Source organism: Eubalaena glacialis, chromosome 1 (assembly GCF_028564815.1).
Source record: "Eubalaena glacialis isolate mEubGla1 chromosome 1, mEubGla1.1.hap2.+ XY, whole genome shotgun sequence".
NCBI lineage: Eukaryota > Metazoa > Chordata > Mammalia > Artiodactyla > Balaenidae > Eubalaena > Eubalaena glacialis.
This window is the reverse complement of record NC_083716.1, coordinates 152,819,710-152,963,888: the sequence shown is the minus strand read 5'-3', so window position 1 is coordinate 152,963,888 and position 144,179 is coordinate 152,819,710. Positions and strand designations below refer to the sequence as shown.

General features: G+C 35.2%; 1 protein-coding gene across 1 annotated transcript; it reads right to left on the bottom strand.

Moving 5' to 3' along the window:
• Positions 1-42,234: 42,234 nt before the first annotated feature.
• On the bottom strand, positions 42,235-137,985 carry KYNU (kynureninase). The gene is given in 15 exon segments (XM_061199760.1): positions 42,235-42,526; positions 42,528-42,644; positions 44,250-44,480; positions 50,128-50,213; positions 52,082-52,134; positions 74,811-74,884; positions 75,669-75,767; positions 95,102-95,248; positions 98,038-98,112; positions 99,315-99,386; positions 100,950-101,011; positions 110,395-110,477; positions 118,297-118,417; positions 131,158-131,339; positions 137,788-137,985. Coding segments are annotated over 14 exon segments (1,419 nt in total). The 5' UTR covers positions 131,327-131,339; positions 137,788-137,985; the 3' UTR covers positions 42,235-42,496.
• Between the last annotated feature and the right edge of the window lie 6,194 nt (positions 137,986-144,179).

Sequence of the window (144,179 nt, the reverse complement as noted above, 5' to 3'; positions counted from 1 at the left end):
ACATTCATAATGACCGGAGGAGCTTCCCTGAGGACTATGGAAGCAGCAGGGAATCCCGTATAGTTTCAAGGGCTGAAAGTTGGATGTAGAATGGAGGAGGGCGGGCCAAGCATGATGGAAATTTAATTCTAACTAAAGAAAGTAGGTGAGAATAAGACCTGACTTAAATTGTTTATAAAAAGAGAAATAAATGTGACATTTCTTACAACCAAGTGTTATACTTGGTTGTAGGAGAAAAATGTGTGCACTCAATCACTCACTCATCCAACAAATATATTTGGGGTATTTACTTTATTCTAGACACAACACCAAGCTCCAAGGATGCAACTTCTTGGAGATTTTTTAATGTCATTTGGTGGGGGTAACAGAGACAATAAACAAATAAGAATAAAAACACATTAATTAATAATGTTCAAGAGTAGTAAGAGCTATGGAGAAAGTAAAGCAAGATCAGCAAATAGCAAGTATACACAACTCTTCTAAGAAATCATAATCTAAAAGGAAGTTAGATATGTGTTAGATATGCAATGCCTTGAGGGGGAAGAGGTGACAAAATGTTTTGTTTTGTTTTTCAGATCAGAGAATAATAATAGCTTGATTCTATGCTGATTTCAAAATGATGTAGTAGAGAGGGAAAATTTGTTGATATAACATAAAAAGGATGCTCCCTGAAACAATGACCCTGAGTAGGTGAAAGGGGAGAAATTGGCCTTGACATCAAGTCATAGGTAATTCATAGAAACAGGAGAAAAAGGAGAGCATCTAGATGAAGGTGGATAGATATAGGGTTTTCAGGAGTGACATTTCTGACAAGGTGACTTTTGGCACAAGACATGAAGAAAGTCAAGGAGGAACCTGGTATATATGGAGAACAGTGGTCCAAGCAGAAGAAAGAGTAAATGCCAAGTTAGAGCAGGCTTGGCAATTTGAAGAATAGCAATGAGACATGTGTGCCTAGAAAGCAGGCAGTGAGGGCAAGATTTTGTAGGGCACTGAATGCCAGATAAGAACAATAGTTTTTATGCACATTGTGCAAGTCATTTTGCTAAGAAGTGAGACTTTAGAGACAAAATTCTTCACCTCCCTTCCGTCCCCTTAACCTCTATCAAGGCGCTGTCATCACATCTTGGCTCATTATTTTTGCATTACATGTTTGGATATTGTAACAGGGATAAGGGCTATCTTCCTTTTATTGACTTAAGTAGCCAGAAGGAGATGTCTCAAGGCTCCTGGATCAGGAATGTACTTTTGGAGCCTTAAGATTCTGGGTATCTGTACGTAGCCAGGTCCCAGGTCCTGGCCTCCAGCCCTATTTGAAAGCCCCAGAGTATATTACTCCAGTGAGAGAAAGAGGAAAGGAAACAAGCTAGTTACAAAACATGAAGTTCATGCCGTAAGAGTATGTGCAAAATGGAGAGACTTCCTATTCTAGCAACATTGCCTATTGAGCTAATATGGATCTGCCATATCACTGCAAACACTTAAAAATGCAAGAAAAACTAAGGATTAACAAAATATTAAACACATAGCTAAGCATCCCAGAAAAGCAAGTGAAACTCACTGAAAGACAGGATTAAAAAGGAAATCTGAAGCTAAAGGAGTAAGCTTGCAGACTGCTGCTGTGGCAGGTTGAGGAGGCAGGTAGTCCCTGGGGTCAGAGATTTTCACGGTCACCAAGGAAATGAAAAGATGGCGCTGGGCTTGCACAAAGCCAGCAGTTAGAACTGATTCCTGCCTTAAAGATAGGACCCTCGAATGGCTATCACCACCACAAAAGAGGAACTAAAGTAGATAAAAACTAGAAAGCTTGTCAATACTGGGTCCTTGGTTTAACAAAAAAAAGTCTTTTGTGAGAAATTAAAAACTGATTCATGTTGAGGATCCAGATGCATAATATCTTTTCGGATACTGGACACTGGATGACCACTTAGGTTGCTTCCATATCTTGGCTATTGTAAATAATGCTGCAATGAACATAGGGCCACATCTCTTTCCTAATTATTGTTTTCATTTTCTTCAGATAAATAACCTGAAGTGAAATTGCTGAATCATATGGTAGGCCTTTTTTTTTTTTCTGAAGAAACTCCATGCAGCTTTCCATAATGACTAAACCAATTTACAATCCCACCAACAGGGTAAGTGCAATCTCCACATCCTCACCAACACTTGTATTTGTTGTCTTTTTGATGATAGCCATTTTGACAGGCATGAGATGGTATCTCACTGTGGTATTGATTTGCTTTTCCCTGATGATTTGTGATGTTGAGCATCTTTTCCTGTGTCTGTTGGCCTTATTAACTCTTTACCAGATATATCATTTGCAAATATTTCTGCCATTCAGTAGGTTGCCTTTTCATTTTGTTGATCTTTCCTTTGCTGTGCAGAAGCTTTTCAGTTTGATTTAGTAGTCCCAGTTTGTTTATTTTTGCTTTTGCTTCCCTTGCCTGAAGAAACAGATCAAAAAATATCTATATATATATTGCTAGCACTGATGTCAAAAAGCACACTGTGTATGTTTTCTTTTAGGAGTTTTATGTTTTCAGATCCTACACGTATGTCTTCTAAACATTTTTTCTAAAGTCAGTTTTCTAGTGCTGAACTCTTTTTACTTTTGCTTGTCTGTAAAACTCTTTATCTCTTCTTCAGATCTGGATGATAGCCTTGCTGGGTGGAGTATTATTGGTTGTAGGGTTTTTTTTTTACTTTCATCACTTTAAATATATTGTGCCACTCCCTTCTAGCCTGCAAGATTTCTGCTAAGAAGTCAGCTGGTAGTCTTATGGGAGTTCCTTTGTATATAGCTTCTTTGCTTTTCTCTTTCTGCTTTTAAAGTTTTCTCTTTATCTTTAATTTTTGACATTTTAGTTATAAAGTGTTTTTGTGTGGATCTCTTTGGGTTCATCTTGTTTGGGATGCTGTGCTTCCTGGATTTGGATGTCTGTTTCTTTCTGCAGCTTAGGAAGGTGTGAATCTATTATTTCTTCAAATAAGTTCTCTGCTCCTTTCTTTCCCTCTTCTCCTTCTGGGACCCTTATAATACAAATGTTAGTAAGCTTGATGTTGTCCAGTGGTCTTTTAAATTATCCTCATATTTTAAAATTCTTTTTTTTTTTCTTTTTTCTGCACAGATTAGGTGATTTCCACTACTTTGTCTTCTAGATCACCCATGGGGCTCAGCAGCACACTCCCCTCTGGTCGCCAGAGCTCTATGTTCTAGGGCTATGCCCTGTGTGGGCTGCATGTGCTCCTGCTGTGGCGGGGTCGACTACTGTGGGCATACTAGTAGGTGGGCTGGCCCCCAGTCCAGTTGGCTGTGAGGCCATGCCTTGTGTGGTGGCTCTGGGCTGCTGGAAGGTGGGCTAGGTTTCCCTTGCAATTGACTGCATAGCCTGGGGTGGCTCCGGGCTAGTACCAGCCAGCTGTCTGTGTGGTCCAGGGAGGTTGCAGGACTGGTGCTGGCCCACTGGAGGATGGGGCTGGTCCCTGTAGGGCTGTCTGTGTGGCCGAGGTGGGGGGAACACAGGCCTAGTGCCAGCCTGCTGCATGGTATGGCTGTATCCCAGGCAGTAATAGGCTAGAGGGAGGATTCCAAAATTCCAGAACTTATCAGTGCCGGTGTTATTATGGTAGAATGATCTCCTAAAAAAGGCTGCTACCAGTGTCTCTGTCCTTACAGGGAGTCCCAGTTGCCTCCTGCCTCTCCAGGAGGCTCTCTGAGATCGTCAGGTGGAGACCCCTTTCTAACTGCTGTCCATGCACTGGGACTCAGAGCTTATGAGATTTTCATACACCCTTTAAGAATGGAGTCTCTGTTTCATATAGTCCTCCAGCTCTCCTGAACATAAGCCTCACTGGTTTTCAAAGCCAGATGTTCTGGCTCATCTTCCTGGTGCAGCACCTTTGGGCTGGGTAACCCAATATGGGGCTCAGACCCCTCAATCCTTGGGGAGGACCTGTATGATTGTGATATTTCTTTTGTTTGTGGGTTGCCAACCCAGAGGTGTGGGTCCTGACTATACTACATCTTTGCCCCTTATACTCATCTTGCTGTGGTTCTTTCTTTATGTCTTTAGTTGTAGAAAATTCTTTCTGCTAACCTTCAGGTCATTCTCATAGATAGTTGCTCTGTAAGTAGTTGTAATTTTGGTGTGTCAACAGGCGGAAGTGAGTTCCGTTTCTCCCCACTTGGCCATCTTGGTCACCTCTCTCTCCAGGTTATCATAAATTATCAGAGACAGAGTTTAGGTTACTATTTCAAGATTTTAGATTACAATAAAGCACTACTGTGATCCATGCTGAAACACAATAAAAGCATTTCTGTCTTGTTAGGTTCAAATGTACTGTTATTGCCTCTGTGAAAGAACACAATAATGAGGCTGAAGTACCTTGTTTTTGTTCACGGCCAGAAATGAGCGTGATTAGGACACGGAGAAAATTATAAAAAACAGCTTAAAGCTGCTAGACTTGGCAAACACCACAACGATAGATTTTAGTCTAAAAGCAGTGACAACATGACGTCCCTGTTAGCGCAGTGGTTAAGAATCTGCCTGTCAATGCAGGGGACACGGGTTCAGTCCCTGGTCCAGGAAGATGCCACATGCCACGGAGCAACTAAGCCCATGCACCACAACTACTGAGCCTACGTGCCTAGAGCCCATGCTCTGCAACAAGAGAAGCCCGTGCGCCGTAACGAAGAGGAGCCCCCGCTCACTGCAACTAGAGAAAGCCTGTGCACAGCATTGAAGACCCAACACAGCCAAATAAATAAATAAATAAATAAATAGAAATAATAAAAAAAAAACAGTAAGAATAAATAAAACTATTGAATTAGGATCCTTTACAATCACTTTTAAAACATGTATGGTGAAAATACCTGAAAACTATGTCTTTATAAGTTTGTCATGGGCCGTATACATCTGTATGTGTTATAAACGAGCAAGACATTTACGGTTGCTTTGTTCAGGAATGACTCAGCTGAGTAGAGTTTTAAAAGATCATATGGCACAATGATGGCCCAATGTTACAGAATGCTAGTTGAAACTCCTGTACTTTCTGCATCCTCTTGGGAGACAATTTTCTATGGATCTCTTGTGTTTCTGGCCATCTATAAACTAGAGGCACTAATGGCTCTGTTCAAGAATTTGGTATAGCACACAGATTTGGAAGGTGTAATGTCTTCCTCTGGAGTAGCAGAGTTTTGTTCATTGCTCAGGATAATGAAGATTATATCTCACTTTGGAGCAAAGGTTCACTGAGTAGGTTTGCCTTTATACTATTCAGAGTTTTAAATTTTAAGTTGCCTTAGCCGTGATGCAAACCCACTGTGTGTACTTTATCCAGCTGAGCCTCTCTGCATATTGTCTTCAGGGGATCTGCAGAGCAAGGGAAACTGATGTGGACATGAAGCACAGGCTGCTTGCTGTGCAGTGAGTAAAAGTTCTTTGTCTCTGACCCAGGAATCTCCTGTCTTTTACCATCTATGAAACTGCAGCAGACTGATTTGTGAGCTTGTAAGTAGTACAAAATCTCAGACCCTTCACAATTCTCAACACATCAATATTTCCAGTTTTGGCTTTTCTTCCTTGCACTGTTCATCATTTCAGTCTCCGTTCATTTCATCCTTTCATCCCTCCTTCCACTCTATATCACCTTATTTCTCATTATTCTTTGTTTACTCAACCTAACCTCATCCTCTGTATATGAAAACAGCACCTAGTACAGAACTTGGCTCGTGATATATATTTGTTCAGTGAACCAAAACATTTATAAGTTTCTATCTCTAAAGACCATTTCTCACTTGGTTTATCATTTGACAACTTGAATTAGATGTACAAAATGTTACTTAATTCAGTTTTGAGTTTCAATTGTTAATTTCCTTTTAAATTGTAGGATATTGAATTGATTGTAGCAATTTTAGGAACTATATTTTTCAAGAGTTTTCTGCACTATTTTCTTTTTTCTAGGGGATTTTTTTTTCTCTCTCTCTCTTCCTTTTGATGTGCATGGCCATTTAAGTCCTACATGCATTTCTGGAAAACTAAAACCCCAAATCTAAGCCTGTTGAACCTCTTGTCACACAAGCATTTGAAAGAATGATACTTAAGGGAAATAGAAAATGACACTTTTTCCCTCATCTTTTGAAGACGAAATGATCCACCCCCTTCAATTCTACCAAAAGAGATCCCCAGCTCATTTTCCTTAGAAAGAGCTTTAAAGTGTAAAAAACTCATCAAACATCTTTTCCTCTGAGACAATGTCATCTGAGTTCAAAGGATGTACACAGCTCTGCAAAACTGCTGTCTTGTTTCAGTGATAAGGCCTTGGCTTTCATTTTATGTTTGATTCCAAGAAAATCAAATCTGTTTTTATGTACACTATGACTATAACTAAATCAGGAAATTAGGAGAAATAATCTATTTCCGCAGACAGCTAGGGGGGGAAAGTTTCCAGTTTAAAAAACAATCCTAAAATGACTCTTCAGCTAGGTTACATTTTCACTCTCAGGATATACTCAGTTATTTAAAATGAAAATATATATTTATTTGTCCACACAATGGACAAAACCTGTACTATTGCTCTTGGGAAACAATACTGTCTTCTTCCTCTGGTTAACTCTTTGGAAAACCTTTACTAGCTAACTAGAAGATTGAGGGCAATGCTTGCTTGCTTATTTTCCCCAAAAGCTGGTCAAAACTTCTGCACCATAATGATTAGGATTTTTTAAAATAACTATTTTAATGTAAGTCATTTATCCAATGACTGACTTAATCATAGTTTCTAGACATGGGGTACAGAAAATCTTCACTAAAAAAAAATCCTAGGGCGTGCAATTTTATCTCAGCATACTCAGATTCATTCAATATAGTAATATTAATTATCATGCCTGAGCTATAATATATTAACTTTCTTATACATTCAAACATAATCTGCAGATATTATGAAATAAACTATAGCTCAGTAATACTCAGAAGATGAAGAATTAACAACCTCCTCATTAAAATTTGGTTATAAACGTACAGTTGTGAAAACTGGGCAAAGTAAATATGTAGTCGTGAATATGTTTTCTCTTCAAGTTCATGTATATCTTGGGTAAATTAAAAATACTAGGATAATCTAAAACCTGTAAGTTAAAATAATCACCAAAATGACATATAAGGAGTAACTCTGTTTTAGATGAAAGATTCTATTCATTTTAACCTCAAATATCAAATCAAGTATTTAGAAATTTTATTCTCTATATGTCCTGATCAAATAGAAGTAGATACTTTCAGAATGAAGGCAGTTGACATCTTTATTTCTCAAGAAGGTTCCCCTACCCTCTTCAACAAACTTTACTAAAACCCTTTTAGTATCTGATGGGGCATGACCATACGTAGAGCATAGTGCAAAGTGAAGAAAATGTTGAAAATTAACTTGCTTACTTCCATTACTCTAATGCCTTTCAATCTCATTTATTGATTCTAATAAGTTTTATGGACACTCTAATAAATGAATTAATATTAAGAATACTCGAAAAGTGAATTGAACTACGAAAAAACATTGCAAGTTTAAGAATGTATCAGTGTTATCAATGAGCTCTTCTACTGTTATCTATTTATTATATTTTAGTTTATAATAAGGAGAGTATTGTTGGTAAACCGTAAGTTACAGATTCAGGTTTAAAAATTGAGCTATTTTAGCATAAGTTGTTTTTTTATATTTTAGTTCAGTCCTAGTTATAATTAATTTATTGTATTCATAGAATTATTTCACTGTAGTTTTCAACAGCTATTTCTTGAGAATTCATGACATGTGAGGCACTTCTCTTTTGTGCATTACTTTATCCCCACTAATCTTCCAGTTCCTTGAATGTGCCAAGTTCTTTCTTTTCGATGACCTTCGTTCTATCTGTCTGTTCTGCCTCAGAGGCTCTGCACCCACTCCTCATGCCCACCTCCCATTGTTCCCATAGCTAGTTTCTACAGATGTCAGCTTAAAATGCCAGCTCTCTGTTGACCTATCTATGAAGCACCCCATTCTGTTCCATATTTTTATCTTGGCCCCCTATTTCTTTTTTATTGTACTGAATTAAAAAAATTTTTCTATTTATTCATTTTACCTTCTTCAAGAATATGAGCTCTATTTGTTCAAATAAGGTTTTGTGTTGCTTACAATGTGTACCTCCAGCACCTGGTTCAGTGCCTGGCATATGGTAAATGCCTAATAAATAATGACTGAATTACTTGAAGTTTTGCAATGCTCAGATAAGATAGTGCTTGTGAACTTAGTTTATAAATAGTAAAAGCTATGAAGAATGTTAGTTCGATACATTTCAATAAACATTTATTATTATTATTGAGTATGGGCTTCATGTTGAGTTTTAGAGCACCTGTACGTTCAAGACAGGTAAAAGATGATTGCTATTTACCCTCTATATCAGTTGGGATTAGATTCAGTTACATATTAAAAAAAAATGGCAGTGGCTTGTACACAGAACAGTTAATTTCTCACATAATGAGAAATCTAGAAGTAGGCAGTTGCTAGCCCTGATTCAGTGGCTTGGGATGGTCAAGGTCTAGAAACCGGTGACACTTTTAGCTTTGCCCTTATAGTCTTAAGATGGCTGTCTTATTAGCTCCTGCCTTCATGTCTGAGTTCCATGAGCAAGAAAGCACTCTCCCAAATGTTCCACCAACAATTTTGCTTATAGCTTTTTGGCCACTACTGGCTGGAAAAAAAAAAAATGTTTATAAATGTAATATTTTAGCTGGACACATGACAGCCGAAAAGAAAATTAGTGTTCTGTTTATTAGGAAGAAAGGGAAAATGGTCATTGGATAAATAATTGTTTCTAGTCTTTAAAATCAGAGTTTAGCTAAAGTGTGTTTTAAACGATTAATATGATTGCTTTTATTTTTTACTATACAGGTCACAAAATTTAGCAAGATACAAAATCTAACAGGATACTCTATCTTCAGCTATAAACAAGTATATACTACATAATTAATGAAAAATAGTTCTGTGGGTCTAGCTAGAGCGTGTGTGTGTGTGTGTGTGTGTGTGTGTGTGTGTGTAGACACACACATACACATATCAAGGAATCAAAGGAAGGCCAGGGTCCAGTTTGCTCATCCTGTATTCTTAAATCAGAGGGGAGCCATCGAAAGTTTGTTATACAATCTGTACTAACAAACATTCTGGTGAATAGATTTGTAGCTACTTTTATTATGCCACATAATTCAGGGAAATACTTCTTGGGATACTGGCTGATATAGGACAATGTCATACAGTGAGAAAATGCTGCCGATGTGGGAAGATGTAACTGAGTCCTTCTCCAGTTTGTAGAATTGCATATAGGCATCCTTCACAGTTGGTAGACATTCTGCTATCCAAACTCAAAGTTCCTATGTCTCTCCCAACTCTTATTATGGAAAACTTTCCTGTTTGTCTTTACAGATTGACTGATGTCTCTATCTCCTCTCTTTGTTTTATTTACCTATAGAGTAAAATCCCTTTAAGTCAAGATAAATGGGATCCAAACAATAATAAGAAAAAAATCCAAGGAATAATAAATCATGTAAAACCTAGGATTGTATTGTTATGAGGTTAATTAAATGACAGGGGCTAGCCTGTCGTCCAGCCAGCTGATTGGTATTGGTTTCATCCATGGTTTGGTGCCACCTTGTGGCACCTGTTTACTTTAAATATAACTGAGGACCGTTCTGAGTTTTGTGGTTGCCTGGGACTTTTGTATGGAGACAGTAAATTCAGAAATCTCACAGTCACATAGTTCTATAGTTAGTTGGAGGCTGCTTTAATTCAGTCAGACAAATCTGGTAATATATGGGCAGAAAAATTACTGGAAATGTAGAATACATCTTGTCTCCTGAGTCAGGGCTGCCTCTGTGTGCTCTCTGCCTACTCTCCTCAAAAGATGAAAAAAAGCTCACTTTCTAATGAAACGTTGAATAATGGAGGGCCAATAGCATTCTTATTATATCTGATTCTGACTTATTGCAAGGTTTTACTGTGTTTAAAGTACATTTCTTAATTTCTGGCATACAGCTTGTTTGAGATTACATTTCAGGTAATTTATTTACTTAATTTGCCCCAAAGACAAGGAACAGATCCAAAAAACAAGGATAATATATAAAATATTTAAACAGTAGTAAGGCATAGACACTGACTAGATGACTATTGCCCATAAATCTCAGATATAGCCTTACATCCATACTGGCTGGATGCCAGCCATAACCAAAGGCAGTGCTCCAGGTTCAAACTGACAGAACAATATAAGGCCACAACTGTGCTCTTTAAGTTCTCTTCTTGAATCTCAATGTTAGTTGAGTTAAGGAGACTCTGCTATAAATGGTCCCAGGATATTGGCAACTACAGATATGATAAAAAGTTATTACTGAGAGATTTCAAATTGTATGAAGAATTACAAGAAACAAAGACTTCGGGGTTTATTCTTAACCACTGTGCCACCAGGGAAGTCCCGGGAATAGTTTTCTTTATAACATTTTCCTAGATCTGTGAAACCATATCCTCGTGTGCATTAAGGCACAGAGAAGCAAATGAGCTTTCGTATGTTTCCATACAATTCTTCACCTTCCCTCTTGCCATCTCTAGACCCCAACATTTGCTGCCAACATTTACTCCTAAATGCCTGATCTTTTTTAAAGAAAAGAAATTCAGATAAGTTGGCACATGGAGATCTGAATCACAGTAAATCGAGATAGGTGATTAGAATTAATTGATCAATTTGAAGAAGCTAGATCAAACTCAGTTCAAAGATAATGTACCAAAATAAGCTCTCCTCAAGGCAGGCAGGAATCTAAAACTATTGAAGAGGGACAAGAAGGGAAAGGATGAAATGAACTGTAAAAGTATTTTCTGAAAATTACTAGTAGTCAGTGAAGTTTTTAATGCATATAGGTTTTGTCATGGTATCCTATAAAATATCTTTTTCTTAAATTGTAGACTCATCCTCAAGATCCAAAAGTCCTTGGTGAGCTATTTAATAGTCTGCAACATAAGGAGAATTTGGGTGCATAGATAGAACATTCAATCTCACTTTTCCCCTAGAGCTCAAATGACATAGGACATCCCAGTAGTTAAACAGTATTAAAATGTAAACAAGCAGAGTTTTAGAATTTAAACAGATTCTACTAGCACGGAAAACATCTATACAATTAGAGAAATAGCAGGGTTTTGCCTGACTCTGAGGTGCTTCATTCATAGTGTTCTATGATCTTTTATAGAAGAAATATCTAATGATGTTCTTCCTATTGCACACAAAGCTGATATTTACTGGGTTTTGTAACTTCACAAAATTTAGTGTTAGTATAAAATATAATTTTTATAACACATAATTAATTTTATTCTATGTAATTTCATTCTTAAAGAAAGGTATTGACTCACTAGGAGTATCAACTTGCTTTGATAAATGGCCGAAGAAAATCCCCAGTAAAAAGGGGTCTTTCTGTAATTTCAAATGGGAGCCATTTTCATGTTCATGTTATTCACTGTAATCATTTACAAATATTCCCTCTTATGTGTGTAATTTTATGTACTCTGAGTTATGTTAAGTATGTGTTACGTAGGTTTTATTTATTCTATTTACTTTGCTTACTGAGGTCCTGAAAATCTTTTGATGCCACATTGGTAGAAATATAGTGTCTTAGTCAAAAAATGAAAGTGTTGTATGTATAAATCACCCACTGCAAAACATATTAGCCATATTTAATAAAATTTTAAATGCAGGATCTTTTTTTTTTTACTTTTAGCCTTTGCATAGTATTTGATTCATTACTTAAAACTGAATACAAAGCCAAAGAGAACTTTGAAATGCATACCTTGGAGTATTAACAAGTACTCAGCTCTTGATGTAAATGTCAGAGAAAAAAAGAAAAAGATCTGATGAACTCTCTATTGGTGAAATACTGAATTGTTGCTGAATAGAATTATAAATGCCACTGAGATAATGTTTCATCCTAAAGGAAAATAATTTTAGTGCCATTTACTTGCTATGTGAATTTTTGCTCAATAATTATAAAATACTGCTCTAGAAGTAATTTAGGAAGGTGGTACCACCGTGTAACTGTCCAGTTCACTCTTGTGTCATAATGTCTTAGGTTAGAAATTGTCCAGGAAATAATATGTTTTAACTATTGGAGTCTTTTTTTCCCCATCAAATTATAGCATCATAAGTTTTCATTTTCTCCAATGTCTTTTCTGCTATAATAATGGCTTGAGGATTTAAATCCTATGCTGTTATTGTGACTTCAAAGACTTAAAACTGCAATTGAATGAGGCAGTTCATCTGTCATTATTCAAATATGAAGCAATTATGATGAAATAAAGATAAAATTCCATTGAGAAATACTCCAATTTTCACTTATATTTAACTAGAAACATAAAACGATGCTTAGAAGAGTAAGTTTAGGTAATAAAATTGAATAAAAAAACATGAATTACTGATCTATAACTGAGTCATTTGTGCAGATTGTGGGGCATGTAAATAAAATGTGTCACCAATATTGAAAGTTTGGTGCATGATAAAAACAAAACAAAACAAAAGCAAAAAACCCAAAAAAACAAAAAACAAAACCCCTCTTATTACTTAACTGATCAAAACAGTACCTAAACCTATGTTACCCACCAGAAGTCTTGCAGAATATTTATGTTTTTTATCACATGTATCCCAACCAGTCAATACAAATTCAGTGAACTTACGTGACTTTTGTTTTCTTAGAAAAGATGTTAAATTCAGTGAAAGACACATGCCACAATATCAAAAAATTGAACTTTTTATTTTTTTAATCTGACTTAGCATTTTATGTTCCCTCATTTGTACAAACTTCATTGTTTTATAACTCTATTTCTGTTATCGTTAACTTTAATATTTCCTTTTTAATCTAAATTTCAGTATCCCACTTAATTAATTAAATTAATAAAATTGACCCAAAGAGTCATCCAATAGAATGCTCAGCTGTGTTCTAAAAAGAGCTCAAAATAGAAGAAAACTAAAATATATAGCATTATGTCATATAAGAATGTTATAAATATGTTTTATTAAATATTCTTCCATTAATTTAGCACATTTTTATTAAAAACATTTCCACATTCATCTTATGTAAGTACAACGTTCTACTTTTAGTTAGCATGATTTATTTTCTTATTTTTGCTTTACATATATAATTTCTAATATAGGAAGGACCCATTAAAAATTTGTGTCTCAGTTATATGAAGTTTCCTACATTAAATTAATAATAAATATTATGAGTATATCTAATATTTCAAGTGAACAAGGGTTCTGTGAATGCCTACTATGTTCCAGATCTCTGTCCAATACTTAGTACATGAGGACCAATACAATAGATAGGGATGAAAACAGGCAAGTACAAAACTGCAATGGAAACACAAATAAAGAAGAACTTAATTTTGCTATGAGAATATTTAGATAGCTCATGTTTCCCTGCTATGGGATGTAAGGATGATACCCATCAGCAACAATTTCACTAGCAAGTTAAGTAAGACTCAGCCGAGGCTTGAAGGAAGAGTAGAATGTAATCAGGGGACAAGGCATAAGGAATGTCTTCTAAGCAGAGAATGGCAGATAGCACAAATCAAGAGAAAGCACAGTTAATTCTGGAAGAGCACTTTGGAGGAACAAATGAATGATGAAATATGAGGCCTGAAAGGGTTTCAGAACCAGATATGTATTCTGTCCCCAAGTTCCTGGAAATAGTGACATTTTAAAAAGGGATCTAAATAGAACCTATTTGCCTGTTATATTTTTGGCTATAGTGTAGAGAACTCAAAAGGTAGGCTATGCCTCAAGACGGGGAAATATATAAGAGGTTCGTTTTCATGAATCCAAGGCAAAAAAAAAAGATATCTACTAAACTATGATTCTGACAGTGGAAGTGGAATAAAATGAAAAAAGAATTCTAGAGGTAGTAGGAGATAGTATCAGTAAAATTTGGTGATTGATTAGATGTGGGAACTTGAGGCTTGAGGAACAGTCAAATGAATAGCTGGTAATGCTATTATATGACATAGAGGACAAAAGAGGAAGAGCAGAGACAAGGTTTATTTGGGGCAGTTGGAAAGACAGTAAACTTAATTTCAACCATGTTGAGAACGAGATGTCAGAGTTTCACTGTAGAGTTGTGTAATGATAGGAGAGGTAGCACAGGAAAGTTGTGAGGATGCACTGGGTGATAAAAAGCCCTTAGGTGTTTGGAGGGTAAGGAGTGTATAAAAAAGTGGGGTGGAAACCTAAATGTCCATTGACAGAGGAATGGATAAAGAAGATGTGGTACATATACACAATGAAATACTAATCAACCACAAAAAAGAATGAAATAATGCCATTTTCGACAACATGGATGCAACCAGAGATTATCATACTAAGTGAAGTAAGTCAGACAGAGAAAGACAAATATCATATGATATCACTTATATGTGGAATCTAAAATATGGCACAAATGAACTTATCTACAAAACAGAAACAGACTCACAGACACAGAGAACAGACTTGTGGTTGCCAAGGGGGAGGAAGGGAGGGAGAGGGATGGACTGGGAGTTTGGGGTTAGTAGATGCAAACTATTACATTTAGAATGGATAAACAACAAGGTCCTACGGTACAGCACAGGGAACTATATCCAATCTCCTGGGATAAACCATCATGGAAAAGGATATTAAAAAATGATTGTCTATATGTGTATAACTGAGTCACTTTGCAGTACAGCAGAGATTGGCACAGCATTGTTAATCAACTACACTTCAATAAAAATATTTTAAGAAGTGGAGTGGGAGGACATGGAGATCAATTTGGCATTTGTTTACATTTTCTTAAATGACTGGCCCAATATGAGGAGTATTACCTTTAAATCAATTTAGTTGAAGAATACAGGAAATTTGTTTAAAAGGTTCTACTAAGAATGCTCAGCATTTTGATAGGAAATAATTTCAACAATAAGCAGCTTTCAGTACTCACTTTATGATCAAAAGAAAGGCTCTTTCCTTTAATTACTGAAATCAGACCCACTAGGCTCCAAAGTCTGGTCCTAACACTTGATCTTTATCCTTTGACAAGTTCCTTAACTTCTTTAGTGTCTCCACAACAATAGTAATAGATAGCGGTAGTGCAACAAATCTTGGCAGGTTAGTGAAAAGCTTGAATGAAATAAAGTATGTGTTACTTTATTTCTAGTGTATTACAGAACTAATGCCTAATGCATAGAAGAACTAAAAAATATACATTTCTAAAGGGTTCATTTTCTTCTCCCCCCCAAGAAAATATCTCTTCTAAGTATTATACTAAATAACAAATCTGTGTTCCTTTTTTTTTCAACGCTTTGCCCCATTCATTCAACAACTATTTTTGTAGCACCTTCCACATATAAGGAGTGATGTGGCATTCACCAAGGAACTCCAAACAGTGCTTGGAACAGCTTATTGTATACTTGGTAATATAAACTCTGCAAAGATGAAATAGTAAAACAGAAATATAAGGTCATTGGTGGAGATAAAAAAAGGATGGTGAAAGAAATAGTGGACCACCTGTGTAACAAGATCTGGATCGTACACTTTACACTGATCACCTCTTTCTTGGTTGCTTAGAGTATTTAGAATAGAGGTTTAAAAAACCACCCTTGTAGTCCATCATATCTGGCTTTAAATTCTAGTTCCACAAGCATTAGCAGCATAACTATGGACATAATTTAGCAATAGGTTATATTATTAAGTAATAACTTGTGGTCTTGAAGCCCTGGTTCTGAAGTGGAGATTACTATTAGTCATCACCTAGCATTGTTTAGAGGTTTAAAGAGATAATATTAAATCCCTCTTGTGGGATCTGCCCTATAGTGAAAACTCCATACAAGGTATTAGTAGTTGTGGTTAAAAAAAAAAAAAATTTCACAGCAACACTAATTTTATTACAAAGAAATTTTGCAAATATTATCTAATTTAGTGTTCACAACAAACTTGTGAGTTGTATATTATTATTCTTATTTTTGTAGTGAGGAAAATAAGGTTTGATGAAATTGTTCTCAGAGAAGGGAAGCAAGAAGTTGAAGAGCTTAGGGGAAAGGATAGCATTCACAGAATGACCTTGGAAATTACGGTTGAATAATAACACACAGCCAGGACAGACATATGGAATTAGTTTGATATAATTTTCGTATCTGCTAAGGTTATAGAGTACTAAGATAATGTGAAATCCTTCAAGCTCATGGGTCTTTAGACCTTGAATGGAGACACGTTTCCATAGAAAGAAAAGCAAAGTCAAATTTAATTCCTTGGTGTGGATTACAGACCTTGTTTCATTTGGAAATTTGGTAATGATGAGACTTAAGTCTAAGAAAATGGTCCAAATGTCTACACGTTTTAAGTTAGGAAGACTGTTGGATCCTCTTTATATACATGGGAAATCCATCAGAATCCCAGATAAGGATCCATTGCTTTTTGGTCAATATATTCTGGTCTCTAAGAACGAGGAAAGTGAAAGCATTTCCAAAAATTTCATGGGAAGGTAACCACCAAAAATGGGTTGCGTGACATAATTGTTTCATGATGTGCAGCATTTTTTAAACTTGGGAAGGTTTAAAATTAGTATTAAAATGTTTTAGAAAATCACATCTATGATATTATTATTATTTTGCCATCTTTGTTAAGTAAATTGTGCACATTTGGTATTTTAAATATCTGAAATGTTGTGGAGAATTTAGTATATTAGAATGGGTCAGACTTGTGACTCCAGTTTAAAATATGCAATTGTGAAATCAATTTCAACTTGAGATCTTAACTTAAAATCTCAGTAAGTTCATATACAGTATTAGAATGCCTGTTGGCATAGGTTTATTCTATTTTGAAATTTAATTTAGTAAATTTTACAGAATTATGTAAATACTTAAAATTTGTTTCAGACAATGTGAATATTTAAAGGTATTTAAATGTAAATATTTTAAAAATGAAATCAAGTATTAAATTCACAACTGTAGTTTAAAATGTTTAGGGGCTCTTATGTTTCTAAATGGGACCAAATATTAATGAAATACTTCCTGTTTGAAACATTTTTCCCCCAGAAAATTTACTTATGTGTGCTAATCAAATTTTATTTTAAAATTATTACAAATTCTAAATTGGACAACTTTAAGCTTTCTCTATTCATACACACACATACACGTGCACACGCACATACACACACACAAACATATATGAAAGAGTGGTAAGGTGTCATACACAAAAAGGGAAAAAAAGATGTCTGGTGAAAGATCATTGAACTCTTTGCCTATCATTCGGCTGAGTGGGATGACAACTGGCTTCCCAGAAGAGGTTTTAATACCATTAAAAGTTCATCTGCAAATTGTTTTAGCAGTTTATCAAGAATGCTAATTTCTTCCCAGAAGAAGGTTGGGAATTAAAAAGTCTGTCCCAGACCATGTTAGGGACAATTTTCCCTTTATAAATCTTTTAAATGATTAAATTTATTAAATTTTATGGACACACATAAAAAATAAATTTTGTGAGCTGATTCTAGTAGTTACAAAAGAACTGGGTTTTTTTCTTTTCTTTTTTTTTAAACAAAAGCAACTTCAGATTAGACTTTTAGTTACCCCAAAACCACCTTCAAGGATACTCCACACCCCAAAAAACCATATACACTTATCAAGTAAGGTTAGCTGTTTACACAGATTTCTGAATATATGTGTGTTTCCATGTGTGTGTATACCTGTGTATATATATGTATACACTCACACATATGTGTAAATACATATATATGCATATGTACACACATAAAAATAATGGTTCATTTATATTTGATAACATTTCTACATTAAATGTGATGTTTTGATGGCTTATCATAAAATACACATATATAAACATGTACCCAGGCTTATTAGTTAAAGATAAAAGATCAGGAGTCATTCAGGGAGAGTGGGGATCAATGTGGCAGGTGGCAGGAATGAGATCATTACCCCTTTTCTTTTCCTGATAGCTGAGCCCCACATCTCCCATACACCTGTGCATACAAGATACAAGAAGCAGAAGTGATTGGTATAGGAAATACTAGACTATCCCACCTCCATTTGATCCCAAATCTTTGATCTTATTTTCCTGACCCAAGTGTCATCTTTGTTCTCCTACTTCAAGGCCAATTTCTTACTCTTTAGCTGCAAAACACTCATTCCTCAAAACAATTATTACTGGGATTGTTGGGGACAGACCTCTCTCGGTGAATTTCTGTGCCTAGCCTGAGGTCATGCCTGCCCCTCCTTCACTTCTCCATGCCCTAGTTTCTTGCATCTATGACAAGGATGTTGGCGCCCCATACAAGGGACCTCAATTGGAGGGCAATTCTCAAGGGTCATCTTGGTCCAGACTCTCCAAAGTTGAGAACTTTGTTGTAACTGCATTAAAGTTCATTTTCTCCCATCAGCACAGTCCTGCTTCCTTCACTGTCCCCCAACCCCATCCCCACATACACATGTTCATCCCAAGAGCATTTCCAGTAAAACTCCTGCACATAAATCTCCATCTGAGTCTGCTTCCTGCAACTAACAACTTCAAAGAGAACATAGAGGAATGCTCTAGAAGCCTACCATCCAAGGAAATATCTGCCTTTGGTTACTGAAAGGTTGTAGAAGATGGAGACAAAGCATTTTAGGGTAAAAAGGCTTCAGGGATTCTACATGGGAGCAAAGCAAAAGTAGGAGAGAAAGGGAAATGCTCAGAAACCAATGGTGGTGAGCAATATAATAACCCTTAAAGATGTTCATGCCCTAATCCCCAGGAACTATAAATACGGTGCCTTACATGACAAAGGGACTGTGCAGGATGCAAAATTAATACACAAAAATCTGTTGCTTTTCTATACACTAACTGTCAGAAAGAGAAGCTTAAAAAAAAATCCCATTTGCAATTGCATCAAAACGAATAAAATACCTAGGAATAAATTTAGCCAAGGATGTGAAAGACCTGTATATTGAAAACTACAAAATATAATAAATTTAAGAAAGAAATGAAAGAAATTGAAGAAGACACAAGTAAATGGAAAGATATTTTGTGCTCATATTTGGAAGAACTAATATTGTTCAAATGTCCATACTACTCAAAGCAATATATGGATTCAATGTAATCCCTATCAAAATTACAATGGCATTTTTCAGAGAAATAGAACAAACAATCCTAAAATTTGTATGGAACCACAAAAGATCTCAGATAAGTAAAGTAGTCTTGAGAAAGAAGAACAAAGCTGTGGGCATCATGTGCCCTGATTTTAAACTATATTACAAAGCTATGGTAATTGGAATGGTATTGGCATAAAAACAGACACATCAATTAGTGGGTCAGAATAGAGATCCCAGACATAAACCCATGCATATGTATCAATTAATTTACAACAAAGGAGCCAAGAATATACAATGGAAAAAGTGTCTCTTCAATAAACGGTATTGGGAAAATTGGACAGCCGCATTTGAAAGAATGAAACTGGACCACTATCTTATACCATACAGATGACCCTTTTTAAAAGTTACTTTTAGTTTTGTTAATTATGAAATCTAGAAAGTATGTAGCTATTGAGAAGGAAGTACTATTTGGGATAAATTAGACAAGTTACTCCTGTGAGAATGTCAGGTAATGGTTATGGGAGAAGGCATTGTTTTTTGAACATCTAATATTAATTAGATTAATAATTTATTATAGATTAGATGGAAGTTGGTGGGTAGAGTGTGATTACTCTGTTTCCCCTAACTTCCTGTCTTTACGTTCATTCAGAACTTGGTGGGCTACAAGAAGAAACTGTCCAGTGTATTCCTAAGGGTTGAGGGCTTTTGACCTGGAGAACTAAGGTACAAGGGGGTACTGGTACTCAGAGAATGTCTCCCCTTCTCCATAGGTTTCAGGAGGTGGGGCTAAGTTACTATCTAGTATTTTGAATGGCAAAATGTTAGAATTATTGTTTACTTCTCCTCCAAGTTAGTGTGAGAGCAGTGGAAACAGGTATGGGAGAGAACAAACAGGTATAGGAGAGAACAAACAAGAACTCCTGCAGGTGGTACACCCCTTCCTGGCTGAGATGGAGGTCCGTGTATGGAAAGGGTTGCTCGTGCACTGTCTACAAATCAATGGATAGATCTTGTTGTCCATGCTGAATCTCCCATATTTGAAATGTGTGTAGTAACTGAAGCCAGAGAATCCTCTGAGGTGCTATTCTGTTTTCCAACAGTAGAGAAGCAGGTTTATGGGGACACTTAAGCAGCAAACAGAATCATCAGCAAGCCCCATTTGTTATCCCCACGGAGAGGGTTGTGTAGCAACTGAGAATTGTGGAATCCTCACAGAAATAGTATAGAAAAAGGAGGAAAAAGTAGCATGCATAGAGTGAAAACTTCAGGGTTCTAGGGCTTGACTCTGCTGGTCATGAGTTTCTACATCTGTAAGATGTGGGTATGTAGGATGGATGTAAGTGACCCCTAAGCAAACTGCAGATCTTCAAAGAAGGCAACATCTTGGAGACCAATATTCTTTAAGTAAGTCCAGTGTGAATAGTTTTTCCTCCATTATTGGAAAATGAGATGCTTTGGTTGATTTCTAGATAAAGTTTATGGCTTATGTTTTGGAAAAATAAATACTTGGAAATATTTATTAAAAATAGACTTCATCTAGTCTTCAACACTAGAATCACATCTGGTGTGGGTCATGCTTATGTCCTGAGAGGCATCTAGAAAGTGAGGAGGAATTGCTGTCAACCTTGTCACATTCTATCTGGGTCCTCACCTCATTCTGTAGTGCTGCATCAGTCACCCAAACAATTTAGACTGTTTTTTTATGTTTAATCTTTTTTGATTGAGCATAATTTAGTTGAGTTTTTGACGGTGAACCCTAGTATATGCAGCGCCACTGTACTTACATGACACTGTTTCCTCCCTGACTTACTTGCTCCTTGCATTAATGATAACCCATGACGTTGGGACTTTGGAGAATTTCAAGCTACTATAAAAGAGAGGAAGTCTTCATTTATTCCCCTTAGGTGGGATTAAAACTCTCCTTCCTCTTCACTTTCAGAAAACTTGGTACAGTAAATGCACTTCTGTTTAGCTCTTTCTGGCTTAGATTTAATCATATTAATGTCTATTTCTGGTTTTTACTTTTGTGGAATAGCAATAATGTTTTCACTATTCCAATATCTATTTACAGTGTTGAATGTACTACATTTTAAAATATTTAAAAATTCTAAAACAGAATTTTTAACGATGGCATAATTAAATTAGTCCCTTATAGTTCTTCATTTAAGTTGATTCTATTTTTCTATATTTATAAATAATATTTGGATAAGCTTTCCTGAAGATATGTTTTGTGAACACATCTGCATTTGATTGTGGGGAAATTAAGGTGCAGAGAGACCAAGTAACTTTCCCATGATTGCGTACAGAGTTGAAAATTGAACCCAATACTATGACTCCTAAAAATGAATGTTCAACTGCCACATAATACGGCTCTCAAAACTTTATTTGAAACTTTTGGGTCCACTTATGATTTAGAATTTAGAATTTTTCTGAGTTTATAAAGTAATATAATATATACATCATATAATACATAATACTTCCAGTGGGGTCTAGGACAGTATCACTTAAGTGCATTAATATAACTGTAACCAAATATATGAATATTCACACTAAGTGTAATAAATAAAAGCAGTATATAAGCCTTATGGAAATGCTGATCAAATGAGTTGGGACCAGATCAGGTTTTGCCATCAAATAAGTTAACACTCTTAATTAGCAGGCTTGAGTCCCCTCCCAAACCTACTCCCAGTTGCTTCATAGGACTTTCGAGCAATAGACTTTTTGGGAGTGAGGGCTAAGAGTGTTATATTTTTTTTTGCTCGATTGAGTAGTAATGTTTAAATTTTTACTCTTTCACTCTACCGCATCTGTTGTCTACAACATTGGGGATTGTCCCAATTGTTCTAATCATCACTTGGTGTTTAACAAATCACCTCAAAATTTAGAGGCTAAAATTAATACACCTCATGAATGTTTTGGTCCAGAATTTAGTAGCGCTTCTATTCTTTGTGGCTTCAATTGAGGATACAGTTATATTCAGCTGGCAAACGGACTGGTGTAGATGGGCCACATTTTAAAGAGATTTCTTAGTAGATATCATAAAGAATATTTCCATAATACAGAAACCAAAAAAACAAAAACAATAGAGCAAGCATTATAACAAAGTTGAAATTTTCCAGTGAAAATGCTGTCTGTAATAATCCAATGCTTTTTCATATACACACACTTACTAAATAATATGTAAAATACTGACACCTAATGTTAACTTTATGTATTATGTCAGAAAAAATTTCAGTATCCTAAAATAGAATTTAGAAAGCTACCAAAAATTAAGATTAAACAAAAAATCATATAGTTTTGCAAAATAAAATCATTTGATTGTCTAGTGTGCTAATGAGATACTGTTCAGAAAATTAAAGGTAGAAAAAGCAGCTCATATACATTTAAAGCTTATGATAAAGCCATGGGCACACAACTGAACTGAAGATTAGTGGCATGAATGTGTTACCAATAACACCTCAACAAACTAATGTTTTAATGCAGAGGTCAGTAAACTTTTTCTGTAAAGGACCAGAGAGTAAATATTTGTGGAGGATGGTCTAAATGGTTTTGTGGATGATAAGGTCTCTGTCCCAACTACACAACTCTGACCTTAGAGAGTAAAAGAAGCCATAGATAATACATGAACAAATGTGCATGACTGAGTTTTCCCCCCCTCAAAAAAAAATAGTTGGCAATGAAATTTGAATTTTATGTAATTATCATATGTTTTGAAATATTATTCTTTAAAGTTTTTTTAGCCATTTGGAAATATAAAAACCATTCTTAGCTCACACACTGAACAAAAAGAGATATTGGATGGGATTTGGCCCATGGACCATAGTTTGCTGACCCTGGTATATGACTTGTAGTTGAATTGTCAGTGTAGGACAAAATAGAGAAACACTTCTCTCCCTTTGGGGTGAGAACTGATTAAATAAAAGGAACATTCAAAGATCCAATAGATGTTTTGGTTCAAAATAATTGCTACTCACCTCAGATTGATGTTGCCCTGTAGGCTATTTTATAGTCACTGGGTTAGCCACAGGAACACTCAAACTCATTTTTAAAACTACATTCACAAATTAATGTGTTTCTTCATTGTTGTTTCATCAAACTATATAATAAGAAAACTGGAAAAAAATCTTTAAAAACTTAGAAAAAGTTTTTGAACTTTTAAATAGGAAATCTTGCCTATTAAATATGTTTCTCAAAAGACTGAAGCTCGTTTCTACATGAAGCCCTTTCTAACCTCATGGACTTTGTTTAGAATACTCTTTCTCCACCCTGCGTTCCCTGTTTCTCATCCTCCAGGTCTCATTTAATCACTTCCTCAATGGAAGCCTTCCCTGACCAACCTATAGGTGAAAATTTTCCCTTGGTCAGTATTCCATTGCATACTCTGTCCTTTTTCTTTACAACCCTTACCAGAACTCTACTCCTTTACTATCTGGAGTGTGTCTACATTATGGTGGCTATCTCCCCAGACTTTGAGCTCCCTTGGCTGGGATGACTGCCCTTTTTCTAATCTCTGAGCCTAGCATGAGGAAATGTCTGTAGTCAGGGCTCAGTTAACAGAGGTGTACCTTGGAGATACTGTAGGTTCAGTTCCAGACCAGTGCAATAAAGTAAATATTGCAATAAAGTGAGTCACCTGAAGTTTTGTTTTCCCAGTGCATATAAAAGTTATGTTTACACTATAGTGTAGCCTATTCAGTGTGCAATAGCATTATGTCTTTAAAAAAGTACATATTTTAATTTTAAAGTATTTTATTGCTAAAGAAATGCTAACCATCATCTGAACCTTCAGTGAATCATAGTAGTAACATCGAGGATCACTGATCACAGATCACCATAATAAATACGATAACAATGAAAAGGTTCGAAAGACTGTGAGGATTAACAACATGTAATCAGACACAAAGTGAGCAAAAACTGTTGGAAAAATGGCATTGATAGACTTGCTCGATGCAGGGTTGCCACAAAACTTCAATTTGTAAAAAACTGCAATATTTGCAAAGCACAATAAAGCAAAGCACAATAGAACAAGGTATGCCTGTACTTCTGAAGGATGAGTATGTGAATCAGACCAAATCATATTGTCTTTGATTGAAGTGCACCTTTTTAGGGAGGTGAAGTCTGGAAACTTAATATAATTAGGACTACATTAAGAAATAAAAAGATGACAGTTGAAAAGGTATAAGGCAGGGACATGACAAGATGACTTTCATACAGAAAAGAAACCAGTGGATATCACTGCCTGTGACAAAAGCCTTATGATAGAACTTCAGAGTTTACCAAATGCTTCCTTGTTTATTTTTTTGAGAAGTGAATGGAGTAAGTAGTTATTTTATCTTGGTTTACATCTAAGGAAATGGACTTACAAAGTTAGTATTTTATGAGTTTACCGTGCATATTATGAAAGGTGAGAAAGCTGTGAGCAATTAAAATAAACCAAATTATCAGTGTGCTTCAAGAGAGGAAATATTGCATGTTGGTTAAGTACGTGAGCCCTAGATACAGACTGCCAGGTTTGGGTCCCAACTCTACCACTTTCTAGTTGTTTGATCTTAACACAATACTTATCCTTTCCTGCTTTATCTAGAATATGAACAAAATAATAGTATTTATCTCATAGGGTTGGAATAGGGATTAAATATAAAGTGTTAAGACAAAAGTCTGGCATATGTTAAGAGAACAATTAACTCTAGCCTTTATTGAACTCTTATTTATCATGATATCCATTAGATACCTATTAGACTAAATAATGAAACCTATTATAAAAAAACTGGAAGTTTTTAACTTCTAAGAACTCAACCGAAATGAATAAGAAAGAAACAAAAGTAATTCTTGGTTGGACAAGAGTTTATTTTCACTAATGGAATTCTCATTTTTTCAGGTAGTCTCCATATCTCAGAGATTGATCATTTGTCCTACTGTGATCCACTCATTCATTCATTCAGTATTTAAGCTCTGTGTTAAGTCATTCCCAAGTGAATGACTATATTGTGGAAGATACTCAACTTGGCCTAGAAGGAGAATCTTCCAGGCAAAATAAAGTCTCTATTGATTGGTGAAAGTGAATTGAAATTAACTAAAGAGATAAAGGTAAAAGAGCAGTATTCCAAGGTATGGATATACCACAGTTTGTTTAACCATTCATCCATTGAAAGACATTTGAGTTGTTTTCAGTTTTTCTCTACTATAAATAAAGTTGTTATAAATATTTTTGTCCATGTCTTTGCAGTAACATAGGTTTTAATTTCTCTGGTATAAATTTCCCAAAGTACCATTCCTGGGTTGTATTGTAAGCACATTTTCAGTTTTAGAAGAAACTGCTAAACTATTTTGCAGAAGTAGATATATCATTTTACATCTTAACCAGCAATGTACAGGTGATTAAGTTTCTCTGCAGCCTCGCCAGCAGTTGATATTATCTCTATTTTTTAAATTTTAGCCACTTTGTACATATTTTTGCATTAACATAGGTTACACAGCTTAGGTATTCAATATATAGTGGATATTATAAAAATACCTACAGTATGCAGGATTCTATATTAAGAAATGGTTCTCTACTAAATTCCTAAAAATTCTAAGTAAAATGAATTGAACTTTCTTTATGACAAATGTTTCAAAAGAAAAGAAGCAGTTTACTTTCTCAGTCCTTTTAATCCATCTTCCTTTCTTTTTTCCTATATTATTCTTTTTTTTCTTCACTTTCTCTATGTAATAAAACTATGAATATGATTTTAAAATATTCCCTAAGCTATAAATAACTAAATATACTATGAGTTGAATGAACAGAAGACTATAAAGATTTTTTTTTATCATAACAGTTTTCCTGTACTCAAACTTTCCTTAGTAGAAATGTCATTAAATGTTGTCATATGTTTGATAGCAATGACTGGATTAAGTTTTGTCCTTCAGTCACTTCTCTCTTTCAGTCATCACATACACTTATATACAAACTCACTCAATTTAATCTTTTTCATAAAATGTATATTATTCAAAATTTTCAGGATGTACCTAGATTTGCAGAGATAAATATGTCTCATTGTGATTCTGCCTTGAGTTTCTGATATTCAGAATAAAAACATTTCTATTCCTGTGCTAGATGTATGATATTGTACATTATCATTCCGTATCTCTCCTCTTTTTCAGATTATGTATGTTAAACACATAAAGGGAAGAGTAGGTTTCTATTTATACGACACCATACCTCCTCAACTTGCTCAAGCCTGGATTACAGTATGTTGTCTAGCTTCTCCAGAAACCTTCCTTTTTCGTTTACAATAATAAAAATTCAACTTTTTGTCCACATGTTTAAAATGTTTTAAAGCTGCCATTCACTAACAGCCTTCGTTTAGTTACACACAAACTGTTTGAATGTCATCGGAACTTCTTAAGTTACAGCTTTCTTCCAAATTATGAGCCATACATTATTGTCTATATCATCTATGGGATAAACAGCTTTTGTGCTTGCCAAAAGAATATCTGGAGGTATTCTAATTTACATCGCATGTTGAAAATATAAATAAAAACAAAAACATGGTTTACTATATGTTACAATTAATAAAACCACCGCAGTCAACACATTACCTGTTGTTTCCCCACTTAATAGCATCTCTTTAAACACAGTTGGTTTTTGAAAAAATCAGTATCAGTTTTGTTGAAATTTTGGACTCACTAAGTGTATATGAAAGAGTAGCAACATATCTTAAAATATATTGAGAATTTAGGATTTTCTGAGTATTAAGTTGAAGCATAGAGGGCATACCTGATATTATGTGAAAATATCAAAGCAGATATAGGACCAGTGTTCAGTCAAAAAGAAGAAATATTCGTATAAGTATTCATTAACCTTCTGACAAGTTTTTATTTTATTTTATTTATTTTCGTTTCTTTTTTGGCTGCATTGGGTCTTTGTTGCTACTCACGGGCTTTCTCTAGTTGCAGCGAGTGGGGGCTTCTCTTGTTGTGGAGCACAGGCTCTAGGTGCGCAGGCTTCAGTAGTTGCGGCACATGGGTCCTAGAATGCACAGGCTTCAGTAGTTGTGGCACATGGGCTCAGTAGTTGTGGTGCGTGGGCTCAGTAGTTGTGGCTTGCGGGCTTAGTTGCTCCGTGACATGTGGGATCTTCCCTGACCAGGGATCAAACCCATGCCCCCTGCATTGGCAGGCAGATTCTTAACCACTGCATCACCAGGGAAGTCCAATGAATATTATTATCAATTTTACTGTCTTCATTTCTTTCAGTAAATGAGCTTCTGATTTTTAGAAGCCAATTTCAATTCATATCTTATGCAATATATTCATATACTGATAGTTACAATAGACACAAATTAATCTTTCATATGAAGCATAATTAATGAAATGCTCTTGTTTAGATATTAAACAGTAAGAAACATACTTTAGTAGTTTAAGATAGCTTTATTCCATTGATGGCAATTCATCAGTTTTTAGTTTTTAAATATAATGATTCTTATTTCTTGACTAATTTCTATGTATTGCACAATGTGTTGTTTTCTTTTTAATTTTTTTTTTTAACCAAAGTAACTCATGTAAATACTCAACAGTTACCTAGACCTGCCAGCACTAGTAATGTGTGCCACATACTATTTAAATGATTTTGTGTATTAAACTACTTAATCTGTAAGACAACCCTGTGAGGTAACACCATTATTATCTAATTTTACAAAAGGGAAATGGAGGCACTGAGCATCTATGTCACAAGATCATATAACTAGTAGGTGGTAGACCCAATATTTGAGCCCTGTATCTTGGTTTTAGAGTCTGTGAACGTAACTCTTACAGCATACTTCTCTGCATGTTTCAACTTTTACGCCCAAAACAGTAGTCCTCTGACCCACCCACACCTACCTTTAATTCCTGCTAACCAAAAGGCGACAGCTCTCAACTTTTTTAGCTATTTCTATCTATATTTAGTTCCATATTTTTAAATAATATGAATTTATAGCTATTTCTTCATCTTCAAATTCGCAACATTATTTTTTCCTACTGTGAAAATTGAGGATTTAGTTATCATAGATCTCCCTCTCCCCCATGGCCCACAGACACATACATACAAACAAATACATATTCTCTTCCCCTATCCTCCACATATAGTGAAATCATTATTTAGATTGCCTCAATATTCATTGTTTGCATGTTTATAACCACATAAATATTATTTACAGCTGGTGTTGTGTGCATATGAAAGAATCAGGACATATGTTAAAATATATTGAGAACATAGCATTTTTGTAATATTAAACTGAGAAATAGAGGGTATGTCTTCTACACCGCATGTTTTACTCTAATAATGTTTCTTTTATTGTACAATCTTATGTTTTAGAGTTAATAATTGCCTTCTTTTACATTTGCTCAATATTGTTGTCTGTTTACTAATTTGAATTCTCAAATTAGCTCTGACAGAATTTAAAACTCTTATCAGAATAATGAAAAATATGAGGCATTAGGTATTTCATCAGTTTGTGTGTGTGGTGGAGGGACAGAGAGAGGAAGTAAATATCCACCTCCTGGAACCCTCTGAGGATTTATTCCAGTCTGGAGTGGTTCTGCTCTAGGGCTGTTGGCATGAGATCTCTCTTCATGCTCACTTTGGGAATCCTATTGCCTCAGTCTTTTCCAGTAGCTTCTGAGAAGTAGTACATGGAAAGTAAACATTCTAAAACCTTGCTCACCTGAAAACATCTTTATCTTCACATTTAATTGATAGTTTGACTTGCAGTCAAAGTCTTAAATGGAGATAATTTCCCATCTGAATAATGAAAGTATCCTCCATTGTTCTCTTTCAGATTTTGTAGTAAGAATTTCTGCATCATTATGGTTGCTGATTTTAATGTAACAATTTTTTCTATAAAAAGTTTTTAGAATCTGCTTTATATGCCCAGTGTCTTACATTTTTTTCACATAATGTGATTTATATTTTAAAAAACAGAACAAGTCGATTATGTTTAGTACTTACTAAGCCTCTTTCTTCTGAAAGCACATCTTTGTTTTGGGAAAAGTTCTTGGGAGGAGTTTTCTTTTTTGATAATTTTTCTATTGGGTTGGCCAAAATGTAACATGGAAAAACCTGAACGAACTCTTTGGCCAACCGAATATTTTCTCTGCTCTTTTATTTTGTAGCCCCTGTTAGATGGGTGTTGACCTCTAGTATTAACCTTCTAATTATCTAATCTATTTGTTCTCCTTTTGAGACAGTTCTTCAATTTTATATTCCAAATTTTCCTTTGAATTATTTCTGATATCATACTTGTTTTCATTTTCAAGAGCTTTTTCTTGTTCTCTGAACCCTGTTTAATTGTATAGTATTCTTGTTCCAAGATTTTTCTTTTCTCTTGGAAGATTTTTAGCTGTAGCTTCTTTTTCCTTTTTCTCCTCTTTTTCTTCCTTTTTCATTGTATTACTTGTTTCCTGTTTGTTCTTTTGGATTATATCCTGCATTTTAAATGTTATTGTTCAACGTATGGTGATACCCCATGTCTATTCATTTTAAACCTGGAACTCTAAAAATCAAGTGCAAGTATTTTGTGCAGGGGTGGAACTTTTTGATTGGTGGGTGGCACTATACCACAATGAGACCCATGTAAAGATCTGTAGTTCGTATCAATTGGACTAGACAGTTTTCCCAGAGAGAACTCTATAATCATATTCCTGGGGTGGGCTGGAGGGGAGGTGGACATGGCCCTAGGCACATGCATAATTTCTTGGGAGACAAGTAGGGGAAAGGAATAAAGGCTTTCACCACTTATAATGCAAAATTTTGCTAAATCACTCATCATTTAGTCAAATGGCTCATCCATCTCCTCAGCTGTCCTCATGGCTCTACGTCTAGAACTACACAAGTTCATCCTTTCTACAAAGTGAACTCTTGTCTTTGTGGGTGTGGGGAAGGTGTAACATTCCAGTTGCACAGGCTGAGGAAAGGATCTGTGGTCCAGCTGCGAATTATATAGACTTTCAACCATTTATTTCCCGTCCCACTGTGCATCCTGATCTTCAGAAATAACAGGTACCTCCAATTCCTAAACATTTCAATGGCTTTGACCTGAATTAGATTAATACTCTTTGATAGCTTCCCCTCTCATGTTGGCAGTTGTATTTAAGTTTTCTTTGTCCTGCTAAGTCAGTTTACTTTCCAGTTTTGAAAGTGTATTGACATCTTCCATGCACTCTTGACTCTTGTCATTTTGGGGATATTTCTATGTTTATGCCACATTTATTCATTTACTATCATTTTTTGTGAGATGACTAATATTACCTGGAAATATAGATTAGTATACAGTAAATTTGCTCCCCTAAAATGATTGTAAGTTCCCAACTTTCCCAGAAAAATTAATTTAAAACATTTAGTTTTCTTTTAGTCTTATTTTATTTTTATGTTTCTGACACAAATACACATTGAAATATTTAAGGAAGATGAAATTTTCTGATGGATAGGTAGTCACACAAGTACTGGATATTGAACTGCACAGAAGTGCATGAGTTGATCACAATAAACGTGCCAGGTTTGGCTGGATTGAAAGTCATTCAAAGGAAGTGTTCTCTAAGCTTTAGTATGCTTTTCTTCAATGCTCCTAAGTATTGTTGAGAGAAAGATACATAAGAAAGAGAAATATAACAAATATAGTATATAAAAATATATGTAACAAGTTTGTAACAAAGTAAGTTAATATGGCCATCAATACAACCAAATAACAGTTATGAAATAGCAATATTACTTAGAATTCAGTGAAAAATGTGACATTTGGAGTCAGTTACCAGTTTCAAACAGTCTGGTTCTGTTGTTGCCACCTAAAAAAAGACTGTCTGTGATTCTCTCTTTCTGTTCTTTTTTTTCCTCTTAATTGCCATTTTTTCCCAGACCAGCTGTAACATCTACGTCCTGACTTTGATCCAACTACTTACTTTAACCCATAGAGAAAATGTCTCCCATAGACTCTGCATATATCATTGCAATGTCTCCATTCTTGACAAGCTTGCTGTTTTAGCACAATAGAGTGCAAGGAGAGCTGCATGAAATGAAGCTCCCACATACTGGGAAAGAGTAAATTAAGACCTCTGTTTAGTAAATATTGGCACCCAAATGCAGTTCTTTTCACCTAAAATAATATTATGAGTATATGTGATTGAAATTGCAACTGAGGCCCAGGAATCCAATGTTAGTTAGTTTCTTTGTTTTTCATGAGAAGTCATGCTTTAAAACACTATTCTCATTTGATTTAGGATATTAAAGTAGGAAGAAAAGACAAATACGCAAATAAGTGTAGGATATAATGTTCCTTTCAAAATCCATCATAAGGAAATTATGGAAACAACTTTTTGACACGTGGAGGCAGAAGGGATTGTTTCCATCATAAGAATATGTGGTGGGAAATATTATATACATGATACAAGAAGAAACTCTTTCTATTTTTTTGGGGGGGGGGGAGAGGGAAGGGACAAAGGAATTTTAAAGCAAATTCCAGACTTCATCATTTTATTCCTATGTACTTGGTATATATACCTAGATATACTAACATCTTCTTACATCCACAGTAGCTATCACAGCTAACAAATTGAATAAAAATTCTTTTCTCATTCAAATGTCCTCAGTTCTCTCAGCAATATATTTTTATAGTTGGTCTTTGAATCAAGATCCAAACTAAGTCCACATGTTGCATTTGCTTGCTATCTCTTCAGTCTCATAATCCAGAATAGTTCCTTCTCCCTCACCTCTTCCCTATCTTATTCATGCTATTGACTTGTTGAAGAAACCCAACCAGTTGCCATGTAGAATGGCCCATATTTGCTTCTCTGTGGGGTCTGTGGGGTCATTTAGCTTGTTCCTCCATTCCTCACATTGTTATAAACTGGAAAATAGCCCTAAAGTTTTATTGGATTCAGGTTTACTATATCCTTAGTAAATAGCCTGCATCACAGGCACATAGTTACAAGTTGCTCCATTTTTACTGGTATTAGTGATGATCAGTGAGTTTAGGTGGTAACAATCCAATGCCCCCACTATGTACTTTCTCATCAACTTTTTCTATAATGTTTGATCTTTGCCTGAACCAATTATTCTAATAAGAATTGAAAATGAATTATTTTTTAATTCTATTAGTCCTTAAGTATTAACTATAATTTTCTATAAAGGAATGTTTTTCCAAAGTGGAAGCAAGTATTTGTAACATGCTACTATATTTATTATATATTATATAAGGAAGGAGAGAAATATACATATATTTACCTATATTTATATCTGTATCTCTCTATCTATATGTAAAATAAAAGAAAGGATAAACCAAAGCATGAAAAAAAATGTATAAATAGTGGGAGGAAATAGGGTGAAGGGAATAGGGACAGAATCTAGAGTTTTCTGAGTATACCTGGCTTGCAGATTTGAAGTTGAAATTGTCCAAGTATATTACACAATTCTGAAATAATTTTTATATTTAAAGGAAATTTATAAAGATTGAAAAGATAATTCCAAAGTACTGAACCTAAATATGTATACAATTGGTGATGGAACCATACAGAGAAGAGTTACTACAAGTGCCTTTAAAACACAGTAATCTGACTTACTATTCCTAGTGAGATGTATTCTAAGGACAAAAAGAAGTTTCCAAAAGATCTTAAACTGTTTTCATCATATTGTTTATGATAGCTTTAGTATTACTAATTCTAAAACTATATGTATAATATATATGCATATATGATAGTGTATATTATATATGATAAAATTAATATTATTAGAACAAAGATTTTCAGCACAAGAGATAAAAATATAAAATAGATTAAGTTAAATAAAAACTCTGTTATCCTAAATTAAATTGAAAAGATGAATATGAAATAAAGATATAATTTCTCATAAAAATGTATATTTCCTAATGCTTTTACTGAAAATCGTGGAAATAATGATCAACCTAATTATAATGAGCACTCTTACTGTTAAGATTATGGTTTCTAAATGCCACTTTTCTCCAAAAGAAATTGAATATTCTTAAAGAAATGAGTGATGTCAAGTTTGAGGTAGAAAATACACAAAGTAAGCCTACATCTTGTCAGACCAAACGCAATGAAGCTATCAAAAAATAGCTGAGGTAATGTCAAAAGGACTCAGGAGCCACTTTAAAGAGTCAAAAATCGGAATACTAGATCATTAATAAAAAGAATAATTGCAATAAGCCAAAACCACATCAGAAATGTTTAAATCCATTATAATGATCCTCTTTATCATTTTGTTCTTTGAGAATACATCTTGCTGAGATTAAAAATACTACTACTAGAGGGCCGGGTACATATCCTGTACCTTTCTCAAACACATAGTGCAGATGCTAATGGCCCACACAAGCATCAAATCCATCATCTCGGTAATAGGGTGCCCTAATCCAGTGATTACCATGTTGTGCTTTATGGTGTGCTTTCAGGGTGTTTGCAGGTTTTGAAAGATTAAGATTATGCCAAAATCCATTTACTTAAAAATCAATGCTCTAGCAACTTCAATTTGTGAAACAAAGACATAACAAAATTTGAATATAAACCCATATAGTTTTGAACTCAAGAGTAAGTAGAAAGTTATTACACAGAAAATAGCTGTAGAAGAAGTTTATTTCTTTAATTTGAAAATAAGTTATTGACTTCACATCCAGCCTTTTCTCCAGTAAGTTTTGTATAATAATTTCATGTTACACAGACCTGTGTATTACAATAGCACCTAAGGGCATCGCTATAAAAGAATTGATATTTATATAGATGTGCATGAGTTATTGAGAAAGTGCAATTCATTTTTCACACATTCTACTTAAGAAAACAGGAAGTATATATATATTTTTTGTTTTCAGTCATAAACCATTTCTTGACAGTTCAGCATGTTGTAGGGGATTAGATACCAGAAAGAAAAAAAAAAAAAGAACAACAACCACCAAAAAGCCTTTTTAAATGAGATGGCACAAAAGTGAGAAATTCTCAGAAACCCAAAATGAAATAAAAGCAGGAACCTGGGAAGTAAGCAAAGATCAAAGTAAGCTTAGGATCAAGGCATGGCTTTCATCCTCAGAGTTTCTGCCAAATCCCGGAGTCACTGAGCTTCAGTGTTGATAACTAAATAGGACATGAGACAAGCCTAGGATTGGCCAAGGTAAGTAACTGATAGGAGAGCCTGGCATAATGTTGACAACCAAAGACTATGTAAAGGATCAGCAAGAAAAATTAATAACTTGTGAAGATTTGTAACTATTAATTGGTCCTCACATAGATTAATATATCCAGTTGCATGCTGTTCATGTGATTTGAAAAACCTGAAAACAAGTCAGAAGTGACTCTGGGCAACTGGCAGAAGCAAATGTGAATACCTTTCAAATTACACATTTTAACCTGGTTCTCAAAGAATTCCACAGGGTCAAGATAAACAAGCACTTTAAAGTTAAGAATTACAATATAGGGCTTCCCTGGTGGCGCAGTGGTTGAGAATCTGCCTGCCAATGCAGGGGACACGGGTTCGAGCCCTGGTCTGGGAAGATCCCACATGCCGCGGAGCAACTAGGCCCGTGAGCCACAACTACTGAGCCTGCGCAACTGGAGCCTGTGCTCCACAACAAGAGAGGCCGCGATAGTGAGAGGCCCGCGCACCGCGATGAAGAGTGGCCCCTGCTTGCCGCAACTAGAGAAGGCCCTCGCACAGAAACGAAGACCCAACACAGCCAAAAATAAATAAATAAATAAATAAATAATTACAATATATACAAGGAAAGCATGTGAAAAGCAACATTTAAACATTTTTTCTCTGTTATTTTAATAATCACCTTGGCTATTTTTACATGTATACTACTGGCAAGGATAAGGAGCAAGGGAACCCTCATGTCCTACTGGTTTGGCATGGAAACTGGTACAACCACTTTAGAATAGTTTGACAGTACATAGTGAAGTTGAACATGTGTGTGGCCTATGACCCAGCACTTTCACAATTATATGTCCTGGACAAACTTTTGAACGTGTGCACTAAGAATGTTAATAGCAGCATTGTTGCAATATTACAAATATTTGGAACAACTCACATCTTCATCAGTAGTAGAATGAATTAATAATTCTAATTACCAAATATACTACTGAGCAACAATGAAAATGAATGGAAAGCTATGGTAACATATAAATGAATCTCAAAAAACAGGATGCTGAGCAAAAGAAGTAGAAGAATATATACAGTATGATTAAATTTATATAAAGTTCACACACAGGCAAATTTAGCTAATATATTTTTATGGGTACATGCATAGTTATAAAATTTTAAAGAAAGTAAGGGAATGATTAACACCAAATTTAGTTTGATGATTATCTCTGGGTTTGGGGAAGGAGAGGGGTGCAAGTGGGAGAAAGCGAGTTTCTTTCTTTTTTTTTTTTTAATTTTTATTTTACTTATTTTTTATACAGCAGATCCTTATTAGTCATCAATTTTATACACATCAGTGTATACATGTCAATGCCAATCGCCCAGTTCATCACACCCCCACCCCCACCCCCCCCACCGCTTTCCCCCGTTGGTGTCCATACGTTTGTTCTCTACATCTGTGTCTCAATTTCTGCCCTGCAAACCGGTTCATCAGTACCATTTTTCTAGGTTCCACATATATGTATTAATATACAATATTTGTTTTTCTCTTTCTGACTTAACTTCACTCTGTATGACAGTCTCTAGATCCATCCACGTCTCAACAAATGACCCAGTTTCGTTCCTTTTTATGGCTGAGTAATACTCCATTGTATATATGCACCACATCTTCTTTATCCATTCATCTGTCGATGGGCATTTAGGTTGCTTCCATGACCTGGCTACTGTACATAGTGCTGCAGTGAACATTGGGGTGCATGTGTATTTTTGAATTATGGTTTTCTCTGGGTATATGCCCAGTGGTGGGATTGCTGGATCATACAGTAATTCTATTTTTAGTTTTATAAGGAACCTCCATACTGCTCTCCATAGTGGCTGTATCAATTTACATTCCCACCAGCAGTGTAAGAGGATTCCCTTTTCTCCACACCCTCTCCAGCATTTGTTGTTTGTAGATTTTCTGATGATGCCCATTCTAAGTGGTGTGAGGTGATACCTCATTGTAGTTTTGATTTGCATTTCTCTAATAATGAGTGATGTTGAGCAGCTTTTCATGTGCTTCTTGGCCATCTGTATGTCTTCTTTAGAGAAATGTCTATTTAGGTCTTCTGCCCATTTTTGGACTGGGTTGTTTGTTTTTTTAATATTGAGCTGCATGAGCTGTTTATGTATTTTGGAGATTAATCCTTTGTCTGTTGATTCGTTTGCAAATATTTTCTCCCATTCTGAGGGTTGTCTTTTCGTCTTGTTTATGGATTCCTTTGCTGTGCAAAAGCTTTGAAGTTTCATTAGGCCCCATTTGTTTATTTTTGTTTTTATTTCCATTACTCTAGGAGGTGGATCAAAAAAGATCTTGGCTGTGATTTATGTCAAAGAGTGTTCTTCCTATGTTTTCCTCTAAGAGTTTTATAGTGTCCAGTCTTACATTTAGGTCTGTAATCCATTTTGAGTTTATTTTTGTGTATGGTGTTAGGGAGTGTTCTAATTTCATTCTTTTACATGTAGCTGTCCAGTTTTCCCAGCACCACTTATTGAAGAGACTGTCTTTTCTCCATTGTATATCCTTGCCTCCTTTGTCATAATTTAGTTGACCACAGGTGCGTGGGTTTATCTCTGGGCTTTCTATCTTGTTCCATTGATCTACGTTTCTGTTTTTGTGCCAGTACCATATTGTCTTGACTACTGTAGCTTTGTAGTATAGTCTGAAGTCAGGGAGTCTGATTCCTCCAGCTCCGTTTTTTTCCCTCAAGACAGCTTTGGCTATTCGGGGTCTTTTGTGTCTCCATACAAATTTTAAGATTTTTTGTTCTAGTTCCGTAAAAAATGCCATTTGTAATTTGATAGGGATTGCATTGAATCTGTAGATTGCTTTGGGTAGTATAGTCATTTTCACAATATTGATTCTTCCAAACCAAGAACATGGTATATCTCTCCATCTGTTGGTATCATCTTTAATTTCTTTCATCAGTGTCTTATAGTTTTCTGCATACAGGTCTTTTGTCTCCCTAGGTAGGTTTATTCCTAGGTATTTGATTCTTTTTGTTGCAATGGTAAATGGGAGTGTTTCCTTAATTTCTCTTTCAGATATTTCATCATTAGTGTGTAGGAATGCAAGAGATTTCTGTGCATTAATTTTGTATCCTGCAACTTTACCAAATTCATTGATTAGCTCTAGTAGTTTTCTGGTGGCATCTTTAGGATTCTCTCTATATAGTATCATGTCATTTGCAAACAGTGACAGTTTTACTTCTTCTTTTCCAATTTGTATTCCTTTTATTTCTTTTTCTTCTCTGATTGCCGTGGCTAGGACTTCCAAAACTATGTTGAATAACAGTGGTGAGAGTGGACATCCTTGCATCCTTGTCTTGTTTCTGATCTTAGAGGAAATGCTTTCAGTTTTTCACCATTGAGAATGATGTTTGCTGTGGGTGTGTCGTATATGGCCTTTATTATGTTGAGGTAGGTTCCCTCTATGCCCACTTTCTGGAGGTTTTTATCATAAATGGGTGTTGAATTTTGTCAAAAGCTTTTTCTGCATCTATTGAGATGATCATACGGATTTTATTCTTCAATTTGTTAATATGGTTTATCACATCGACTGATTTACGTATATTGAAGAATCCTTGCATCCCTGGGATAAATCCCACTTGATCATGGTGTATGATCCTTTTAATGTGTTGTTGGATTCTGTTTGCTAGTATTTTGTTGAGGATTTTTGCATCTATATTCATCAGTGATATTGGTCTGTAATTTTCTTTTTCTCTGGTATCTTTGTCTGGTTTTGGTATCAGGGTGATGGTGGCCTCCTAGAATGAGTTTGGGAGTGTTCCTTCCTCTGCAATTTTTTGGAAGAGTTTGAGAGGGATGGTTGTTAGCTCTTCCCTAAATATTTGATAGAATTCACCTGTGAAGCCATCTGGTCCTGGACTTTTGTTTGTTGGAAGATTTTTCATCACAGTTTCAATTTCATTACTTGTGATTGGTCTGTTCATATTTTCTATTTCTTCCTGGTTCAGTCTTGGAAGGTTATACCTTTCTAAGAACTTGTCCATTTCTTCCAGGTTGTCCATTTTATTGGCATATAGTTGCTTGTAGTAGTCTCTTAGGATGCTTTGTATTTCTGCGGTATCTGTTGTAACGTCTCCTTTTTCATTTCTAATTTTATTGATTTGAGTCCTCTCCCTCTTTTTCTTGATGAGTCTGGCTAATGGTTTACCAATTTTGTTTATCTTCTCAAAGAACCAGCTTTTAATTTTATTGATCTTTGCTATTGTTTTCTTTGTATCTATTTCATTTATTTCTGCTCTGATCTTTATGATTTCTTTCCTTCTGCTAACTTTGGGTTTTGTTTGTTCTTCTTTCTCTAGTTCCGTTAGGTGTAAGGTTAGATTGTTTATTTAAGATTTTTCTTGTTTCTTGAGGTAGGCTTGTATAGCTATAAACTTCCCTCTTAGAACTGCTTTTGCTGCATCCCATAGGTTTTGGATTGTCGTGTTTTCATTGTCATTTGTCTCTAGGTATTTTTTGATTTCCTCTTTGATTTCTTCAGTGATCTCTTGGTTATTTAGTAACGTGTTGTTTAGCCTCCATGTGTTTGTGTTTTTACGTTTTTTTCCCTGTAATTCATTTCTAATCTCACAGCGTTATGGTCAGAAAAGATGCTTGATATGATTTCAATGTTCTTAAATTTACTGTGGCTTGATTTGTGGCCCAAGATATGATCCATCCTGGAGAATGTTCCGTGCACACTTGAGAAGAAGGTGTAATCTGCTGTTTTTGGATGGAATGTCCTTTAAATATCAATTAAATCTATCTGGTCTATTGTGTCATTTAAAGCTTCTGTTTCCTTATTTATTTTCATTTTGGATGATCTGTCCATTGGTGTAAGTGAGGTGTTAAAGTCCCCCACTATTATTGTGTTACTGTCAATTTCCTCTTTTACAGCTGTTAGCAGTTGCCTTATGTATTGAGGTGCTCCTATGTTGGGTGCATATATATTTATAATTGTTATATCTTCTTCTTGGATTGATCCCTTGATCATTATGTAGTGTCCTTCCTTGTCTCTTGTAACATTCTTTATTTTGAAGTCTATTTTATCTGATGTGAGTATTGCTACTCCAGCTTTCTTTTGATTTCCATTTGCATGGAATATCTTTTTCCATCCCCTCACTTTCAGTCTGTATGTGTCCCTAGGTCTGAAGTGGGTCTCTTGTAGACAGCATATAGAGGAGTCTTGTTTTTGTATCCATTCAGCAAGCCTGTGTCTTTTGGTTGGAGCATTTAATCCATTCACGTTTAAGGTAATTATCGATATGTATGTTCCTATGACCATTTTCTTAATTGTTTTGGGATTGTTTTTGTAGGTCCTTTTCTTCCCTTGTGTTTCCCACTTAGAGAAGTTCCTTTAGCATTTGTTGTAGAGCTGGTTTGGTGGTGCTGAATTCTCTTAGCTTTTGCTTGTCTGTAAAGCTTTTGATTTCTCTATCGAATCTGAATGAGATCCTTGCCAGGTAGAGTAATCTTGGTTGTAGGTTCTTCCCTTTCATCACTTTAAGTATATCATGCCACTCCCTTCTGGCTTGTAGAGTTTCTGCTGAGAAATCAGCTGTTAACCTTATGGGAGTTCCCTTGTATGTTATTTGTCCTTTTTCCCTTGCTGCTTTCAATAATTTTTCTTTGTCTTTAATTTTTGCCAGTTTGATTACTATGTGTCTCAGCGTGTTTCTCTTTGGGTTTATCCTGTATGGGACTCTCTGCGCTTCCTGGACTTGGGTGGCTATTTCCTTTCCCATGTTAAGGAAGTTTTCGACTATAATCTCTTCAAATATTTTCCCGGGTCCTTTCTCTCTCTCTTCTCCTTCTGGGACCCCTATGATGCAAATGTTGTTGCATTTAATGTTGTCCCAGAGGTCTCTTAGGCTGTCTTCATTTCTTTTCATTCTTTTTTCTTTATTCTATTCCACAGCAGTGAACTCCACCATTCTGTCTTCCAGGTCACTTATCCGTTCTTCTGCCTCAGTTATTCTGCTATTGTTTCCTTCTAGTGTAGTTTTCATTTCAGTTATTGTATTGTTCATCTCTGTTTGTTTGTTTTTTAATTCTTCTAGGTCTTTGTTAAACATTTCTTGCATTTTCTAGATCTTTGCCTCCATTCTTTTTCTGAGGTCCTGGATCATCTTCACTATCATTATTCTGAATTCTTTTTCTGGAAGGTTGCCTATCTCTACTTCATTTAGTTGTTTTCCTGGGGTTTTATCTTGTTCCTTCATCTGGTACATAGCCTTCTGCCTTTTCATCTTGTCTCTCTTTATGTGAATCTGCTAGTGTTGGAGGGTCTCGTGCAGAGGCGGGGGGTGGCTGTGGCTCACTGTGGGGACAAGGACACTGGCAGCAGAAGTTCTGGGAAGTAGTCCTTGGCATGAGCCCTCCCAGAGTCTGTGAGAAAGCGAGTTTCTAATGCTCTTTCTTCACCTGGGTGATGAGGACAGAGTACTGATTATGCTTTGAATTGTTCATATACATAATTTGATGTAATTTTAATGTGATTAACATGAAATATTTTAGAACTTTAACTGATAAGCACCTTCACATACCTTCCCTTAACTCAACCATCTAGTTAATACCCGTAAGATTTTTCTCTCATAGTATCACCGTTTATGTTTCATAGAAGAAGTTACAGTTTGTAATTATTTATTTACTTGGATGTTTATAGGTTTACTATCTGTTTCCCCACTAAGCTACCTGTTCCCTGAGAGCTGAAATTATGTCTTTTTTATTTACCACTGTGAGGTTCAAAAACAGTTTCTTCTAGATGAAGTCATGTATGGTCAGATTTTAAGGTTTTGAGAATTTTTCCATCTATGAAAGATGAGTTTTGCCAAAAGTGGAGGTGGGAAGGTTTTCTAAAGCAATTATGCAACCACTCAATTAAGTGAGATAACATGTAAATAGAATAGCACAATACATGGTACATAGGAAGTACTCAATAAATATCAGTAGTTGCTGGTGTTGGTGTCAGATCTCTGCAACTTTTTATTTAACTCTACCACTCAAAGTGGTTGGCTAAGCTAATATCATCATAGTCACTCTTTCTTGCTGCTTATGTATACAAATGTAGAATATTTTGCCAATTCATGAATAGTGGTTATGGCATCAACAGCTGAGAACTAGGGGAATCTTACAGGGCTGAATGTAACTGTAGTGTTTTCGTAGTGATTAACAAAGGTCCATAGATTTGGGTTAGAGGTTGAGTGATGAAGCACTTATTTCCTAACTTTAATCCTCGATCACAAGTATCTTAGAGTGATTTATTTCACTATTTTAGAGACATAGTAGCATCTAAAGTCTTTTATCAGGAGAAGTTCCCATTAAACAAAACCAAGAGATTATGATAACATTAAATAAAGGGACATCCTTGAAAAATGGATTAGGACCCAAGAGTGAGTAAAGAAATCAATTTAATGAGCTTCAACCAACATTAGTTGTAATGAGATAAAATAATAAATATGAAAGCACAAGCAAATAATTTATGCAACTTTTGTTTTTGCTGTATATACCATTTTTAAAACCAGATCTAGGATGATATCTACTCACTATGAAAATCATGGTAATGTCAGGGATGGTAACATGAAAGAATGGCCAATGGCAATTGTAAGCTGCTGAATGAAAATTGAAAGACATTTCTTCTTTACCAGATGTTAACATATGATTAAAAAAATTGTGTATTAGAATCAATGAAATAAGGCTTGTACACAAATTAAACTCTGATGTTAAATGTATTCCTTAGTGTGGATTGTGACCAAAATATTTGAAATCCACTGCCCTAGAAAATGCATTTTCTGTTCCTCAGATTGGAGTTAGATGGAACATTGTAAAAAGCATACATACATCAGACTGTTCAACTACAGTGCCTATAAGAAACTATTTGGTAAATTAAAATTAAAGTAATATTTCTAAAATTGACACAAAAATTTCCACATACATTGTGAAGTTGTCAGTCAAATTATAAATTAAACCAACAAAAAACATTTCATTAACAATGAAATATGACAGCTAATCAAGACTGTGTACATAATACTTGCACCAGTAAAGACTTTGATCCACCAAACACCAAGAAATTGGACAGCCATGCAGATATCTCAAGGCCACAGACCTTTAAAAAAATTGTCTTGTTTTTCTGTAAAGTATACAATTGACTGCCAGTTATGTGTAATCAGTTTTGAAATAATTAAAACTTGAATAATAGGAATAAAATAACCGCAGGCTTTCCATATTATTTGCTTAAGTTGCTATGGAAAACTCGGCTACTTTTTGTTTCTGCAGAGTCAAGTGCAGAAATGAGCAGATTGATAAATTTATAAACATCATGGAAAGAATTGTAGAGAGGAACTGGAGCCACTCGAATCCCATTTGGATCCCGTTTGTCACACTGTAGGGGAAACAAAAAGTAAAACCACAATAATGTTAGCATCATTCATATAATGGAAATCCACATTCAAGAGAAACTTACATAAAACATTCATACTGATTTCCCTAAAACTTAATATAAGCAATTTTTTTCACTTTAAGTAAAACATACTGTTTCTATGTTACTTGAAACTCCCCTCTTAATAATAATTAAAATATTAATGGGTTGGTACATGAATATCCTAAGTACTTTCCTGAAGTCCAGTCAGCAATGATCCTTTTTAAGCAACCAATGGATCGAGTATACAGTTTATCTGTGGAGAGACCTGGAGAGACTGGAACCCTTGCACACATTTCAATGATTGAGAACCTCACTGAGATCTGGAGAGTTTTAGTTATATTTCCGTTAAATTCAGTAATCCCTAATCTCATGAATTGGGCTCAGATAATTCAGCCTAGTCTGAAGATCACTATGACTATCTTTAAGAAACACACCCTATAGGCTAGACAATATAATAAATGGTTTATGTGTGCTGGCACATTTTATTCCATAACAACTTTTGAGGTAAGTATTTTTGCAGAGAAAATACAGATGAAGGATCTGAAGTCAATAGTTGTTTACTAACTTTCCCAGGAGCCCATGGCTTGTAAATGGTAGAGGGTGATTTGGAATGCTGATATTCTGATTTGTGTCTTCAGAATCTGGGGATACCTCTCCTAAAGGTTTGGAAGACTGATTGCAGCAGTTTCTGAATTACATTATCACTGGAAATAGATATGTTATCACCATTTTTCCTGAAATTACTCATTAAATACTTATTAGTTCTTTTCAAGAGACTAAGAGGGCTACTTAGGCCCAACAGTTAAAAAAAAAAATTCCAGGGCCTCCCTGGTGGCGCAGTGGTTGAGAATCTGCCTGCCAATGCAGGGAACACGGGTTCGAGCCCTGGTCTGGGAAGATCCCACATGCCGCGGAGCAACTAGGCCCATGAGCCACAGCTACTGAGCCTGCGCATCTGGAGCCTGTGCTCTGCAACAAGAGAGGCCGCGATAGTGAGAGGCCCACGCATCCCAATGAAGAGTGGCCCCCGCTTGCCGCAACTGGAGAAAGCCCTCGCACAGAAACAAAGACCCAACACAGCCAAAAATAAATAAAAAAAAATTCCATACAACAGTAATACTCTTAAGATGTGTCTACATATCTTTCTTGACTGAAGTGAAAAAGTTGAAAATAATTTAGTTCAATCAAACAACTAAATAAGACTGATTTCCTTTTTCTCCCTCTACTATATTGTATGTTCTTTAATTCCACTTATTCAATAAATATATAATATATTAGGGTTTTCACTAAATTTTTTTCTGCCCAAACTATAATGAAAATAATGGATAAATTACATAAAACTCTTTCCTGCAACCAAAATTTGTGGTTTCTTCCCTTTTATCAGAAATGACAGATCTCCATGCCCTTCAGTTAGCATAGTGCTGAATACTCAGTTGGCACTTAACTTATCCTCACTGACTGATGTGAAATAACATGGAAAAATGAATAAACCAAAAAATCCAAATTTTATCCTCAACATGTAACCCATAGAGAAAAACCTGGTCGCAAAGCAAGAGATATACTTACAACCACTCCTCTTTTTTCTAGTTCTTGGAAAATATATTTAATTGGAATAGAAAATGTTAGGGTTAGCTGGCAGCCGCGATCCTCTATACGGGATGGAGTAATTATGTTCACAACTGTTTTCTTGGTTTCTGCTTTATCCTGGCTGAAGTGATGCTTGATCATGTATTCCAGATAACCAGTTAGCAAAACAGATTTTCTCCTCAGTGCTTTCATAGTTGCTTGCCTGAAGATCTGCAGAATGAGAAACAATCAGGTTCACAGTTTCTTGTTGATTTATAAAGAAGCAAAATTTAACTGTAAATCACGCATAAAAAGAAATGCCTACTTTTGACCTTTCCAATAAAACATCCTGTTTTAGATAATCTTTTTGTGAAAACATGTCCTCTTTTAAGTGCTTTGCCATTAAAAATTAAACACAAAGTGTCCATGACAGAAAAGCTGTACAAATGTCATTTAAATAATACTTGCAAAAGCAGAAAAAAGCGAACATAATGTTCCTTCAGAGTTATTTTAAATTAGCTTCATATAATTAGTATAAGTAAAACATACCTTAATAAATGCATTTAACTGTTATAAATGTCAAAAAATTTCCTCCAAACATTTTATACAATCATAATCAAGATTTTTTTCTATTTCCATATAAAGTTTAATCCACAAAAAAGTGCAGTAAGAGCTAAACGCTTATGTGGAAGGCAATGTTACCAATATTATTTATAATCGTTTTACCAATTCCTAAATCTCCTTCAGTTTAACAGTAAGAAAACAAGTAGTTAAATAGTGATGCTAAGTTTTGTCAGAAAAGCAAATAATGTTAGATAATGCATGTATTATTACTGAAGCATTTGGTCTTTCTCTTTTTCTTCTTTCATCATTTTCTCCCCTGCTAAACTCTAACAGTGGTGTGAAAATACTGCCAGTTGCCGCCTGAGGTGTCTTATATTAAGATGAGTGACAAAAGGGCACAAAATAACTGGTATTGGAACATTAGGGGTCAGAACAGACATGCTTTTCTAGCTTATCTCTTAAGGTCAAGTAGAGTTTAAAAATATATTCTACATATAAGAACTGAAATAACTGCAAACAGAGAATGATGCACTCCAAGCCACTTAATGTCCCTTTTCTGTATCATGTTATGCCACTGAACAAACATAGGGTCATTTGCTGATATCTATACTTTATGAAGTCTATGAAAATAGTTTTTTCTGTATATACACATGGCATGTGTGGGCAGGCATTCTACTAGAACTGAACCATTCAGGCATAGATTTTCTTGACCTATTGCATGGAGGCTATGGATGTGGCTGAAGGAGAGGATGGGAGTTGTATGTAAGGTAATGTATTGAAGGAAGAGAGGAAAATCAGAGGATAGAAAGCTATCTGCCTCTCTTCCCAACCAGACCTCATGGACTGTATCTGCAGCCTGGGAAGAGTTCAGCTGCAAATAGAAGCTTAGGTCTTTGAGGTCCATGTCAAAAGGCATCTCACATATTCAGTGCAAAAAAATGCTGCTTTAGGGCTTAGGTAACCCCAGTTACATGGAGTTTGGTAAGAGGCATCTCTTCATTTCCTTTGTAAAACAAAATGTCCATAGATTTGGCACAATGAAGACTCAAGGGAACACCTCCAAGTTTTGGATCAAGAGAGCCTGATCCAAGAATCAGCATTCTTACAGAGAGCAGGAGCAGGGACAGGTAAGGTGTAGCCCACCAGTGGTTTGGCTGTCAGGTTTGGAATTTTTTAAAAAATGTGACAGGAATCTTTACAAGTTTCTCTTTGGAGAGTAATAATAATTTGAGGACATTTTAATTATTTAAATAATTCTAGTACACTTTCTGGATCTGCTTTGGGCCCCGTAAGATGCAGATGGGGACAATGTGTAAAGTAGTACTTTTAATGGTATTTCATTTGTATTCATAGGTTAGTAAGACTTTGGGGAATATTAAGTTTATAGGGGTTTTTTTTTAATGAAGTTTTTTGCTTTTGCAGATTTGATAACAAGGAACCAATTTTTTTTCATGACAAATATCTCAATTTTAACATATCATGACTCTTTGTTAATAATAAAATAACTTTTAAATGTAAAACTAGTTTCCACATTACAACCACAACAAGAGAAGCTGCATTCTGAGGCGGTCTTAAATTCTTCTCAGAGTGTAAAAGTCTTTACTGAGGCCTCAGATAAAAATATCAAGAGGGGATAATAGGAGTTAACAGTGAAGTAGAATAAATGTCCTTTTTTTTTTTTTTTTTGCTTCTCATTATTTTCATGCTTTCAGTACGGTGGAATAATTTTTTTTTTTAATTAGGAAAAATGAAAAGTGTAGTTTGAAAATATTCAGCTTATAACAGAATTCTTGGCGGAGTTTCCACTACTTGGGTGAGTTTTCTTGCTAACTAAAATAAATGCAAAGCTAGAAAAGTTAGATATGTTTAAATAGGAAAAATAAGTATAGCATGATGTTTTCAATTCTTAAATTCTTAAAATTGGCTCCCTAATAACTCTGAGGAAAGACAGTACATTTCTTCTGACTTGCCCTGTATTTTAACTGAATGCTCTAATTTTATATATTTAAGCTATTTATTTAATTATATATTTATGTACTGAAAAAGTCTAAAATTGTCTACCTATCGCTACATAGAAATATGACCCTTCAAAATACAATATAAGTATTGTTTAATTTCAAGTTAGTAATTAGAAGATTGAGGTGACCTCCAAAGTAATCTGGTCCAAACATCTTCATTAAAAAATTGAGGCAAATGAATTCAAGAGTAGTTGTCACTTGTTGAAGGTCACACTTAGTGTCCCAGTGAGGGATAGAGTATTTGCCTCCTGCTTCCTACCTTATTGCTCTTTCTCTTGATCCACAATATTTTTTAAATTATTGTACAAAAGATTAAATAGGCAGCAGTATGAAGAAACAGTTTGAAACTGATTATAAGGTGCTATTTTTCATGGTATCCATCAATCAATCAAATACACATTAATTGTGAACAAAGCCATAATTAATCTTTTTAAAAAATTCTCTGTATTGCAAATCTGAAATCATATCCATGTACATTGATTCTTAAGTATAGAATCTCTTCTTCGGTTGGCATTTGACTGTGTGAGAATATTTTTCGAAAGGGAAGTAGAGATAACAAAGAAAGGTAGCTTGATTCATGTATTTATTTCTTTCATTTACTCAAACTTCAGCTACCTATCTCCTATATGCGTAACTTTTAAATAAATAAGGTAAGTACTGAATCGGTTAATTCACTGACACTCACATGGCAAACTCAGAAACATCTAGAAAGTACAGTGTTTTAACAGTTAAGTAGAGAATGGGAAACAATGAAACGTATTATTTTGTAATTTCAGAATTTTGCAGTTTATAATAGGGAGCAAGAATTTTGAAAACACCTTCTTTAACACAAGGTTTGATTACTTAAAGATAATTTTGGTTAGAACATAGCCTCGACAGTGAATGATTTAATAAGATATTTCCAAGAGGATGCAGAGAAATACTTAAGTGATAAGAAGCTCCAGAGCAGTGTACATACCTCTTCTGTGACATTTAGAGTCTTTTTCTCAGGTTTAAGTTTAGATATTAAAGGAGAAGATAAATCAGTCTTCAGATTCCAGCTGAGAATAGAAACCATGTCTAGGTGACTATAATACAGTGTGGAAGAAAACTATTGGTAGGGAAAATAGGAATAAGACTCTTCCTGTGGCAGAAGAGGTGGATACCGAAGAACAGTCAGTCCACTGCAGAGAATACCAAAGTGACAGTGTCTAAAAGACATTTTCTAGATATGGCTAGGAAGTCATTTGCAAAGATAAAATCAGAGGAAACTTTAAGTACTAGTTTTTCCTAAGGTATTCCTTGGTGCCTTGTTTTTTCTTACTGTAACTCATCTTCTCCCTGATATAAACTTTCAAAATAAGCAAAACGTTATCTTCTTTTAAAATATTTAACGGGGGACATCCCCGGTGCTCAGTGGTTAAGAATCCGCCTGCCAATGCAGGGGAAACGGGTTCGATCCCTGGTCCGGGAAGATCCCACATGCTACAGAGCAGCTAAGCCTGTGTGCCACAACTACTGAGCCTGCACTCTAGAGCCCACAAGCCACAACTACTGAGCCCTCACGCCACAACTGCTGAACCCATGCACTGCAACAACTGAGCCCGCGTGCTGCGGCTACTGAAGCCCACGCGCCTAGAGCCCGTGCTCCGCAACCAGGGAAGCCACCGCAATGAGAAGCCTGCGCGCTGCATCGAAGAGTAGCCCTGGCTCGCTGCAACTAGAAAAAAGTCGGCTCGCAGCAACAAACACCCAATGCAGCCAATAAAATAAAATAGAATAGAATAGAATAAAATAAAAATGTTTAACGGAAGTGTTCCTCAGGTTGGATATTTTGAAAGCAAATCAAATATCATTATTTGATTTGCCGAGTAGATTTCATCACCCCCCTGAAAAAAAATTTTTTAAATATGTATCACTGCCTGCGAAATCTTGTTACTGGGTCTATTTCAACTTTAAAAAAAAAAAAAAAAACCTGCCAAAAAGTGAAAACAGCACAAGCTCCATCTAGTGGTCATACCGAGTACGTGCTCTTTAAACTGGGATGAAATGAAATGAGTTGATTACTACTATCTAGTGGTGAAGTTGTATAAAAACAGAGGAACTTGACGCTGCTGTCCAGTGGCCAAAATGAGAAGCTGCTGTGAATGTTCACAGAATTCTAGAATTTTAAGTTTGGAAGAGATTTTGGAAGTCTTTATCCGGTCACTCATGCCAGAATACTCCACAGTAGAATTTCCTAAACTAGATGATTTTAGGAGGCTTTCAATTTAAAAAAAAGCAAAAAATCAAAATTTTATTTGAATAACTACGTATTTAAAATCTCTATTAGAAACATGTATATTTACTTAAAATATATTTTACTTAAATGTATGTATATAAAATATACATTGCCTTAATACATGTATTAATACTATTATTATATAGATATAATTATTAACAATATATATTTACTTAGATAAATTTAGTCTTAATCTGAAATTAATGAATATCCAATATCCAAATAATTAATTAGGAGACATATATATGTGTGTGTGTATATATATATATACACACACATATATATACATATATATGCATTATATGTGAGTAAAAATGAATAGATATAGGTAAGTACCCTATTATTTAGGGTGAGACTAATTTTAAGTAGAAGCATGAATGAACTTAAAGAAAACTATTGAGCCAGTAATAGTAGAAATTAAACATGGATATAATGTTATAGAAACACCAATGGGGAAAAAGAAAATCCACCCTACCTCATGGGACAACCTTACTCATCTTTGGTTTACTCTGACTATTTATACTCTCCCCAACCCCCTAAAGTCTTCCTATAGTTTTGTCACATGGCAGTTTGTCAGTTCATTGACTCACAGAACTAGAAGAAACAGAGTCCCCAGTAATCACAACATCATCCAGCACACAATAATTTCTTAATAAGTAAGTGTTTGAAGGAGTGAATTAATCAAGACTTAAATATTGCATGTTTGTTTTGTATATAGAGAGACCAGTAGAAGATTAAATAACTTATTCAGGTTCACACAAATTCTAAGTGGAACTAAAAATATGTCACCCCAGGTAAGTTTCATTGAACATTTATTAAGTGTCAGCAGTGTGCCAAGCCTTGGGTTGGGGGCTGAAGATATAAATAAAAAGTGACATTAGCACACAGTCACTGTCCTAATGGAGAACCCTGCCCTTCCTCCGTTGTTTATGCACATTGCATATTAATCTAGCTGATAAGCAGATAAAGTAAAACAACATGTCTCAGGTAAAGAGAAAGGTAAAGATGTGGGAAGGTTGAAGCATAGATCACTTACCTCTAAACTAGCATGTAAGGAACAGACCAATAGAATGGGAGGATTTGAAATTCGGAATCCATTGACCCCAGGGATTAACTGCAGTTCTGAAAAATTAATATCGTGTCATTTTTATAGAATGTGCCTAAAAAGGTGTCCTTTATGGATTTTTTTATGACAGTAAAGTAGAGAGGAAAAATATAAGACTTAAAAACTTTTCTTCCTGAGATTTCTGAGATATTTAAGAGAAATGCCATGGACCTAAAATACCGGCATATTTCTCCTTCACCTACAACTTCCATCTCCTCTGCCCCCACCTTCATAGCAGCCTACGAAAAATTAGAGCCCTTAAACACAAGACAAACATAATGTCATCTAGAAGATTTTCGGGACCCCATCCTCTGCCCTCTCATCCCCAAGTCAGCATTCCTTGTTCTGCTCCATGCTTTGCCTTTCTATTATGAAACCATGTCAACAAGGGGAAGATATCAAGATTCGAATGGCTTGTAATTGTAATGTCACCCAAAGGCAGAAATATAAATGAAATGACCTAGGAAGGTGACTTTTAACATTAGGATTACTAGGTCAAGTAGCTTCTCTTAGGAAAGAAGAAAAAAAAAGGCTTTAAAAAAAAATGATCTGCCTAAGTATGATATATTAAAAAGGTAAATTAATAGCAGACATTATCCTAATTATAATTAATTAGATTGAATAGTTGCAAGTTAAATCCAAGAGTTAAAACTGCTAGTTAGAGATAAAGTTAAAAACTGATACTGACTAAGAGTGAGAGAATTTTCTGGGTCTTTAGAGATGCATCTAATTAAGGCTAGTCAAACTATATCCTGTGGGTCAAATCTGGCCCACCACTTGTTTTTGTAAATAAAGTTTTATTGGAACGTAGCCACATTCATTCATTTATGTATTTTTGTGGCTGCTTTAGCACCACAATGGCAGAGTTGTGTATTTGCCACAGAAACAGCATAGCCCCAAAAGCTTAGCATATCTCCAATCTGACCCTTCACAGAAAACCTTTGTCCACCCCTGATCTAATCCAGCTCCCTCATTTACAGATAAGAAAACCCACTACAAACAATTTAAATAACTGGCATAATAACAGAGTTCATTATTTCAGCAGCCAAGATAAAACACAGCTTTCCTGATATGACTGAAGAGCCCATCTTTATTCTTTGCATCTTGGTTGGTGCAAATGTGAATATATTTAAAATCATATCTCAAGGTTGGAAGCAGTCTGAAGGATCAAGTTTAAGTTTAATTCTCACAACATTTAGGAAGTTCTCTGTATCCCATGTGATGGAAGAATAAGTCACTCAGGAAAAAGAAATAGGGCAATTTGAGAACTCCCTGCGCATGGTGTACTTTCATTTCTACCCATTGGGGTTACTATTTGGTATGTGGTGAAAGCCACAAAAGAAGGAAAATTAGGGAAAATAGAGGGATAAAAATGAACATTTATTAAATAGTATGCTACTTGGTTTATAGCTTAGAATGTGTCCTGCCCTCAAACCAAACCCTGAAATAGTTATTATTATTCACATTAGATATGTGAGGAAAAAACCAAAAAATCCAAAATGATAAATATGTGCAACATCACAAAACTATTAAGCAGCAAAGTGGGTTTGATACCTAAGTCTCTCTGGGTCTGACTCCAAGCCAACAATTCCTTCCTGTTTTCCCTGCCTGATGTTTTAGGTACTCCATATTGATGAGATCTGAGTACTTTAGATTTCACTTCTTCTTATTTCCCTACAAAAGGATAGACTCAAAATCATGCTAAAATCTATGAACACTTAGTCTTACACTGAAGAAATGTCATTTCTTATTTTAAGAATTCTCAGTGGCATTTTCAAAGTGCACTCTCCATGAGGCATGTATATTACATATCATACAAAGACAGATGAAAATTGAAATAAAGTTAAGACAAAGTGACTTGTGAAGTAAAATTGAATACACTTACTGTTATCCATCTTAAATCTGGTGCTTAATTCGTGGCCAAACCATCCCACTAACCTGAAACATAAATAATAACATTTGATATTTTGGTCTATAAAAATAGTCACAATTCATATAGGCCAAACCATCCCACTAAGCTAAAACATAAATAATAACATTTGATATTTTGGTCTATAAAAATAGTCACAATTAATATAGGACTCTAGGGCCTGCGTTTTAAAATCATGTGTGATACGAGTCATCAAATACTTAAGCATATAAATACTATATGATATCATAAGGCAATTAATATTTATAACCTTCTTGAGATTGAGTATAAAATCAATTTATTCTTGTTACTAGTTGTATTACCTTTGCAAAGTTAAATCATCTGGAGACCTGTACTTAATGACCTTGTTCTTATTTAAAATTAAATAAAATGAACAAAAATGTTGTTTCTTTTAGATTTTAAAACAAAGGTGAAAGCTCGAAAAAAAAGTGATTAATACAATAATGTATTTTTCTTGCAGTAAGCTCTCTAAAGAGAAATGGCAAAAAAAAACCTATATAATTTTTGCAAAATTTTAAATAATTTTCTAAAGAAATTGTTACTTTCAGATTTTAATAAGAATGTTAATTAGCCAGATATAAAATACAATATATATACGAAAAATCATATGTATGTGTGTGTGCTTATTAGATGAAAAAAATTACGAAATATCTAAAGAAAAATATAAAATTTGGGAAAGAGAAATACAATATTCCTGATAATCAATTCTTCCTAAATAAATTGCTAGTTTTAATACTGCCAAAATTAAAAATTCCAAGTATGTTGTTTTTGGATTTGGCAAAATGTTATTAAGTTTATATAGAATATATGAGTGAAAATAATAAATTTTGAAATAGAAGAGTATAAAGGTGAATATGCTGTATATTATATAGCATATTACGAAGTTCGTTAAATGAATGAGCACAATACTATTAAAAGAAGCATCAGGGAGACAAATGGAACATGGCAGAAAATACAAAAAACAGTCCTCAGATCATACAACAATTTAATAAGTGATAATTGTAACATTCCAAAAAATGCAAAGATGAAGAAAATATGTTCATATATTTATATGATTTTTAAAAGAAAAATTTCTAAGTATGAAAACCAAAGAAAATATAAAGGAACATATGTATATATTCAGACACATTTAAAATTCTGTATTACAAAGAAAAAGCAAATGAAAAACCAAAAGAAAAACCAATGATGGGGAGAAGGAAGCTGTTTGCCACATTTAAAAGAGTTTTCACCAAGAGTTTTTTCATCAGAGAAAGGGCAGTGTCCCCAAAACTACACAGCCAGGAAGCATGGACAAGGCATTTATAAAAGGAGAAATGCATATGCCCCATGAATTCTGGGGGGGGGGGGGTTGAAAACTCAATCTCAGTAATAATTAAAAATATGAAAAAACATGAAGCTCAGACCATGCTTCACATATCAAATTGGCAAAGTCATTTAAAATTTATATGTCTATTTTCATCAAGGATTTAGTAAAAAGGAAATAAGCTCTTTGTCTAATAGTGAATATATAAGTAATAAAGCCTTTATGGAGTACAGTTTGAAAATATAAATTAAATATATGTATAGTTTTCTGTCCCAGTACTTTTACTTGTTCCAGTTTATCCAAAGGACTATTTGGATTACACTATTTGGAGTACACTAAGATGTGTGTGCTAGGACAATGAACACAATACTATTTACAGTGTCACAGCAACCCCAATATCTTGTAACAGAGAAACAATAAAATAAATTATACAACTTTTTTATGATGGAATATTATGTAGCCATTATAAAAATCATGTTTGAAAGAATGTATATTCAAAAAGAATAAAATGGACATAACAATATTTAAACTATGTTTCCAATTTTAGGATAAAATATATTGCATGCATTTATATGTAATTATGGCCAAAATGTTTAATTTTTTCTTTATTCACATCCAAGTCAAACTTAGATGTAATGGAGAAACACCAAAGGTACTTTCATTAGTACTAAGATTTTACAGCTATAATAACTGAAAAAAGAGGTAGTAAATTATCACTACTTTCAAATTATACAATTTTGTACCTGGTATGAACAAAAAGATAATTTAGTATGGTAATCTGGTACAAAATTAATATGAGAACTAAATATCTGAAGTTTAAAATTTCAACAAGCTGATATATTAATAAGAAATATTCCAGACCTACATTAAAAAAGTTTAAATACTTCTGAATCTGAACAACAAGAGCAAAAAGACTTGAATAATTTTCAACATCAAGAAAAAAGTCAGGACTTCCCTGGTGGCGCAGTGGTTAAGAATCTGCCTGCCAATGCAGGGGACACGGGTTTGAGCCCTGGTCCGGGAAGATCCCATGTGCCGCGGAGCAGCTAAGCCTGTGCGCCACAACTATTGAGCCTGTGAGCCACAACTACTGAAGCCCGTGTGCCTAGAACCCGTGCTCCACAACAAGAGAAGCCACTGCAATGAGAAGCCCACGCACCGCAACGAAGAGTGGCCCTCCATCGCCCCCCAACTAGAGAAAGCCTTGTGTGCAGCAAAGAAGACCCAACGCAGGCATAAATAAATAAATAAATAAATTTATTAAAGAAAAAATCAATTCTCCTCAAATTGATGTATAAATTTATATAACCCCAGTAGAATATACAAACATTTTATTTTCATTTGGTACTTGCAAGCTGATTCTAATGCCATATGGAAAAACAAATAAATAATATTAAAAAAATCCCTAAAAAATAACAGCTATGACATTGACATAACAGCTATGACATAACAGCTCTGACAAAATATTACTATATTATAAAAATTCAAAATGAAAACAATGTGTAACTATGTTAATAAATCAATTAATATACCATTCATCATATTAATAAAGCTGAAGAGAAAGTTATAGAATCATCTCCATAGACCAATGAGTCATAAGAGAAAGTTCTATCAAGTGATATTTGCAACTTAGTCACAAGAGGTTAATTTTTGTAGTATAAAAGTATCTAGAGATCAATAATGCAAAAATAACAACCCAAGAAAAATGACCAACATATATAGAAAAGGCAAATGGCTCTTAAAAAAAATTTTTTTTTAAAAAGAGCTCTCCACTTAACTAATGATAAGAAAAATACAAATGAAAGCTACACTGAGATACATTTGCTCTCCTCTTAGATTAGAAAAAATTCAAAAGTTTTATTAAGGACTCTGTTAGTATTAACATGTTTTATAAGTAATTCTCATGTATTATTGTGGGAATATGTATTATTGATGCACCCCTCTAGAAAACAAATGAGTAACAGCTATAAAATCTACAAATACATGTATTCTTTGACCTGGCAAATTCACTTTTGGGAGTTTATTCTCCAGTAGAACTTGTACAAGTATGAAGTGAATTATGTATAAGTATAGCCATTGCATCCCTTTTAATAATAGTCCAAGATTGAAAATAACCTAAACTTCCTTCAATAAAAGACTAGTTTTATAAATTATGCTAAATTTATATTATAAAATATCACATAGTCATTATATCAAAAGTGAATGAGAATGAGTTCTGGGTCCTGAAAGGGAATGATTGCAAGAGATAAGAAACCAAAAAATAAAGATATACAACAGAACATGTAGTATCTTTTATGAACTTGGTAATTATCTTGCTTATCTTCATTTTTCTCCCCCAACTAGAATGTAAGCTCATGAGATCAGGGACTTGTCTCTTAGTGTTTGTAGAAGAGTGTTTGTAATGTGGATGTGTGACGAATGGTAAAAGATTGTTAGGAGAAGCATGAGTTAGGGCAACTGACTAGTGTGGTGATGGTCAGGGGAGGCTCTGACGAGGAAGCTGAGCAGAAGAATGAGTATATTTCAGCAAAAGAGGAAGGAAAAAGTGTTCCAGATAGTCAAATAGCATATTCAAAGGCCCAGCACATATAAAGACTATGAGGGCAAATTTCCCACCACCTCCCTTTTCAACTTTTATATTTTTGTGCGTGTTATACTGTTTGACTTTAAATGAATTCTGCTGTTTTTATTGAGTTTACTAAATTTCTAGGTGTAGACTTAATATTCAACTTCAGAATTGTTTTCAAATGATTTTTCCGGAATAAAGCTCTAAAACTTATTAGAAAACTGATGATCCAGTTTGGGTTCTGCTCCTGCTATGTATGATATTTTTAGTCACATATTAATTGCCAATTTCTCTTGACTTGAAAAATCTATGGCTTCAGGGACAACTACTGACATAATATTGTTTGGAAAAAAATGTTTGGGGTGGTAAAAAAAAACTTTGAAGGTATTAATTAAAAATTTTCTCATTATTTGCAAATAATTTTCTAAAACTTTCTTCTCCACAGTGAATCAATAAATTTTATTGCTTCAGGGTCATTTGTTAAGTGGAGAGCACCAAAAGATGTATACTCTTTTTAGCTTTGAGTTCCAAAGCAAGCTACTGAAACTTATAGCAGAGTCAGTAGTCTTTAAAAGCCAAGGCTTTTGACTTGCAGTAGATAGACATTTTGGAATTCTAATTATCAAGTGTCTCATATAATAGCCTAGCATAAAGTTCATGCTGTAAACAGCAAAAAGAAAAGAGAATAATAAATCTAACCCATGAATCAAATGACATTTGTGAGTGCTGAGGAATGAAAAGCTTCAGAAAGGGAAATAGAAAGACTGGATTCATATTCCTAATACAGAGCTGGCTGCACTCCCTACCCCCAGTTAAGTTCTAGGAGATGGGAGTTGGGATGGTTGAGAGGTCAGTGGGAATTCCAGATATGTTTGGGAGGATCTAATGATACGAAATTCCTGAGCCATGTTCCCTCAGCCCTACGAGGCAATCCAAAGGGTTTGTAAGAATCCCTCCATGCCAGGTTGGTGCCATAATCTTCATACAAAAATGGTTAGCAGAAGGGCCTGTGATAGCACCTCCATTTATAATCTAGGATCATACTAACCCAAGAGACCCAAGAGAGTATCCTGAAATTCCTGTTTCCCCAGAGAAGGAAATTGAAGTGACTGAGAAAGTCAGCATCCCCAGTGGAGCTTGAGATAAAGGGCATAGGGTCATGGTAGCTCCACAGACATCTTGGAGGATGTAGCAGTAATGGGAGCAGATGACCAAGGGAGTGCCAGGTACATTTTAATGGATTCCAGGAGATGGCTGTAGACAAGATGCCTCTCCTTTATCTATGTCTGGGCACTCTGTACGTCACCCATCGTGCAACCTTAGATGCCATGCTAAGGAGAGAAGGACAAGAAAAGAACTCAGAACTGACAGAGCTTAAATTCTGAATTTACTGAGAAAAGTCACTAAGTATACCTCAAAGTTATAAGACTGAATTTCCTGAATCAAATGAGTTGATAGATGAAAATAAAGAAAATAAAATTATTTGTCCCCCTAAGTTTATGGTCTGGTGACATTTACATATGTAACTTACTAAAAAAATTATTAAATTTCTGATGACAACTGAAATCAATTATAAAATGAAAAGTATGTTTATCAAAATTCTCATATGTTTTTGTATTAAATATCCAGAATCAGAACCTATGTTTAGTTAATCTGAACACGTAACTGAGCTATATGGATGAGTTAAATTGAGTGGGAAAACAAATCACTGTACAATGTAATTGTTTATTTGAGGTACTTATATTTATCATGATGTATATTTATTGAAAACCCATTCTTTCAGCAGGCATAGAACTGTGCTGGGTACTGAGGGGAACTCACTATCACCTTTTCTATTGAGGCTAAGATTATGTTTGCATAAAAAAAGAGGAATAAAGAAAGGAGTTCTAGCCTGAATGAATTAGATTCATTCACTGTCATTTAATACAGAGGCATTGACTATTGTTTTATGTTATTTCTATCTTTTGAAAGAGAAGAAAAATACTACAGTTTGTTAAAGAGAATGATTTCTTCTGTAGTTACAAATCAAAAAAATAATGTATGAGCCCTTTTTCACGTAATGCTTTCTTTGCAAACAGATTCAAAATTTTCCTCTTGGCATTTTCTTTTTTAAAAATCTGAGGCAAATACAGTGGCTATGAGACAGGGTAATGGAAAACTGGGAATTTTTTTTCCATTTTTTTTCAACGGGTTTAAAATAAAAATTGGGAGAGTACTTCAATACTTTTTTTCTTATTTAGCAACTTTTCTTTCATTTTTGTGTATTCATTTAAAAGACTAGGTATTTGTCATTTCTGTTTGTGGAGTGCTATTAAAAATTCAAGAGTATGAGTTATGATTGCTGGGCATATCTGACAGAAACATCAAAGACCTAGATACATGGTATCCAAAGATACCATCAAAGACCTAGATATGAACGTGGCATCATAGGAGGAAATTATAGTTCATGCTTAAAAGTACTGATGGCATGTTCATAGCCCAAATATGAAAGGAACAAGTAAATACACGGAGGGAAAATGTTTTCTTCTTTAGAGGAAAAAATACTTGGACCTGAGTCTATAACTGAGGTCAAGGCATCATTTTTTATGCTTTATTTACTGAATCCATGAAAGTACTTTAACTTTTTATCTGAAAAAGTACAAATATGATATTGTAATTTTTTCTGAGTTGCCTCATTATTTGATGATAATATGCCTCTTTTGAATTTATTCACTAAAGAGATTATATTTTGCTATCCAATGGCTTAGTACAAAAGATACTGGGAGACTAACCTCTGGGCCAGCCGCATTGGATATTCTGATTGTTTGCCATCCATCACCCTTAGCCACCACATCTGTGTCACTTCTGGATGGAAATTATATAGTCCTATAGAACATTTCAGAGTCATCTATCAAATCAAATTGCTTGTTCTCATGCCAACAGGAAATCCTATTCAAAAGGCATGGATGGGCAAAGCTTTTGCATAGTGAACTGCTAAGGAAAAAAAAGGGCAGAAACAAAGACATGTTTGCTGGAAAATGGGCAAGATCATTTCATGTCATCTTACTTATTAATCTTTGCAACAACACTCTGAAGTAGGTATTGTTTCCATCATTTTATATTTGAGAAAAGTAAGGCTTACAGAGTTTGAGTGATCATCTAAAGGAACGTAGCTAGTTAAGCCCATATCCTGCCCAGTAAGTGAGCAGGAACACTGACCCACAGTGAGAAGCTGTGGTTGATATAGCGTCATCAGAAGGAAGTTGAAGGAGGGGGTTCAAAGCAAGTACCTTAACAAACCAATAAGCAAATAGAAGCTGAGATGGTCAGTCCCTGCAAGCTGAGTAGAAGAGCAGATGCTCAAAGTAGACTCAGGTAAAGTAAAATAGTTTAATGGAAATTAGTGTGAAGTTAGAGTTGATGCTTGTTATAAGGGACTCTATTTCTATCATTTATGTGACTAATTAAATTACCTTTCTTTTATCAGGCTTATTAGAGTTTTCCTATATTTCACTCATTAATTCTTCAAAAATAGTTAATGAGACACCTTGATAGAAGCAAGAGATAGAAATAGTACAGTGAGCTGTACTAGAAATGGTTCCTGCCCACAAAGAGCTTAAAGTCTATTGGGTGTGGGTGTGACTCAGGGTAGAAACTAATTAAACAAATATTAATTCAACAAAGGGTGGGTGGGTAGCCCCCCATCTCTGAATCCTGGTTTTCATGCCTTTATGTGGCTCACAATTAAGAATTGTGGGTGGACCTGTGTCTCTTCCTCAAGAAGAATGGATTCAGGTGACATAGCAAAGTAGAAAGAATTGAGAGAGGGAAAATGGACTCAAACCTAGATGTCTGATATTAAACAAGAGCTAAGGAAGACAGAGTTGCTGACAGATTCTGTTAGGAGTGAGACATTGAGTGGATTGAAACCCTGAAAGAAATGAAATTAGAGACTCAAAAGGTAAGAAGTTTCAGTTTCATCAACGTGAATATTGAACTCATTAAGAGAAGGAAAGTAGAGTAAGAGAAACAGAAGAAAGAAAACACGGCTCTTCATAGAGGCTATTTATACCATAATTCCCTAACAATCAGTAGTAAATTGGGTGAGAGTGCTCCAGAGCAGGAGGATAATATATATGGCAGTAAAGTCTAATATCTAGATGTGACAGTGACATCACTGAATTCTGTTACCAAAGCAATTACTTGAAAATTTTCATCAAAACAACTCAACAAATCATAGTACAAACACTCTTACAGTTATGAAAAAAGAGGATGGAGGAGCTATTCCATGTTGTATGTGCTTCAAAGTCCTGAAGCCAGTAGTGGTTAATTGTCCCAAACTGTCACTGATTTTCATGTGATGCTTTTCTTCCTCTATATCTTTATTCTGATATAAAATATTAATAATTACCATATTCTTTTAATCATTTGTGGTATCTATAATCTTAATGAAGTTCTAAATATTATTTCTTCTGGAAATAATTACAACTTTCTAAAATTAATTGCTCTATACTTTCACTTGATAAAAATTAATAATTTAAATGGGGTGTTACAACAAGAGAATGACATTTTTATCATATTAAAATTTATTTTTACCCATAATTCCTTGTAAAGTAAAAGAATCTTAGAATCTCTTCTTTAACTTCTGACATTTTTCAGATAATCCTGAATATTTTCATGATAAATAACATCAGTGATATATGTTTAATATAAGAGCCCATACTAATATAACTTTTACCATAACCAGATTAAAATTTTGAAAATCATTGTTAATTTAAATAAGAAAAGGAAAAAGAATTCTGTTTATTAAAATAGTATGTTCGAAAGATAAAGTCTTTTCCCCGTATTATTTTCCAATGCTGGAAAGTGAACAACGTGAAACCAGGTGACTGACTCCTCAAACATCAAGCAAAGATCTTGTAAAAATACTCAGAAGAATTTGATTTGATTTTGTGGATTCATCCTGATTTAGGTTCTTGTAGTTTTATTAATTTTGAGAGCAACAGAAACAAATGTTAACAGATTTCATTATGAATCAGACATTGTTCTAAACAATCAATCTTCAAAAGAATGCTGTGATGTAGATACTATTATCATCCTCATTAAACAGATGAGAAAATTGAGGTTCCAAGACACTGGATAAATAGTCAAAGATAGGGGAATTCTCTGGCGGTCCAGCGGTTAAGACTCCGCTTCGACTGTCAGGGGCGTGTGTTCCATCCCTGGTCGGGGAACTAAGATCCCACATGCCTCACATTGGTGGCCAAAAAAATTAATTAAAAAAAAAAAATTGGTTGAAGATAATACAGTTATTAATCCTTGAAGCCCAAATACAGATATAGACCATCATGACCAAGTATATTCACAAACACATGCAAAATCGCATGGGCAGTCTTTTTTTTTTTTTTTTAATTCATCAAAGAGTCTAAAAAAACCCCAATATTCCTTAGATTACTTAAACACTATGCTTAAGGTTCTGACCTGGCAAAATGCCAGGCTGGATGACAGCCACATTTTTTTTATATACAATGTTTTCCCTTCCTCAAAAAAAATGGTTTTTTGACTCTGTCCTTTCATAATCACTGTAGTCAGTTTCTCTTCTTCAAAATGCATGGACCTAGGTATCTAATATAATGAATCTGAGTAAGTGTATCGATCATATATTATATCTTGAAGTTTGGACAGATGGAATGGGGGCTGTTTAAAGTCAAATAAAGAAACGATTATTTCAAAGAATATTTATTCAAACTCAAAATACATTTCTAAGAACCTAGGGGAAAATTAAATTCATTTTAAGACTCCACCACTTGGAATGCAGGAAAGGTAAAATCAAAATACAAAAGAAATATAATATAAATGAAATCATGGCATGAATTCTAATAAACAAATATTCTAAAGCTAATGCAGCAAAATTAAAAACCATTAAATTAGCTTATAAGTAGCTATTATCACAAAAAGCTCATAAATCATATCTACAAATTGAATATGAACAATAACAATTAAGATGCAATCTCATCATACTTGGATAGAAATTTGAATCTTTTGCCATCAAAAATTAAAAATCAAGCAGTGAGTAAATTTACTTAAAATGAGGATATTAACAGAATTTTGAGAGAAGGTGTTGGAAGAGATCCAATAAATAATAAAAAGTAAAGATTTTAATATGCTTTTTGTTCTTTGAACATCATAAATTTCCTAAAAGGAGTTTCAAATAAGTATTATCAAATGGAAAGCATCACTTACAATAAAGGCATCTTTGAGCCATGATATTCAGATTCAGTAAGAGGAAGCCACTAGGGATCCAATCAGTATGATTTTGGATGCTAAGAGTTATGAAATGAAATATCAAAATGCTCCGTGATCTCCTTAGCAAGCCTTTAACGGCAGAATCTCCAGTATGAATCCCTAAATATTTCATGCACTGAATTAATTTAACTTATTCTGCAAACCCCTTACCTCTCCTCACCCCATACCTCACCAAAACTAAACAAAACAACTTATCCTGGTTTTCTTAGCTTATGTTAAAAGTGCAATTATTCATTGGAGCAAAATCCCACATATAAAGAAAAAGATCACAATCTTTTCTAAGGCAGTACATTTGCATTAAAAACTGCTTTCATGATGTCCTTTAATTTGGCAATTTATCACCACACATTTAATAATTTAAGTCTGTGCTTAGGAATATAAACCTGACTGGGAGTAAGTTTCTTTTTTTTTTTTTTCCTTTTCCTTTTCCTCTTCTTTTCCCTCTTCCTTTTTCCTTTCTTCTTCCCTCCCCCCCCCCACCCCTCTTCTCTTATTTTTCTTTCTCTCTCTCTCTCTCTCTCTCTCTCTCTCTCTCTCTCTCTCTCTCTCTCGGGCACAACTTAGAACTAAATACAATTGTCTTACTGCTTTCATGGTTTCAGAAAATGTGTTGAATCAACAAAACTGTTATAGCATTACAAAAAAAATGGAACATTTGGGGTACAGCATAATTGTTTATTTTTAAACAAAATCTGTAATAGCAATTGTGAATAAGTTTGTCTGTCATCTCATATCCTAATGTCCTCTATAACCGAACCTCAAGTGAAAGTATATTACGTAAAATCCTCATCAAATAATCAGGTTTCACAGAATCAAAAGTTCCACAAAGGTTGTTTTATTGAGGATGTAATGAGAAATTTATTCATTCAAATAGCTTTTATATAGTCTTAATTTTCATAATAAAAAATTTGGTAGCTGAACTTAGGAACTGTGAACATGCTACTCTTTCATGCTTGAGAAAATGAAAAAGATGAGAAAGTTACAGTAAAGTTTGTTATAAATTTGTCTGAACTTACTGGGCATTACTGTATCCACCTATTGCAAAAAAAACAGAGGGGAAGAGGGTCATCAAACTCATTAATATAACCAATGATGCACAGATTTCCATTAAATTGGTTTTAATTTCTGAGTTATCCCTATCAGCAGTTTACCTTATTCCAAAGCTTCATGTTTATTACCGAAGAATCAGAGAGTTTAAAAACTGGAAGGGAATCTTAAAGATGCCCAGGCCTAACTATTTATTTTTCCCATAATCAAACCAATACCTGGAGAGGTGATGAGGCTTGAATTTGCAGTCTTGTTCCATATGAGCAGTCAACGGCACCCCTTTGTTTTTAAGATAAAAATCAAAACTCCTTAACTTGAAACACAAGGACCTCAGTGATCCTGCCTGGAACACCCCACCACTGCCTGTTCCCTTTCAGTCTGACTAAGAGTTAGGAGGATTTCTCCAGTCAGTTCAAATATCACCTCCTCTGCAAAGGTTTCTCCAACGTCTCTCTTTCTTTTCCCTGTCACACTGAATGATAAATCCCAAGAAAACAGGCTTATTCTTGTCTGTATCCCCAGTGTTTGCATACTGCTTTGCCTGTAGTAGATGCTCAAGAAATATTTTTTTAGTTGATAGTTGAAATAACTGTATGACATTTGAGTAATTTAGCATCATTTGGACAGACATCAGTCTGATTCTCCCCTCATTCTTGTCCTTTTAGCCAAACTTTTCTCTATGTCCTCTAATTTCCTAATAACTTTTAACTCTGTCCTGCTTTCTTTATCCCACTTGCCATTACTGTATTTTAGATAGTGAGTGGCTCACTTCTGTGTGATTGCAAACATCCCTTAACTGATGTCCACATTTCTGTTTTTGACCTCCTTCAGAGTGCTGCCACCTATCTTTTATAATAGATCTAGAAGCCTACAACTTCTCATCACCTCCTTTGCTGCTCCCCTGCTTTGAATTGTTGTCACCTCTTATCTGCGTTCCTTAATGGTTCCCCAGCAGGTCTCCCAAAGTCTACCCTTACCCTCCTACAACCTATTCCCAAGAAAGCCACCAGAATGATCATTTTAAATTTGCTATGTCATGTCACTTTTCAGCAAAATGGGCAGTGTATCCCAGGTCTTTATATTGCCTTATAAGGGCCTGCATTTTCTGGACCACTTTGTCTCACTAATCTCCAGTTTATTCATTCTGTTCCAGCCATGCTGACTTTCTCAACACACTCTTGTCTTTGAGCTTTTGATAAAATACTCCCACTGCCTGGAACCCTCTTCACCAAATAATTATTTGGCCCAGTCTCTACCTCATTCACCTCTTCATCCACATCATATTTTCCCAATGGTGAGCTTTCCTGAATGCCTTTTTAATACTGTGCAATGCCAAGGATTCCACAGAGTATTCTTTTTCTTTTTTTCTTTCGGCTGCGTTGGGTCTTCATTTCCATGCGTGGGCTTTCTCTAGTTGCATTGAGCGGGGGCTACTCTTTGTTGCGGTGCGTGGGCTTCTCATCGCGGTGGCCTCTCCTGTTGTGGAGCACGGGCTCTAGGCATGCGGACTTCAGTAGTTGTGGCACGTGGGCTCAGTAGTTGTGGCTTGCGGGCTCTAGAGCGCAGGCTCAGTAGTTGTGGCTCATGGACTTAGTTGCTGTGCAGCATGTGGGATCTTCCCGGACCAGGGCTTGAACCTGTGTCCCCTGCATTGGCAGGCAGATTCTTAACCACTGCACCACCAAGGAAGCCCCGCAGAGTATTCTTATACCTCCTTTTAATGTCCTGTTTTTCCAATTGTCTATAGGACTTATTAACTTCAAACATATCATACAATTCGCTCTTTATTATGTGTATAATCTGTCTGTCCTTACTGGAATGTAAGCTCTATAAGGGGAGGAATCTTTGCTTTATTTGTCCATATATCCCAGACACTTAAAAAAAAAAAAAAAAAATGCCTGGAATATAGTAGATGCTCAATAAATATTTCTTTAATGAATGTAAATGTGGTACAAGGACATTATGCAGCTGTGCCTTAAAAGATTATAAGTCAAAATTCTTCCACAATGTTCAGTGACAATATTAACTTCTTTTCATGAACAATTATATACTTTTTTCCTCTTTCTTTTTGGTTACTCCAAGCTCTATTCATCTATAATCAGCCAAGGTGTTTCTTCAAGCCTCTACTGACAGTCTTTTCTAAGCAAGCAATCCAATAGGATGACCAAATGCAAACAAGGGTGAGTTTGAGCATACTAAAACACTGCCTTCAGGGAAGTAAGATCAGTTGGGTAGGATATGGGCATGGTTGCGTGGGTACATAAGTATCCCAGTAAGTTTTTAGGCCATCTCTCACAATGAGGCATTAATATTGCTAAACTACCATGCAGAGTGAGAAGAAAGGCTTGGGAAAGAGGAACACAATTGCTAAAGTTCAAGTTGATATTGAAATTCAAAAATAACAGTAGTTCAGGCACATATAGGAAAGGTGGAGCTACAGCATAGGAATAAGGATCAGAGAAAACAGATATAAACTATAACAAAAGGCAAAAAAACAAAAACAAAAGCTCAGCTAAAAATGAGAGAAGGAGCAAGGAAAACCTAAATCCAGGCAGTTGGTGAACAGCATATTTGAAGGAAAAGTAAACTTATGGCTAAGTGATAGAAGCAGATTCAAAGGTGCTAGTGACAATAAAAATCTTGACAAAACAGGATGTTTCAGCCCGTGAATTGTGCATTCATCCCTTGATGTCAGCAACTAGTCCCTAAGCATGACTATTATAAGGCTCAATATGGCCATGACGTTAGACAGGTAAAATATTACCAGCTCACTCTTAGTAAAGAAGATCTTTATCAGTTCCTATTTTCTAAAAAAATTCATCTATTCACAATTGCTCTGCTCTGTTCTAAGTCAGCTGATTTAACACTGCTTTGGAAAGGAGTTGTGGATGTATGGGGGTTCAGTTCCTTTTCCTCCACTCATTTGCCCAATCATAATGTAAATATCGTTAAGATAGAGTGCTTTACTTGGTTCTGTTACATATTCAGTTACATCTTCAAATCTTACTCAAAAGGAGGCTTGTTAAAATATGTTCGGTGAGCTAACTATGATAAGCATAGTTATAAGAAAGTACTTCCTGTTATTGTAAGTTTTGGTTAATGAAAATTGTTTCCTGAAGATTCAGAATAATATGCTGTCCTTACAAGAGCTAAATCAATATTTTCTTGGTGTGAAAGCTTCATTAAGAAAAAATTTCTGCATATGATTTATTGAAATGTATTATTACTATAAAATATTGGTTTATAATCTGTGGTAATATTGATGCTAAAAGCACAAAACACATCAAGAAGATGTCTGAATTTACGACTTTAGAAAGAACTATTTGAAATGTTGATTAAAATACTCATGAAGGACTTTTGAAGTTGTATATAGCTGGTTTTCATGGACATATTTGGTCTTTGTAGAAGCATATGGAAATGCATATTTAATTTGACAGTATTTTGCAAATCATACCCACTTCAGAATACCTTGCAAAGTAGAAATGCTTCCATATGCTAGAAGATGGTTTGTCTGTTATGCTGAGAGTAAAGAAAGAGCTATATATCCAACAACAAAATTTTAAAAATACTTTCTTGGGCATTGTGGATTATGAAAGTAAAGGAAAATCAAAAGGACAATGTCCTTGTACTTAAACATTTAGAATTAATTTAGTCAATTTTTCAAACAATCACATTGGACATACTAAGATGAATTCTCACAAGGATCACAGGCCCCCTTAAAAAAAAAAAAAAGAATCAAATGGGCATTTTCTGCCTAGGTTTCCATGCCTGTGCCAAATCTTCTGAGACTCTGACCACATCTGATTGGAGCAAGGATTTATAGGAGAACGAAGGCAAGCTATCTCTACAAGACCTTACCATGATGGAGACAAACCTCAATTCTAGAGAAAAGGATAACTCCCACTCAATCAAACCCTCTCCTCTGGGGTGGAGTTAAAAACAAGTGACCAAAGAGAAAATGGATTATAGGAATTCAGACCTCCGTTCTGAGTAATGCATTCCAAGTATTCCTGTGGCCTGTGAAGTTGGCACAGCTCAGTCTTGGAAGCACCAGGACCCAGTGGGTCTGTGTGTGATGAGCAGTTTCCCAGGCTTCCCCACACAACATGTATCATTGCACCGTGGTTATTTTGACAGTCATAAAGAGTCAGATGGATACATGTGTTTTCTCAACAAGAACAAATAAAAGTTTAGCAATAGCTCTTCATAGTTTATATTAAAAACCCTTGCAGATTCTGAAGGTTACTTTAGGGACAAAACTTGAAGTAATTAAAACAAGAGCTGAAGCTCTTTGACAAGTTTTACTTTTTGTGTTTAAAAGGTTCACTGACCTCATATATCTCCAGGGACACTAGTCTGCAATTTTCAAAGAGAAAATAAATTTTGAGTTTTCAAAGGACTTCAGTTTTCTCAAATTAATCTTTATGTCATCATTATCTGAGAATAGTGATTTGCAAGCAACAATGGCTTTAATGTATCTTTTTATACTGATGATTACTATTTTGGTTTTCTTTTAAGAGCCAGGATTCCTTTATCTCTTAAATTGAGAAAATCAGATTATTTACTGAAATTATTGTTTACTGTGATCATGCCTCAGTGCATAAACGTTATTTTTATGACCCAGCTTAAATTCAGACGCGAAAATTATCTAGATGATTTTGCACAGTAAAAAAGTGTCAAGCCAAGAAGATGAGGGATCCTTTTAGAGTTATTGATCTAAAATGGTTTCTGAATGAAGACAGGTATAGGTTATATGCCATGAATCCATAAATGAGTTTTTTTCAATCAAATTGTCTTCTTTTGGATCCCTTACAATGAGGCTTTGGGGACTAGGATTTACAATAGGTATAACCCACTCGTGAGCATGGCTCTGGAACTAAGAGTATGAAGCATACTTGATTTTACCACTGTTTATAATTTCTAAGATATTGTAGAATAGAGATAAAGAGCAATTTTATGATAATCGGCAGACTTTTAAATGTTAAGTCAATAACTCAGATTCCGTAAAAATTCTAGTAAAGAGTATAAAAAGAAAAAGATCACTTGACATATCCCTTAAAGAAATGTCATTTAAGTAATTCTTTCTTCATTATACTTCCTTAAATTTATGAAACTAATCAAGTGAAATCTCCCTCATAGGCAACAATTTCAGCTTTCAAAGTAACAGAGAGAAAATTTACTCACTTAGTTAACATAGCATTCCATTTTGCAGAGGAATTGTATCTGTAAGTTTCACCACCAACTTCTTCAAGCTTTTCCAAAGCAGCTCTGGGTTAAAGTTATCTATTCCTTCACTGTTCCTATGGCAACATCTGAAAATTCACCCAGCAATTATTAAGAAATTGCCTTGTGGCACATATTCTATCCCTGTGTTACTTGTCATTTAAATTGTTTATTCAGCTATTGAAATGGCATCTCTCCAAATAGATTGTATGATTTAAAAATCATATGTAATATCCTATATTTATTTCTATCTATTAAAGTTTCTTGTACAAAAATGTATGTTGGTTATATTTGCTCGTGCCTCATCTATTGACTCAGGAACTTTCTCTTTACTTGGTAAAGCAGTGAGCACCTTAGAAAGGACACTCGTTTTGGAGTAGGATAAAATGGAAGGTTCATCATGTTTAATTCCTAAGATTGGAAAGATGTATGGATATATTGGAAGTCCTCATTATTTGATTACAAATGGAATACTGGGAAAAGGCTGTTTAAAATACATCTATTTTATAACAGTAAACCATACTTTTTGTAGTAAATAATGGAGGAAAACATAAAAGATTTGATTGAGATGCTCTTGAAAAATAAAATTTTAAATTGTAAAACAAATTTAATTTATAATTTGACAAAACTTACATTAAAATTATAATATGCTAATTATTAAAAAGAATAATAAATTGTGGGGTTTTTGTGTGTATTTTAACAAATGTGATAGCAAACTACAATCTTTTTTGTATTATATTTAACTTTTTTTTTTTATAAATTTATTTATTTTTGGCTGTGTTGGGTCTTCGTTTCTGTGCGAGGGCTTTCTCCAGTTGCGGCGAGCGGGGGCCACTCTTCATCGCGGTGCGCGGGCCTCTCACTGTCGCGGCCTCTCCCGTTGCGGAGCACAGGCTCCAGACGCGCAGGCTCAGTAGTTGTGGCTCACGGGCTTAGTTGCTCCGCGGCATGTGGGATCTTCCCAGACCAGGGCTCGAACCCATGTCCCCTGCATTAGCAGGCAGATTCTCAACCACTGCGCCACCAGGGAAGCCCTATATTTAACTTTTTTAGCATGAGCATAAAGATGATCATTTCCACAAAATTTTTGAAGCATTCATCATTTCCTTTTAATCCCTGATATTCTAGTCATTTGCTTTTGAAGTACCGTGTCTAATTTCGTCTACTTCATCTGTTAATGGTTCTGACTCTGACATATTCTCATTGTCCATGATTTTGTGATTCAGCAGTTCTTCAGTATCACTTGCATCATGAAATCCTGAATCTCTTGAAAAATTTTACTTTACAATTCATTTGTATTAAGTTTTTATTGTGTTATGCTTATAACATTCTATAATCAGCAAGAGTCCAAACTTTTTTATAATAACATAGAGATAAATGCTAATACTAATTGGGAAAGGGTGTTTAGAAAAGGCTAATTTTATAAGTGGGTAGTTCATTAGTGAAAATTTCCTACTATGACAGTTTTTGCTTTACTACATTATCATATATCTTTGGGGACTGGAATAATGCTTTGGTAATCAGGAACTCTTGCAATTTGCAATCAGATGAAAGTAAGGCTAGAAAGTAAGCAAGTGGTAAAGCTGGAAATGCAAATTGGTGTCTTCTACAAATGTCTGTTGTTGACATAATGACTGTGGATGAGAAACTCCTGGGCGAGAGGACCAAGGGTTGAGGCATTGAGAGAATCAGTGAAAAAGTGAAAGAGAAAACCTTATAAAATATAGAAGAGTAATCACATACATCGGAGCAGAAGCAAGAGAAAGTGGTACACTGGAAGATTAGGGCTGTGGGAGGTACACATTAAGGACAAAGGGGATGGCCAAGTACATTTAATATGGCTGTCTGATAGGGCAGGAAGTTGTGGCTGAGAAGTCATCCATGTTAATTCATACTGAACATCTAACTCCAGAAACATGCTAAATAGGTAGAACAGATGCCCTGGGAGGTCTAGGTCAAAGATCAACTAGGGATTCTGTGAAAACTCTCCCTGAGAAATCTATTGATACTGGCCTGTTCCATTTGGAAGCATTTGGAGTCTTGTGAATTCACACACCTACACTTACTTGTTCTCTCAGCGTTTAACAACAAGACCTTATGCAGGTAGTAGACAAGGATGTGATAAGTAGTAAGTCAGAAAGAATCACAGAAACCAAAACAAGGCTTAAATTATAGATGAGTTTTGGGCTATGGTATTCTCCAGTATTGCCTGGAGAAGTATGTAGAATCAAATATATCAAGTCAGCACTCCCCAGAACAAATGTGCATTAGATGATCTCTCCATATAACATTAATTGTACAGTTGGGTCAAGCAAGCATGGTACATGCTTATAATTTTTTGTCTTTTTTTCTAAATTTTCTTGATGCTTATTATTATCCTTTCTTAGACTTCCCTATATTGTTTTATAGGAAACAAGGTTGTTTTCCTATATTGTTCCTCTTTTTTTAAGTTCCCTAATAATAATAATAACCTACATTTCTGAGTTCTAAAATATGCCTTAACCATGCACTGATGTCAGCCAGCCTCTTCTATTGGTTCTTTTTAACCTGCAAATGACTTATTATAATAAAGGAGATGAGTCAAGTTCTCAATAAAGCCTTAAAAATGTTATCTCTACTTAAAGTCTTCAATCAAATACCTCTAGCTGTTTATGGAAATGTGTTGGCATGATTTGAAATTCCAGCATTTAAAAAAAATTATCAGTAGGCCCCATTCTTGGCCACTCAGAAAACTTAAAAAAAAAAAAAATTGTAGGGGAAACTAACATTTCAAGAGATTTACTATATGAGACCATTTGGAGGTTTTTTATACCAGCATGGAAAGTGAGGAACAGCAGTTTTCTTGTATGTGTTATTTCATTGGACAGGGTGAAAAAGTAAGCCATAGAAGGAATCTTAATAGCTCACATAATCCACTCCTGTTTTCATGCTAGAGTCTCTCTAAAAAAAAAGAAGAGGTGGGTGGTGGTGTCTTGAATTGCAGTCTATGGGCTCTCAACAGAAGAATCTTTTTACGGTCCTCAGATATGTTTGAATTCCCTAAAACCAAAAGGTTAACTATTGATCTAAAGTCTATCAGAAAGGTCAACACTTATAAAGTTAAAAAGAAAAATTCAAGATATTGAAGTACTTTTTTTAAAGTGATACATTTCTGATTGTCAAATTCTTACAATTAAAATATTTCCCTTCATATTTCAGAGCAATAATTAACTGTGTAGACTAAATTGAAGTCAGCCCTGAAGGAAAAAGACACAAGATGACATTTACTCACAACCATTTCTAATTTTGTATAATTCTTAGCTACAGACAAGGTTTAGAATATGACACTGGAATGAGAAAAAGTGATGATAAACTAGGAAAAGGTCAAATTCTAGTTGAGAATAATAGCTTGAGTTATAATGCTTAATGCAGTGGACTGCCTCTGGCCTCTACTCATTCTTTTTATTGGCAAAGGTTCTTGGAAAAAGTCTTAGGTCACCATCAGTTTTGAACAATGGCCAAAATGCCTATTTAAACAAAAGGAAGTGAAATTTCTTGGTACAGATGTAATTTACCAGTCGCTAATGGGAACATCATATAAAAGATACTTTGAAATTATATAATGAATATTACACTTTTAGAATTCAGGATTACATGCTCCGGGATCCACTCACTACAGCAGGTAGGCCAACCACTCCCATAATGCCCTTCTTCTCAGCCTTGATAAACATTTATGCATTATGTTTAACCATGCACCTAGAATGCCCCTCACTAACTTCCACCTTCGCCCTGTCCTACCTCTTTACTGAAGGCTTTGACTACACAGTCATTGCACTATAAATATGGGGTCAAATGATATAAAATAAAAAATGATTTAAATATATATACTTAAAAAATACTTGATAAAGGACGAATGGACCAGGAAAAGTTATATGTACTCTTTATTTGAAATAATGTGTTTAGCCACTAGATGTCACCCTTTTTTAAGCGACAAAGTTTACTTGACAAAGTTTACAACATCAACAGCAGTTACATTCCACTATAGGGTAGAAGTTGGTACCATTGGAATTAGTCCCTCTGATATCACATAAAAAGAAGACTTAACAACAAACAAACGAAGAAACAGCAACAAACAGACTTTCCTGTAAGAAGGGCTACATGAGTCAGACTGAATTGAGTCGTCCGTCTCCAAAGCCAGATAGTTAAAATGCAACAATAGTTAATAACGTATAATTTGCAAAACAGTTAATAGCATGGCTCTCATACAAATATCAAATGAACACATATAAAGATCTCAATCAACTCATTAATTAGCAAGGGAGCCAATTAAGATGGTGAGGCCAGTACGAGAGAGAATTCAAGGAATAGAGACTTACAGGGTCAGTCTGAGCTTGGCAATAGGTACAAAACTGTTTAATGTCCGAAAGGTCACAAGCTGTAACCTTTAAGGCTATGTTTCCTGCTTGAGAGAAATGATCTCTACTAGGCAAAACTCTACAAGTTAACATGCAACTTCACATTGAGGCAACAAAATACTTAGCCTACATGTATGGATCACCTATCATGCTTCAGTGGCTATGCTAAGTGCTTTACATGCATCATCCCATTTTAATCTCACAGTAATTGCCTATGAGGTAGATGCTGATCTTATCTTTATATAGAGGCTAGAATACTATGAAGTCAAGGACATTCTTCAGGTTATGGACCGGCAAGTGAGTGATCAAGCTGGAATGTAAATCTGGTCTGTCTACATGGTCTTTCTCCTGGGAGCATAGACTTAACAATTGCTTACTGGGTCTAGAGGATGTTGGGATTCTACAAGATGAGGCACATGCGAACATACTACAACCCCTCCACCCTCTCCTGTTCCTCATCCATGAAGGGCAAATAACGGTGAAAGAAATCTGAAGTGCAATAGAGATGCTGTAAAATCAGTTAAACTGCTAACACTTGCGTTCTCTAGAATTGTGTAGATTACTTACTACACCCTCCCTTCCCTTTGCTGATTCCTCTATTGCAATTTAAATAAGTGGAGAGTTGGAAATGCTCAAGGTAGTGAGTCTTCACACAAAGACAAGCAATACCTCATATACTGTCTATATGGAAAACACGCTAGGTAAAATGTTATCAATGTGGTTTGCTAAAAATGAAAAAGAGAGCTTTTAAAACATGTATGGTATTCCTATAATATAATATACGCTTTATATTCTTTTCAGAGAATTTGGGACAAGGGGAGAAATCTAATGTACTGACAATATACTCAAGGAAGATGTCTGCGTAACAAAATACTTGCCTAAAACATGCTCTATTTAATTTTAAAACTTTAAAATCTTGCGGAAATTTTAGACATAATTAAATGAGCTATAGAAAATCATCTTAAATTTGTAGGATTTATATGCACAGAATCTCAAAAATGTGAGGTGCTCCAAGCTTTATTACTAATTCAGTTTCAATTCTTATAACGATTATACCACTCAGCCAGTGACTGAGAAGATTCAGAGAACTAATCAAATGTTATTATATTACCTATTAGGAGTCTAGACAGTCTCCTCATCACATACACTCTGATACAACTTTGAAAGGATTTTTTTACAGAATATTATTTCTTTATCTCCATACCAGGTAAAAAAAATAGAAACACTTAAGAGTTCCCCAGTCAAATAAAAATGTGTAAATTTGTTGGTGTATCACATTTGCATTTATACTTGCTCTAAAAAAATGGAGTGCTATATAAAAATTGAAAAGTATTTCTTTTTATGTAGTCAGTCTGTTGTTCAGTGTTCAGCTTCTTCAGTTTTCATGGATTATAAAATTTTTTAGGACAGAAGATACTCCTTACAAGACCATCTTATAAGTTTCCAGCTTTAAAGGTAGATGTAGTTTTAATAATCACATACCACTTTTAAGCTCTGTTAGGCACAGCTCTAGTTGCCTTTGATTTATTCATCAATGTGAGAAACCTGAAATTTTCTAAAGTCTAATTTTTGAAAAAAAGTTAAGTAGTCTCTTCACATTAAACCATCTGCTCTGCATGATTACAGGGACTCATTTTTAGCCTTGAAGCTTCCCTTTTGTGATTAAATTTCTTGTTCAACCAAGTGAACTCTTTGGAAACCATTTATTTCCGATAAAGCATATCATTGTTCATAGAGTAGTAAAATAATTATAGTCAGTCCAGATTCTTATTGGATAGCATCTTAAAGAGCTCATGTAAATTTAGCATATTATTAATGCAAATTCATTTATTCATCACCAAAGAAGAATCTAAAGATAGTACTCACGCAGGTTTAATTGTATAGGCATGCTTTTCATGGACAAAGGCACCAGCAAGACCTCCTGCTCCTGTATTTAAATACTGGATTGAGAATAAAATAAACTGTATGGGTTTACCTAACTATGTATGACAAAAGTAAACAATGTAATAATTTGACTTTTTTGTTATGAAACCAACTTTTGACAAGATCAGAATGTGTGACTATTTGAACTTTTATAATAAAACAGAATTTGGAGTTACCTTGTTTAAAGAAAAAAAATGAAACATAGCATTATTAATCGAGAATAAATAGCTATTACTTTTTTAGCCAAATTTTGTCCCAACTAGTAGATAACAGTTCCAGTGACATTTATCTCATTTCAGAGCTCATTCATTTCAGTTATTTTGTCACAAGATATTTAAATAATAAAAGATTATATTTTTAAAACACCTAAATTAAAATAAAATTGGTTTTACTTCCATGCTCCCTGTCAATTAACTTGTCTTCAAATGTCAATACAAAGTTGATTCCATAAGAATTATCTTTACTTATGTAGAAATTTCACAACATATCAACAAAAAACTCAGATCAATTTGAATTAAGTTCTAAGTGTGGAGCTTTTTTTCCAGAACCTCCTGACTTTTACAGAGCAGCCAGGGAATTGAAGGAATAGTATTCTATAGAGGATGGAAATACCAAAATTTAATAACCTATACTATTCTATCATGTGACTCTACAGTTAACTAAAGTCAGAAAATACAGTAATGAAAGAAATGGAGGTAAGTAATTCAAATACTTAAAATTGGCCACTGATCCAGTGTTACATTTAGATTAATGTCAATGTGGAATAAAAGAATAAAAATATATTAACTAGTTTGTTGATACCTTGTAGGAGCACCAGCAGGCAAAATCAACTCCCCACTCATGTAAGTGGAGTTCAACATTTCCAACTGCATGTGCCAGATCAAAGCCAACCAAACAACCCTGGGGAAGAACATAATAAATTTTGAATTCGCTTAATGATTTGAAATAGTAAAGACAGTATATTTAAGAAAATCTTTGACACACTGCTGTACCATAAATATAGTTCATCCTTTGGTACAGTGACTCACGAAGTGTGAGTCACAAAATCCGGGGCATTCCCAAGACCCTTTCAGGTCAAAACAATTTTCATACCATGAAGAAGACATTCTTTGCCTTCTTCACTGTGTTGACATTTGCACTGATAATGCAAAAGCAATGATGGGTGAAATTGCTGGCATCTCAGCACAAATCAAGGTAGTGGAAGCTTGTACTGTCATTGTGTGTCAAAGCCATTCAGTTACAGCATGAAAAAGTTAATTTCACTTATATATCTCCTTGATAAAAGTATAAAACTAATACATTTATATTAAATCTCAATATCTTAATTTTCCTATTTTTAAGTTTAATGTGGGAATTATGCATAAGACATTTGACCATATCCTGAAGTAGGATGGTTGTCTCAAAGTAATGCACTTATGCAGTTATTTGAGTTGCAAGCTGAATTAGCCACTTTAGCTTACTGGAAAACCGTTTTTGCATGAAAGAGCAACTTATATACAAACAATAGTAAGTCATACTTAGGTATTTGACAGACATATTTTGGAAAATTGAGTCTGTCAATTTAAGGAAAATAACTCACAGGATTTGTTGCCAAGGAAAAAAAGTAGTTACCAAGATAAAGCAGAATTTTGGAAAACTTGTATCCACTTTTATGAATATGACCATTTCCCAGTATTTAAAGATATTTCTGATGAGTTTAGAAGTAATATATAATCCTAAAAAGAACATATACTGAAATATGTAAATATCAATATTTGTAAAATATGCATAACAATGAACCAATATTTTCCAAATGACCAACGCTTATTGTTATATATCATGCATGGATAAAAGATCTATTCAAAATGAAAAATCAGCCAATGGATTTTAATGTAGCAAAGCATAGAAAGATCAGTGATTTGGTTTCACATTTCATACCACAACTCCCAAGAAGTTCTCACTTGTCAAATTCTGGTGTAGTATCAAAGAATATTCACAATTAACTGAAAAAGCTATTAAACTACTTTTGCTTTTTCTAAATATATATCTGTACAAGGTCCAATTTTATTCCTATGCTTCACAAAGGAAAAAAAAAAATCAAGAGATTGAATGCAGAAGATATATAAAACCAGTTGCCTTCTATGAAGCCAAACAGTAAAGATCTCTCTATCTATATAAAATACCTGCCAAATGTAAAACATTCCTTTCATTGTTTCTTTTAGAAACTACAGTTTTGCTTCCCTAACAATATATTATTTATGTCAATATGTAATGGGTTTGCCACTTTTGTCCTAAAATAAATAAGTAAATGTATTTTAAAATTCTGTTTTAATTACAAATACAGTAAATATAGATAGACATATATATAAACAATATTAAAACCTCTTTGAGGTGATCAGTGATTTTTAAGAATGTAAAAGGTTTGCATTACTAAAAAGTTTGAGAACTGCTGCTTTAGTATATCCTGTTAACCTGAAGGAGTTAATAAAATTTTCAGTTTATCACTTAATCCCACATCATGTCATTTAATTTGATCAAGTATATTCATGCTGTAGTAAATTGCCTTAGTGGTTCCGATTCTACGTCCCTTCCTGTATCCATGTCCTTTGCCACGTAACTTTTTAGTTCCTTCACTGCGAACAGGGTGCAGTTCTCCGCCACTGGGATCAGTCAGGTGACTTGTTTTGAGCAAAGGGACATCAGCACATACAATACAAAGAGAGTCTCCTAATCACTTGAGTGATGAGGCTTGCTCTCTCTTGCCCTCTACCACCTGTATGAGAAGGACTTGCTTCAGCCAACCTACTGGCCCAGATGGAAGATGAAAAAATTGTGGATCAGAGTCATCCTCCCCTGGGCTCAGCCTGGATTCTACTCTCCCACATTCTCTTAGTTGGCCAGAGATGCATGAGTGACCTCAGCTGAGATTAGCAGGATCCCTGCAACCAAGTCCTGTCTAGATCAGTTGACACAAAGGTGACCCATAAAAATGATGCTGTTTTTGACTCTATACTGTGTTCTTCCTGTACATTGACTTGAGACCCTAACAGTCTCTTACTATCTGACTCTGTTCTGTCTCAGTTAATGACATGAATTTTTTAAAATGCTGATCGTTAAATGGGGGTGATAGTTCACTTTGCAAACATGTCTTACCTCTGAGTTCTTCTGTTGTTAGCTTACTAAGAGCAAACATAATAATCACATTCTTAAAACTTGTAGACTTCCTGCAACTTCGAAGAAACACATCTATCGATTGAAGTTTTTGAAGTAAATAATTGCAGAGGGACCAATTTTAGATTGTTCTAACACCTCTTAAGAATAAATAACCCCAAACTGCTATTACAGGTACTTTCCCCAGAACAGAGGGATGCAAACCATGACCTGTTCTTAATGCATAAAGTTGTATTTGAGCACAACAATCTCATTTGTTTAGATATTGTCTATGGCTGCTTTTGCAAGCACAAATGAATCACTGCAACAGAGACCATATGAACGAAAAAGTCTGAAACATTTGCTGTTTTGCCCATTACAGAAAAGATTTGCTGACACCTGCCCTATAGCATTGGTTTCCATAGAGAAAACTCAATATATTGGAGAGTCAGTTAATTAGAAATTTACTCACTGTAATGTGGCCAGAGCTAGAACATCATAAAAGAAAAAGTTCTTACAGGTATTTTGTTTCTAAAACACAAAAAATGAGCAATACATGTCATAAAAATATGACAGATGCTTCATGCTAACACAAATTTTTGGAGCAATAGGAAAGAAATACAGTTAATCTCCATCAAGATTTAGAGGTCATCAAAACTTAGGTTTGCAGACTAGGTTCAATAGATATATATACAGACACATACATATATGCAATTAGTTTGTATTTTAAGATACACTTTTAATATTGAAATTAAATTTGGGGGAAAAAAAGTTCTGAATTTAAAATTCTCTTTTTTCTCACCAGCACCTCCAATTAAAGTGTTTTTTTATGAAGAAATTTTTACAACTTAACTTCTCTTAGACAAGTTTTTACAACACAACTTTTCTTAGAAAACTCAAGGAATAAAAAGGCAGCACTTTTATTTTATTATCAATTATTTATAAAGAGTGGCACAATGAAGAAACTATGAAACGTCACCTGCCGTATCCTGTTATTAAAAGCCCTGTGGTCACATCTGTGGCACGATATAAAATAATCACTTGTGGCTCCTACAGTATGTTTTAATGCATGTACAATTCTTCCCCCATGGGTGGCAGAGAACATAAATTATTAAAATGTGACTGTTTTTAGGAAATGACCGTAAGATACAAACTTGCATGAGATCATCACAAAGGGATTTTACAAAAGTTTCGCTAGATGGCAGCATCTTAAAAATAAAGAAAAAACTAATAGTTCTCCAAAACCTCTGTATAGCCATGCAGTTAACATTTTCATTATTTTACGAATAAGAGTAGGTAAAACAATATGAATGTGTGAAAACAGACCGCACCCTTGAATGCATACTTTATGTAATTTTAAAACTAGAAATCAAATATTTTTCAACAGATGTTTATTAAAATTACCCACAATTGCTCAGACTCTCATTGATACAAGCGCAGCAGCGGTGTTCAGCCACCGTGTCACCTGGCTTTACAGTCAGTCCCCAAACTATGGCAGTAGTCTTCTAACCATTTGGACTACTTCCAGCCTGCCTTCTTCCAATGAACTTTCTAAATCATACATTTGGTTATAAGACTTCCTGTGTCCCTTCAAAGATCTCCCCATTAACTTCAGAATGTAACTCATTTTCCTTGGTATGGCTTTTAAAGACCTTTATGATCTGGTTCTTTCCAGCTTTCCTGTCCCGGGTGCCCTACACCTACTTTCATTTATTTGCATAAACCGTTCTCTGTCTCTGGGGTATTCTTTCCCTCCTCATTTGCCTGGGTAGCTCAGATTTTGATCACAAGATAAATTCCATAGGAAGATACCTTTGCCAAACCTTCTCGCTTCTCTCATCTTACAGCCCTGGTTGCATAAATCTCTTGTAGCAATTTTCCAATCTTAAACTGTCTTCTATTTTTATATAATATGAACTCAAATAATTCAATTGTTGAATACATAAGTAAAAAAACAAAGTCATAAAATTGTCAATAAATATTTTGTAAACTGAAGCTAAATGTTAAAATATTATTTGATACCCTTTATATCTGTTTCAATTTTATTGCATAAACCATTTATTCAGGCTTGGCATCTTTTAAAATGAAGTTTCTTGGACAGTCAAAAGTAGTTTAAAATATATTTAAAATCCCTTTCAATAAAACAAGGAATATCATGACTTTTTGTCTTTGCCATCTTTACTAGCACAATACTAAAAATTTTTCTAACCAGTGGAATAATACGCAGGGTCTGTGCTGAGATTTCCAGGTAAAGAGCTAGATTGCTGTCTCTCAAATTTAGTTTATTATTTGTTTATTAATTAAAATGAAATATGGAATAGTACAGTTTAATTTTATCCCTTGTAGCATTAAAGTCCTGATAACTTTATTGATTTATTCTATAACAGATTGGCTTTGGACAGATATTATTAGTTTGTTCTTTCTTCACCCCCAAAAAAAAAAAATCCTATAAATTATGAAGACCATCAATAAGTAGCAAATTTGGTGGGAAAAAGGATAATTATATAAGATATTTATAGCTATACACAGAACTGAAAGTCAGCTTGTATGCATTTGTATGTTCAAATAATTGTTAAAATAATAAAATACTTAAGATAGGTAAGTAGCCTTTGTCTTTGAGCCACTTGAGTAAGCACCCAGGTTACTTAGGAGGTACCTGCAAGAGATGCCTGCCACACAGCCTGTGGTCATTCATACATACCAGCTGGGTGCATGTCCAGACTTCAGTGGATGCCCTTGGCAGTGGCATTAGCACCATGGTGGGTAAATTACAGGGGCCTACAAGTCCCTTCAAGGCTAGTAATTGGATACTAGTAATAGGAGTGTGACTTCTCTCGTGGCTGTTTATGGGAACTACAGTTTCCACACCGTACTAAAGAGATCTTTATGTATTTTAAATATCACTCCTGTTTTGATATAAAGTCACAGGAAACAGCTAAAGAAGTACATTGCTATAAATTTGAACAATATTACCTTAAATAGAAAAACTGATGGGAAAGTTTGAGGACAGTGAACAAAAATTTTTAAAAATGATAGGAGTGTGTGTGTATGTGTGTGTTGTTGTTCAACTCTACATAGATGATATGGACAAATGGTGGATTAATAACAATAGGTTGGCTAGTTAGCTTTGATCCTGGGATTTCCCAAGGAAGCTCACAGTTAGGGAGGTGTTGAATTGTACTGGGGAGGGTGAAAATGAAGAAGAAGCAGATGAAAGGTGGTAGGGTTTCTTGCCATAGTCTTGAAGCACTAAAATTTGTAAAATTCATTCGAGTGCTATGATTTAAAAGAATCCACAGATACTAAATTAAAAAAAAAAAAGTAATACCCAGTAAAGATCTCTGTAAGAGGGGCCTCTACCATCTCTGTAAACATAGTATATCATTTCAGAGTGAATTTTTATTGTGAAAGTCTTTCCTTTCATCCTAAAATTTATTGTCTTCAAATATCCTTCTCACTTTTTTTTTTCTTTTCATCCAACTCTGGTTATAAGCAGGAACTATGCATTATTTCTTATATTGTGTTTACTCTGCACTTAAAGTCAATATGTAATTTGTATTACAGTTTCCTTCCCCAAATTATTTAATACAGCTCTCTACTATTTTTTGAAGTATTATGTTAAGCTTTCACTTATTTATACCAATAGTTTGATGGGAGTAACTGTTCCTCACTAGTAAAACATAAAGCAATACAAAATGAGAATGAACTTTCACAAGTTAAAAGGGACAAAACACAATCTTCCAAGTGGAACTGCAGGGAATATTTTAGAAATCAAGTAGCTTGGCAACTAGAACCAAAACTAAAAATTTTCTGTAAGGCAGAACCTGAATGCTACTAGAAGTTATTTTAGTCCTGAGGCTCTTATAGATAATATATGACACCAGAAAAACATAGGTAATCAGCATATGTACTGCAGGAGAAAAAAAATACAATATTCCATCCAGGAAGCTAGTGACTTGATAATTCTAAATGTTCATATTAAGTTCAGCAGCAAACAGGAACAGAAACAGGAAAAATTAGGAGGGTAGACAAGATTCTACCCTAGACATATGATGAATTACTCCAAGGTTAAGGTCTAATAATTTCAAATGTATCTTCTATTAAAATATTATTTTAAAATGCAAGTGTACAGAGAAGGATGATATCACAAATAACCCTTAGCCTACATAATAATTTGAGTAAGAAAGCACCCCCATTGTCCTAGAGCTATTGATTGATGGTATTTATGCCAAAATTGTATACAGAGGAGACAACAAGCCCTGATAAAGTGAACATTGTTCTGTGCCTCTCATTGTGGGCTATTGCTAGGGATTTGGGGAGCCATGACTATACTTCTCAGTTTCCAGATAGCTTAATTTTGAAAAAGATAAGATATCCAATAAGGGAGAGTTTTGAATCAAGAAAGAGTCTTTCATGACAAAGGCTGTGCATAGATATCAGGGAATTAATTAAATTAAAAATGAGTACCTTTAACTTGAAATCAAAATGAAATCAGAATGAATGCTTTCACTCCGTGACTTAAAAACGCTGGTTTGGATTCAAGGGTAAGCTAAAAAGTGAAACTGGAATCCATTCTGAAATATTCATTTATTTGTCAACCTGTGCAAATTAGACTAATACAGTATTAGGATTTTATTACCCACTTATATCAAGCCATACTTCCATATTTCCAGAAAATATAGTAGCTTATAGCTATAGTTACCCAAAAGAAAATATGAAGGAAGTGTCCTGCTGGAAAAGTAGAGTGACAAGACGTGGAAATTTGGGAAGAAGATGATGGACACAGGAAAACTAAGGAGATTGTGTTTGGATGGAAACCTTGGAGTCCTGAATGGGGTGGTAGAACTCTACTCAGGTGCTGAAGATGGCCAACCTAGTGCATTTTTGGAGGCCTTTCTGGGCTCTATTTATGTCACAGGAAATGGAACCTGTATGTTTTTTGAAATTAATATATAACTCAAGGTGCCCTTCGTTTAAATTCCAGAAGTGTTTTAGCTGTGGAACTTACACAGCAGGCCAGGTAGCCCATGGGGAACACTGGCAACCAGAGTCTGGAATACTAGCTATGTCCTAATAGCTATGTCCCCTAGTTCTATCAACAGATGCCTGGAGGAAAATGATAGCTTCCGAACTTGAGTGGGAATTTTTCCCCACACTATCTGACTTCCTCTTGAGTCAATTTGCAATATGTGGTTTTGACCCAATCGTAAGGTAAAATGAATTGGAGCATGTATAACTCTGTTTTTTGTGGTATTAGACTGGATTGATTTTCTAAGACATTTTCATGGATTTGGTTTTACCCTTGTCAAGCATTAATACAGTCTAAAGCAGTTTTCTATTTATGTGTCTCTATGCCCCATATGATTCTTTAAAGACAGACACAGTGGGGTTTTTCTTAATCTATTCTCTCTCTGTCTCCCTCGCTCTCTCTGTCTCTCTCTCTCTTTCCCCCTCTTAAATCCTGGAAACTGATATTAAGTGAGGGGTCAATATACCTGTGAAACAATGAAATTTCTTGAGAGTACTCTGCAACTCAGCTACCATTAGAAGGTTCAGTGAACTTCCTGTTGAAATTCTCCCTATTGTCATGTAGATTAGCTTCCCAGTCATATAGGAGTTTGTAAGCTCTTAATTAGAGGGAGGGCACCTGCAAATACATCTAAAGGCCCTGAAGAGCTGCTAACAGGAATGACAATGGGGCCATCGTTGGTGGGAGCTATTGCCAATAGAACTACCTAAGAGACCCATCAGAAGAAGACCCACCAGTGTCTTGGGGCATCTCTTAAAGAGAGCGGTTGGGAGGAGTGGGTTAGAGGTTCTGAGTTGGGCCACTATTGAATGCTGGCACTGAATAGAATCTTATTCAGCAATAATTCTGTTCTTTATACTTGACATCTAGGGGCAAAGTAAAAATTGTGGTTTTCAATGTTCTCTAAACTGAAGAGACAGTTATATCAACCATAAAGACAAAGGTTTCAGGCTCCCATGGAAAAAAATAACCAAGAAAGAGGGCTATATATATTTTCTTTGACTTTCCAAATGTTGAGACCTCTTTGCCATTACACAATCAGTTTACAAATATAAAAGGAGAAAATATAGTGGAGAGAGAGGTATGGTATCGGCGCCAGACTCCAAGTCTAACCTTTACTGGCTGGCTAAGTCAGCTTGAGCAAGTGCTTAACTTCTCTTGGACTCAGTTTCCTCAACTGAGCCATGGGATAAGCTCCCTATTAGGGTAGCTGAGAATATTGTAAATACTACATGCCAAGTGCCTGAAGCACAGCAGGTCATCAGCAGCACCTAGTATTATTCACATTTGTACAAAGCACTATTGCAGAAACTATATTCATCCTTTTAGCCTGGCTTTTTAAACGTAAATATTGATGAGACTGGCAAATCCAGAGATGAGAAATAGAAAGTGGGGCGCATTAGGAGCATTTTGCTAGTGAAATTTAAGGAGGGAGGTATCAGTTAAGAAGGTTTGAGACAGAGCTAAGAGCTAAGAGCTACATGGGGAGAAATAGTAAAGGATTTGAAAGAGAGGAAAAGCAAAAAAAAAAACCAAAAACCTTGAGACCCTAAAGTGTTGTGTAATTTACAGGTAGAAATGTCTTACTATCTAATAGAGTGTGCTTTCCAGAGTAAATTTCAGCTATTTCTTTTACCAGGAAAAAACAACAATTGTCTACTCTATTTATTGTCAGAAGTAAGTACAAAACCAAAGAAGAAAAATAAAACAAATCAAGTAACACTGTTCTCTTCTGGAGTCTTTCTCCAGCTGGCAAGGATCTCACAGAAAATATAGTTTGTTTGATTTATTTCAGATACTCAAGATGGGAAAAATAGCTCAAGGTAATTTTTCAAGCTTAATTTAGTTCATTTAATATTTAATAACTTAATGGAGCAGTCTGCATGCCCTAAGTGTGTCAAAGAGTAGAAATGGAGTTTGAAAAAGAACTCAAGTTTTACAAGTATTTTGATTTTTAGAGCAATTGACCATTATAAGTAATTCTTCAGAATTTTCTGATTCTAATTAAATGGGAGCACAGTTATGTCTTTTATGCAATGTGTGATCCATAAAATCAGCCTAATCCATTCTTGCTGATAACACACATTTATCCATTCACTGGCCAAACAGGTATGCATTTAATGATAAATGACTATGTATGTGTAAAGTACTAGTATAAGCCCGTGAAGTTTGTAGAGTCCACCCTCAATCAGTCATTGAACACACTACTGACAAAAGCTTCCTAAATTTCATAGTTAAGATAGGCATAGAAATAATTAGAAGATACTGCAAAAGAGGACCAATGATACATTTTCCATCATGCTATGGAAATACAGCAGGAAGATAGATTTAGCCTGACACAGAGGAGCAAGAAAAATTTTATGATGAAGGTCAAGGATCACCCCCTCATGTTTCTATAGGAGTTAGTCAAGAAATATATGAGTTGGGCCTATAAGAAATACTCCACTTTACCGTTTTTTGTAAGAATGCTGCTATGTAAGCAGAAATATATACACCAGCTGTCATTCTGCTTCAGTGCTGAGGTCAGTAGGTAGAAACAGGAGTTGTGTTGAAGAACTGAAGTCCCATCTAATGGGCAGAGCTATGATTCAGGCTTGCCACTTGTTATCCTACAGGAAAGATGGTCTAGTGTTGCCAAACCTGTAATTTGAAACTAGGAGTTTTTATATGAAATCACTTGATCTGTCATTATTGGCATGTGATTAAAAAAATTTTAAATGTACCATGTTTGCATATACAAAGAGGGTTAAACAAAGCAAATCCCTAGGACAGATCATAACCTGTGAAGCAGGTAGTGGTTGAGCTGAGCTGGAGGAACAGAATCTTCATATGTGGGAATTCTAGGAGGAAGGAAAGCTAAGAATAAAGGCCTGGAGACTGAAAGTATGACATCTGGACAGAAAACATTCAACACATTTGGTTTAGTTTAACTATTAGTACGTGAAGGAGAGCAGAGGAAAATACGATACTGATAACTTAGGTATATGCACAATCATAAAAGGCTGAAGTGGTTTTGACTCTATTCCACAAATGGTAGAAGAATGATGGTCATAATTGGGAAAGACATGAAGCAAGGGATCAAATAGGAGATACATGGGCCTAATCACAACGTTCCCAACAATGGGCAGTTACTTTTTGGATGGGTGGTGACTTTTAACCTTTACATATCTACTTTTATCTACCTATCCTGTTATAAACTGGCATTAAAGCAACTATTTAATTTATCCATCACATGAGAATGATACTGTATCTCAAAGAGAGCCCCATTTAGATAGGAAATGAAAGTACACTCTTCCATAAGATATTTTTCTAGTGATTACTATGCCAATCTAAATGGTCAATTTCTCAACCAAATTTGCTTATATTATTAAGTTTACTTACATACTGAACTTGATAATATTGCAAAGAAGCTTATGGGATAGTTTCTGAAGATGTCACTCTTAAATTTCTTCCCTTAAAGCTACTTTTTATAGACAATGTGATAGTTATCTTCTTTGTTTACCACCTTACTTAAGTTAATTTGCTAGGAAAATGAACATTGTCTCTTCAACTCAACTTTGATATCCCTAATCTTGTTTGCATAAATAATTTAACTGATTAAAGAAGGGGGGAAGTCCCTGGTGGCACAGTGGTTAAGAATCCACCTGTCAATGCAGGGGACACGGGTTTGAGCCCTGGTCTGGGAGGATCCCACATGCCGCGGAGCAACTAAGCCCGTGCGCCACAGCTACTGAGCCTGCGCTCTAGAGCCCGTGAGCCACAACTACTGAAGCCCGCGCGCCTAGAGCCCGTGCTCCACAACAAGAGAAGCCGCCGCAGTAAGAAGCCGGTGCACCGCAATGAAGAGTAGCCCCCACTCGCTGCAACTAGAGAAAGCCCGCATGCAGCAACGAAGACCCAAGGCAGCCATAAATAAATTAATTAATTTAAAAAAAAATTTCTTAAAGAAGGGGATCATGAAGAAGGCCATTAAGAGAAATCTCTCACATTTTATTGGGGATTTTTTTTTTCTGGGGTCTTTTGAAATTCCACCTACCTTGATTGCCATGAGACACACTTTTTCCTTTCCATTCTTATGGTGATTAGTGAATAAATTAAAACGGGTGTGTACATTTCATGTTGGAACACTTTCATTTTTCAGCTTAACAAAGACTTAAATCAGCCTTCCTTTTGTTGGTTAAGTGGCATGAAAAATATGGGTTTTAGCCTGGGTCTAAGACAACTTAAGTATTTTATAAAATGCATATCATCTAAAAAAAACCATAAATATAATATTTCACCTGGGGGACCCTGGGTTTAGATGAGGCTAGATCTGGAGAAATAATTGTCCACCATGGCTTTGATGAGAGTGGTTGCCAAAGCAGCAATCCTGATTGACAACTGGGAGTCTTGCTTTTCTCAAATCTGTAATTCTAAAACATCTTGAGTGCAAATTTCTCTTCTGTTGAGAATTAATCAGTCTTTCTCACATGGTCCATTTAATGAAAAGCTTAAATTAAAACATCTGATGAAAACTTCTTAGAGACAGCTCAAAATTTTTAGATTCTTGGGCACTGATCCTTACCAACATATTTTGACTTATTGACTCCAGGCTCCTGCTTGGATAAACAGGATAGTTTACTTTATATTTCTAAACAGAATAATCCTTCACTATTCCCAGAGTAAATGACGTATAGTTAATGGGACATTCCATCTAAACTTTAGGTCATTTTTCCCTTCTCTCTCTCTGTCTCTCTGTCTCTGTTCTCTCTCCCTCTCTCTCTCTCTCTCTCTCTCTCTCTCTATATATATATATATATTTTTTAATCCTTGGATTCTGTGGCTAGAACCAAATCTGGGTGGGACAGCAAGAGCTCAGTATAGATCCTTCATTTCTGATGGTTATACAAAATCTGTCTTCAGTAACAATAGGATGATATGATTAAATAAGAACAATCTCTTAGGAGATCAGAACAATATTTCATGTAGTATGAAATGGATCTGCTCTCTGGTACCCCTATCTTTTGAACTGTATCGTGATAGCGAGCTTTAAAATTCTTGCGTAGAGACTGCAACTGACTCTTTACTTTTGCCTACTCATCTAATTCCTACCCATTCCTGTAGGCAGGGAATATCTTTTTAAAATTAAAACAAAACCTAGTTCTTTCATTGTCTAAAAGCTTTTAATGGCTACCTGTGTCACTAAAGAGAAGCCCAAGATGTATAATATGGCTTAGTGGGCCCTTCTTTACTCAGCCTCTGTCTGCTTTATAAACTCATTTCTTGTTATATCTTTTCTAACTATCAAATTATACAATCTTTTCTACAATCAAATTATACTGAAATATTTGCTTCCTTGTAATTCTGTCATTTTTTAAAACTATCTAGAATGGCCCCACCATACTGTCCGCACCCTGGAGGGGATTTTACCTAGTTAACTCCTACTCATAATGTTAGAATTGGCTCTTGTCTCATCTTCCCTAAGAAGGTCAGGCTGACACTCCAGGCTAAATTAGGCATTCTTATTTAGAATTCCGTTATTATAATTTACTACTCAAATATTTACTGATAGAAAGAATGTATAAAAAATTCAAATGCGTATCGCTCTACTATAGAGAATATAGAGACAAGATTCTTTTTATGCACTAATGATAAGATCCTATTTGGTGAACTGGCAGTGACTTTAATGAAAGAATGGCTGTATTAGTATGATTTCTAGTAAAGATTACTTAATATTGAACATCTCAATATTAAACCTTTTTGGAAAAGGTTAATTTATTATGCATAAAAATTTCATACAACATGCCAGTTTATATTATAGTTATATACAAAAGTATCGGGTACTGATTTTTCCTAACTGATTGATTGCTCAAATCCTGATATCTCATGCAAGTATTATTGATATTACTCTGTTGTAATAGTCCATGAGACTTGACTCCCAATCTTTAGTACTAGAAGCAGCTCAGCCAAGATGATGTTGAATTTTGAGGCTTGATCAATCATTTGTCTCCTGCAAAAGTCTGAAAACATTTTTAACAATAATTTAAACTTTCCCTGAAGATAAATGGATGGATCAGTGAGGTGACCATTTATATATGAGTGTTATTTAGATACCTCAGTTTTTATTAAATGATATTAAAGCTAAAATATGTCTTTCTTTTTTATAATGATGTCTTTATTCATATTTCTGCTTTCGTCTAATATTGTTCTAGATCCAGAATTAATTCATTTTGTTTTTAAATTGTGTGGGCTGTAATTGTGATTATTATTTATTAATAATTTAGGCAACTTATAGTTAGGTCTAAGATGTTTGTACTCATACCCAGTAGAGAGTGACACATAACAAGGTAGAAGCTAATAAAGCAAAGCACAGGTTTGCAAAATTCAGTCTTCTTTTTTGGCTGTCATTTGCATTTCAATTTTCAGTAGGCTAAAAGAAAACTAACATGCCAGCATCCATGTAAGGTAGAGTAAAATAGTATAAAAGATGTGATAAATAAGGGAATCAATCATTCATTCACTCAAAAAATATTTATTTGGCACCACTGTCTGCCAGGCACCATGAATTCCAGAGTGCTGTAGGCCATTTTATGTGGCATTGGAGAGGGAAGGTAGAATGCAAGCAATTGGCACTGAGTTTTTTTAGGGATAAGATTATTAAAATTTTTATCAGTCCATTACCCAGACTTCAAAGTTTTCAGTCCAGTCTATTGAGTCCTAACCATGCTGCTTAGATTATTGTTTTCTTTTATAATCTAGAGTAGAAGTGTCTAATGAGAGTCTTTAAAGTTCTGAATATTTCACTTTCTAAGGATTCATTATTTTTTTGTAGGTTGGATATGCCAATGTGATTTTTTTATATATTGATAACATTTACTGATTACTTACAATGCACTAAGTACTAAGCGTTTTAGGAATAGTTCCTTGTTTCTCAGTAGAACAAACCAATGAAGTAGGCACTATTACCTTCCCCATTTGTTAAGTGGAGAAATGAAGTCATATTGGTAAATGAATTAAGCCATTTAAACTATGCTAGGAACTAATGGAAAGATGTGGGTTCAAGGCCAGGTCTGGCTCTGTCTCTACTATCTAAACATTTCATTAATGCAAATGCTATACTGCATTTCAGAATAAGTATCCTACTCCATCAGCAACCAAAAATGCCTGAATTCCAGGTGTGGCAAGGCTAATAATTTCTTCTTAAGCACACAAATATACTTAATTTCCCAAAAATGACCATGTGTTAGTCGAGGGAATATAAGTGGAAATAAATTTTTTCATTGTTAAGCTAATGTTTTTAAGATGTTAGTATTCCCCTTTAAATCCCTTTATCCCTTTTCTTTGGCTGAATAGTGACAGAAGCTCTAGGGTATGAAAGCCATAGGATACAACCCTGAACCACTGGTAACCTGAATCATTGCACTGGAGAAAGCTGATCCCTGACTGCTACATGAGCAAGAAAAAAACATCTATCACAGTGAAGGCATTTATGGCTCTATTTAATTGTTACCAAGACTTAGTCTACTTTATACACCAAGAGTTTCCATTGACAATAATTTCTAATTACCTATTTCTTATCATAATTCAACTTGAGAAATTATAATTTGTGGGGAGCCTATTCATTCCACCAGATGATATAGATTTTCTCTTTATTTCACTGTCTTTATATTTCATTATGGAGCCTAATCAATTTTCCACGAATTTTTTTCAAATGTTTTGTGAAATGAGGCAAAAAGAAAATAGAAGAAGGAAAAAAAGAAGGGAGGGAGGGAGGAAGGAAGGAAGGGAGAAAAAAAGGAAAAAAATTAAAGAGGGCTAGAAGAGGAAAGAGGGAAACAGATTAGAAACAATGATGCTCCACGGCGGTGTAATTGGGAAATGCAAGAAGTACTGTTGGTAAGTTAACCCCAACCCCTCTTCTCAGCCTCTCTCTACTATAGGGCCGTAAAAGCTAAAAACTCCTTTACTCATGCTGCTTTGAAACTACTACTTCAGAAGACAATGAATCATAAACAGGAAACTGCTAGGTTTTTCTGGGAAAGACTTTGCACTTTGGATGAAAGGGACAGATAAAGCTGTACTGCTGCATCTCCCTTCGTGTTTCTCTCTGCTGTAAATAGAATTGTGATATCTGGATTTGGGACAACTCTCCTTGTGACCATGACATGAAAAGACTGAAGAAAATCTAAGAAAGCCCTGGAGATGTCACACAAACACTACTCAGTTGCTTAGTGCATCCTAGCAGCCTCCTGCCTCAAGTCTTCTGTGGTGAGAAAAATAAATCCCTAATCTTTGGCTAATTTTTCTCTGGGATTTTGTTTCTTGCAGCTGAAAACCTTCATAAGTGATTCAGGAATACTAAAGGAAAGACTAACCCTGAGAGGGTAGAATTAAGAAGTGATTGGTTGAAAAGGTAAAGAACAGGAAAATGTCAGAGTTGAGTCTAAAGGTCTATAAGGATGGTGGCATGAAACAAACAGTAGGGATATTCTGGAGGGAGACAAGTCTGGAACATACTGATCTCAAGGTGCATATAGGACTTCCAGGTGTAATAGGCAGATGCTCATAAATAACAATTTTCAAGTGTGGGAGTAATCTGTAGCTTTTACTTGACAGTGAGAGCTGAGTCGTGGCAGTGGTTAAAAATCTTTAGGGATAGTAATTCAAAGGACAATGGGGAACATTCAGTGAGTGTAGACAAAAAGAAATTATTAGTAGAAATAAGTAATAGTATATGAAAAATATATAAACATAGAAGTAAGGCAGAGCTCCAAGATGGTAGGTTGGCCAATAATATAAAATTAAGTAGATGGCTTCTAAGACAAAATATGAAAGTGTGTCTTCAAACTGATGTCTCTTTTCACATGCTGGCCTTCCCTTATAATATGGCTCTCTAGCCTGATCTTATGCTTAATTTTCCTTGGCCTCTCACACTTGTCACCATCCCAGGGCTTCTCCTCAGTTAAAAAAAGTCTCAGCATTCTCTAAATTCATTATGTGAGTCAGAGCCATCCTACCAACTGTTCTTTTATTAATTAATTTATTTTTCCCTTTAGATGATCACTAGAAATCTTGTATTTTCTCTTTCCATCAGAGTCAATTGCTATACCACTTACAACAAAAAGACAGATAACCAAATACAAAATTGGGCAAGACACTTGAATAAGCATTTCATAAAAGAAGATTCTGAGACAGCTAGTACACATTTGAAAGATCCTCAACCTCATCAATAGTCAGAGAAATGCATATTAAAACTACAGTGAATTATTATTACAAACTAATCAGATTTGCTATTGGTGAGAAGAGCAACAGAAATTCATACATGCTAGTGGGAGTATATGACAAATTGATACAAACCTTTGGAAAGTTGGCATTGTTGATTAGGATTTAACATATACGTACTTTATGTTCCAAGGATTCTAATTCTAGGTATATATTTAACAGAAATGGGTATGAAGGCATACCCAAAGAAATTTATAAGAATGTTCACAGTAGAATTTATTGTAATGCCCCTCAAATGGAAATGAAACTGAAATATCTATTCTGATTAGAATGGAAAAAAATAAATTGTGATCTATTTCATACACTATAATAATATACTGAAGTGAAAAGAAAAACAGGCAAAACTGCTACCTACAATATGGATGAACCTCACAAATATAATAGCAAATAAGCAAGACACAAAAGAATATATGTTAATCCATTCATATACAGTTCAAAGATGGGCAAAGCTTATATATATTTTATATATTTTTTATATATATTTTTTATATATATATATATTTTTTATATATGGTTAGAAGTCAGGAGAGTGGTACACCTTTGGAGAGGAGGTAATAGGCAGTATTTGGGAGAAGGAGGATTCTGAGTGTTATAAATGTTCTAGAAGTTTCTTGATGTGGGTGATGGCTATAAGGGTTCAAAATAACTCATCAAGCCACTTATGATTTGTGCTCTTTTTGGTATACATGTATTTCTTTAATATATTTGTCAAAATTCCTATCCCCACTTCCCTTTCATATGAAGTTTCTGCTTCAAAATCTACTCTTGTTGACTTTTATTAATCCATCATTTTTGGTTCCAACCATACTTCTGGAAACTTTCGTCTTTTTTATGTCACTTAGCTGTTCCTAACAGTGGCTCTTTTATGGCTTTTTTTCCCCTCGAATTTCCCAACTCTTTCTTGATTGACACCTTTAATTTTCTCTTTGTCTGTCTCTTCAGCTTTATCTTCATAGACCACCCAAGAGAGCTATGTAAGTCTACATTATAAAGAATTTTTCTAAATCTCCATTGAGAATGGAGGGGATTGTCTAGCAAGAGTATAAATGTCTGTTAAAATAATTTTGATAATGGATAAATTGAAGTCTGCTAGATCGCCATTTCACTCACATAGTATCCATCACTCCTTTGCAGTTACATTTATATGGAACTGCTCATTCCTACCTTCCTTTCTTTGACTGAAAACTCAATGACAGTTTTACCTGGTAGGCACTTACCATATTTTTTACGTGAAAGAAAGCGTGCAAAATACTGAGAGAATGGTTTTAGTAAGCAAAGTAGTTAAGAATAAGAATTACGTATAACATCTACTAAACAAGTTCATTTTGCTTTTTAATGGGAAATGAAAGAAAATGTATATTTAAGCCACTTTCTATAACTTCATATTTGTTGAGGACAGTGGAAGGCGGGAGGGAACCACCATTTAACAGTAGAATGTGTACAATCCAAGAGGTATTTTATACTCTTCATAATCAACACTGCATTTATGAAGTGGGTCCTGTTATCCCAAATTAACAGTTTTGAAAACAGAAACTCAGAAAAGTCGAATAACTAGCTTGCTTGAGATCATGTAAGAATTAAATGACCTAGCCAAGATATGAATTTCAGACTGAGTGATTCCAAAACCCATGATCTTTCTTCTTTACCATCCTGCCTCATTTCTATGAAGTTTAATGAGACATGCATGTATACTAAGGCAATCAGGGACTTCTGATTACTTGCATAACATTTTAAAATATGATATTTTATTGGCCTCCCTTTATTTTGGTGCTTAACATTTAATATCTAAATTAAGAAGACATTATCTTTATATCTTTCGTAATGCACCACTTTCACAGTTTTCCATCAAACCAGTTGGAAGTCTTGGTTGGAAATTCCTAGAGACTGCTGATAACGGTGCTAAATTTCTTTTCATTAGTTCCATTCATTAGCTTCAATAACTGAGTATATTAACTAGATATCACACATATATTAATCCCATAACTTATTAATGTTCAGAGTATAATCAGTTGTCACCTTTTTATATACATGATTTGATTGCTGGATCAAATAGAACTGTTACTTAAAGATTTTAAATACAAATTGTAACTGTTTAATGTTGTTCCTCTGATTTTTTTTTTTTCAGGCAAACAAATACTAAAAACACTTTCTTACAAGCACTTATATATAAAGAGTTACTCTTTCACAATAGTAAACTATGTAAGTGTTATTCAGTAGTATTGAGGGAAAATTGCTCGTTATAGGCAGTATAATGGCTTCCTAAAGTAAACTGGGTAAAACTCCATCTACTGATAAACTTTTATTCTCCATCTCCCCTTTTTCAGGTACATAGGGTTAATGAGCATGAATTATATATAGAATGAGTTATAGTATGACAAAGCACCAGAGTTGAGCTTCTAACAGTCCTAGTATATAGTTACTATCCTAAGTATTGTCTGCTTCCTGCTGACTGAGCAGCTCTGTACCAATGACATCACTTACAGGAAGCTCACCTATACTGCTGATTAGAGGTAGACATTGGGAGAGCAGATGCTAATAAGGAGGTAAGACCACAGAAATGACAAAAAGAGGTTTAAATAGAGATGCCTAAAGCAAAATATATATATATTTTAAGATATATTTAATATATTATATATATGTCATATATCATATATATGTCATAGGTCATATATATGATATATATCTTACTCTTTTTTTAAACTCTTTAAATAATTTTACACAGACACAAACAAAGGTATTTTACTAGAAGTGCAGTTGAATACTCCTATAGAGTGAGGTTCTGGACAAGGGGCAAAGGAGGAAATGACGTACATACCTTTGCTTGTCCGGCTTTCGTGATGGCAGGCATATTAAAGAGCTGGCCAGTATAAAAATGCACACCACTGAACAGGATCACTGCAATAGAGTCACCTTCATTCTCAATTACTTCAAGGATATCCTCTAATCTCAGTGTTTCTTCCCCCTAAAGTCACGTTAGGCACAAGTTACATTATATCCACAATAACAAATTTGTCCCTTTACATTTCCCAATCTAAAATTCACCTTGAGATCTTTCCTACCATAAGAAAAATCAGAGATAATTTTTTTTCAGATTAATAATCTTCAAAAATCGGGCAAGAGCATGTATTTGAATATGCTTTTTGTTATTAAGAAATGACAACAAAATAGTAAAAAAGAGGTTTATAAAGTATCTTTGCAAAACCCTACTGCTTGATTTTATTCTTCAGTTTTTCACTTAATCTTTACTATTTACATACTTATAGATTGTTTCCTTCTTATTCCCATCAAATAAAATACCAGAAAGTACAGTATGTCCATAAAATATTAAATGTCAAGGCAAATTTCTTGGAAATTGGTATTTTGCTTATCAATCTAATATCATTTTTTTCCAGAAAAAAAAGGCACGTATACATCATTCATCTGAGTGTAACTTAACCAATATTTTCTATTAGTTTAAGAGTAAAATCTCCTCCACACCAATCTAAAGATCAAGATCCAAACATGAAGAAAATATCAATAAAACTCAATATTATCAAAGTTACTTTTCCCCCACAACTCCCCACCTAAGACTAATGATCAGTGACTTTCTGAAAATTGTGAATGAATTTAGATTTGGTCTTATAAACAACTTGAGTGAAAATAACTCAGCTAGATACATAGAGTCTATTTGTATCCTGATAACTCTCATCTATTTATGAAGTCTTCATGAATTTTCTACAGTGCTAAATCTGACATGATTATGAAGTCAAAGCATCATTAACTACATTAATATGTGGGGAAAACTCATTAAGGCATTAATGAATTTTCCTTCAATTATTTTTAATTTTTGGTAACTTACCATTTGCCAGTTACTGTATCCCACATTAGGCATATATAATATGTATCACAAATATAATAATACTCTAATTTCTGCTAATAGTCTGAGAGTTGTTTACAAAATGAAAATCTATAAAAATAGGATTGACAATGAAATCTTTGAATTATTAAGTGATGCATACTTTATACATAAAGAGAAGGATTTCGGTGATTCTAAGAAAAAATTCAGAATAAAATTAATAATATCATAACCCCAAACTCTTTTTTTCCCTTAGAGGAAGCTAATACAGTTTGTCCACCATAATTTCAAAAAAAAAGTAAGGAAAGAGTTATATATACTAATACTTTATTTCTTTAAAGAATCAGTATTAAGCAAATAAGAAATATATTTTTCAATGATAGATGTGGTTCTCTCTCATGTTGACGTGCTCTAATCCAGTAATGCTAAAGAGTGGTCCCCAAATTATGATTAACTCATACAGCTCTACAACACTTGTCACTTTTATTATTTTTTAAAATATTGAGTATATTTCCCTGTGCTATACAGTAGGTCCTGTTGGTTATCTACCTTATATATAGTAGTGTGTGTGTTAACCCCAAACTCCTAATTTATCCCTCCCCCTGCCCTGTCCCCCCGCCTTTCCCCATTGGTAACTGTAAGCTTGTTCCCTATTTCATTTTATTTATTTATTTATTTATTTATTTATTTATTTGGCTGCATCGGGTCCTGGTTGCGGCACGCGGGATCCTCGTTGTGGAATGAAGGATTTATCGTTATGGAGCGCAGGCTTCTCTCTAGTTGGTGGTGGGCGGGCTTAGTTGCCCTGTAGCATGTGGGATCCTAGTTCCCTGACCAGGGAGTGAACCCACGTCCCTTGCATTGGAAAGCAGATTCTAAACCACTGGACCACCAGGGAAGTCCCCACTTGTCACTTTTAAAGTAAAAACTTGTGATATATTAGTGGCTATGTTCATTTTTGCTGGAAATAAGCAATTTATATATAACATATGAAACAGATATTGTTCCAAAGCTGTGAGAACTTCCTATTCCATTAATTTATTGCATGTTGGCAAATAGAAGTGAATAGAGTAGACCTTTAATTTCTCAAATTAGTTCTGGGTTGAAAGAAATAAATGTTCAAACACTGGTTTAACAGCCTGGGAGCATCGTACATATGTGAAACCTAAAATTTATTCTGTGTGGATCTCTTGGTGCCAAAATTACACAAGTTGCAGGGTTTATAGGTCAAAACCTGTACAACTTAGCTTATATCTTTATTAATGAAAAGTGCACAGTATTTTAGACCTTGAACATATGGTCAAGCCTGACTAGGTATTTCCTTTGTTGTCTGTTTAAATATAAAGGAATCTCAGAGATAAAGTAACTATCAGAAAGTCACATACCCAGTATGTTGGTGGGTCTGGGATTTCCCTGGGGAGTAATAGCGAGGTTCTAAGCCTAGTTTTTTTCTGCTACACCACATCCCTTTCTATACCCCAGGCCAAGCTCAGAGAAAAATATTTGATCCTTAGATTAAGAGGGGCATAAAAGATAGGCATCATTCAATTTCAACAAGTATCACTAATTTTTAACATGATTTCAATGGCACCCACAGGCAATGGCATTTAAAATTGAAAATGATGTATGCAATTTGTCATCTCCTCCCATCCCATTGAAGAATATGGCAGACTCCAGTGGTATTAATAGGAAAATAGTTTGCTTGTAATAGCCCTTGAAAAATTAAAATAAATACACTTCTGAGTTAATTCTTTATTTTAAGCAAAATGACCTAACAGTAACAGAGTATAGGCCTTTTATACTTTCTTGAAACTTCCATTAAAGTAATGAAGATAATAAACTTTTGAAGAAAATGAAGAAAAAAAATCAATACCAAATAGAAGAATGATGAATATTTATTTATCTTTCTCATATACCTCTCTTGGCTTTATAAGCCGCATACTTTTCTCAATGTTAAGTCCATGAAGTTGAAGCTGTGACTCAATAGCATACTGGAAAAGAAAGATGATTTATTAAATCAAGTCCAGGGTACAGAAGTACATTGAAATAACTCAGAAAAAAATAATAAAATACCAATAAAAGCATATTACTATATTAAATTCAAGGTCAAGGTTAAAAGTGACTAAACAGAATATATCAGAGAAAAATTGCTTAACATAATTTACATGCAACAGTCTGAACATTCTTTGAAACACAAAATATTAGAAATGGATGGAAATGTAGGGGTCATCTAGACTTTAGGAGTACAAGAGATTTTTAGAATAAGATATTAAATCATCTAATGCAAGTCAAAACAGAGTTTACAAAATAACCAAAGTGAGCAGTGGGGACTTGCTAGGCTCCAACAGAGAGTACAGAAATGGCTTGTCCTAGAAAGAGTAAGCTAGTAAAAGAAAAGGACATCAAGAAGTTCCCTTCATTGAGAGCCCAAGATATAAATGGGAACGAGAAATTTTAGGAACCCTGAAGTTTTTCAAGATAGGGGTTTGATCCTTTTTAGTAAGATCATGGTTATTAATTTGCATTAATTAAGTGCCTTAAAATTACAAGGTGTGGGCTAGAATACTTAGAAAAGACAGAAATCAAGTTTCTCCAACACTAAAACTGAAATGCAGCACTAAAACTGCAATATACTTTAATCTGTGTCTGTGTCTGGAACAATCATATTTCTTACCAACTGTGATTCCTGAAAAAGTAGCATGATTTTTTTTCTTGAACCACAAGAAATTCTTTTAGTCCTTAATACATTTTTTTAATTATAAAGCACCAATAATTATGCTAGTGTGCTATGAAAACAAATGGACAAATAAATGTTTATATTCCTACTTTATGTACCTAAAAGGTTAAGTACTGGTATATGTATCGATTTAATTTCATAAAATAAAACAGCAACAAGAATTAATAAAACATTTATAACTGCACTTGATTTAGACCAACGGTTTGCTCAATGTCTAATAAGACTAATAAATCAATGTACCCGTTCAATTCTTTCCTCCTTTAACACATGTTTTACTTGAACAAAAGAAATAAAGCTACAATCTATAAAGAAATGCATAAATCAAAAGCATTTGACAGATCTTTTTATTATAAGGTTACTTGGAAAAGACTAGTGAATAAACATTCAAGTCAGGCAAATGATATGCTCCTTTAGGACGAGTAGAAAGAATATAAATATTATTTGAAGAATCCTTACATGATCTGAAGGGAAGGCTTTAGCTTCTAGGAGAATTTTATACCGTTGGGGCGTAGGCTTGAAAAACGATAACTGCAATGAAATGGATTTATTGAGAAATGCGTTAATGCACAACTTAGACATTTGTTCATTTTATACCACACTTTCATTTTATAATCTCCAGCATTTTAAAGGCATTAATTAATTACACAGCTAGATGTCTGTCAAAGGTACCTTCTCCGATTAGCCTTGTTTCCAATAAATTCTAAAACGGAAGAAGATACTTGCTCATTATGTTTATCAATAGGAAAGCAAATTTGGGAGAAAATGTGAATCAGATAAAAACACATTCTCAAACTTTACTTAAATGTTAATTGAAAAATTAACTTCCCAATGCGTTTAATGGCAATTTCTCTATTATGAGACAAATATCATGTTCTGTGTATATTTTATTTATATTGATTTATCTAGCACTGCAGATTTGGTTTCTAGTACATAAGATTTCTACAGTTTTATGATTTTATGAAATCTAATTTTAGGTCCAACTAAAAGTACCTTTGCCCTAATGAAACATTTGGCATTTCTAGAGACACCAGGGAGAAGTAGCTCATGTGTTCAGTGGGGCCTTTTCATTTCTCCACACAGTTCCTGGAGAAGCAATACTGACTGACAGTAATAACAATGAGGATGATTACTACTGTTAATTGGATGTTGACCACTGGCCAGGGTGCTAAAGCAATTTTCACATATTATCATGTTTCATATGTACGAGGTAGGTATTATCATCCTCATTTTTACAGAGGAAAAAATTAAGATTTAGAAATGCCAAAACCCTTGTCCAAAGTCAAACAGGTATTAAGTAGCCTAGCTGGGAGCCAAGCCAGAGGTGTCTGAACTGAAAACTATGCTGTTTACCATCATAGTTAACATACTCCACAAGTACTTTCCTTCAGGCATACTTAATAATCATGTCTATATTTTATCAAAATAAAATATCAATATCTTAATTGTGCATCTTTGTCCTGTAGACATGTTTTCAGAATCTCACTTAAAAATGAAATACAAATTTTTCATAGCATCAAACAATTACTATAGGTACCATATTTCGAATCAATAATATATTTGACATTCTAAGACATACACATTATTAAGTTCTTAGGATGTAAGAAACACCTAAACACAGTGACTCATTTAAGGTACTAGGTCCTTTTTCTCCAATTTAGTTTTATTTTCTAATTCTTTTTTAATCTACTCCCCCAAAATCAGTCTACAAAAACATACTAATCCATAGTCCTACCCTGCTAAAGCCCAGCATATTGGAAAACTGTCTTTCTGAAAAGCTCACTGTTTGCTACCATTCGTACATCATTGTTTTGTGTGTGTGCAGCAGTTTTGCTTTTTACCCACTGTGACTCTTATTCCTTATGTTCTGAGATAAGAGCTATTCATTATTCTAAAGCTCTTTGCAAGAGTCAACTCTCCCATGGTTACGAAGAAGCCATTCTATCATGGTCCAGCATTTCCTGGTAGAAATGAAAACAACCTCACAACTTATTTTTAAATAAGTAAACCTCCAAATGCTCATGAATTAAAGATTGAAAAATGTCAGATTCTGTAAACAGTGTATACTAAACATTGGTGGAAAAGGAAGCTTACCAATAGAAGATGTAAATTAACAGTCAAACCATTCATTAGGGCTATTTCTTTCTCATTGGCTCCTGCAAAATAAATATATCATAATTTAGATTTTTCTATTAGTTCTAAGGGTACCTGGAAAAACAAACTATCACTCCTTCATCCTTAATGTGTTTAGAGATAAGGACACATTTGATGTGTCATCACAAAGAAATGGAAGTTTTCCCACTTGACTCATTTTATCAAACGATAGCTGGTCTCATATGCATGCACATAGCTAGCTAAAAATTATATTTCCTTTTTGACATAGTAAATAATAATAACATAATAGTGAAGCAATTGCTAAACTAAAAATGATTTATCCTATCATCAGCTAGGTTGCCAAATTCCCACAGAGCACATTTTTGTGGTAAGTGTATCTCCAAAAGGAATCTAAAAAGAAATGAAAGCCCATCACATTTTTAAAGCTGGTTGTTTCTAACATCAAACTAAAATGCACCTTTAATAAAAGAAGGCAATGTTGCTAAACATAATTCACTGTTATTACAGTGAGATATACAATACTGTAGTTCATAGGACAAAAGAGCTAGGAGCAAAGTACAAAGAGCTAAATAGCTCTGGGGTTTATTTATACACACTGATATAAGATAATTAAAATAGATATGCATTGTCTGATGAAGAAAACACACAAAATTAAGATATCCACTACACAATCATAATCTGATCTAATTCCTGTTAACAAGGGTTTTGCCACTGGAAACAGACCCAGAGACAAAGCATACATTGAATACTTAAGAACTCAGAGCACAATAACAAAGATAATAATACTTTCCCTATTTTTAGTTCTTATGATGTCTCTTAAAGGCAATTAGACCTGTTTAATAGGAATAATTTCTCTGTACTATCACTGAGAAAAATGGGCTGTGAGCTTTAATGTTCGTAAGGCTGTACTAGGTCTTAGAGAAAATGCATCATACAAGTCTTGCACTTTGTATCCAATGGGATACTTCTGATAGAGTCCCATTTTTACTAAAAGAATAGACAGTAAGTAGAATAATTAATCTAATTAATAGATAGATTTTAGGTTAAGTTCACTTGAGGGGAGGCCACTGGAAATAAGTGTGTAACTTAGGAATTTATATTTCAACATAGCCATTTAAGGAAAGGCCTGTGTCTTCATTTAGTCAAGAAAAACTTTTTGTTGCATTTGATGGATGGATTTCCCCATTTGAATGCAAGGTTGGTAAATAAATGGTGGCTGTTAAGAGATGTAACTCTGGTCATTGTAAGGTGAATAGTGTCTCAAGTCAAGGGACAATAACGACAACCTCATTCTGCATTCCTAGCACTAAATAAAATGTCTCAAACATACTAGAAAGCTTAATTTGTATACAGGGGCATATGTCTTCTCCTACGGTATAAAAGTCTTTTTGAAATATGGTGAAAGAAATGCTGCAAGCTTTATTTTATTTGTTTCTTTGCATTATGGTATGAATTTTTACTGTTATTTCTAAAACAAAATATTATCTATTATATCAATCTTATATAACCCTTAACTCCCTGTTAGCTCTTTACACACATCTTTTCTGAACACTATTCATTTTAGTAAAAAATATTCTGGCAGGGAGCGTGGAAGGAGAAAAGGAAGGAAAAATAATACATTTGGCCCTCCTTATCTGTGGATATGAAACCTGCGGATATGGAGGACGGACTGTATTCATGGCACGACTCACTTTATATTAGGGACTTGAGCATCCTCCTATTTTGGTATCCGTGGGGGAGCCACGCCCCAAACATACTGAGAAAGCAGAATTAGTAGAAAGAAAAGCATTTGAAAGAATGTGGTGGGACGAAAACAAAAGAGGAGAAAGTTCATAAATTTTATCACAAAATGAAAACAAAGAAATGGAAGAGGCAGGAAGGGAGGGAGACTTTCTATACAAGGTCAGGCATTCCATTTTTGCTTAATGATTACCTTCTGATTAAAATAATTATTCATCCCTCAGGAATGTTAGTCCTTCAAATAATAGTGTTCATTTTGGATCACCTAAAATTTTTCTTGCATGGAATGTGATGAACCACAAGTGCTAGGCTGAATTAATCTAGACATACATGTGGCCTTTCCTCCCCTCACTCGCAGTGGCATGCTAACATTGGATCAATTCTTTGTAAATAATCCCTCACTGACTTGAATAATTTGTCTGCCCGCAAAAATTATCCCGCCTTGGCACACTTTAAATTCAATTAAGCTCTTCACAAAATGCCCTCCTCACCTGCTAATGAACTTTGTCAAGGAGAGGTTCGGTGTACTTAACGTGTGCGTGCGTACCTATGTATATCTAAGGATGGTGCAAATATTAATGCTGCAGAACATGAACAGAAATGTTTATTCCAAATATAACCTAAAGGCACTAAAGAATCAAGCGTTGTTAACATGAAAGGGCCACCAGTCAGACTGATTTTTAGCCTATTTTCCAAAGGAAATTTACCTAATTGACCTACCTCTTTTGGTCCAATATGTATTTCTGAAATCAGCATTTGTTGTTTTAAGATATTTCAATATTATCAGCATTCCATAAGACAAAAATCTTTTTTTTAAAGCAAGCTGAAATTATTTCAAGTTGCTTCTCTTTGTACCTTTTCTTTCTCCCAAGAACTTTTTGTGAAATAGTGTTGAAACATCAATAACTACAAGTATGAGCTGTAATTCCCTGTGCTATACAATATATCCTTGTTGCTTATCTATTTTATACATAGTAGTTTGTAACTCCCCTAATTTGCTCCTCCCCCTTCCCTCTCCCATTTGGCAACCACTTGTTTGTTTTCTACATCCGTAACTCTGTTTCTGTTTTGCATATACCTTCTTTTGTATTATTTTTTAGATTCCACATAGGTGATATCATACAGTATTTGTCTTTCTCTGTATGACTTCTTTCACTAAGCATAATATGGTCTAGGTCCATCCACATCCCTACAAATGGCACTATTTCATGCTTCTTTATGGCTGAGTAATATTCCATTATATATGTATACACCACATCTTCTTTATCCATTCATCTGATTAAACTTCAATAAAAAATAAAAATAAAAGAAAGAACTACACGTATCGGGGGCAAATTTATTGGAGGCCAAGGTTTTTTTAAAAACTTCGTGAAAACTTATCAGGATTTGAAAGAGTCTTTATTTTAGAAGATCATATAAAACTCACTGCAGTAAATGTAAAAATTTGAATTACTTCATCTGAGATGGGTGTGAGCCAGGGTTCTCATTTGAAGAGTGCTTTCTTGCTTGCTTATTTATTGAACATAACTTTTTGTTTACCAGAAGGTGAAAGTTATGTACAAGTACTGCCTTCTTATCTCAATGCCTGTCATGCTAACGTTTATTGAGCCCTTATTATGTGCCAACACTTCTAATGTGACTTATATTATCTTCACAGTAACTTGATAAGGTATCTACTTTGATTTCCATATTTATCAATGAGGAAACTGATGTGCACAGAAATGAACTAACTCGCTTAAGGTCTCACAGATAGGAAGTAGGAGACAAAATCTTACCCTCTCTTATAAAAAAATATTAATTAAAATCTTTGTTCAAGGTAACATTTGGAAGTGTTGTCTACATTATCCACTCCCTGTAAGTCAAATATAGGAAGCCCATGTTCATTACCAACATCCCTCTGCATCTTTCTAATCTTCATTTAATTTCAAATATTTTGCAAAGTGAGGTCGACAGGGTTCCAGGCTGCTTAGTGTTTGAGAAGAAGGTTAATGATGGATCTCATAACTGCCATACCATGTTCTGTATATTTTATTAAGCAGATGCAAATGTTAATTGTGGATTTTGTTGTAAGGTTTGTAGTTAGGCTAAGTCCGAGAACTTTCCACTCTGTTTTTCAAATAGCAAATTCCTATGGCCTTAGAGGTGGCTAGTGTGTGGTTGAGGATTTATGACTTTGGAGAGAGCTCCCAGGGATTATTGCTTCTCTGAGGGTCAACCACAAGTTTCATAAAGCAAATTTATGTTCACATTACAACATTTTTATAAGCCGAAATGTATGTATCTAGCCCTTTGTGATGTTTAGGTACCCAGGGAGAAGTAGGCTTAATAATAATACTAATAATATTCTTCAGCAATTCTATTTCTATCAACTTGATAATATGACATTAACTATAAGGGAAAGTTATTCCATGTTTTGCAGAATTGTTAGCTCCATATAAAATGTTTTATTAATGGTTTTTCTTCTCATCTGAAATGGAAATTCTTTTCTATGTCTATGAATAAATAGGGTTGCTCACTGTCTCCTCCGCTTCTCTATCCACTCTATCAATTTGTACACATAATAATTTTTATTATACTCCTGTTACTTCTTTTTGAGAAATTTTATGGCAAAATACAGGTTGTGGTTTTAAGAACCTGGAAGATTCAGTCATAGTCCAAAATATACAACTTGTCTGTTTGTTCATGACACATTTAGACAGCCCACAAGTAGCAAAAATCAATTTGACTTCTGCTTCTCTCTTCTGTAGTTACCACATAATATTAAAATTTATTTTGTGATTTATACAATATCTACTTCCAAAGAGGATTTTAGGTTTCTTGTATTACATGTGAGAAAGAATGATTTTTAAAAATTGCAACAGGGTACTATATATGCGGATGAGAAACAAATTAGGAGCTATTAAATGTTTTTGCTACTTCAAACTCTACCAAATTTTCTCAGAACTTACTAGTAACCAAGGCAAAAGGGAACCTGCATGGGATTTGCAGCAAAGAAAATAAACATGAACAGACACACAATACCTTCTAAAAGAATCAGTTCCTACTAAATCGAACAAAGTGAACTCATTCATTTTTCAACTTAAATTAAGAACCATTTCTTGGACTAATATATACAATTTTAAAAGTAAAGAAATTTGGGGATAGATAATAGCTACTGAAATTTAAAAACAAAAACAAGCTTTTAAAATATTGCTCATAATATACTTTTGCAGATACTGTCAACAAAAAAAAAAGTAGAAATATTTCTCCTGATACAACATAAATTGTAGAGAACAAAATAAACATTTAATAAACTAATCATTAAACTAAAGATTGAGTTTAATGCACTGACAATATTTCAAATAAAATATGACAATGCATTTGTCATATTAAGGCTTGAAACTTTGAGAATATATATATACTGTATATATATATATATAATAAACAATACATATACTGTTTATTGAGTTTCATATGTACAAATGTGACTTTGCCCATTTCAAGACATAATTGTTATTTTTATATCCCATGTAATTAGGATCAAATGACTGTAATTTAATTTATACAACATTCAAGGACAAAAATCACAGAAAACATAATGAAGTTTGTCCCATACGTTAACAGCTTTGTATGGTATTTCAAAGGCACACAAAAATCCCTAAAGCTAGAATTGATAAATATTCTTTAAACATTTTTAGTAAGCTCAATCTTCTTACTTATCTAAATAAATCTGAATATTTAGTTGTTGTTTTTTAATTTCCTTAGTAATCATAATGAGAGGTGGGCTGGTTTGAAATTTCAGTAATCATTCTGACATATGTGTATTTGCTGGGCAACAAAACACAGGCACATTTAATAAGTTGCAATAGAGCTATAAACTTTTAAACGATCAAAGGAAATCTTTTTGCAGGTTTTATGGGCGTCATAAATAAATCTCACTAAATGATAGCCTTACCACTTCCCTGGCCTGTATATAAACATCTGAACTCCTCTTTAGAGGATGATAAATACTAATCACAAAATAATAGGATTAGAATGCAATTTATGTTCTGAAAGCAAATCTAGCAAAGAAAGAAACAGTCCATATCTAAGGAAAACATACATGCTCAGGTCAAATTAATGCAGGATTTTTTTCAGTTTTTTAAAAAATTTACATGTTAGGCATTTGAATGAATATAATAGGCGTCTAAAAAATGAACATAAATGAAAGCATTGTCAAACAACTAATTAATACATCTGTAAATGTAGTCCAGTATCGTTCAGGTGGGAATTCCCTCCATGAGAATATACACTCCTCTGGATAATGCTGGCAGTCTGGTCAAATGCTCTGTGCTCCCAAGATCCTGACTGGTTTGGCAGGAGATGCTGTGTTTTCACCTTTACCCACCCTGGCTGACAAGGTTCTGGCCTTGAGTTTGAGCCCCAAGCATCCAGGGCTCTGCAGATTCGCCCTGGGGCTTCTTGTGAGAGTCCTAGACTCAGGCCCTACACACTCCTGGCTCCATGCACTACCCCCCAGATATTGTGCTTCCAGCTTTCAACTGCTTCTTTCTTCAGCAATTGCTATATTTCTGATCAGTAGGGATTTCTATTTAATTTTTTTTAGTGTTGCTATATGTTTGTTAATCTAAATTTTTTTCTATTATTTCTCTGTTTTTGGAATAGAAGGGAGCATTTTCAGTTTGTACTTAATGTGTTATCTTAAACTAGAAGCCAATCTTCTGATCCTATAATATAACCACATAAAACAGAAATGTGTGTAGTGTAATGATTACTCAATAATAACTAGCAGCAAACAGAGCTTGTTGCTTTTGCTTGCAACCCTTCAATGGAGTGTTTTGTTTTTGTTTTTTTTTTAACTTGCTGAATGGAACAGGTTACACATTCATATAGTTCATAAACTAAAAACAGGTTTTCCTTAAAGTCTGGTAGTTTGGGGTGCGTTAAGCACCCTCTGTGTTCCCCACTGTGCATGTGGTGGGGTTTGTCATGCTATGAAAACCCATGTCAGAACCTTCAGGTTGCCCAAATATCGCAGAGAAGACTTTTCCAGTCTCCTGCCTAGATACTGGGAGCTAAGTTAGCGTAGAGGTGGATAAACATTTATTTAACTCTGTTTTCACCAGGGAATATGTTATGGACTGAACTGTGTCCTCCCTGCCTTAACCAGTGAGATTTTAGTCTAATAGAGAATTCTAAGGACTAATTTTTAGTTGACTGAATACCTAAACTTGGGCAGTAGTCCTGCAACCTGGGCCGGGCCATCTAGGCCTGGTTCTCTACCATGTTGAGCCTTTCTGGGAAGCCAGCCACTTTGGGCAGGAGTAAAATGCAAAGTTGTTTACTGAGGATCTGGTTTGGGGGGGTTGATTGGGGCAGAAGACTATATTTATGCTGGGGTGACTCCCAGAAATACATAAGAAGAAGCTAGAAGAACAATGTCCCTAAATTCTTTGTGGTATGTTTGCAGACTGCCTTAGATTGCTTTGACTATAATAAGTTTGAATGTCTCCTTGCTAAACACAGTACAAAAGCTTGAGGTTTCCTCTCCCTCCTGCAGCCAGTACAGAGGATGTAAATGGTGGCTGAAGACTGAGTAAGCTTCACCTGATTGGTGTGGGTGCTGGTCTCTTGTCAAATGTGTCCCTAAACTTCCTTCTCCTCGCAGGCAACCCCCCAACCAAACATCTAAGATAGGAAGTGCTCCTTTCTTCCTCTTCTCCCTACATGGGGTTACCAGCAAAGCCAATACAACCACTACTTAGAGTAATGACTTCTGCAAATTCAAGGGTGTTCCTTCTCCCAACCTCTCCTCTTTCCTTCCCTTACAAACCCTCTACCCTAGACAACATCCTCCCCACCACAGCACCCCCCGCCCAACCCCAGAGGATCTCTGCTTACCCTTCTAGTGTGGTCTGGTAATATCACCACCTTGAATGTGAATTGCTATCCTTATTGCCCCTTTTCAAGAAGAGCCAGCTGGCATGTTGTCAGGAAGCACTATTTAAAATGTGAATTGTTACAGAGCAAATGAATACTGTATAAGAACATTAAAAAAGAGAGAGAGATTTCTAGTGGTGGCCTTTGCTTTTCCACTTACAGAAGTTTCTTTCATATTTCGTGTAAAGCAGATTTAGCGGTGCTGAACTCTTCTAGCTTTTGGTTATTTGTGAAACTCTTTATCTCTCCTTCAAATTTGAATGATAGTCTTGCCAGGTAGAGTGTTCTTGGCCGTAGTTTTTTTTTTTTTTTTCACCACTTTAAATATGTGACACCACCCCCTTCTGGCCTTGCAGAGTTCCTGCTGAAAAGTCAGCTGACTGTTTTATGGGAGTTCTCTTGTATGTAATTACTTGCTTTTCCCTTGCTGCTCTTAAGATTTTCTCTTTCTCTTTATTTTTTGACATTTTAATTACAATGTGTCTTGGTGTGGACCTCTTTGGTTTGATCTTATCTCTGTGATTTCTGGACCTGGATGTCTGTTTCCTTTCCCAGGTTAGGGAGGTTTTCAGCTATTATCACTTCAAATAACTTCTCTGCCCCTTTCTCTCTTCTCCTTCTGGGACCCCTATAATGTGAATGATAGTACACTTGATATTGTCCCAGGGGTCTCTTAAACTGTCCTTATTTTTCAATTCTTTATTCTTTTCTCTGCTTAGCTGGAGTGATTTACACTACTGTGTCTTCCAGTTCACTGACACGTTCCTCTGTATCATCTAATTTACTGTTGATTCCATCTAGTGTATTTTTATTTCAGTTATTGTATTCTTCAGGTCTGTTTGGTTCTTCTTTATATTTTCTAGCTCTTTGTTTAACTCCTCACTGTTTTCATCCATTCTTCCTAATTCATTGAGCATTTTTATAATCATTACCTTGATTTTTTTATTGAGTAGATTACTTACCAACACTTCGCTTAGTTCTTCTTCAGTTTCATGTTGTTCTTTGTTTGGAACATATTCCTCTGTCACCTCACTTTGCCTGATTCTCTGTGTTTATTTGTAGGTTTTAGGGAAGTTTGTTACATTTCCTGATCTTAAAGAAGAGGCTCTATGTAGGAGACTTACTATGGGGCCCAGAAGCACACTCGTCTCTGGTCACCAGAGCTATATTTTTTGTTTGTTTAATACCTTAAATTTCATATAAGATTTTAGGCAATGCTGAATAATCAACCCAATTAAACAGATAACTTTTTTTGAAATGTTAACACATTTACCATCTAAAACTATCTTGAATAGTTTTACCAAGAGTAGATAGAATTCACTTTAAGGAATACATTATATACCAAAAAACAGCATCAACTATATTATTTTCAACAGCACTCAGCCTAATTTTAAAAGATCACCATGAGTTAAATTGAAATGAACGAAAACATACTGGTGTTTTAGACCTTTAGCATGTTAAGGTTAATGTTTATTTTACCATATAATAAAACCTTAGAAAATTCATTTAAGTTGATTTTTATGAAACTTATTTAATTATAAATATGTGTGTTTCTCATTGGTGAGCAAATACTAGTCCTAGGATATATAAGAAAAAATAACATTAGCAATAAGTCTTAATTAAAGGCATGCTTACGCCTTAGTATTATGGATTAAAATAGAAAATCAGGATGTTCTTCAATAAAATTTTTACCTTATAACCTATGTGTATAACTAAATGATTATATCTTTATGATTCTTTTGGAAAAAATTCATTTTATACTTACCTACAATGTCAGTCATAAGTCCTAAAATAGTCTCATCTCCTATAATCCAAGGACGTTTCCCTACATCATGACCATAGGCTCCCCTGAAATTGAAAAGGGAGATAAACAATCTTAGTTTATGTGTGTGTGTGTGAGTTTTCAAATATCAGCATTAGCAACTGGACATTTCTAAATGAGTCTTCGTAGTATTTTAATAAAAAGCATGCTTTTTTGAAAACCAAAAGTAATACTTGAGAACTCTGCTTTTTAACTTGTCACTTTAAAAAATTTCTTTGACTTCCTTTTTGTTGGGGAGCGTAGGGGCGATTACCCATATATTTCATTATTTTTCTCTATTTTGGAGTCTAAGATGTTATTTTTTTCTCTTTTCTTTTGAAAATTTCAAGACTATTTGAATACCTTACTTGTATACCATACCATATAGTTGTACCTATACTAAAACATATTAACTGTTATTTGAGGCTAGAGATTAAAATGATTATTAATTAAATTTTAAAATATAATTACAATCTGTAAATTAAATAGAAGTGTATAAAATGTGACTATACTCATGGTAACATTTTAAGTAGATAGTAAAACGTGGCAATAATCAAAGCCAACACTATTTCTTGACCTATTTTCTAGCAATTTCATCTATCATATTCTAGCTCAATTTTATTATTCTAGTAAGTATCCCAGTAGGCATAATGGAAAAAACACAAAATACATAAGAGAACTTCAACTCTCTAGTAGTTTCTATCAAATGAGGAGGCAAAATATTTGAAAAATATAGGAGAAGAAATTAAAACAAAGGATTAAGAAGGGAGTGACTTTGTGTGCTGTTACAAACATATCTTAGGAAGCTTTGAATTAGATTGTTCTTAATTCTTTTGGAATCCAAAGACTATGTAAACTTGGAAGAAAAGAATGAGCATGTGCTCTATGTATAGTGCTAATTGTGATGAATACATACTCTGAAATTAAGAAAGCTGGCAGTGGTGAGCTGGTAAACCTTCTCTCAGAGGTGAAGGGTAGCAGAACACACCACACTAAAATGTAGCATGGTGGTATATTGATCATCTTGAGCTGTAGGCACTTGAAAAACAGAAAATGCATGGAGAAGCTTTCTCTGAACTTCCTTATCTGCCTAAAGACAGATCCTTCAAAAGGAATTCAGTTGTCATAAATCCCCTCCTCAGGAGTTTCATCAACCAGGGAAAATTGATTCTTAGCACAGAAGAGATTAGAAGTCAGTGACACCCCAGACAAACTTTGTCACAGACTATGCCTCTTATCTATTCTTCAAGGACCATCTTTCATAGAAATCCTTTACTCTCCTCTAAGAGGCCTTCATCTCTCCTCCTCTTTCCCTATTAACATGGGATTTAAGCTTGAATTCTAAGCCACTTTTGGGAGTTACTCATTTTTCCCTGGGTATTTCCTATGTATACATGAGGTATTCATGTTAATACACTTCTGTTTGTTCTTATCTTGTTAGTCTTTTATTACAAGCTCTCAGGTAAAAACTCAGTAGGGTAAAGGAAAATATTTTTTCTCCTCCACAGAGCAGTGGGGAACTGGAAGGGAGGAGCCCTGTTTTTTAGCCCTTGCTGTTTTTTGCGGTATGACTGCCCCCATTCACGTGGCCAATTTGGTATCAACAAAAATCTTGAATATTTAGCAATTGGCTCCATCACCTGGGATGAGACAGGTCCAGGGCAATACTGGGCCTGAGGCTACATTTATTAGAGGTTTATAGGGCCTAATTTTCTACTTTTATAAAAGTAAATGGGTTACAATATGTAGCTTAAAGGATTGCTATGAAAAACAAATAACATGTGAAAGAGATTGGTACATGGTACCCCTTTTCTGAGTCTTCTTTCCTAATGAAAATCGAATGTTAAAACTCACTTCACCATCATGAGGTGTAAAACACAACTTTTAAACTAATATTTCAATTACCATATAAACTGAGACGAAGGAAGAAGACTTTCTTTGAGAATAAACATAGACTATAAGAACTAAGGAGGAAAAGAAGGGCAACTGTTAGTGCATATTATTCATATTATTATTAGATAGCCTGCAGCTTGCCTCTTTCTTGACTTCCAATATAAATACTAAAGACAAAAATCATTATCATTAAATAGTATTTAAAGGCAGATACTTGGATACTTTTTTATTTTAATCATATAGAGCTCCATGGCCTTGCTGATAGCACAATACATCTTATTACATTTAGGTAGTAAAATTCTGTTCTGCCTCAGAGAATTTATATCTCAGAATATGATGCCACCTACTTCTCACTCTGGTAGACACCATGATAATAATCTTTAAGGATACTTTCTTCTTGCAATGCTTTTGTCATCTTCCTCCCTTTAAAATATCACACGCAGAGTCAGCTTCTTCATTTTGTCAGTCTCCTAGCCTGAGATAGTGAAATGTATTTAGAAAGTTTTACCCAAATAAACTCAAAGTAAAGTGGCCTGTCATTAGAAAGAGCTGATGTGGATCACACTGCAGTCATAAACGTACATATTCAAGTTAAGAGAAAGATGATGTTGTTCTCATTCAAAACTGCTTAAAATAGTTGCAGTGTAGCTGCAGTCTTCTTTTACAAATGCTGGAAAGGAAAAGAGAGCATAGGAAAGCATTCACTTACTACCATAGCATCAATCATTGCCTGAGTGGGCTGTTCTCAGAGAAGTCTACAGAGCAGTATTTGCTCAGAAAATTAAATTTCAGAATATAAAATCTAATTAGGACGTTAATAGAAATGTGGATCCTCTTTGAAATACGACTATGCTTTAACCATCCTACAAAATGAAAAGTGGCCCTGCTTTTAAAAGCTCCCCACAATAAGCGAATAAATAAGACTTCACAGTCTTCCTTAATGATATCACAACTTTTTTTCTGTGACGCAATTGTTGATTAGCCAACAGAGGTGTCAGGAAAAGCTCTGTCACATGTCATACCACGTATTTTCTTATTCATACTGAAGGGTGGCAGAATATGCCACACTAAAACTGGCCTCTTTGGCATAAGGATTATTTTGCACAAAGCACAAAGAATGCACTTGAGGGCTTCCCTGGTGGCGCAGTGGTTGAGAATCCTCCTGCCAATGCAGGGTACGTGGGTTCAAGCCCTGGTCTGGGAAGATCCCATATGCCATGGAGCAGTTAAGCCCGTGCGCCACAACTACTGAGCCTGTGCTCTAGAGCCCACGAGCCACAACTGTTGAGCTCAGATGCTGCAACTACTGAAGCCCGCGTGCCTAGAGCCCGTGCTCCACAAGAGAGAAGCCACCACAATGAGAAGCCCACGCACCGCAACGAAGAGCAGCCCGCTCTCGCCGCAACCAGAGAAAGCCCGCGCGCAGCAACAAAGACCCAACACAGCCAAAAACAAATAAATAAAATTAATTAATTAATAAAAAAGAATGCACTTGAAAAACAGCAAATGCATGGGGAGGATACCTCTGAACTCTCCTTATCTGCCTGAAGACATAGCCTCCAAAAAGGACTCAGTTGTCATAAATTCCCTCCACAGGAGTTTCATCAACCAGAGAAGATTTACTCTTGTCACAAGAGAGGAGACTAGAAGTCAGCACCACAGCCAGACAAACTTTGTCACAAGCTATAACACTTCCCATCTATTCTTCTAAAGTTCCATTCATCCTTCCTAAAAATCGTTTACTTTCCCCAGAGTAACCTATATACCCCTCCTCTGTCCCTATTAAGACAATACGTAAGCTCTCAAATCTCATTGCTTTTTTGGATATTCACTTTTTTTTTTTTTCCTGTGATGCCCTCATGCACGTAATGTTAAAAATGTACATTTATGCCTTTTCTCTTGTTAATCTGCCTGTTGTGTTTATTTCATAGACCCAGCTAATGGATCTAGGAGAGTAGGGGAACAGTCTTTCCTCCCTTACAATATACTTTTTTTTTTTTTTTTAAAGAAAGAAACCCATAAATTGAACCACTGCAGGTCTGCAGGAGCAGACCTCTCCCATGTGCTTTACCAGTACCTTTTCTGCACACACATTGCCACGTAAGTTAAGTCACTGTCTGCAAACCAGGCCTTTTGTTCCTAATATGTAATTCAGTGGGCTATTTTTCTCTTTAAATAATTCTACCTAGTATGTCTCAGTTCTTAGAAGAATCCCTATAAAAACACAAATGTGGCAAGTTTTTGCTCCTATGAAAAAGAAAGAAATTTATTTATCTAGCAGATAAGACAACCCAGAAGACCTAAGATATAGTGATTATATCTTAGGGACACAGTATACATTTCTCAACTTACAATGTGCTCTTTAGGACTGATGTATCTTTCCCTTCTAGCCGAACTTTACCACTATGAATATTAACCCGTGTTATTCTCCTTTAAATAATCTGGGCCATTGGTAAAATATATAATTTAAAATGTTCTCAAAAATTATTTAAGTTTATTGCCTATCCATCCTAGCAGACCCACAATGAACAAGCATATGATATTGTTGCTTCTTATTGTTTATGGTAGCTTCTTGCTGATAACTAATTATTATATATCAAAGAGTGAAATTACCCTAAAAGTTTTCTATTTCAGAATATTAAAATTATCTAAATATTATCATTTCACCAAACAAATAATATATTCTCCAAAGTAAAGTGTTATTAACCTACTTTAGAAATCACATACAGTTGAAAATGACTTTGGAAAATAATGATAATCATTTATAAAAAACACAAAGGTAAGTATTTTATTTTCATAGTTTTGCCTTAAGTAACTTGAAGTTTTAGAAGAAATCATTTGGGTCCTAATATATTTCTAAGTGTGCCTGTATCCTTGACTTTTCTTTAGTATAAATAATCAAATATGGTAGCCATATGAATTATAAGATTGGATGGCATTATGACCAGTGATGGTTTATTTTGTAGATAAGTAGGTAGTATGTCTACAATAGGCCATAAAACATGGTGACATAGAAGATGAAAACCATGAGCCAAATGGCATGTCCTACATTATAGGTCATGGATGGCCAGAGACTTGATATCAATATCCCAGAGTAATATCTTGCTTAGAGCACTCAAATTTCTATGTTACTGTTAAGATTATAAATTTTTAATATTATTTTTTTTCCGTTAAGCAATTAATTTCAATGTGCATTAGAGTATTTAGTGACTGTGTAGCTCTCTTTGACTCAGTGCTTCTCAAAATCTCTCACTGGTCTAGAAGAGGGGGAGGCACTGGCCTGGCTTGGGTATCAGCTAAGAAGTAGGGCAGAAGTGGGGTTGGAGGAGATGAAGAGGAACAGATAATCAGATAAAACTCACCACAGTAATGGGAGGCCCTGGATCTAGAGGCAAATCAAATATATGCAGGGGAGATTTAGTACAAAAACAAAAGCAATAGCCAAAAAGGGAAGTGAAGGAACCAACAGGCCACCAGAGTGGCATGAAGATTACTTTAAACTAAAAGCACGTGGACAAACAGCAGCCTAAGAAAGAAACATTATCTAGACTTAAGGAAGGCCTCCTGAAAATGCCATTGCCATTGACCCACCCACTGTCAGAGAAAAATGACGCTTAGCACTAAGAGTTACAAATTTACTTTCCCTCCATCTTCCTCTTGGGGGGCTTCCAGCCTGGAAAGATACTGCCCATTATCATCAGGATGGAAAAGCCCAACAGAACCTTCCATACTTTCCTACTGAAGCCCTAAAACTCGCCCCTTTTGTTAAGTTGGTTTTAAACCTTTACTCTGGCTGATCAGTGAATCACTGTTTGTAGAGTGCTTCTGCACACATGTGAAATAAACTTTTCATCCTGCTAATCTGTCTGTTGTCAATTAATTCTCAGGCCCCCAGCCACTAGAATGTAAGTTGGTAGAGGAAAAGTTTTCCTCCCAATACAACCTTAGCTGGAAAAGGCCAGAGTGGAATTTTAAGCTAAATATTTAGGAGCAAAAAGTAATGAACAAACCCATTTGAGATGAAAGATCAAGGGTGGGATAGGGGAAAACAGGATTGCGATCATGCACCTCAAACACCACTGACATCGGGCTGGCAGGGCTATGATGTTGACTGGGCCACCACAGTTTACAGCAAAAAGACTAAATAAAACAAACTAGCTACGTAATCTTTTTCTCAGAAGAAGTCTTTTTAAAATTTAGTTTACATTGCTTGAAGTATTACAGTGCACCTCCTTGCTAAATCATCTGTCTGATGAAAAATAGGTAGAAGGGTTTAAGATTATGTAATTTTCTGTTGTCACAAGGTAAAATATAAAATTGAAAGGTAACAACAATAGAAGGGCATTATGACAGAGAGGCACTTTCCTGGAACATAACTGGAATACAAGTCTTGAGAATAATCAACCAGTCTTTTAATAAAGTAGGATAATCATAAGAATATGAATAGGATAGAAGAGCGGCATCTTTTTAAAATACCTGAAGGATAAAAATGCACAGTCTTGCTGAATGAATATCCAAGAGTCAAGGACACTCTCCAAAGTTCAAATTCAATCTAATTCTTTGCTATCGTTTACGTTAAGGCCAAAAAAGAATATTAACCATTTTTATTAACTATGACCCTCATTTTTTAAATACTAAAGCCTGCTAGTGCAAAATGCTTCCAAATGTGGTGATATTTATTTTTCAATTTATGCATAAATGTTATGCAGATAAAGTTATAATAGGCCTAATAAACTATATAAAACTCTATTATTCTTGCATTGAGTTGTGAACTTACATTCTTAACCACTTAAATTAAGAAACTTTGCAGTGTTATCTAATAGCCATGGTAGTAATCATTGGCATAGTCAGTGTAAACTAAACTTTATAGAAGAGGTTTTGGTCCCAATGTAAAAGACCACTGGCCTGAAGAATATAGAAAGCTGGAAAAGACATTCTGAGTTTCTAAAAGAACCAAATATCTTGCTCAGAATTCTTATCTGGTTTGGTTTCATCTTCCTGAATTTTTTTTTTCCCTGTCCTTCAGGTTTAGCTTCCCCTTCATATCTATTTTTCAGATTCTAAGAGTCAAAAAATATATTTAAAACAGTTATACTATTTTTAATATTTTAAATATAAAATGTTTAAATAGTTAAAAATATTTTAAAATATTTTCAGTTTCAGCTTTATCAGTAATCACCTGGGAAGGATAAGAAGTACATAAGATTAGGTTATTTTCCTTAAGGGATTTACAATATAGCTAAGAATATGAAACTAATGAAAGTAGATACCTCTAAACTGCCTATTGTAGAGCACTGATTATTAATGCAATAGACATTCAGGGAGGGCTAATCAGTGGTTGAGAAGGTTGATATTAAAGAGGGTAAGCACTGAGGTAAGCAGAGAGTATGAAGGGTTTCATAAGCAGAAGAGTAAAAGCAGAACATAAAAGAAGGAGAAAAAAAATGAATCCTAATTTAAGATTCCTGCATGGTTAGCTAAGCCCAAATGGAGCATCTTCTCAATAAACATGTTCAGTTTGGGGAGGGAAGCACCTTCTGTTCCACTCAACCTCCTGTCCCCACCTCAACAATTTTTATTTTCTTATTTATAAAAATTAGTGTGGTAGAGTTTAGCCAAGAACTAATCATGAAAACACTAAATTGAATCCTAAATATTAACTGTCTTGTTAACCATTTAGAAAATAAAATAAAATAATTGCATATGATGTAGATGTGTCAATTCAAGGGAGGAACTTAAATTTTTAAATATTTCAAAAGTTTTACTATTGATTCTGCCACTAACTTGCCATAATACCTTATTTACTGATCCTCAGTTACTTCATCCAGTATTGAATGACACAATCCCTCAGGTGCCCTCTGCTCTAAAATTCTAAAATTCTACTATACACCTTTCCAAATATTAGACAACCTGGTGTGATTTTTTAAATTCTTATATGAGATGTTGAATGATAGCTTTTGAAATAATACTTACATTTTGGCCCACTTATCTAGTTCTTCTTCCAGATATGTTTTAACCGTTTTCGGTTGAAGCCCAAGAGAATTTCCCAAGAAATAGATGGCTTCTTCAACCTTATTCACTAAAGATAAATCAACTGAAATAGAAGAAAAGGAAAAAAATGCTTCTTCAACTAATTAACATTCTTCCATTTGGCATTGTTAATCCACTACAAACAATGAATGTAATTAACTCCAAGAAAGATGATACATAGCTTACAATTCCTCCCAAGGATAACATCAGGTTCTCTGAAAAATAATCTTTTACATTTATATTTTAAAATACAGTTTAAACAGATAGATGCTTTTGTTGATCTGTCATATTTATTATGCTCCACGAGGAAATATAGATTAACAGCTACTCCCAATCATAAATAGCCAATAGAAAAGAGTTAAAACCAGAAATTTTACAAAACTTATATCAGCCTATCTAGTCATAGCAGAAGGTTACCAGAATTTACACAAGTAATAATCCTGGTGTTGTAGATCAGGCAAATTAAAAAAATCTAAATGATTATTTATATATCTGAAGTAGATATATTGAATTTATAGATTTTTGTTCTCTTTGTATGCATATAATATTAATACATATGTAGGTAAAGATTGTTCTCTATATCTACTTTTTATTCAGATAAATCAGAACTTTAGTGATTTGTTTTATAATTCTTCTTTGATTGCAATAAATGCAATTTCATTAGCAAACCAATCTATATGCTTAAAGTATTTTCTAGAAATGCACAAGTTTATAATTGTGTTCTACTAAGTTTTATCTTAATTCTATGGGAAGAAAGATTAAGCTTCTTACTGAAATTTGAATCATTTGGTAGTATATTTGTCTTTATTTAGACTACTTAAATCTTTGCAGGCTTTTTAAAAGCATACCATCTAATTCAACCTACTTTTATAGATCCTGTGTCACTTTTTCATTGGCATTTCTTAAGTCAGACCCAATCAAAGAGGTGTAAATACTGTTCACACATTTAAATTGGATTAATTAACAGTTCTTTGTCGATCTAGAGAACAAATATTGAAGGATTTAATTTAGAATCCAGAGGTTTTAATTGGTGTACCATGGCTCAAATTTCAACTAAGCATTCAAATAAGTAGTTTAAAGACTAAACATGTTCTGTGTGTGTCAGCCCTATCAACAACCCAGGAAGAGGAGGCAACCACCCAGATCTCTGCTCCCATTTTTTTTGTCTTGTTCTTTCATTGGTGACACTTTTACAGATAAGTAAGTATTGGGTTACTTTTACTTAGGAAGTCATTTTTAAAATGTGTTTGGTGTGAAAAAAAAGCAGAATTGTAAACTGAATTACCTCATCTCATGCCTCCCCAAAGTGTGGTTCCCCATCTTCAACTATTTTCCTTATACTTGGTTGAGTTTTGTTTTTTTGTTTGTTTGTTTGTTTTTTGTCTTAAAGCACACCAAATGGCACCATGTGAGCATTCAGTTGGCATTATGTAAAGAGGTAGAATAGAGTATCAAGAAAGTGCTTTGGTAATTACCCACAAGAATGAAGAGATAACACACCACTCTCCAACCTAATGCCATCAGATCTTTACAACATGAAAGACAAACAGGACTTTATGCTGTGGGGGCCTAGGCTTCTCTTCTCTGAAGAATGATAAGAAAATTTCATATTAAAAGTTGGTACTCTTGGCAGTCATGGGGTTCAGGACATGCTATCTCAAAATATGGCACCTTGGACTTCCCTGGTGGCACAGTGGTTAAGAATCTGCCTGCCAATGCAGGGGACATGGACCCTGGTCCAGGAAGATCCCACATGCCGCAGAGTAATTAAGCCCGTGTGCCACAACTACTGAGCCTGTGCTCTAGAGCCCACGAGCCACAACTAGTGAGCCTGTGTGCCACAACTACTGAAGCCCGTGCACCTAGAGTCCATGCTCTGCAACAAGAGAAGCCACCGCAATGAGAAGCCCGCGCACCACAATGAAGAGTAGCCCCTGCTCACCACAACTAGAGAAAGCCTGCACGTAGCAATGAAGACCCAATGCAGCCAAAAATAAATAAACTAATAAATTTTTTTTAAAGTATTTAAAAAAAAATATGGCACCTTGGCATATTGGATGTTTTAAGCTGAAGGAATTTGAGAAATGGCTAGTGTAGGAAGAACTTTCTGACCTTCACCTAACCAAGTCATAAGATGCTCACATCATAAGATAGCTGCCAGCACACCCTGGGAGAAGATGTGACTAGTATCCATATCAAATCCAGTTCTCCCACCAAAAGCATTGGGCACACACAGTCTGCATAGGGATGCTCCCACCTAAGAACATCCCTTCGAGACCACAATAGGTAACTGTTTCATGTAAATTCATAGAGGCAAAGTTAAGTGAACTGAAAAGTCAGAAGAACTACGCACAATTGAAAGAACAAGAGAAAGCCATTGAAAAAAGTAATAAAACATAAATAAACAATTTACCAAAGAATTCAAAACATTGATAATAAAAATGTTAACTGAATTAGAAAAAAATAATTGATCTAAACACTGATATTTTAACAAGGAACTAGAAAATATAAAAAAGACCCAATCAAAAATAAATAATTCAGTAGCTAAAATAAACACATTAGAAGGAATGAATAACAGACTAAGTGATACAGAAGAACGCAAAAGTGATCTGAAAGATACACTAATGGAAATCACCCAGTCGGAACAGCAGAAAGAAAAGTAAATTTTTTAAAAAGTGAAAGCAATTTAAGAGATATCTAGGATAACATTAAGCATTCCAATATGCACATTATAGGGATTTTAGAAGACAGAGAGAGAAGGGGATCAAAAATGCATTTGAAGAAATTATGGAGATTGGTTCAAGATGGCAGAGTAGAAGGATGTGCTCTCACTCCCTCTTACAAGAACACCAGAATCACAACTAACTGCTGAACAATCATCAACAGGAAGACACGGGAACTCACCAAAAAAGATACCCCACATCCAAAGACAAAGGAGAAGCCACAATGAGATGGTAGGAGGGACACAATCACGATAAAATCAAATCCCATAACTGCTGGGTGGGTGACTCACAAACTGGAGAACACTTATACCACAGAAGTCCACCCACTGGAGTGAAGGTTCTGAGCCCCACGTCAGGCTTCCCAATCTGGGGGTCTGGCAACGGGAGGAGGAATTCCTAGAGAATCAGACTTTGAAGGCTAGTGGGATTTGATTGCAGGAATTTGACAGGACTGGGGGAAACAGAGACTCCACTCTTGGAGGGAACACATAAAATAGTGTGCTCATCGGGACCCAGGGGAAGGAGCAGTGACCCCATAGGAGACTGAACTAGACCTACCTGCTAGTGTTGGAGGGTCCCCTGTAGAGGCGGGGGGTGGCTGTGTGTCACCGTGAGGACATGGACACTGGCAGCAGAAGTTCTGGGAAGTAATCCTTGGTGTGAGCCCTCCCAGAGTCTTCCATTAGCCCCACCAAAGAGCCTGGGTAGGCTCCAGTGTTGGGTTGCCTCAGGCCAAACAACCAACAGGGAGGGAACCCAGCCCCACCCATCAGCAGACAAGTGGATTAAAGTTTTACTGAGCTCTGCCCACCAAAGCAACAACCAGCTCTACCCACCATCAGTTCCTCCCATCAAGAAACTTGCACAAGCCTCTTAGATAGCCTCATCCACCAGAGGGCACACAGCAGAATCAAGAAGGACTACAATCCTGCAGCCTGTGGAACAAAAATCACATTCACAGAAAGATAGACAAGATGAAAAGGCAGAGGGCTATGTACCAGATGAAGGAACAAGATAAAACCACAGAAAAACAACTAAATGAAGTGGAGATAGGCAACCTTCCAGAAAAAGAATTCAGAGTAACGAGAGTGAAGATGATCCAGGACCTCGGAAAAAGAATGGAGGCAAAGATCCAGAAGATGCAAGAAATGTTTAACAAAGACCTAGAAAAATTAAAGAACAAACAAACAGAGATGAACAACAAAATAACTTAAATGAAAAATACACTAGAAGGAATCAATAGCAGAATAACTGAGGCAGAAGACCGGATAAGTGACCTGGAAGACAGAATGGTGGAATTCACCGCTGTGGAACAGAGTAAAGAAAAAAGAATGAAAAGAAATGAAGACAGTGTAAGAGACCTCTGGGACAACATTAAACGCAACAACATTCGCATTATAGGGGTCCCAGAAGGAGAAGAGAGAGGACCGAGAAAATATTTGAAGAGATTATAGTTGAAAACTTCCCTAACATGGGAAAGGAAATAGCCACCCAAGTCCAGGAAACGCAGAGAGTCCCATACAGGATAAACCCAAGGAGAAACACGCCAAGACACATAGTAATCAACTTGGCAAAAATTAAAGACAGAAAAATTATTGAAAGCAGCAAGGGAAAAATGACAAATAACATACAAGGGAACTCCCATAAGGTTAACAGCTGATTTCTCAGCAGAAACTCTACAAGCCAGAAGGGAGTGGCATGATATACTTAAAGTGATGAAAGGGAAGAACCTACAACCAAGATTACTCTACCCGGCAAGGATCTCATTCAAATTCAATGGAGAAATCAAAAGCTTTACAGACAAGCAAAAGCTAAGAGAATTCAGCACCACCAAACCAGCTCTACAACAAATGCTAAAGGAACTTCTCTAAGTGGGAAACACAAGAGAAGAAAAGGACCTACAAAAACAAGCCCAAAACAATTAAGAAAATGGTAATAACGTACATATCTCTGTTGAGTTTGTAATAAAAAACAAAACAAACAAACAAAAACTCCCAGCAAACAGAAGTCCAGGACCGGATGGCTTCACAAGGGAATTCTATCAAACATATAAAGAAGAACTAATACCTATCCTTCTCAAACTATTTCAAAAAACTGAACACCCCCAAATTCATTCTATGAGGCCACAATTACCCCGATATAAAAACTAAACAAAATCACTACAAAAAAAGAAAATTATAGGCCAATATCTTTGGTGACTATAGATGCAAAAGCCCTCAACAAAATATTAGCAAACTGAATCCAACAATATATAAAAAGGATCATACACCATGACCAAGTTGGATTTATTCCATGGTCACAGGGATGGTTCAGCACTTACAAATCAATTAGTGTGATGCAACACATTAACAATAGGAAGGATAAAAATCACCTGATCATCTCAGTAGACACAGCAAAAACTTTTGACAAAATTCAACATCCGTTCATAATAAAAACTCTCATCAAAGTGGATATAGAGGACCATATCTCAACATAGTAAAGGCCATTTACGACAGACCCATGGCCAACCTCATACTCAATAATGAGAAGCTGAAAGCCTTTCCTCTAAATTCAGGAACAAGAAAAGGATGTCCATTCTCACCACTTCTATTAAACATAGTATTGAAAATTCTAGCCACAGCAGTCTGACATGAAAAAGAAAGAAATTGCAATCAAATTAGAAGGGAAGAGAGAAAATTGTCACTATTTGCAGATGACATGATACTTTATATATTCTTTGTGTGTTCCCTGAGTGTCTGGAGTTGTTCTGCATTTGTGCCAAGAGAAGCTCCTTGGTTAGGATGTCCATTATTTGCTGGACCTCAGGGTCAGTCATGACTCATTGGTTCCCATCTTTAAATTGTCAATTGTCGTGTCAGTTGTTCTTGATTGTCACACTGATCGTTGCTGATAATTATCTCCTGCTTCCTATAGCTTGAGTCCGAGTCTAGAGTCTTCTGGAATAAATCCATGAGAATGGATGGGCTCCAGGTTAGAACTTATTTCCTATTCATTCAGTGCCAGTGGTCTGACTGTTACACAACTTCAACATCTTGTGGGGTCTGTTGGGCAGCTTGTTTAATATTTCCATGTCCATGGCCTGGGGAGAGTTCCCTTTCTGAAAACATTCATTGCATTTATTCTTTCTTCCAAAGTCAAGTCAGGTTTGACCTAAACCAGTCATTCTTGTTCTTCAGGATATTTTCTGTCTGTTTACAATTTTTTAGCGTATTGAGGATTTGGTGTTCTGCCAGAATATGTATTTTAGAAATGATGCATTCATATTACTTTTCTTTGAAGTAGGAGATGTCGATTTGGGCATAAGCTTTTATAATTTCTCAGTAGTCCTCTTGCATATCTCCCCATTGGTCTCCAGATATCCCCTTTTTATAAGTCATATTGTATTAAGGCCCATCTTATTGAGTTCATTTTAATCTGATTACATCTACACACTCCATCTCCAAATAAGGTTACTTTCTGTGGTACTAGTGGTTAGGACATTTAAATTTTTAGGGGACACAATTCAACCTATAACATCCTCCTTAAAGGTTCACTTGACTTTAAATGGTCTAAGAACTCAAGAGTTTCAGCTTTCTACAAACAGGCCTCACCTCATTTGTCTGGAAGTCTCATCTCTTGACAAAGGTTGTGCTATGATTGCTCTAGAGTTCATGATTCTGGAAATTCATTTGTTTGCTTCTTAGTAATTTCAATGCATCAAACATGTCCATCACTCTGGACCTTATTTGCTTATTCTTTTAGTTCATTTATATGTTTTCAAATCTAACCCAGGAACCAGTTTCATTTTTGCTTCTTAAATATGAATAAAAATTTCAACATCACTTTAGATTCAAAGGTTTTCCCCATCCCCAGCTCACGGTTGATCTAATTCAGAAAATTATTGTTTGGAACAGAGGAATATGTCTACTGTAGTTTGTTCTTCTTGTTCCTCACTGCTGCTGCTTTTAATTCCTTCAATGAAGTGAGAAAATAAAGATAAGAAAACTGTAATCTGGCTTTAGTGCCTTTATATTAGTAGATCTTTTTTTTATGGGTTACATTTTGGTACTTTTTTCTTTAGCAGTCCCTCCTCATTGGAGACTTCCCACATCCAGTTGCCTAAAGTAGTGAATGCACACTTCTGCTGATGTCTTTTGATCCTATCCATTACCACTGCCTGCCACCTCTTAGAGTATATTTCTAGACCCTTTCTGCTGTAGTTAAAATAACCCAACGAGTAGCCCTCTCAGGTCAGGTGCTTTTGGAGTGATTTAAATTCTGCTACATTTCACTAGGTTCAGGTAACTGAATGGAAACATGCCCCCTTAATATATTAATTATTGGCATGCTAATGAAGCTATTTTAAATTTTGAGTTGTAAGTATTTTAGAGTCTTTGAGTAGAGTTTTATGTCTTCAACATATGTAAATTTCCTACTCTAATGCTTTCCACAAAAAGAGCACTCAGTGTGTTTGGAGCATCCAACTAATATCAAAGTTGGCCAAACATGATCCTAATTGCAAATATGTTGTTAGATACCAGTACCAGATATTCTTCTGTTTTTGAGAGAGATAAACAATCATTTTAAAATTATAAATATGTGGGTATAATACTTTTTAAACTAGTTATGATAATCTATTCATGAATGTTAATTTTTAAAAATAATATATATATCCTCATGATCTTTATATATTTCATTTGAATTTATGTACTAGTCTATCACATCAGGAGCTTTAAAAAAATATGGTACCTGGGCTTGACTCAGAGATTACAATTTAATTGGTCTGGGGAATTCCCAGTGGTCCAGTGGTTAAGACTCCACGTTTCCACTGCAGGGGACATGGGTTCAGTCCCTAGTTGGGGAACTAAGATCCTGCAAGCTGCGTGCTGCGGCCAAAAAAAAATTGGTCTGGTGTGAGATGTAGGTATAGGCATGTTATTAAAATTTGTCCAACTAATACCTTATGTAGTTATTTCAGAAGGTCTGGGACTAATCGTCTTATTCAAAACAAAATAAAACAAAACAAAGCAAAACAAAAGCATGTGGCTTCCAAGTGAAACTGAGGGTAGTCATCAGTTAGATCCATTAAGTGATAACTTGGTTAATGAATAATAAGCTGCAATCTGCCTTCACTGATTAAGCTGGCTGTTATTGCTTTTTACAAACATTTGCATATCCTCTAAGCAGCATGTAACCTAAACAATAAGATGTTTGCCCAAGTCATTTTTTCAGGAACTTGGAGTCAACTCAGTCCAGTTTGAGCTCAAACCAGTTAAGATTGGTTGAGACCACTGACCACTGGGCATGCGCCAGCATCTGATGGTGAGCTTTTGACGTCAGAGGGCCAAAAAGTCGACCCTCAGAACATCTGAGGTCACCATTTTGTGAACATGTGTCCCATGAAGAAGCATATAGCTCAGTTGTGCTGCCACAGAATAACAATTACCTCACCTTTTTCTTATCTCCAGTCACCTTTCTCCACAACCCCCATGCCCCAGACTACCCTGCTTCTTTATCCCATAAATATCTAAAGCCCTTCACCTCCAGGGAGGAGGATTTGAGATTTGTTTTCCTGTCTCCTTGCTTGACTGCCTTATGAATAACCCTTTTCTTGCTGCAAATCTCAGCATCTCAGTGTTTGTCTTGCTGCAGATGTACCTGGTTTGGTAACGCAAGCATAAAAATGATATTTTACACTCAGTCTTCCTTGCAGAGAGATGGGGTCATGGCATGGTGGGCAGGTGGATATGTAATAAGCCTACTTCTGGGAACCTTCTTCAAGGGAGAGCACACACACACTCTTCTTTGACCCTACCTGCTTCTACTGCTTGAAACACAGTTACCAACTTCTTGGACTCTGAGGTGAAGGCCACAAAGGGCAGAGCAACAAGAAAAAAAAACAAACCTGGGTTCTCTTTAAATAAACAGTTTCCAAATAAGTTATTTAAGTAACTAGTTACCACTAGTTACTTAAATCAGAAAGTCTGGCTCACACTATGTTTCTCCTACTTAATAGTTTATTCAATGGCTAATGATTCAGGCTTATTCAATGAGTCTTCCAAATATTTCTTGAGTCTCTTCCCTTTTTTCCCCTCCAATGCATTTACTTCGATTTTCACAATCCCTTTTGGATTTCTGCAAAGATATTCTAAATCATTTCTTTAATTCTATTTTCACCCTCTTTAGTATGATTCTACACTGTTGATGAAATGATATCCATAACATGAATATACTATTTTGTTCTCACTAGCTTATTTTTCACAGCTATGTATAAACTCAGCATAAATTCCAAACACTACAAAGTATTAATAGTTAAAATTTTTTTTTGAATTATTTAGTTTATTGCCAGTTACCCACACCCACTTATTTTCTATCTACGCTATTATAGTGATTACCCTCTTATCCTATTTACCCTATTGTATACTATTTACTGTTTACCCACACCCACCTATTTACATAGTGTCTTTTGATCATGTCTGTAGCTTTGCTTTCTCTTGCTTATGTCTTCGCACATGCTCTTCTCTCTGAGGGATAAGATCTTATTGGCTGCCTCCCCCACTAGGGTCTGCCTAGACGACACCCACTCAGACATAGAGAAATCAGACAGTCCCTACTCTCAGGGAGCAGATAGAGTAATACAAAAGAAAAGAGAAGGATACAAATAAGTCCATTAAATTACAGAATACAACTGCCATGAGAAGTTCAAAATGTCTAGAAAATTTAGCTTTTAAGTAAGAGATACTCCATTGTTTTTCTTATGGATATTATTTAAGTCATTATTAAAATCACAGTCATAAATAGATGTCTTTTATAGCTGGATAAAGCCTTTATTTAACACAGCATTAGCTATCATTAAATAAAGGATTCCAGTTTATGTTGAAAAGCACACTTTCCTTTATTTCGTTTACTGATACCTCATACTTGCCACTGTCTTCTGAGACTAACAGTAGTTGAACTGAAGAGGCTCTGTTATGTTATATAGAATCCCTGGATACAAACTGAAGCATGATAGTTTTCTATGTCAGTTTTATCTAACCAAGGCTAAATATCACGGAGTCAGAATAATAATAGATCTTGTTTGGATAGCTTAAATTTAACTTACTAAAGATGGTTGGCAGGGCAAACTTAAAGAGCCACCAGGCTTGTCTTCACCTCTGTGTCCTGAAGGCTCACTTTCACACTTTATTCTAATCTCTGCTCAGGTGTCATCTCATCAGTGTTTCCTTCGAAGACCACCCTGAGTAAAATGACACTCCTCCCACCCTCCCGGCCCTTATAACACTTAGCACACTACCAGATAGAGTACACATTACATTGTTTGTAATTTTGTTTATTATCTGTCTCCTCATACTTGAATAAAAGTTCAGGAAAGTGACAATTGCTCTTTAGTTCACTGATAAACTGTTTTGAGAATAATGTTTTGAACAGATTAAGTGCTTAATAAATATTTGTTGAAAGGATGAACCTTCAGAGAGTAAGGAACTCCTAGAGTGAGAATAATGAGAATAGAAGTTAATTAATCCAACTATCTATGACACCATCCGAAGAGACCAAGTACAGATGACTGGGCTCTCCTCAGAGTCTCTGATTTAGTAATTCTGGGGTGGTACCCAAGAAATTGATAGTTCTGGTAAATTCCCTGGTGATCCTCATGTGCTGGTCAGGAGACCACACACTTTGACAATAACTAATTTAGAAAAACTCCTGGGGTTAATGAAGTAAATTTTTGTATCATTCAAAACTGTATTTTTTTAACAAATGAATTGTTTAAATTTTTATTGAATCAATTCATCTTCCTTCCCCTTATATTTCTTTAAGAATCAGCAATAACTTAACCAAGGTTGTGATTTTTAAGTTATTTTCTATTTATACAAATGTGATACCTATAATCAGGATACTAGAGTCAACTCTTAAGTATAATGAAGTGATTATATATACATTACTATCTTTATCTGGGTTCTGATTAAATTATCTCAAAGCTTAGTAGAAGAGTCCTGTGTTGATCTGGTATTAAAATCAGACCACAGTGCCTCCCAGGACATACCCTGTGAGTTTTGTTTGTTGTTTATACTACAAATCCATTGAGCTGGGAATGGGAGAGTTGGATTAGAAAGTAAGTTTCAAGGCATGAGGGGGAATGTGTAAAGGTAACTAATAAATATTTGTTGAATGTAAGTGACTCAACATGAGGATGAGAGTTATGTTAGTTAATGAGGCTTAAGTTCAGTAACAGAAAAAGGGATAAATTCAAAATAGCATTTTAACTTTCTGTGTACCCATTTATTTCAATAGGTTTTATACCTGAAAATCCAGAGTTGGGTCCTACATCAAATCCCTAATGGTAGTACATAGAACAAAGACATCTTAAGAAAAGAAAGACAGACAAAGAAATCAAAACTCCCTAATGTATCACCTCCAGTGTTGAGGAAGTAGCCATTGTTCATAGATGGGTGTCTAGATGTGGCCATTAGTTAGCATTATTTCCCAAGAAATCTCAGCCCAGGCTGCAGCTACGATGTACCACTGGCCATTTTCTCTCCTCAGTTCTTCCTTCTCTCTGATACCATCTTCTGCCCTCACTGGAAAGGTCTTGTTAGTGTATTTATTTGCTTACTTTGTTGTGTCTGTTTTTCTTATCACTCATGAAAAGGAATAAAATAAATTTTTTTAAATCATGGGGAAATTACAGCTTTCAATAAATGGCATAAAGTTCTAGAGCCTTGATTCCCAATTTATAGTTTTGTTGTGTGCTGAGAAGGCAATCTTAAACTCTGTGGCACTCCAGGGTTCTGCTGTCATGCCTGAACTAGGGGCTCATCAAAGCCCCAGGCAGCCCAGAGGATGGAGAACGCATAGGGGCAGGGTCACCAGAGCTAACTTGTCTTAAGTGGGTCCTGGGAATTTTTGAGGACTTCCACACTGTGTTCTGTATGTTACGAGGCCCCTTCCTTCCCATCACTGATAGAATATTCCTAGATTTAATTTCATCATATTTCACACGTTAATATTTCTTTTTATCCCTTAAGTTTCAAATCAAAATGCCCTTGCATTTTAGATTCCAGAAAGACATAGAAATTTTTTTCCTGTGATCCCACATCGCTTCACTTATAACCCCATTTTATCTGGTCTCATCAATGTCTTCCTCAATTGATAGTAAGCAACTTTAAATTGGATACAAGGCTTCCTTTTATTTTACACTTACATAATTTTACAAGGTGCCATCCTGTGTTACATAATAAAATATAAGCCAAATATGACAGTTATGTGACCCAATCTCATCTTAAAATCATATTAGCTAACGCTCTTGGATTATGAGTATCCAAAATTGTACCTGCCACAGTTAATCTGAAGAAAAAAGGAAATTAGACTGAATTATTAAGTATGTGAAACCCATTTTGGTGGATCAGTTCTATTCAACTTGTAAACTTTTTCATCGATGGAAAATGGAGCTAAGCCAAATATGAAAAATTGTTTCATTTTTTTTACCTGTGCTACCTATTTTTTTTGAAACAGAACATCCTCCAAAACAAGAACAAAGTCAGTTTACTGTATTAATTTTTTGAAATGCAATATGCATTTCTTAGGCATTGATTTTATTTATTTAATAATTTTTTGTAAGTCATACATGCCACAACACACAAAGATGGCTACTTATGTAACATCCTTCCTAATACATCCAAGTCCCAAAATAATATTCTCTTAGACAAATATGTTATCATGAACTAGGTGCCACAAAACAAAAGGTATTTTAATACTGTATTGAAAAAGAATTTTTTTGAGCTCTGAGTGCTTAAGAGAACAAGTAAATGCATCTGCTATAATTTTCAATCAGTAACTCTATTGTTCAGAGAACTAGATGACAATATAAGAACCCTGTAAGTATTTTCTTCAGAAGAGGAGAGGAAACATATAGAATCTGAGACTAAGGTAGGCTGTCAGGTTGATTTAATACCACCAGGTGCCTGCTGTTTTGCAGACACAATTGCAATGGCTCTATTATGTAACAGAACAATGATTTTCAAAGATTTATGATGAACACATGCAGTAGCAAATATGTTAATAAATTGATTAAGAAAAGTAAAACCCTTTCCAGTATTCTTACTTGGAGGCAGATCCTGCATTTTGGGAATATAAAAACACTCCCTGAAGTGCCTCAGCTTATCTTCCTCATCGAGGCGGAGGGCAACCCTCTCATCTGTTGGGTGACATCTAAGTTCAGATGCGATGCGTCGGACTGTGTCAGCTGGTAACTCAAGTGGTGAAGGTTCCATTATAAGTTCTCCTCTAAAAATTAATTTGAAAAAAATTAAAAATAATCTAGCCACCATCATTTTTTTTTTTGGTAGAAAATTAGCTTTTAGGTAAAACACCTTTTGTTTTAACTAAGCTTCTCATCTTCCCAACCTCACGAATGATATAATTAACAATCAGCATTAAACCCCATGCCTGAGTTTTTCTCATGCACATAATAATGAAAATAATAGTAACTTAGGGATGCTGAAAGGACTGAATTAGGTAATGGTGCTCAAGACAAAGTAAGCTCTCAATAAGTGTTAGCTCTTTCCATTTTTATTTTCTGAGAAGTGGTCCAAATTAATGATATTCAAACATATATAATGTCAGCACTTTTTCCTTTAGGTGTCTTACTAGGAGGTAACAGTAAAGATGCTTTTGTGAAAAGTATAGAAGAGCAGTGCCCCACCTAGCTTATCCTCCTTCTCCCTAGCCCACCTCCACTCTCCCATCCCCAATGATTCTTGCATCATAGTTTTAAAAATATGAACATATATACAATAGAACCTTAACAAATTCTTTATTGTGAATAAAAACAATATCGATGAAAAAGTATTTAAACACCTTAAATAATGTCAGTAATTTTTGCCATATGAAGACCAAAGAGATCTACCTGCTGCTGCTAATGAGAAACTTCTCTTTCACAGTCATACAGAGCATCTTTGAACAAAGCAGGACCCTGTGGTGTTTCTTGAAAGCACTTTCTGCTTCCTTTAGTCATCATCTAACACTTCCCACCTTTTTGGAAAGAAAACTTAAATTTCGGAAAGGGATAAATGACAATGGAGATTTATATTTATATTTATTTTGTATTTATTTTTTATATTTGTATTTATTTCCCAAAGTTTTAGTTTTTTGAAATTGAGCAAGAATAGGAGAGGCTTCCTGTTTAAGATGGCAGCGCAGGAAGATACTGAACTCACTTGACCCCGCAGACACACTGAGTCTACAACTACATATGAAGCAGTTTCCTCTGAAAAAACCTAAAGGCTGGCTGAGCGTCAACTACACATCAGGAGAACGAGGAGAAAACCACACTGAAGTGAGTAGAAGAGGCTAGGACACAATCTGGCCTTAACATCCTCTTGCCCATGTGGTGACCCACAATCTGGAGGGAATCAAAACCTGGAGCTTCTCCCTGGAAAGCAAAGGGTTCAAACCCCATATCAGATACCTCAAGTTTTAAGACATGCATTTAAGAGACAAGCCCCCAAAACAGAAAATTTGGAAAGTCAATAGGGCTGGAGTCCCAAGACTCACAAAAGAGTAGGGACCTGAGTAATAGCTCTTAATGAGCTTACGTGCTCAGACTCACCTGTCCCAGGGGCCGGCTCAGAGGCAGCCAATTGTGCTTAGACTTACAGTCAAGGAGGCTCACCTGCTTATATTAAAACTCCGGCCTGAGGGCTGGGCATCTAATTTAACACACACATCTAAGAACCTGTTGGAACACTCTCTGGGAACAGAGACTGGTGGGTGTCAAGAAATTTGCTCAGGCTAGTTTTACTTACATACTTGTACTATTGTCGACACCACATATACAGTCTTCCATTTATTTACTCTTTCAGCAAATATTTATTGAGCAACTGCAGTGTAGCTCCAAACACTGGTAGAACAACAGTATCTAAGAGAGTATATAAATAGTGACTTTTGTTGAGTTCACTTTTTAGTGGAAGAGGGGAAACATAATTAAATAAAATAATGTAACTTCAGATAGTTTCAAGAGCTATGAGTAGAGAGAGCAGAGAATGGGATAGAGAGTCATTGGGGCATGGAACTGCTACCTTAGAGGGGTGGGTCAAGTGCATCTCTCTGAGGCAGGGATATAGGAGCATTTCTGAATCATGTTATAAAGTTAGGCATGTGAAGATCTGGACCTGGAGGAAGATGACAGAAAGTGCAAAGGTCCTGAGGTGGAGATGGGTTTGGGCTGTTCAACTAATGCAGTCATGGAATCAAGGAGAAGGGAAGACTATAAGGTAAGAGAAGCAGAGGCAAAAGTTTATCATAAAGAACGTTGAAAGCCAGAAGGGAGTTTGGCTATTTTTCTGTTTAATGGGAAATCACTGGAGAGTCTTGAGTAGGAGAGTGATATGATGTTACTTTACATTAAATAAAAGTCATTTTTTCTGCTTTCTGATGAATTATAAGAGTGAAAAAAAGAGAGGCAAATTAAGGCTACTTTAGTAGTTCAGGGAAAAAATGATAGTAGACTAAATATGGTGAGGGGAAAAGTAGAAATGTGTGGATTTATGACATATTTTGGAGAAAAAAATAGATAAATTATCTCTGGTGAGAAGAAGAAAGGGAGTGACTTTTAGCTTTGGGATATGAGCAAATATGTTCAAAGTGGTGAAATAAATATCCAGGAAAGAAAAATTTTGAGGAGGAAAATCAGAGTTCTGTTTAGGACATGTTAAGTTTGAGGTGAGTATTAAACATCCAGGTAGAAATATCAAGCTGGGGATTGAATGTTTGAGTCTGTAGCTCATGAGAAAATTGCATCACAAGGTAGAAGTTTGATATTTTTCAACTCATAGACTGTACATAAAGTCTAGAACTCTTAGGGACCAACTGAAACTAACAGAGATGAGGTTCTAGAATCTCAGTTCAGTCATCTTTCTTCTATCCCTCACTCTCTCTCCTCCCCCCGCAACCAACACACACAGTGTTAAGCAATTACGAGTTGTATATCTGAGTGTTTTACAATAGACATACTTCCTGTATTCTGAACTTAAATTCTCCTGCTTATTTATTTGACCTCTTCCTTTCTCAATTGCCAATTGTCTCCCCTGATGAGCCATTCTTTATATTCCCAGATAAGGTTACTGAGCTTTATCTGAGTATGTTTTTTAGCTTCTTTTTAGTTAATAGTTTCCAGTTGCTTCGATTCATGCTTTTGTACGAATGTCAAAGCTTTTGATATTGATGTTGATGGTTCTTTTAATACCTGACCAAACTAAATTATTTGTCCGCTTCATGAAATTTTCTATCTCTGTGATTTTTCTGTCCCTTTGCCTAAAATGTTATACTTTCCCTTTTACATATTCAGATCCTAGTCACCCTTCAAGCCCTAGCTCAAATACTGTTGTTTTTCATGAGGCTTCTCATGTTATCTGAGCTAAAAGTAGTCTTTTCTTCTGGACACCTATAACACTTATGAGCACACCTCTTATGATAATATATTCTGCTAGGTACTATAATTATTTAGATACATATGTGTATGGGAAAAACCAAACATGCTTGCCATGCCTACAACTTGATTTTATCTGGGTCTCTACCTATAGTTTTCTGATGAAGGAACCTGCCTTTTAAATAGCAATGACTGTGTCTCCACTGCTTGACATTATCAATTGCCTGGTCACAGTAAGTAGACCAGACCTTTGCTGGACACTCGACCCACTAAAGACAATGCACTGTTTTGTCAGTGGTCTGTGAATGCCTTGCTGTAAAAGCTCTAGCCCAACAGTCATGATGGTGTTTAGCTGAACATATAATCCAATTCTTCCAAGAATCTGAGCTGTGAGATATAGCTATTTATTCAGTTAGAAACAGAAGCAACAATTTAAAAGAGTCAAAGAGAGGAGCAATAAAATGGTAGGGTCTAGAAGGAGTATTGTCATGAGTGACTCATTTTTCGGACTCAGACCAAACCACTGATTGTTAAAACATGAAATGATTCCAACAGCAAGTAAGAATCACTTAATTACATGATGGCAAGAGATAAAACAGCTACGCCTCCTGAAAAGGTGACAAGACAAGACGGTCAGGAGGGTCATTGAATCTTTTTGTGCAATAAACTATGTGCAAGGCCTGGGAGGCTGCTTGCTTGACTGTTCCAAGAATCCCATGAGCTGTTTTTCTGTCTATCAAGTGTGTCTTTACTATAAACCCATTACTTATGGTAGCTTGATTGAGTTGCTATTGAACTGTAATCTACCTGGGCGCCTGAATCTTGTTTAATTTATCTTTGTAGCCAACCCATTCCTGAGCAGTGCCTTTCAGATAGAGTGTTCCCCCCCAAATGGCAATTGAATAAGATTCACAAAATAGCTTGGTGAATTATTTGACAGGATTAATGACTGTTACTAGAGGAATACCCTCCTCATTCCAACCACAGAGGAAATAATTGAAGGAACATTTTCAATGGGATTCAGAATCAAGAGAGCTTGCCTTATATTTGAGACTTCCTTTGGAGAGTCAGCACTTTCAGAGTTCATCAGGGTTGACTCTAAACTCTAAGTGGGTTATCTAAATCAATACACAAATTAATTTTCTACCATCATATTAGCAATAAAATTCAACTTCATTTAAAAAAAATATTTGTATTAACTCATTAGCCTCTTTATATTTGTTTCTTATTTAATCCCTGTAACAATTCTGAGGGATCAGAGTCATTTTCCCCTATTTTGAGACCAAACTCTGGAATCAATAGAGTAGAAACAAAAATGAAAGAGAAGGATAATAGAGCTCACAATTTGGGACCGCACTTGCCTGAGGAGCTGAGTCAAATTGTGCTTGTCTTTGACAGGGCATGTGGGTGGAATGTGCAGAGAAGAATTCCTGACCCAAGACTTGAACCTCTCACTTCTTTTTCTTTCAATCTTGTTTCCTGATTTTCCTTTCAATGTTTCTTTGGTTCATTCCCTTTCTCTCCCTTTATTTCTTTTTTCAGCCCTGTACTCAGTCTGCGAAGCACCACAGGCTATAACTCCATCTACTCTTTTTAATCCTTTCAGTCCCAGTCAGGCAAAGGTTAAAGTGCTGGTCCTACTTCTGGGCCTGTCATAGCCCAGGTGTCAAAACCTCACCTGCACTGACAGTAAGATACCTGCTGGTGAAATAGTCTTTCCAGAAGAGCAAACTGGGTGCCACCCTGCCAACAGGCACAGCTCCCGACAGAAGTAAATAAAATCCTCAGTGCCCATGACAACACAGTGCCCTCACTCCAAGAAACCAGTTTATTAACTCATAACAATTCCTGCTAAATTCTGCACTCACCCCGCCACTAAGACAATTAGTGCTTAATAAACTGTAATTTTATGCCTTGTTTAGGTTTACCATTTGCAGGTAAATTGACATGCTCTGATATTGAAATAAAGAAATTCAACCCAAGTTTTAAAAAATTCTGAATTTTATACTTCATGTATTTAGTGTTAATTTTATTTTAAAAGTGGACATGTACACATATGGTCTTAGGCGAGTCACCTAACATTTCTCTGCTGCAATGTTATATAAAACTATCTTAAATTCTACTTCAGAAGATCATGGTTAGGATCAAATAAAATTATTTAAGTAAATTCCTTTCTAAAGAGATAAAAGATAGTCTCATAATCTATTTTCATATTAATACCTTGTGATGGAAATTGCCATTTTACTGTCAATTTAGCTTTTGAAATTTTGTAAATTGTGTTTTCAATTTTATTTAGACAGCTAAAACTTTAAAGCTGAAACTCTTATAGTCATAAAAACTTTTTTATGGAATTATGGAATTCAGGATCTCCTAGTTGCCCACAGGTCTAAGGTTAAATAGTTAAGTAAATGACAATGAGTACCCAGTAGTTAATCTTTACACAGTTTCAGGTTTCATGCCTGAAATGAGCAAATTATTCACTTGAGTCCAAAGATTAGAACCTGGTAAAGCAAATTATGAAGAAAGTGTGTAGCTTTTCATTGAGAAAGAAAGTATTACTTAATATATGTGCATAGAACAGTGTTCTTTAAATATATCATTGAGGAATGAGTGACATCACTGACATAGCTGCATACTTCATATCTAAGCTTATATGAATTATATGCTGAGTTTCACATTAGTAAGTTCAATACATTTGCTCCAATATTACTACCTAAAAAACACCCCTCCGTCCTCAAAGTAAAAGCAGGAAAGAAAAAAGAAACTCTTTTAGCTATATAGAAAAAATGTGTATCAACCTTCCGTTCTTAGGCAAACATTTCACAGAGTGAAAGGGGAAGAAACCTTACTCAAGAAATAGACATTTTCACTTCTCTAAACAAAAACTGAATATGACTAACAGCACCAAAGACAACTAGAGTTACCAGAAAACAAAGGACCTAAAGCTTATTTAATAATCTGAATTTTGATCAAATCTTACCATTTAAACTCAAGTACCAAGATTAACTTATTCAACTATAACTATCTTTTAGTAGATGAATTGCAGTATACTATTGACATCAATTCATTTTTACTATATTGGTAAAAATCTCTTCATTTAACTCGCAATTTTAAAGGTAAGAACACTTTTAGGGTGTTGCACCGTTTTTATGAAAATAATTTGGAGGAGAAAAAGAGAAGAAACTGGCAGAAGAAGCCTCTAAAGCATTATGACAAGAATTCTAGCAGAGAGAATATCCCTTTAGAAAAATCACTGAATGTATATTTGTGTACAGAGTATATATATATCAGTGTCTCAGGGCTTACCGGCTAGGATTCCAGTGGGGTCCACAGCTCCCAGTGTTTCTCCTTCAACAACAAAAAAAGCCTCTCAAGAGCTCGTTACAGGTTTATAGGCCAGACTTCTGGGTGAGAAATTGAAAGCGCTTCTGCTCAGACTCCACCCTTCGGGGACTCTGTGAGCCAACTTTAGTTCTTCCCACTCTGTGTATGCTGATTGTCAATCTCCAATCACTGACAAACATCTAAACAAAATGCTGCTCCTGCTTTCTATTTCAAACACTAGGGGCTCTGCTTAGGGCAGCTCCCTAAGGAGCTCTGCCCTTTACACTTAGGTAAACACTTCTTTGTCCTCCAACTAAGACCTTTGAGAATGTGAGCTATATCCTATAATAATCCTATAGAGTAAATAGATTATCCTCATTTTTGTGTGAAATGAACCAATGCGTTTGTCCAGGAACTAAATCCCCAAATGTGCATTCCTTCCTTGCTTTGGGCTATGGAATACACTAAGGACTGGAGAAAAGTTCTTTCCCAACTCTGGGAGATAAGGAAAACTTAGATTTTGAGGCAGTACCCCACTGTCAAAAGCATTGTGAGTTTCTAGTCTGAAGGTAGAGTTTAATATTTAATGAATTAACATTTTAGTCGAAAGTTTAATATTGGCCCTCAATTCTAGAATATACTCTATTGCCCAATAGGTGGATTTTTAAAAGTCCTAAATCATAAATCTAGACAGTTAACAAAACAATCAAGGAAGAAAGAGTTAGAATTTGAAGATCAAGTGGAAACTAGCCTAGGAAACTTCATAAATGGAAATTATTCCTTTAAGCCTGCGGACTATCTGTTGTTCTACCTTCATTATCTCTTTACGCTTATTCCTGAGCTTGGGTCTTTTAGTGAATATCCTTTTAGGTATCAAAAACCAAGAGCAAAATATTTCAGAATGAAGACCAAAGATAGAGACTGGGCCTGAATAATTAACTCACTTGTACATCTACCCCTTGTTGAGCCCCACACCATACCAGGTACAGCATTATTTGATTCAATCATCTCTACCATATGTTTGCTGTGTAACTCTGGACAATTTACCTCACCTGTGCTGAGGCTCATATGTCATCTATCAGATGGAGACGTAAAAGCACCTTTCCATCAAGATTACTGAGATACAAAACAATGCACCTAGAGAGCCAGTGTACCAAGACACATAAGTTAATAAGTAACATGTCCCTTTTTTTTTTTTAGTTAACCAGACCAAAAGCATTACACTCCAGTGTATGAGAGATGGGGATAAAAGACATGAAATCACTTTCATACAAGTAATTTAACAGTGAAAAGGAAATGTATTTCATCTCATGAATCTTATCATTACAATAATACTATAGAGTAAGTAGAGTGTCTTAATTTTATTAAGTTGGAAGAATAAAACTTTGAATCCGGAGTATCTCAAATTTTGTTGTGTTTTTTTTTTTTTTCTATTTTGCTTATTCCTTATGCTGTAAGAATGTTAGACAATTTGTCCAGTTCTAATATCCAGGAAGTGAGCCTGAGGGTGAAGTCTGTGTCATTTTTGGTAGGAGAATTTTACTCCTTTAACTACAGGAGACAGATATAGATACATATAGAAGTAGAGATAGAGATTAAGTGTCTTGCTTTCACATTACTTCTTCTAAAGTCTTTTGATAATGTTAAAGACCATGCCATAAAAATATTGTCTTAAAAACTATTGTTTAACATAGCCACTTTTAAAGAACTTGCTTGGAGGTCTAAGCTATCATTCTAGTTCTTATATTTTGTATATCTGTCTTTTTTAATTTGTTACCTTAAAAAGTATTAAGAATATTCTTTGTTCCTGGGGATATAATGGTTTTCCATTATAAAATCTTTATAATATTCACATAAGCCCCTAAAAATATAAAGGATTGTGAGATAACAAGTCGTGACAGGAGTGGTGAAAGAAAGATCCACTGCAAGGCCAGCTGTGGAGGGAAAAGAAAGAACAGAGTGAGCTTCCGTTTCTTCTTTTTTGGAAACAGAAAGAGGAAACATGTTGCCAGGATAAATGTTGTACCAATTCAGAGTTGTCTATTAATTTCCATGTATGTCGTCTGGCCTGTAACATGATATGTCTCTGAAAGGCAGAGACTTTGATTTTATCCTCTTCAGAGTTTGCCCATGAATAGAGCTAAGAAAATATGTGTTGAATTAGGTTGTTTTTTTTTTTTTTTTTCAGAAGATGATTCATTTCCTTCCATCAAAATTGCTGATTGGGGATATGAGGGAAAGTCTGTTCTCTCAAAAACTAATTCTTAAACCGTGAACTTTATATTTACTCTTCAAGGCTAATTCACTAAGGCTGGGCCAGTGCATGGCATAAAGTAATAGACTTCAATGGGGGCTCGCAGTATTATTAATCAAATTAAATTCAGTGTAGCAAACTGTTTCTGTAAGAATCCAAGGCTACAGATCCAACTATGAAGCTCTAATGCTAAATGTTCAGTAAGTAAAAACGAGTATGTGACTAAGACAAAGATGCTGGTTGATTGCCAGTTCAGGTCCAACTATTAAAAGTGTTCTGTAGAAGTAAAAGAGAACCTCGGGGGCCAGTGAGGACGGACTGATAAAAAGCTGCAGTCTCAAACTTGGGTGTTGAAGGGTAGCAGAATATGCCACCCCAAAATAGAACTGTAGTAGTTCAGGACAGTTATTCATTTCCTCCTGGATATTTCCTATGTATACATGAGGTATTCATGTTAATAAACTTAAGTTTTTTTTCTCTTGTTTATCTGTCTTTTATTACAGGGATCCCAGCTAAGAACTCAGAAGGGTAGAGGGAAAATTATTTTTCCTCCCCTACAGTATATAGGAACTTTCACATGGATCTGTTTTTTCTAATTAAGTAAAAACATTTAGGAACTCGCTTCTCACTTCTGTGGAGGGAAATTTAATCTGCGTCATTATTAGGACTCTCCTTCCTTCTTCTTCCAAGGGGGTGTTAGAAATACCCCAGACGTTTTACACATAGCAAAATACTCTGGGGCCAGCCTAGTAGCTTCCTTCTCTCTCTTTCCTTCTGCCTCTCCTTTCCAGACTCATCACTGTGCACTGCCAATACTCTTTCCCCTTCCTCTTGGGGTTAACCGATATAACATAAGTTCTCTCAAAACCCAGGTCAGGGGGTTCTTGTCAAGCAATTTCATTCTGAAGCCAAGGAATGCCAAATCTTTTCTATATGGGTAAGGGAAAATATTGGAACAATATCAAGAACAGAACACACACACACACCCCAAATTCTCTCTCCTCTGTTCTTTCCCCTCCCCTTTCCTTTTCTCCCTCCTTTCCTCTCCTTCCCTGCCTCCTTCTCTTGCCTTCCCTTTTTATCCTTCCCCCTTCTTACTCCCTCCCCTCCCCCCTCTTCCTCTACTCTCCTTAATCCTCCTCCCCTGCCTTTTCTCTCTCTCTTGCCCCCCTCCCTTTTCTTCTTTCTTCTTCTCCATTCCTTACCTCCTGTCCTCACCCCTTCTCGCCCCTCCTCTCCTTCTCCTCCACTCTTTTCCCCTCCTCTCTTCCCTCTTCTCCCTCTCCCTCACATCTAACAGGGAAAGCAAATAACAGTAAATCACTAGGCTAAATAGATAATCTGTTCTCTCTTTCCTATGAGATATATATTCTGGTTATTAGAAAAATTCCCCAGTAATGAGCACGGGCTTTCCTATCCTCTATATGCAGTATTTTGGTTTTTTGAGTTTTTTTTTTTTGAGAAAAAATACAAGGGTTTATTATAAGCAAATGACATTTTGCCAGTTGGTACTTAAAATTCATTTGTAGGGACTTCCCTGGTGGCGCAGTGGTTAAGACTCTAGGCTCCCAGTGCAGGGGGCCCGGGTTCGATCCCTGGTCAGGGAACTAGACCCTACATGCATGCCACAACTAAGGAGCCGGAGAGCCTCAACTAAGGAGCAGGTGAGCAGCAATTAAGGAGCCTGGCTGCCACAACTAAGACCCGGCACAACCAAATTAATTAATTAAATATTAAAAAAATTCATTTGTAAACTAAAATTCCTATAACCCACTCACTTTTTCCTAGATCAAATTTTCCCCCTCACTGTTAAATTCAGAGGCATTCAAGGCAATCTATATGTTGTGCTCTAGCAGGGGAACTTGAATATTCTCTATTAGATATGTTTGCATGTCGATTTGCCCAAATATCTGATTGTTTATATGAAGAACTGGAATGAACAAAATTATCTATTTTTTCCTCTGTATTCAAATAGTAAGCAGATAAAAGAGCTGAGCTACAAAGAGTTTTCAAAACAGTTTTGAAATAGGCAAATGCTTTTAATATTGCTGGCCCTATTTCAATGAGTCATCACATCTGAATAGAGGGAACTTTAATGAATTAGAAAATGACCATTAAGGATTTTAAAACTCCCACTCTAGAGCAAGGGTTTGCTTTCAAATAAACCATTTTGTAGTAGTAGTTATGCTTTTACTGTTTGTTTATTTAATAACTGATTTTCTCAAAGTAATGTTGTTACTGCTATCATCCTCTTGATAAGAAGAGGTTTTCTGAGGTTTCTATAAAACAGAAGACACAAAATAATGAGTATATTGACATCATTAACTTCATGACAGCAGTACTAAAGTTTTGATAACTGCAAAAAGGGAACAGGCAACGCAAATGTTATTTTCTTCCTTCCTTCCTTTCTTTCTTCCTTCCTTTCTTTCTTTCTTTCTTTCTCTCTATTTCTTTTTTCTTTCTTTCTTACTTTATTGAGATAACATTTGTCTATAACATTATATGTTTCATGTGTACAACATTACATTTCAACCTCTATATACACTATGCTGTGCTCACCACCAAAAGTTTAATTTCCATCTGTTACCACACAGCTGGCCCTCTTTTACACATTTGCCCTCCCCCACACTCTTTTCCCTCTAGTAATCACTACTTTGCTCTCTGTATCTATGTGTTTGTTGTATTTGTTTTTGTTTGGTTTAGTTTGTTCATTTATTTTGATTTTTTTGGTTTTTTTGTTGTTTGTTTTTTATATTCCACATATGAGTGAAATCATATGTTATTTGTCTTTCTCCATCTGACTTATTTCACTTAGCATAATACCTTTTAGGTCCACCCATGTTGTTGAAAATGGCAATATTACTTTTTTATGGCCGAGTTGTATTCCTTTGTGTGTGTGTGTGTGTATATACACCACATCTTTTCCATTCATTCCATAAATGGGCACTTAGGTTGTTTCCATATCTTGGCTATTGTAAATAATGCTGCGATGAACATAGGGGTGCATATATGTTTTTGAATTAGTGTTTTTGTTTTCTTCAGATAAATACCTGGAAGCGAATTAGCTGAATCATATGGTAGTTCTATTCTTAATTTTTTTGTAATCTCCATATTGTTTTCCATAGTGACTGCACCAGTTTACATTCCCACCAGCACTACACAAGGGTTCCCATTTCTCCACATTCTCTCCGACACTTGTTATTTCTTGCCTTTTTGATCGTAGTCATTCTAATGGGCATAAGGTGATATTTGTGGGTTTGATTTGCATTTCCCTAATAATTAGTGATGTTAAACATCTTTTCATGTGTCTGTTGGCCAACTGTATGTTTTCCTTGGAAAAATGTCTCTTCAGGTCCTCTACCCATTTTTTAATTGGGTTGTTTGTTTTTTAGTTTTTGTTGAGTTGAATGAATCTTTTATATATTTGGATATAACCCCTTATCAGATATATGATTTGTAAATGCCCCATTCAGTAGGTTATCTTTTCATTTTATTGACAGTAGCTTTTGCTGTGCAGAAGCTTTTTAGTTTGATGTAATCCCACTTGTTTATTTTTGTTTTTTTGTTTTTTTCCTTGCCTGAGGAGACATATCCAGAAAGACATTACTAAGACTGCCATCAAAGAGCATACTGTCTAAATAGCAGTTTTATGGTGTAGGGTCTTACATTCAATTTCAATCCATTTTGATTTTTGTGTATGGTGTGAGATAGTGGTCTAGTTGCATTCTTGTGCATCTGGCTGTCCAGTTTTCCCTACACCAGTTATTGAAGAGACTATCCTTTCTCCCTTGTATGGTTCTTTGCTTCTTTGTCATAAATTAATTGTCCATATATGTGTGGTTCTATTTCTGGGCTCTCAGTTATGTTCCATTGATCTATGTGTCTGTTTTTCTGCCAATATCATGCTGTTCTGATTACAATAGCTTTATAATATAGTTTGAAATCAGGAGTGTGATATCTTCAGCTCTGTTCTTTTTTCTCAGGATTGCCTTGGCTCTTTGGGGTCTTTGGTGGTCCCATATAAATTTTAGGAATTTTTTGTCCTATTTCTGTGAATAATGATAGGGATTGCATTGAATCTGTAGATTGCTTTAGGTAATATGGACATTTTTAACAATGT